Source organism: Rhipicephalus microplus, chromosome X, assembly GCF_043290135.1.
Source record: "Rhipicephalus microplus isolate Deutch F79 chromosome X, USDA_Rmic, whole genome shotgun sequence".
Lineage (NCBI taxonomy): Eukaryota > Metazoa > Arthropoda > Arachnida > Ixodida > Ixodidae > Rhipicephalus > Rhipicephalus microplus.
Genome location: NC_134710.1, coordinates 128730587 through 128874765, shown reverse-complemented (window position 1 = coordinate 128874765; position 144179 = coordinate 128730587). Strand labels below are relative to the sequence as shown.

The 144179-nt window shown below is 45.0% G+C and overlaps 1 protein-coding gene and 1 pseudogene across 1 annotated transcript; both read left to right on the top strand.

The window, feature by feature from the left end:
• The first annotated feature begins 74248 nt into the window (after positions 1-74248).
• Positions 74249-129733, top strand: OXA1L (OXA1L mitochondrial inner membrane protein). The gene is made up of 9 exons (XM_037427711.2): positions 74249-74432; positions 88449-88601; positions 90434-90650; positions 94532-94675; positions 106235-106320; positions 106425-106589; positions 116102-116206; positions 124510-124675; positions 129470-129733. The coding sequence occupies exons 1-9, from the start codon at positions 74349-74351 to the stop codon at positions 129634-129636; spliced, it is 1287 nt and encodes a 428-aa protein (XP_037283608.1). The 5' UTR covers positions 74249-74348; the 3' UTR covers positions 129637-129733.
• LOC142775748 (uncharacterized) lies at positions 91964-93301 on the top strand (annotated as a pseudogene).
• Positions 129734-144179: the final 14446 nt, after the last annotated feature.

The following is a 144179-nucleotide window of genomic DNA, read 5'->3' as shown; positions in this document are numbered from 1 at the left end:
CAACAAAGCAGCGCTAAGTGCAATCACACTGCAGGAAACTCAATATTTGTGTTATTGACAGCGGATGTGATGACCTCCGTGACTTTGCCATGATGCCACTCTGCAGCGCCCTCTCATATTCATTTGAGTTGAAAATACAGCTACCACTGACTTAATACAGTATGGACCACTTATAACAAAACCGCTTATCGTGCAGAACAGCTTGAAATGCGGTCTTTTTCTACTCCCGTTTACCCTCCCATAGAACACCATGTATATGCAAACCGGTTATGAAAGATCCGATTATAATGCGGCTGCAGGAAATCGTGACAAACGCGGTAGCGAGTGCACTTCCATAAGAAGACGTGCTGGAGAGTGAACGATGAGGTCATTACGGAGGAAGAGGGGACACGGAGTGAACGAACGTAAGGCAGAGGAAAGAAAAAGAAGATCAAAAAAAGACCGCGAGACAGTGCACGGGCTCGCCGAGCAAGAGAGGAGAACCGTTACGTAAGTGACTTATAAACCTTTGCACCGGCGTCAACACGGCTACAGCACACTACGTCGCTAGTATGGCTTCGACCGCGCGCTGCTCAACATGGCAAATGCGATCCCATCCTAGATAGATATGTGGGGTTTAACGTCCCAAAACCACTCTCATGATTATGAGAGATGCCGTAAAGACGTCGTCGTTACGGTTATATGACGCGAGCTTTCACTTTTGCTGCCAGTGGGCTGTCCTACATAAGCTTGGCGAGTTGTCACCGTTGCTGATCTGCCGGCCATGAACGCAAATTTTGTATCACGCACGCTGTTCCTGGTTCACAGCTAGTACGATCTTTTTGACGCCAAGTGTTCATGTTTCGGACAACCTTTTCGCGACAACATACGTAACGGCAAGCTAGGCCTAATAGGCGTTGGTTGCACTTCAATCAGTGGCGGTCGCGCGAATTTAAGTTGCGGTTTAGTACCGAATCAACTAAACTTTTTGTGGTGGCCGCACTTGACGGGAAGGGGTACATATCATTAATGAAAGAGAGGGCGGCGCGTGTAGCGCTCAAACAGTGGTTCACGATTCGATTGCGTTGTCTTAAATTGGGTGCGCACCCGTGAAATCAAATGGTTAGCATCTTTCAACGCGTCAAATTCTGGATGTGATTCGACATAGTTTCTGTGTAATGCACATAATCGAAACTGTCTCGTAGTCGACGAATTTACGAGATGGTGCTTTCATTCGTTAGACCCGCCACCCCCTTTACGTTCATTTCATTGGCAACACGTGTCTTGCGATGTTACATTCTTTTAAAATTCAGAAATTTAAATGTTAGCAAGCATGCATCGCAAGTTCCGGTTCTTTGACACGCAAAGCTGCATGCTCAACCAGTTTTGCGCAAGTGCGGCCCTTGAAAAAGGTTGGTTTGGTTATATTGTGGTACTGCTTATAGTGCGGATATTCGCTACTCCCGCGACTTACATGAAAAGCGGTTTATACTGTATTTTAAATTGAGAAAACCTTGCAAACTTTTACAAGTTGGATTTATACCAGACATGGCACAACATAAAGAACCTGGTGTGCTGTTACTTTTTAGAAACATAATCCAGGTGATAGACAGCAGTGAAATTGACAATTATTCGAGCATTCCTCCCCTCTGCAACTTGACAAATGCTCCAATTACACTAAAACATTAGCAAATGTCTATATGAAGAAATAAATAAGCATTAGGCTACAATTTGGAAGGGCTACTTTTGTGTGTGGCTATACTTGTTCAATTCTACAAGTGCACACTGTCGTTTCACTAAAGAAGCACAAAAGTCGTACAGGAACCTGTCAATGTGCCTGGTACGAAATAAAGAATGTGTCACATCCATTACAGATGGCGCGTAGAGCTCAACAGATTCTCTACAAAATTAGAAAAAAAAGCTACCTGCAGACAAAAAGCTGCTAAGAACGTCTGACCCTAAGTAAATATGAAAAGATTCATTTGGTTAGCTCTACACAACTTCGCTTTGTAATATATCTGGCCTCGTTCACTAGTTAAGGGGACACTAAATGCAACTATTAAGTTGACGTTTATTGTTGAAATAGCGGTCCAGAAACCTCGCAGTGTTACTTTTGTGCCAAAGAAGGGCCTATTTTTAAATAAAATCACGTGTTAGTGGTCTGCATAGGGTTAGCGCACCTCAAATTACCCGCATATAGAAGCGGACCGACCGGACCTACTCACGTCAACTGTTGCCATGGACAACGTTGCCCAGCTTTACTGCGCTAGTAGCAGAAGACCGAAAGCAGCGTGAGCCCCAGCAGCAACCACAGCCATTGATCATTTGCCTGCTATTGGCTTTGAGACCGCAGACGTTTTTTGTTTTAACTGCATCCCGCTAGATGACACCACCTGTCCCGTGTAACTACGCAAAAATGACATTTTCGAGCCGCTCGTGCATTCTACATAGTAACGTCCGGCGATTCTTTTTTCCATGAATCAAACAGAAATGAACCAGCAGCATTTTATTGCGTCTCTTGATGCACGAAAGATTCATTTAGTGCAGTTAGATCGATTACTAGTGATTAATTGTAGGCGGTCTGTCTGGTGTGAACGGAATCATTTTGAAAATATCCTACTGCAGATTGATTGATTTGATTGATTTCTGGGGTTTAACGTCCCAAAACCACCATTTGATTATGAGAGACGCCGTAGTGGAGGGCTCCGGAAATTTTGACCACCTGGGGTTCTTTAACGTGCACCCAAATCTGAGTACACGGGCCTACAACACTTCCGCCTCCATCGGAAATGCAGCCGCCGCAGCCGAGAATCAAACCCCCGACCTTCGGGTCAGCAGCCGAGTACCTTAGCCACTAGATATCCTACTGCAGAATTTGTGTTCTTGTGCGTTTACCTTAATTTCTCGGTAAGGGGGGTACTGCTGTTGATAATACTGTCGTTTTAGTTGTCATACATTGAGCTTTCACTCTGACGTAAATTGTTATTGAATTTTAGTGTCCCTTCAAGAAAAAGAAAAAAACACAGCCCAGTTTCCTGCCCCGGATCAAACCAAGGCATGTAATGTGGCAACCAGGTACATTTCTTGAGCACCACGAAAACAGCTGGGAAGGTGAGTGTAAGGAAGAATAAGGAGGTGAAATACAGATGGTCCTATCACACCAGTTTATACTTTGTAGAAATAAAATATGTCAAGCACATTTGTAACAAACTTGAAAGTGCCATAAAAATTTGTCACCACATCGGTACTTTGCTGTATAGAGTCGCTTTTCAAAACATGAAGAAATAAGCAATTGAATCATTTTTTTTACAGCGAAGCTGCACATGTCTCATTGGTCAGAAAATTTTATGGTGTAACTATAAAATGCCTGGTTTTGAAAGAGCTTTTTGATGTCATTCGAAGCCCTTGTGTCAAGAGCAGACCACATAATGGATGATAATAGTGTTGTGCATATCTTTCTTTGCAAATCAGGCAAACAGCAAGAGCTCAGTATTCGTTTCTCTAAAGTAAAGCACAAAAGGAGACTCAAAGGTATGATGGATGATAACGTGCTTGTGCACAACGAGAACATGTTCCGGTAAAGACCACGTTGCAGCTGGTTTCGAAAGGACAGTATGACAACATTCAAAGCCCTAACATGAAGTGAAACTGCATAACGGACGATAACAGCACCTGTGAAAAATGCAAAACACGTTTCTTCGCTTCGCGTGTTTCTGCATTTCCTATATAAAAGGGTGGCCTGTTTAGGAAATCATTTCGTTTATTCTAAGACTTACATGGATGGACCGCAAAAATTAACACCATAAAAATAGCGTGAATACAATGCTTGACAAAACGAACAAATTTCTCTTGCTCAATCATGCTTTAGGAAAAACACAGCGATTCTCACCTAATCGTTCTGCGCAAGTGACAAGCGTATTGAGACAATGAGGAGCGCCATGACACAGAGTAACGCCATGAAAAGAGGCAAGTATCACGCTGATCAGTTGGCCGACAAGGAGTTTACAAAGCGGTGGGCAATACACGTAAAGGCTTGCTTCTACAAAGTAAAATAGACCAAACACACCGAATAAATAGTGTTTGGAAAAGTTCTTGGCCAAAAATGTAGCAACACTGGTCGCAGAACCAATCACGATCTACCTCAGCGACCACAAAGCGATTATCAGTATCATTACTCCAAAGTAACAAAGCAGATACCCCCCTAAGCAACATGTGTGGTGGTTAGTACAGCTTGACTGGACATACACGTTTGCAAGGTGGCAAGACAGTTCGTTTTTTTTTTCACGCACATTTACTACAAAGCACTAACAACCCCTTCGGTGAGTGAAAAGTTATGCTTCATGAAGTGATGCTTGCTCCTTATGAGCGATTTGTTAAATCACCTCTGCAATACAGTATAACCTCGTCACAACAGATCTGCTTGGAACAGACATTCGGATACTACACACTAATTGGCATCGTTATGCCAACCTCCATATTTCTTTCACTCAATTGAGCTTCATTTATACGGATGCCGATACAACGATGACTAGGATATAATTTACTGAAATGTGAGGCCAGCAACATGGTCAGGTATCCTTTAGGGCCGGCTCACGCTAGAAGCAAGTCTACCCTGACGGCGCGGTGCCATGGACCGGCGGCCGACGCCGTCCGCAGGAGAGCTGTTTGAAGTGCACGGCAAGCTTCATCAGCGAGGCATTTCAGCCTCTGAGAAACATGGCTGCTCTTTCGAATGCAGTTACTGACCACATCATCTCTATCAAGCGGCCGCCGCGCGCTTTGTAGCATGTAAGCTCCAAACATATACTTCCATTCGCTTTACACTCATGTTTTTAAGCTTCGAGAACACAGTACTCAAGTCGATTCGGCACCGTTTTGGAGAGCCGTACTCAAATAGTTGATGTTGTAGGCTTACCAACCTTCCCGAATCTCGGAGGACATATATTACACCTTTGTTAGTTGTTTCTAACCCTAAATAGCTGGTGCCACTTGTCCGGGCGCTAGTTTTGGGACACATTAGGTTTTACGCTATCTTTTTGTGAATACCAAAGATCCTAAAACACTCTATTAAGTGCTGTAACAACATGTACGACATCCACATTTGTAGCGCAAAGGGGACTCGTCTGCTGGATTCCGAGCTGAACGGTTATGTCACCCGGAATCTCTGACGTCTTTCGTCGCTAATTGGCTAAGTTGCTCTCCGGCAAACTGCTAACGGCACAAAAATGGGTCTCAGATCAATTCTTCAAATGGCAAAGAACGGCAGACGTGTGCAGAGGAAACAGCCGCGCATGGCTGCCTGAAAGCATTTTGAACTATTCCAGAAGGCGATAGCTGATCAGTGCACACAGATGACAGCTGAAGAATAGCAGAATCGGCGCTTCTCGAAAACAAGTGACAAGCATCCTTCGATGTTATATGTTAATTTACCCTGCGTTTTTCATATAACTAGTTATATGACCAGAGCATTGCAGAGCATCATGAGTTGCAATTCGTCCCCCGAGTTACTCAGCAATGACATTGCATTGCTGAGTAACTCGGGGGACGAATTGCAACTCATGATTACGGAGCTAGACAAGGAGAGCAGAAAGGTGGGTCTTAAAATTAATCTGCAGAAAACGAAAGTAATGTACAACAACCTCGGCAAGGAGCAGCGCTTCGAGATAGGTAATAGCGCACTTGAAGTTGTAAAAGACTATGTCTACTTAGGGCAGGTAATAACCGCAGAGCCGAACCACGAGACTGAAGTAACTAGAAGAATAAGAATGGGGTGGAGCACATTTGGCAAGCACTCTCAAATTATGACAGGTAGTTTGCCACTATCCCTCAAGAGGAAGGTATATAACAGCTGTATCTTGCCGGTACTTAGCTACGGAGCAGAAACCTGGAGACTTACAAAGAGGGTTCAGCTTAAATTGAGGACGACGCAGCGAGCAATGGAAAGAAAAATGGTAGGTGTAACCTTAAGAGACAAGAAGAGAGCAGAGTGGATTAGGGAACAAACGGGGGTTAAGGATATCATAGCTGAAATCAAGAAGAAGAAATGGACATGGGCAGGGCATGTAGCGCGTAGACAGGATAACCGCTGGTCATTAAGGGTAACTGACTGGATTCCCAGAGAAGGGAAGCGGGTTAGGGGGAGACAGAAGGTTAGGTGGGCAGATGAGATTAAGAAGTTTGCGGGTATAAATTGGCGGCAGCAAGCACAGGACCGGGTTAACTGGCGGAACATGGGAGAGGCCTTTGTCCTGCAGTGGACGTAGTCAGGCTGATGATGATGATGATGATGACCAGAGCTCCAGAGATGGTTGGTAGTCGAAGATAACGAAAACGCTGCGGGTAGAGGACCAAAGGACCGGAAAGCACTCTCCACCACTTGTAAGGCAACGTTTTGGCTGCAAGACACTTCTTTTTACTTGCCGAGCCTCTGCCCCACAACACAGGTCAGACTGATGACGATGAGTATGTACATATAATAAGATGACGCGCATGAATAATGCTCGCAATATGAACAATCAACACTTTTAAGAAATATAGTCAATAAGGTGTGGGCAATATTAATAGAGTTTATGTCGCATATCTATACCTTTGAATTATTATTCTATAATTAGGCACTTAACAAAACAGCTTTGTTTTTACTATATAGCGAGTGTTCACGTTCGTTTGTTGTCATATTATTATAATGCTATAGAAGCCCAACTTTGTGCCATATCGTGTGCATAAATCGGGAGCTCTTCTGCACTTTTTTCAGTATAAAAATTTTGTTTTTAGTGTCTGCTCAAGTGTTGTGTTCTATGTTTTATACCACTGTTCTGCAAGTTTTCAACCTCGCTGGAAACTTTTGTCTTCAGTTAGATTGAACATGTGTATGTTCTGTAGAAGAGTAGACGTTTGCGCCAGTTGGGAGTGCATACTAGAAGAAATGAAGCGCACTGAACGAGACAACAAAAGTTGAGGCCAGGATTCCGGCTTATGAGGGGCTAGTTCCTTTAACGTCCACCACGGGCTGCATGAAATTGAACCCTTCCCCCTGCTCGCTCTTTTCTCCTCCCACCACGACGCTGACGAGTTCCCTACAGAAATGGCTTCGCTCTCCAACCTGTTCTCGCCCGCGCCTCATTGTGGGAACCAAAGAATAGCGCCCCGCTGCCAGCGCATTTTTACCCGCGCCGTTTAAACGCCGGCCAGTAAAAATAAAAAGGATGTCGCTGCTAGTTATGACCTCACGTTAGCAACTAATAGAATATTATAAATCGATAACTGCTTTAGAGACTGATACAAAATGTTCTGCATCACTTTTTTTTCTTGGCTACAGCATGATTAGTGTTATTGCCGTTGCCATGTTTACACATACATCAGCAAGACCATTGAGTAAAAAGGTGGATTATCATCAATATTTTCCTATCTAATATAGGCAATGATTATGGTGCATCCACTTATCAATCGCAAAATTAAGCTCCTAATTCTGACAATATCCGGGCGCGAGAAGAAGCACTACGTACTTGAGATGTACACGTAAATAAACAGTGTGGGTTTAAAATTACTTTTAAGATAAGCATGTTAACCCTTACATCGTACGCCAATGACCCCATTTGATAGCTGCTTTATTGGTGCACAGGCCTTCAACACATGTATCAACAACGCGGAGATCATTGCACATTCGACATTCTGTTGCATAAAGCACTTGGAATGTGCGAATAACACTATGAAATTTACTTTCACATGTTGCAATGAAATCTCAGCAGATGAAGTGTTATATAAATAATTTATCTATTACTATAATTATTGTAGCAAGGGCTCTGCAAAAGTGCAAAGCGGCACTTTTGCAGAGCCCTTGAGCAGCCCGACCATATCATCGATTTCTACAGCTTTTCTGTTCTAGAAACAGATAGGAATTTCAGAAGGAGGTCCTTGCGTGAATCCTAGCACATTTACAACACGCCAACAAACTTGAACCGCTCTCTAGGAACAATCTCCTCAGTATACATTCACAGCTTTGGAAACGTGTTGGAAACGGAAAGCCGCAGCTTTGGCAAAATAAGACACGGATATGTTTTGTGACAAACACAGGCCGATCCTGAGGAAGCTACCAAGTCGTTCCTGACACCCCAGGCCCTCTATGAACTTCCCAACTTCCTAAATATTCAACCGAGCCGAAAAAAGTTCAGTTAAAATGCTTACATTTAGGCTTATAGACTTTACACTCCACAAATTAACGACCTCCAAAAGAAAAGCAAGAATAAATAAAAAAATGTTCTGTGTAGTGAATTTGACCACTATTTCTACAATCGATTTCTCTAAATGTTCAATTACGATTATTAGCTTAAATGTCATATATATATATATATATATATATATATATATATATATATATATATATTATAATGCAAATGCAAGGTCAAAAGCGGTATCAGCGTCTGTACAAAAGCAGCAAGAGCTGGCCGGGTATACGGGCAGCGTCGCAGCAACAACCAGGCAGTCTTAGCTCGTGTCTCGCGCCAACGTGTCGATGTCGCTTTAGTAGTCGGCATTCCTCTTCACTACACTTCGTCCCCCGTCGGAAAAGGAGCCATCCTGGCGACTCACGGTGAACAGAGTACGAGCGGATCGTAATAAGGTTTCAACCGCTGTACGTGAACAGTTTCACGACCCCGAAAGCACTGGTCTGTGGATGGCGTAACGGGTTCGACGATGTAGTTAACAGGTGAAGTCTGCGAGACAATGCGGTAGGGTCCCTGGTATTTTGAAACAAGCTTCGAGGAAAGACCTGTAGGCACAGCGGGAACCCAAAGCCACACAAGAGTGTCCGGAACAAAGTTAGAGTACGGCTGGTTATCGTCACGTCGAGATTTTCGTCTCCATTGGTCGACAGTTGTAAATGACTGGGCGAGCTTACGGCATTCCTCAGCATGGCGGGCAGCTTCAGAAATAGGCGTAGACTCGGAGGAATCTGGGTGGTAGGGTAGAATGGTATCTAGTGTGGTGGAAGGGTCTCGGCCATATAACAGGAAAAATGGCGAAAAGCCCGTAGTTGACTGTGGAGCAGTATTATATGCGTACCTCACAAACGGGAGAATGAGGTACCAATCGGAGTGGTCTGAGGCAACATACTTTGATATCATGTCCCCTAGGGTACGGTTGAATCTTTCCGTCAAGCCATTCGTCTGCGAATAGTAGGCGGTGGTAGTCCGGTGAATGATATGGCATTCGGCAAGGAGTGCGTTGACGACTTCAGAGAGGAATACACATCCTCTATCGCTGAGAAGTTCACGCGGTGCGCCGTGACGGAGAATGAAGTTCCGCAGGAGAAAAGAGGATACGTCGCGTGCTGTGGCAGAAGGCAAAGCGGCTGTTTCTGCGTATCGCGTCAAATAGTCGACAACGAACACAATCCAACGATTTCCGGAAGCCGTGAATGGAAGAGGCCCGTACAGATCGATCCCAATGCGGTCAAAAGGCCTGGCTGGGCAAGGCATTGGCTGGATCGGACCAGATGTATGATGAGACAGAGCTTTCCGTTGTTGGCACTGTGGGCATGACTGAATGTACTCGCGCAAAAAGGTGTACATGCCTCGCCAATAAAACTGGGAGGAAAGCCGAGCGTATGTTTTGAAGATGCCCGCATGTGCGCCCTGAGGGTGAGCGTGGAAAGCTGAACATATTGCAGCACGAAGATGGCGTGGAATGACGAGTAACCACTTTCGGCCATCGGACTTTTAGTTCCTGCGATAAAGGAGGCCATCGCGGACCTCAAAGTGAGCCGCTTGACGGCGCAACGTTCGAGAAGATGGAGAAGTCGACGGGTCCAAAAGGAATCGCAGAACAGTGCTGATCCAGTCATCCTTACGTTGCTCAGACGCCATGTCGCAGTTTTCTGGGAACGCAACCAATTCGTCCACGGCAGATAGACATGCAGAGCTTTCGGAGGACACAGGGGAACACAATAGGGCGTCGGCATCAGGGTGACGTCGACCAGACCTGTAGACAACACGCATGTCGAACTCTTGCAACTTCAAAGCCCAGCGAGCTAAACGGCCGGAGGGGTCTTTCAATGTGGATAACCAGCAAAGCGCATGGTGATCGGTGACTACGTCAAAGGTGTGACCATATAGGTATGGTCTAAATTTACCTAGAGCCCATGTAATTGCCAGACACTCCTTCTCTGTCACAGAATAGTTCTTTTCCGCTTTGGTGAGGGTACGGCTTGCGTATGCGACTACGTACTCCTCGAATCCCGATTTGCGCTGCGTGAGCACTGCACCGAGTCCAACACTGCTGGCATCGGTGTGTACCTCAGTTGGAGCAGTCGGGTCAAAGTGACGCAAGATTGGCGGCGAGGTTAACAGGCGGCGCAACTTTTCAAAAGCATCGTCACAGGCGGGTGACCAAGCGTAACTTTTCGAGTCACTGCGCAGACGTTCAGTCAATGGGGCGCTGATCATCGCAAAATTCCGAATAAAGCGGCGGAAATAGGAGCAGAGGCCAAGAAAGCTGCGCAGATCCTTCAGAGACGCAGGTTTAGGAAACTCTGCAACTGCCCGAAGCTTGGTGGTGTCAGGAAGAATACCGTCTTTAGAGACAACATGGCCGAGGATGGTGAGCTGATTTGCGCCGAAGCGGCATTTCTTCAGATTGAGCTCAAGGCCGGCGTCAGTTAAACACTGCAGTACTTCATCTAGCCTGCGGAGATGCGTTGGAAAATCTGGTGAAAATATCACTACGTCATCCAAGTAGCACAAGCATGTTTTCCACTTCAGGCCACGCAAAAGATTATCCATCATCCACTCAAATGTTGCGGGCACGTTGCAAAGACCAAAAGGCATGACACAGAATTCGTAAAGGCCATCAGGTTTGACAAAAGCCGTCTTAGGCTGATCTTCAGGTGCCAGAGGGACTTGCCAGTAGCCACTCCGTAGGTCAATAGAATAAAAGTACTCCGCACCTTGAAGGCAGTCAAGGGCATCGTCGATTCTCGGTAAGGGATAAACAGCTTTTCGAGTTATTTTGTTAAGACGATGGTAGTCAACACAGAAGCGAATTGACCCGTCCTTCTTCTTAACGAGAACGACTGGAGATGCCCAAGGGCTATTCGAAGGCTCGATGACGCCACGCTTGAGCATGTCAGCTACTTGGTCATCGATAACCTGGCGCTCAGCTGCGGACACGCGATAGGGTCTTTGACGCAATGGCGCATTGGTACCCGTATTGATGCGGTGACACACAGTGGACGTGCGGCCAAGGGAAGTATGCTGGCAGTCAAAGAAAGAACGGAACTTCTCCAACAGTCGTAGAAGCTGAGCACGTGCGAAATGGTTAACGTGTTGGCGATGGAGCTGCTGAGTACGTCAGGCCTAGTAGTCTGCGGCGAAGAGGCACAAGTTATTCCGGCGACTTCGTGTTTGGCGGAAGGACCAGTCGACATGTCGAAAACTGCAGAATGGTCGAGACTGTAAACCCACCCGACGCACTCACCCCCAAGTAGTGTTACAGGACATGACAAGAGGTTCGAGATGAGCAGTCTGCTGACGCCGTCATGAAGTTCTAGAAGGGCATAAGATAGCGGCGAACATTTGCGGTGAACGAAAAGGGCAGATGGCCTGAAAAGGGCACTCGACTCGGAGAGCGAGTTGCAAGATACCATGGTAAGGGCGAAAGAGTGCGGCGGTATGATGACGTCTTCAGCAACAAATAGTTTGTTCCCGGTTTCAAGAGCATCATTTAATGGCGCGTCGCCAAACACTTTAAATTCTACCTCAGCGCGAGAGCAGTGGATGGCGGCCTTGTTAGCGGAGAGAAAGTCCCAACCCAAAATGAGGTCTGGGAGCAGGAATCCAAAATTAGTAATTCAACGACATAGATGAGGCCATCAATCGCGATGCGAGCAGTACAGGCAGTGGCTGGCGTGACGTGCTCTGCGCTGGCTGTACGAAGTGATATACTTGCTGCTGGCGTCATAACCTTTTCGAGCAAGCGGCAGAGTCGGGCACTGATCACTGAAACTGCGGCACCAGTGTCGACAAGAGCGAGTGCAGCGACGCCGTCCACATATACGTCGAGAACATTCGTTGGGGAAGAGAGAGGCCTTGGTGTTTTCGCAGGTGACGCAGTTCATGCCTCTGGAACTGCGGCAATCAGTTTTCCCGTTCCGGCGATGAAGGATGACGACGCATCAGGTATGGCGAGCGGCGTCGAGGTGATGGCGAGCGACGGTTAACAGGAGGGCGGTGGTCGGTGTATGATGACATCTGGTTACGAGGCTGAGATCCTGTGAACGAAGGGCGCGGTGGCACATAAGGGGTAGGTTCGAAGCTCTGGTGGTAGCTCTGGTGGTAGACAGCGACGCGTCGACGGCAGTATCGCGCTATGTGGCCAGGTAGGCCACAGGCAAAGCATATGGGTCGTTTGTCGACTGTACGCCATTGTCCACTACTCTGGGGGGACCTTGGCTGAGCGAACCGAGCAGTAGTAGGTAGCGGTGGCACGGCTGATGGCAGTGACGTAAAAGTCTGAAGAGGTGGTCGAGTGGCCACTTCAGCATAGCTTAGAGGTGCATTTACCTCGGCACAGGCAACAGGGGTCGGCAACGGTGAAGCGTCACGGGCAGATGGCAGAGCCACGCAAACTTGCTCCTGGATGGCATGGCGAAGGCTTGCTGGAAGAGGTGACTGTGGTTGGCCGACTGTCGATAGCAGCGATAGCTGACGAGCAACTTCAGCACGAACAAACTCCTTGATCTGCGATAGCAGGGCCTCATGGTCAGATGTGGTGGTTAGGCTTGAGAGTGTGTCATCCGCAGCGTTAGGGCATCGCGTGAGAAGATGCTGTCGTCGGAGCTCGTCGAAACTCTAACACAACTCGATGAGCTCAGAGACGGTGACAGGGTTCTTCGAGAGCAACCCTTGAAAGGCGTCGTCGGAAATGCCTTTCATGATGTGTCGTACCTTGTCAGTTTCCGCCATCGTCGGGACGACACGCCGGCAGAGGTCGAGGATGTCCTCGATGTAGCTAGTGAATGTCTCGCTAGTTTGTTGGGACCGGCTTCGTAAACGTTGTTCTGCGCGAAGTTTGCGCACACCAGGGCGTCCAAAAACATTTGCGATGCAGGCTTTAAAGGTCGTCCAGGTGGGTATATCCGCCTCATGGTTTCTGTACCACAGCTTGGCAACATCCGTTAAATAAAACATCACGGTACCAAGCTTTGTGGGATCGTCCCATTTGTAAGTAGCGCTGGCTCGTTCATAAGATTCCAGCCAATCCTCAACGTCTTTCTCGTCGGTGCCGCTGAAGATGTCGGGTTCTCGCAAGAGCTGGGCACCGGGACAGGTCCTGCGTGGTGAAGCCGGTGGGGGTGTGAAGACAGCGTCGTCAGGCATGACGGACGGCAGCTTTCGGCTACGCAGTTCCAGGAATGGGGAAGACCGCAGCACTCTCCACCAAAATATAATGTAAATGCAAAGTCAAAAGCGGTATCAGCGTCTGTACAAAAGCAGCAAGAGCTGGCCGGGTGTACGGGCAGCGTCGCAGCAACAACCAGGCAGTCTTAGCTCGTGTCTCGCGCCGTGTCGATGTCGCTTTAGTAGTGGGCATTCTTCTTCACTACAATATATATATATATAATATGTGTGTGTGGGTTTTGCTTTTTACTTTACTAATAAGCACCTGAAGTAGCAGATTTAAACTATGTGTAATTGAACTCCTGCTTTGATCTGTGTTAGTGCCATCGTATTTCATGGAATGTTCTTGTCTAAAAAGTTGATACTGCAAGGGGGTTTAAGAACGACGCCAGGTAATAGGCAGACAGCCGGTACCGAAACAAATGCTCGGGCAGTCCAGCGTCTACAGCTCGTGCTCCCGCTCGCGCTTCGCACTCAGCGATGGTCCCACTAGTCATTGCCTTGCGAATTCTCCACTACAATACCCCAGCGATGAAGACGAGCTATCCTGGCGACTCAAGGTGACGAGAGAACAGGAGGGTCGTAACAGGGCTTGAGGCGACTGACATGGACCGTCTCACGACCAAGGCGGCGCTTGTCCGTGGACGGCTTGAGCGGTTCAATCACATAGGTGACAGAAGAAGGGTGCTGTATGACGCGGTAAGGGCCCGTATACTTCGGTGCAAACTTGGGAGTCAGTCCAGGAGAGTGGAAAGGCAGTCGGAGCCACACGAGAGAACCGACGGGGAAGGTACTCTGAACAAGATCATGGTCGTGGCGATCTTTTTGGAGGGCTTGGTTATCGGCTTTGAAGGACCGTGCAAGCTGACGACACTCTTCGGCATGTTCGGCCATTTCAGAAACTGGGCTGAACTCGGAGGCATCAGGATTGTATGGCAGAATTGTGTCGAGTGTGTTGCATGGGTCACGACCATATAAAAGAAAAAATGGAGAAAAGCCTGTTGTTGATTGAATCGCCGTATTGTAGGCGTACGTCACGAAAGGATGAACAACGTCCCAGTTGGAGTGGTCGGAATCAATATACATAGCGAGCATGTCTCCGAGGGTTCTGTTGAAATGTTCCGTTAGGCCGTTCGTCTGAGGGTGGTAGGCTGTTGATGTGTGGTGTACCGTACGGCATGAATTTAGGAGCTGCTGCAGAACTTTGGACAAAAATACGCGTCCTCTGTCACTCAGGAGCTCCCGAGGTGCACCATGACGAAGAACAAACCGGTGCAAAATGAAGGTTGCAACGTCACGAGCGCCAGCCGAAGGTAGCGCTGCCGTTTCGGCGTACCTTGTCAGATGGTCGGCAGCCACAATCACCCATCGATTACCACCAACAGAGCACGGTAGCGGGCTGTATAGGTCAATCCCAACACGGTCAAATGGGCGTGCAGGACATGGCAAAGGCTGCAGTTGACCGGGTGAATGAGGGAATGTCTTGCGCTGCTGACACTGGGAACATGAGCGAATGTGTTTGCGTACAAACGTGTACATACCCCGCCAGTAGTAACGTTGGCGGATCTGCTCATACGTCTCAAGGGCATCGGCGTGTGCGTGTTGTGGTTCAGCATGAAAATATTTGCAGATATCAGATGGCATATGGCTGGGTATGACTAGCAGCCATTTACGACCCGCCACTTGATAGTTGCGACGGTATAACAGGCCATCCCGTATGGCGAAATGCATTGCTTGGCGGCGAAGAGCACGCGGGTAACAGGAAGTTGATGCGTCAGAAAGCATATTCAAGAGCGAGGCGATCCAAGGGTCTTTCCGCTGTTCGGATGGCATGTCTGTGACGCTGACGGCAGAGAGGGGAAGGTCCAGGGCTGATATATCCGTATCATCAGATTTCACGGGTGATCGCGAAAGCGCATCTGCGTCAGAGTGCTTTCGCCCCAATCGGTAGACGACGCGTATGTCAAATTCCTGGAGGCGCAGTGCCCAACGTCCGAGGCGGCCGGAAGGATCTTTCAGCGAAGCCAACCAACAGAGTGCGTGATGGTCAGTTACCACATCAAAAGTTTGGCCGTACCAATAGGGGCGAAACTTGTTTAATGCCCACACAATCGCGAGGCACTCTTTTTCCAAAACAGATTAGTTGGCTTCTGCCTTAATGAGGGCGCGGCTGGCATAGGCGACCACCTACTCCGTAAAACCTGGCTTGCGTTGCGCGAGTACTGCACCAAGGCCGACGTCACTTGCATCCGTGTGTACTTCGGTTGGCGCAGTAGGGTCATAATGGCGCAGTACGGGTGGTGAGGTAAGGAGTTGGCGCAGTGTTGCGAAGGATTCGTCACAGGCTGCTGTCCAATTCGAAAGATCTGCAGGGCCAGCAAGGAGTTTGGTGAGTGGAGCGATGATGGAGGCAAAGTTCCGGACAAAGCGACGAAAATAGGAGCACAGACCCACAAAGCTCCGTAGTTCTTTAACAGTAGTCGGCTTAGGAAATTTGGCAACAGCACGAAGCTTGTCAGGGTTGGGAAGAATGCCGGCTTTCGAGATGACATGACCAAGTATGGTGAGTTGTTTAGCCCCGAAGTGACACTTCTTCAGGTTAAGCTGAAGCCTGGTATTTGTAAGGCACTGTAGAATCTTACGCAGACGAGTGAGATGCGAAGTGAAATCGGGTGAAAAAATCACAACGTCATCAAGATAGCACAAGCAAATGTTCCATTTGAGACCGCGTAAAATGCTGTCCATCATTCGCTCGAATGTGGCAGGCGCATTGCAGAGTCCGAATGGCATCACGGTAAATTCATAGAGGCCATCCGGTGTGACAAACGCCGTTTTTGGACGATCAGACTCGGTCATTGGGACCTGCCAATAACCCGAGCGAAGGTCAAGCGAGGAAAAGAATTTTGCACCTTGGAGACAATCGACAGCGTCAGCTATGCGAGGAAGAGGGTAAACATCTTTCCTCGTAATGTTGTTTAGGCGCCTGTAGTCTACGCAGAACCGGATTGAACCATCCTTTTTTTTCACGAGTACAACTGGGGAAGACCAAGGACTACAAGAAGGCTTGATGACTCCACGCTGTAGCATGTCGTCTACTTGTTCTGCAATTACCCGACGCTCCGCTGATGACGCACAATAAGGGCGCTGGCGCAAAAGAGTACTCTTTCCTGTGTCAATTGTGTGCACAACGGTGTTCGTTCTTCCTAGCACCGCTTGGGGAAAGTCAAACGAACACTTGAATTCGTGCAGCAGGGTAACAAGCTGCTCTCGTTGAGCCGGGGCGAGATGGCTGTCAATAGAACGGTGAAATGCATCGGTAGACACGCTGTTCGAGGCAATGTGAGGAACCAACGCGTTCAGCTCCATATTCGGCTTGGTGTCGAAGAAATCGGCAGGCACGATAGTACCTTCATCGATAAGCTGAATGTGGCCGAGCGTCTCGTTGCGGCGCAAACTGAGGGGGCACGAGTTGGGATTGGAAATAAATATCCCGGTAGTGTCTTGACAAATCTCAAGAACGGCGAATGGCAGCGATGTGTGGTGGCGGCTACCGAAGATGTCAGATGGCGGGAATAGGACGGTAGCGTCAGAAAGTGAAGCACAGTAGGCAGGGACAAACTGGGCGCTAAAAGGAGGAAGGTCTATATCCGTCGCGACGACAAAATTAGCCACACTAGATACGGCCGCATCAACAGAAGGCGCTTCACGAAACGGTAACAGCTCCACTTCGGCCTGAGCGCAGTCCACGACGGCGTGATGACGTGATAAAAAATCCCATCCTAGGATGACATCGTGGGAACATGAAGCCAACACGTGAAATTCAATGGTGTACAACACGTCTCGAATAACCACTTTCGCTGTACATACCGCGTCGGGCTCAATTTGTTGGGAGCTCGCAGTACTAAGAGAAACCAGGGGAGAAAGCATCGTCACTCTACGAAGAGCGGCAGAGTCTGACTAATCACAGATATCGCGGCACCGGTATCGATCAGTGCGAGTGTTCGTACACCTTCGACGATTACATCGATAAGATTGGCGGGAGACAGGCGAGGACTTAAACGATTAGACGATGACGCAGCTCGTGCCTCCGGAGCTGCGGCAGTTAGTTTTCCGTCTCAATGGGGGTGGGTCGTCGACGCATAGGCGATACAGAACGACGACTTGTTGAAGGTGAAGGCGAGCGGGAAGTAGAACGTCTAGAAGCGAATGTTCGGGCGCCGGAAGCAGTTTGCGCATCGCGTTCGTGAACTTCAGGTGGTACGTGAGGCGCGTTGTATGGAGGCCGAAACAAATAGTCAGGATATCTTGGTGCGTTAACTGTGAAGCGCCGACGACATAGACGTGCAACGTGACCTGGAATTCCGCAAAAGTAACATATGGGCCGGTTATCAGCAGTGCGCCAAGGATTTCCGGCATGTTGCTGTGTAGCTGGAAACGGCGCGGTGGACGGTCGCACAGGTTGTGGCGTATACATTGGCAGACGAGATGGAGGCATTGCCGCGACGGCCGCATAAATCAGTGGCGCGGCAACAGGCGTTGGTGGAGAGGCAGGCGTAGGTAATGGCAACGCCTCGGAGACCTGCTCCTGAATAGCCTGTCTGATTGTCGGCGTTAGGCGGTTCGTTGGTGCTTCGGTGGTCGGCAGATACGAGAGACACGAAAGCTGTCGTGCGACCTCTTCGCGTACATATTCTTTTATCTGCTCCAGCAGGGAGCTGTCACCACCGATGGCCAGGGCAGCGAGAGAGTTGTCTGCAGTCATCGACCTCCGAACTGCTGCACGTTGTTTCCGAACCTCTTCCAAGCTCTGGCACAAGGTCACAAGTTCGGATACGGTACTTGGGCCTTTTGCCAGCAACATTTGATAGGCATCGTCTATGCCTTTCAAGATATGCCTGATCTTGTCATGTTCGGTCATATCAGGGTTAAAGCGCCGGCATAAATCGATTACATCTTCAATATAGCTAGTGAAGTTTTCGCCCTGCCTTTGTGCATGTCCGCGTAGGAGCTGCTCAGCACGCAGCTTGCGCACTGCGGGGCGATTGAACACAGCTGCGAGGGTGGTCTTGAAACCTGCCCAAGTGATAAATTCAGTACGGTGGTTTGTGAACCACAGGCTGGCGACGTCTTTGAGATAAAATGAGACATACTCCAATTTCGAGGGGTCGTCCCACTTGTTGGCGGCGCTCACCTTTTCAAACAGCTGCAACCAGTCCTCCACATCTTGGTCCTTGGTGCCGCTGAAGAAGGGCGGATCTCGTTGGCGCAGGGTGGTAGGCACGATGACCAGTTGAGATTGGGCCGTGCTTTGCTGGGTGGTGCCTTGCTCGGTCGTCTGATCAGGCAGTGCTGATGCAGTGGGCAGCTTCCGGCTTCGAAGTTGCAGGTTTGCGTACCCAGCACCTCCACCACTTTGCAAGGGGGTTTAATAGCGGCGCCAGGTAATAGGCAGACAGCCGGTACGGAAACGAATGCTCGGGCATTCCAGCGTCTACAGCTCGTGCTCCCGCTCGCACTTCGCACTCAGCGTTGGTCCCACTAGTCATTGCCTTGCGAATTCCCTACCACAATACTACGAAAAAATAATTGAAAGCATTTAAGCAATCCCACCTGTGTTTGTGTAAACCGGCTAACTTTGGCAATGATGGTCAATGTGAAGGCGTGGAGATACTTTTGTATCACCCGAAAAGCTGAAGCATAACAAAAAAACTGGTGGGGGTCAGAACCCCCTCATCCGCATATAGTTACCATCGTGAATGTCACCAAAGTGCACGTTGAAGGCCTTGATGCATCCAATATAGCACAATGTACTTAGTAAAACTCTTAGTGCAGACAAAATATCCTAGGTTTGAAGGTGTCATTACTCGACGTAAAAATGCAGTTTATCTAAACTATGTATCCTTCTTTTACCGACATTGTCCAAGTCCCGTCCCTCTGAGGCTATGCTTCTGAATAATGGTGCAGTGTATAATACTGTGCAAACACTTGTACTCGAGCAAATATAGGAATGAGAAAGGCAGTGATAGCGTCATTCGTATATTTTCATGAGTCATTCTGTCATCGAAATTTAATAGCTGCCACCACAAACCGAATCACAGTAACCCAACTTGTAGTACTGATTGAGTCACGTAAAATATTCCGAAAATATTGAGCCTGTAAAATATTTTGAGATAAGTGAAATATTTCTGTCATTGATAGAGTGGTGGCCTATAGCAAGAAGCATACCTCCAAATACGACGCAGTTCATTTGTAATCGAACATGCGATGCAAATCAATACTATGACATATTTTGTAATGTGTTAAAAATATTTGTATCTTTCGATACTTATTGTGTGTTCTCAAGGAATGAATAAGGAAAAGTTTTTTTTTGAATAACACAAACACCTCAATAGAGTGTGTGAAACGTATGTGCATATCCCGATTCAAATGTTCAAAATTATGCTGTGCAAATCTGCAAACTTTACCTGCAAACGAATGCAGATCTCAAGATCATAACAATACAAGGCATGTATATGCATGCACAATATAAAGATATATTCGCTGTGGAGATATTCAAAACAAAGAACGAAGAAATGAAATAATTACATTGCAAGTACTTTTGTTATTTGTCCTTATGAAGCCTCAAGAACAATTTTATTGGTGTGAGAAAGGTCCTATCACCGTTTCGGGACCATAGATTAATAAAGCTACATCTTTCAGTTATCTCAAGCATAGAACGATGGTAGTGCTATGAACACCTCATTACTATCAGAACTAACTACAGCTGCGAAAATTGTGCGGACCCCTGGCCAATGCAGGAGTGCGTGTATGCATGTGTTTATGTATGCGCACACATACAAACTACACGCACGAACATAATGAAGTATGGTTAAACACCTGCTCCCCCTCCCCCTCTAGAAAAAAAAGTTCCTTTTATTGTGCTGTCCTAGACAAATTGAAAAAAAATCAAACTATAAAGAAACACGAACAATTACATATAAGCAGACGCTAACGGCAACGACTTAAGTACCAATATAATAAAAGAAAGTGTCATCGGCAATACTTATATTTGTAGTAGCCTAGGCTACGTAACAGTTTATTACATGCTTCTAAACGATCCCACAACCACCGCATGCCTCAAGAAAAGCAAGAAAGTCATGATCGGTAATGCACGCAGTAAGAGTTAGAATCTCTTGAATTGGATTTGCGGCACTATCATAATATTAAAGAACTAGACCGAAAACAAAATAATAAGGCCTAAGATATAACATCATTGTTATTTCAGTTTTGCGGACAATATCGCGCTTTTAGTGATGCCGGTGATGATTCAGGAAAGAAAATCTGGAGGTGTAAAAGAAAGACACGTTAAAGTATGAATAAAGAGAGGACCGAAGCAAACAAAGATAATGTTAGACGTCACGGCGAAAACGCGGAATTAAGGGTACTGTGAAAAAGAAGATGTGCCTGCAGCAAGCAGCATCACCAACGCCCGTCTCTCTTGGCTCGTGCTTCGGTTCGTTGCTGTACCGATCGCTGGACGGTTCTTCACGCTGTCTCGTCGCTGTCTTTAACGGCTAATAAACCTCCTTACATTTGGTGGAAGGTGCTGTTAATCCCCAATGCTACACCCTGGAGCTGCGAAGCCGCACGCTACCGCCTGTCATGACTGACAACGCCACTACATCGAAGCCTCGCCCCAGTTCAACTGCCCTGGCCATCCCAGGCTACGGGACCCGAAGGTCTTCAGCGGTGCGGATGGGACCGACGTCGAAGACTGGCTCGAGCACTACGAACTGGTGAGCGCCAACAATAAGTGGGATAAAGCCAACAAGCTGGGCCACGTCATATTTTATCTCACTGGCGTCGCCGAATTGTGGTTTAACAACCACAAACAGAACATCCCCACATGGAGCGTCTTCAAGACGTCATGTGCTGAAGTGTTCGGTCGACCGGCTGTCCGCAAGCAGCTGGCAGAACAGCGCTTGCGCGTCCACTCTCAGCAGACTGGCGAGACCTTTACCAGCTATATTGAGGACGTCGTCGACCTTTGTCGACGTGCGAATGACACCATGCCCGAATCTGACAAGGTCAAACACATCCTGAAGGGCATCGACGACGGCGCATTTCAAATGCTCTTGGCAAGAACTCTGAGCACAGTTTTCGAAGTCGTCAGCTTGTGTCAGAGCTACAACGAGTTGAAGAAGCAACGTACTCTGACTCGGCAGCCTCAGCATGGTGGTGAGTCACTGTCCAGTTTCGACACCCTGCCTGACAACTCACCGTTCCTTCAGCAAGTTCGAGCCTTCGTCCGTGAGGAAGTCGCCCGCCAACTTTCCCTAGTGCCCTTCACTCACGAGACCACCAACCATTTACCTGCCCCACTTTGCACTGCTATTTCGGAAAAGGTTGCCCAAGCTGTTTCTCTTGCGCACCACGAGCCCCCTCTATCCAGCCGTGTTCACTGCCAGCAAGTCGCGCAGTCAGTAGGCCCTCCTGTCGCCTATCCGCCGGCCGTGCAGCCTGTGGCCGCACCCCTAACGTATGCATCGCAGCCTGTGGCTCCTCCTGTCGCCTGTTCGCAAGTGATGCAGCCTGTAGCAGCGCCGTTCACATATGCAGACGCTGTGCATAGGCTTCCGCAACCAACCTACACCTCGCGATCACAGCCCGCACACCCGGCTGCTTATACTGCACCTTGGGCGGCACCACCAGTCGGCAATCCTTGGAGGACACCCGATAACCGACCGATATGCTATGCCTGCTTCACTCCCGGACACGTTGCCCACTACTGCCGCCGTCGACTTCAGACGTTCGGCGACTATGTCCGATCGTCGCAACCCGGCAGCCAACCCTTCGCGCAATACAAGCCGGTCTCGTCACCTCGCTATGCCCCTCCCGACGACCCCGACTTCGTGACGCCGCGCGCACCCTCTCCTCGTCAGCGATCGCCCTCCCCCATGCGTCGCCGACCCAGACCTTCTGACCAGGAAAACTAAGCAAGAGGCAAGAGGCAAGAACTGCACCATTTTCGAACTGTCTAAGCCCTCGCCTCTCTCCTGCTAACGTGGTCGCAGTAACTGTTGAAGGTTATTGAACTTTCGCCCTTGTAAACACTGGCGCCGCTGTTTCAGTTATTGCCGCTAATGTCTGCCGCGTATTACGTAAAGTCACGACGCCGCTTTCGGGACTGTCACTCCACACCGCAAGTGCACAGCAAGTAACGCCTCTCGGAGCCTGCACTAAAAGAGTGTCCATCAAAGGCATTGTTTACATTGTGTAGTTTATTGTCCTCGCTGTCTGTTCGCACGATGTCATCCTCGGATGGGACTTCCTATCCCACCATAATGCCGTCATCGACTGCGCACGCGCTGAAGTTGAGTTTTCACCCTTTTGTGATGTCCCATTACTTGACGCTCTTCATCAGCCGCCGAAGTTGTTCGTGCGTGAAGATACCGATATTCCACCTGAAAACTTCGCACTTGTTCCAGTTTGATGCAAGGCCTACACTGACGCTGCAGTCTTTTTATGCCTTCTGATATCTTCACGAGTCATCGAGCTCTGCCGCTGCCTTTCGCAACGATTGACCTTGCCGCCGGAAGAAACAATATGTTCATACTCAACCCGCTTTCCACACCTGTCACTTTGCTTGGGGGGGAATGTCTCGGCCACATGCAGGATCTCGACCCTTCGTCTTTGGTTGATGTCCCGAATTACTACTGCGACCACCCAAAATCACTGTCGGCCCTCGAGGAGTCGTCCAAAGATACGTTTTCCAGCGCCATCGCAGACACCCTCACTCCCACCGAACATGCCGATCTGCTTGATCTTCTGCATGAGTTCCGCAATTGTTTCGATGTGTCGCAACCTCAACTAGGCCGCACGTCGCAAGTCAAGCATCATGTCGACACCGGCCTACACCAGCCACTGCGTCAAAGACCATACCATGTCTCCACTGAAGAGCGCCGCGTCATCAACGATCAAGTCGAAGATATGCTTCGTAGAGACGTCATTCGACCATCTCACAGTCCCTGGGCGTCTCCTGTCGTCCTGGTGCGTAAGAAAGATGGATCTATCTGATTTTCCGTGGACTATCGTCGTTTGAATAAGATAACCCGCAAGGACTTATATCCTTTGCCGCGCATTGATGACGCCGTTGACACCTTTCACGGAGCGGAATTCTTCTCGTCGCTAGATTTCTTCTCGTCGCAGTCTGGCTACTGGCAAGTTCCAATGGCTGAAGCCGATCGCCAAAAAACTGCATTTATTACACTTGACGGACTATACGAGTTCAACATCATAACCTTTGGGCTTTGTTACGCGCCCGCCACCTTTGAACGACTTATGAATAATACGCTACGTGGCCTCAAGTGGAATATGTGCCTCTGCTACCTCGACGATGTCGTGGTTTTCTCGCACGACTTTCCTACGCACCTCCTTCGCCTCAGGCATGTTTTGACTTGTCTGACCAACGCTGGCCTGCAGCTTAACCTGAAAAATGCCGCTTCACTGCACGCGAGCTTGTCATCCTAGGCCACATCATGTCGAAGCACGGCGTATTACCTGACCGAGCAAAACTGCGAGCAGTCGCAGAATTTCCCAAGCCGACGACCATGAAGGAACTTCGCAGTTTTGTAGGCCTATGCTCATATTTCCGGCGCTTTGTTCGCAATTTTGCATCCATCATGTCACCATTAACCCAGCTTCTTCGCGGTGACGTGAACATCTCCTCCTGGTCACCTGCATGTGACGTTGCCTTCACTACTCTGAGCCGTCTGCTCACCTCCCCACCTATTCTTCGCCACTTCGACCCGACGGCTCCTACCGAAGTGCACACCGACGCCAGCGGCGTCGGGCTAGGCGCTGTCCTCGCTCAACGAAAGCCCGGCTATTCAGAATACGTTGTAGCCTACGCTAGCCGCCCTCTGACGAAAGCCGAAACTAAATACAGCGTGACAGAAAAAGAGTATTTGGCTCTGGTAAGGGCGCTTGGAAAGTTCCGGCCGTACTTATACGGCCGCCCGTTCGATCTAGTAACTGATCACCACCCGCTTTGCTGGCTCTCCACGCTGAAAGACCCTTCTGGCCGCCTTGCGCGATGGGCACTCCGCATTCAGGAGTACGACATTCGCGTCGTATACCGCTGCGGACGCAAACACTCTGACGATGACGCCCTGTCCCACTCACCTTTGCCACCAGATCCGACGTGCGGAAACATGTGCCTCCAGTTCTTGTCATCATTGAATCTTGACTCGATTGCCACCGAAGCACGTCGTGACCCGTGGATCGCATCTCTTCTCGAATATCTACCCGGTACGCCCAACTTTCCGGTGTCTCTATCCCTCTGACCACAAGCTTTCCATTTGGCCATCGGCGATCAACTTCTCCATCGACGCAACTACTCTCCTGATGGCCGCCGGTGGCTACTGGTCAATCCATACACTTTAAGATCGCAGGTATGCGCCTCTCTTCACGACAATCCCCAATGTGGCCATGCCGGGGTGTTCAAAACATATGAACGCCTTCGCCATCGCTATTACTGGCGCGGCGTGTACAACTTTGCACGCAAATTTGTGCAGTGCTGTCCTGACTGCCAGCGACGCAAATCAACACCGCTACGTGCGACTGGCGAATTGCAGCCCCTTCCGTGCCCTGCTAAGCCATTTGATCACATTGGCGTTGACCTCTATGGCTCCCTTCCATTGACACCAGGTGGCAATCGGTGGATTACAGTGGCGGTCGACCATCTAACACGCTACGCCAAAACAGCCGCTTTACCGAGCGCTACCGCTCAGGAGGTCGCCACTTTCATTTTACGTCAATTTATCCTTCGACATGGCGCACCTCGAGAGCTCCTTAGTGACAGAGGCCGCGCTTTCCTCTCCGAGGTCGTCGAAGCTCTGCTTTCGGAATGCCACGTCATTCATCAGAAAACGACAGCATACCACCTGCAGACTAATGGGCTAACGGAACGGTTTAACCGCACGCTTGGTGATATGCTTTCAATGTACGTGGCATCTAATCATACCAACTGGGACCGTGTTCTCCCATACGTCACATTCGCATACAATACTGCAATACAAACAACCACGGGATTTTCACCTTTCTTTCTTCTTTATAAACGTGACCCTTCCCATACAAATTGATACTCTACTTCCCTACAGTCCTGATGCTTCCGAATGTCCAACTATCTCCGATGCTGCTCGACAAGCCGAAGAGTGCCGCCAGCTCGCCCGTGCTATCACCTCGGACGAGCAGCAACGGCAGAAAGAAAACCGTTGCACCTCTCTTCCGGATCCCAGCTATGCCCCAGGGTCTCTCGTGTGGCTTGCCATCCCATACCAAACTCCGGGACTCTCATCAAAACTTGTCCCCCGGTATGAGGGGCCTTACACCGTTTTAGAGAAAACCTCTCCGGTTAATTACCTAATTGAGCCAGTTTCCCGATCGGATGACATGCACCGGCATGCACGTGACATCATCCATGTTTCCCGCCTAAAACCGTATCATGAGCCTCTCCCTGAAACTTCTTAGGTCGCCAGGATGGCTCCTTTTTCAGCGGGGGCGATTATGAAGAAGAAGATGTGACTGCAGCAAGCAGCATCACCAACGCCCGTCTCTCTCGGCTCGTGCTTCGGTTCGTTGCTGTGCCGATCGCTGGACAGTTCTTCACGCTGTCTCGTCGCTGTCTTTAACGGCTAATAAACCTCCTCACAGTACTAACAATAAAGCCACTCCACCCCCTATGTTTCTCACATTTCCAAAAAAAAATAAGGTCAAGTTGATTCGAAATAAAATGTTAGTCATTTGCAACACATGCCCGGCAATCACATTGCTGATAAGCTTCAAGCAGAAGTTCAAAATATTTCAGTAATAACTTACGAGCCTAAAACACAAATAAACTACTGCACGTGGCCTGAAAAACATCGCGAGGCTTGAGTGGTACCACAAGATTCAATAAACTTTACATATAGAAAGGGTAGACACACCCGCACGCATTGCTCATCTCACGATATTATTGTAATGAAATAAATCATGTAGGAAAACCTCTTCCATGTGCCCGTTTCATCGGTAACAACACGAGTGAATGGAACACCCAGGCACACCATAGAAAGAGAATACACAAAAAAAATTTTCAATACAAATGTGCAGTAAAACCAAAACCGAAATATGATGAAACGTAGAGCAGCCAACATAAGGCCTTATATGAAGCGAGCGAGTCCAAAATGGAAGCATTGGGTCACTGGCTGCATGTTGTGGTTATCTCTGCTGAAAGCAGTTCCAGAATCCTGCCGCGTATCGAACTCGTACACAATTTTGACACCTCCACACTTGTCTACACACCGGCACTCCGACAAGAAAAACCTGCTCCCGCAATAATGATTATTCTTCCGTCAAGCCGACGACTGAACGAGAAAAAAAGGGGGGGGGGGTAGACTTTGCAGACAGAAAAATGCTCATTCTCCCTCGTTGGAACCTCGGCTGAGCCTCCGACAATAGTTTGCGTCCACCCCACCCCCCTTCCCCCAGCGTGTCGTTTGTGGGCATGTGGTTTGAGGAAGGCGTTCGCCGAATTTTCATTGTGCGGACGACGACGCCAGAGGACCATGCTGCCTCCACAGTCTGCCTACCTCGAGACGAACCCTAGCTCGCGTTCAACAAGATGACAAAAAACTTCTGGCTTTCAAAATGGGTATTCCCCTCCTACACCCTGGCTTGAGTAGGGCGCCGGGCAGTCACCATTGCACTATTACAAGCCCATGCATATAGTAAGATTGGATGTGAGATGAATTCCTAAGTATTGTACGAGGTTACTTGATCACAAGGGAGAATATTTAAGTAGTATACCCGAGAAAAGTTAGGCGACCTAAATATATGGTTAACTTTACATTTGTTAATATTGCCACGTTCCATTTCCCAAGTTTTTGTTATCGTCCCAAAACACCACACGATTCGCAGCGCAAACCGCGCCTGCAATTTTCGAGAAGGTTCCGGACTGTAGTAGATCATTTCGATAAGATCATGCCCACTGTGCGAACGGTACAGATTGTTCTGGAACCTACGCCACCGCCAGCGATAACGCTAGAACATTCGACGGCAAGAGTATAAATGCCAACGCGCTTCGCCGCTTGTCAGTTGTTGATCGAAGGCCGACGCTCCGTTCGCCGCTATCAGTCCGAGACTGCTATCTGTGCGAGACTGCTGCTGTAATTGGACTTTCCATTTACCGGGCACAGGTTCGCCCAAATAAACAGTTAAATCCCAACACGAAGTCTCCTGTCTTCGGCCACGTCACGACCCCGTGACATCTGGTGGAGGTGCTGCTTCGTTCATGTACCGGACGCCCCCGTCAAGCCGTGAACCCAGCCCACGTCGCAGAGAAGACACCGACGCCAACCGGGAGCAGCGAACAAGCCGCCGACAGCAAGGGCTACCACCGGAGTACGGGCTTCTACAAGACAAGGCGCGGAAGACCAAGGCCATGACCACGACAGCAGCGACAATGACAACCGCAGCGTCCCAGCCCACGATGGTCATGCATCAACCCAGGGAACCACCAATTTTCCGTGGGTCATCGTTCGAAGACCCGGAGTCCTGGCTAGAAACATACGACCGTGTGGCCGCCCTCAACCACTGGGACCATGACAAAAAGCTGCGTCGTGTGTTCTTCTATTTGGAAGACACCGCAAGGACCTGGCTCGAAAATCGAGAGTCCACGCTCCGAACGTGGGATGTTTTCTGCGGCGCATTCCTGCAAACATACGCGAGCGTCCCTCGCAAAGAGAGGGCCGCTGCTTTATTAGAGACCGGGTTCAGCTACCAAATGAAAATGTCGCCATTTTAACAGAAGAAATGACCCGACTATTCCGTCACGCTGACCCAGACATGCCTGAGGAGAAAAAAGTTCGTTTCCTCATGCGAGGGGTCAAACAGGAGCTCTTCGCGGGACTGATGAGAAACCCACCGAAAACCGTCCAAGAATTTGTAGCCGAAGCGACCACTATCGAAAAGACCCTGGACATGCGCACCAGACAGTATAATCGTCGCCTGACTGCAGACTGCGCTGCTGCTCAAGCCAGTAACTCCGGAGACCTGCGTGAAACGATCCGAGCGATCGTGCGGGAAGAGCTGCGCAAGCTGTTGCCTTCGGCACAGCCTCAAGTGGATCCAATCGCCGACATTGTGCGAGAAGACGTTCGGCAATCACTTCAAGTTCCCCACGCACCGCTGCCCGAGCCGGAAGCTATGAGCTACGCCGCTGCACTGCGCCACAACGCTCCTCCCCGTCCACGCCAAAACGCCGCCCCATCGCACTTCCGTCGACAGACGCCACCGCCGCCACCACCCCCACCGACGTCATACCGTTCACCAGCGGCCCAGCGCAGTGCAGCGAGAAAGACTGACGTCTGGCGCACCCTTGACCATCGCCCGCTCTGCTACCACTGCGGCGAGGCCGGAATCACATACCGCCGTTGCCAGTACCGACAGATGGGACTGCGTGGCTTCGCCGTCAATGCACCGCGTCCACAGCCAGGAGAACGACCACGCGACATCGCCGACTACCTGACAGGAACTCGGTGGACACCTCGAAGCCCTTCGCGTTCGCCGTCGCCCAGCCGCCGCACGTCACCGCACCACCGGCAGTACCCTGGCCCAACGCGGGGCCGGTCTCCTAGCCCGTATCCGGGAAACTAAGGGCAGCAACCGGTGGAGGTGCGGTTGCTGTGCGACGAACTACCGAAGATCCTCCGATGACGACGACGCCGCGACGGAGCTTTCCGAACACAACGCCATACAGGCAAAGCCCTGACGGCGAAAGCTCACTTACCGAAGGTGGCCTGACGACCCAACATGGATGCAGCGGAACAAGCCGACGCAGCCGTGACCAGACGCCACGCCCTAACTGTAATGCGAGACGGCGAACTAGCAACCTCGACGTTCTTATCGACGGCCACAGTGTGACCGCTCTCGTCGATACTGGAGCCGACTATTCTGTCATCAGTGGGTCGTTCGCCGCGAAGTTAAAGAAAGTTAGGACAGCTTGGAAAGGCCCTGAAATCCGCACAGCCGGAGGTCATCTCATAACGCCTGCAGGAATCTGCACAGCGAGAGTCACCATTAACGGCCGTATTTATCCTACAGACTTCGCAGTCCTACAGCGTTGCTCGAGAGATGTCATCCTTGGCATGGACTTCTTATGCCTCCATGGTGCTGTCATCAACCTAAAAACAAAGTCGATAACGTTATCCACAGAAGAAGCACTACCGCCGCGCACGCCGTCAGGACACCATGCCTTGAATATGCTGGAAGAACAAGTCACCATTCCGCTTCGCTCAAGCCTCTTTATTTCAGTCAGGCGCTCCTAAATCACCTGACTTGGAAGGCGTCGTTGAAGGCAGTCAGCATCTGTTGGTCACCCGAAATACTTGCGTCGCAAGAAGAATAGCAGAGCTGCGGGGAGGCAAAGCAACGGTTATGCTCACGAATTTCAGCAATGAGTACAAACAAGTGAAGAAAGGAACAACGGTCGCATACATCGAAGAAATTGTCGAAGCCACCAGTGCTTTCACCCTCGCCGATTCTGCGGAACCTGCTCAGAAGAACCAAGCGCCTCCCATAGCTTTCGACGTCAATCCCAGACTTTCGAACGATAAGCAAGAACAGCTCAAGGCCCTGCTCCTGCAATACGAAGATTGCTTTTCGTCGTCATCGAAAATTCGGCAGACCCCAATCACGAAACATCGCATCATAACCGAAGAAAATGCCAGACCACTCCGTCAGAGTCCGTACAGGGTTTCGACGCGAGAACGTGAGGCCATGAAGAGACAAGTTGATGAAATGCTGCGGGATGACATTATCCAGCCGTCCAAGAGTCCATGGGCATCCCCCGTGGTGTTAGTGAAGAAAAAGGATGGGACCCTACGTTTCTGCGTCGATTATCGCCGCCTGAACAAAATCACAAAAAAGGACGTGTATCCTCTCCCACGAATAGACGACGCACTTGATCGGCTCCATAACGCCAAGTACTTTTCGTCAATGGACCTCAAGAATGGCTATTGGCAAATCGAAGTCGACGAAAGAGACCGAGAGAAGACGGCGTTTATAGCACCGGACGGCCTCTTCGAGTTTAAGGTGATGCCCTTCGGCCTTTGCTCAGCGCCTGCAACTTTTCAACGCGTTATGGATACAGTACTGGCAGGATTGAAGTGGCAGACTTGCCTTGTGTACTTGGACGATGTCGTCGTGTTTTCCTCGAGTTTCGACGAGCATCTTCGGCGCCTTGAAGCTGTACTTCAAGCCATCAAGACTTCCGGACTCACACTTAAGCCAGAAAAGTGCAGATTTGCGTATGAGGAGTTCTTGTCTCTGGGGCACGTTATCAGCAAGTCTGGAGCTCGCCCCAATCCACGGAAAACAGCCGCCATCGCCCACTTCCCGCCGCCCACCGACAAGAAAGCCGTGCGCCGATTTCTGGGCCTGTGTGCCTATTATAGGCGGTTCGTGAAAAACTTCGCCCGCATCGCCGATCCTCTCACTAACCTTACCAAGGCCGACGTGGAGTTTAAGTGGGAAACGCGGCAGAAACACGCTTTCCAGGAGCTTAAACATCGCCTCCAGACGCCTCTGTTACTTGCCCGTTTCGACGAATTCGCCGAGACAGAAATACATACTGACGCAAGCAGCGTAGGTCTTGGCGCCGTTCTTGTGCAGAGGGCTGACGGACTTGAAAGGGTTATTAGTTACGCCAGCCGATCGCTATCCAAAGCAGAAGCAAATTATTCCACAACAGAAAAGGAGTGCCTCGCCATCATCTGGGCTACGTCGAAATTTCGCCCCTACCTCTACGGCAGGCCCTTCAAAGTTGTGAACGACCACCACGCATTGTGTTGTTGGCTAGCCACCTTAAAGGACCCTTCAGGTCGCCTCGCACGATGGAGCCTGAGACTACTCTCTTGAATATGACATTACTGTCATTTACAAGTCCGGCAAAAAACACTCCAACGCCGACTGTCTCTCTCGTGCGCCTGTCGACCAACCGCTACCCGACGACCCGGATGACGACTTCTTCTTAGGAACGATAACTACCGACGACTTCGCTGAACGACAGAGGGCCGACCCGGAACTTAAGGCCCTAATAGAATACCTCGAAGGCAGGACCGCCGAAATCCCGAAGGTATTCAAGCGCGCACTTGCGTCTTTCTTTCTACGAAATGGTCTTCTACAAAAGAACAACTTTTCACCGCTTCGAGCTAAGCACCTCCTTGTGGTGCCTTCAGCTCTGCGACCAGAACTCCTGCAGGCCCTGCACGACGATCCGACGGCAGGGCACCTCGGTGTTTCTCGCACGCTCGCGAGGATACAAGAAAGGTACTACTGGCCACGTCTTACCACCGACGTCACTCGTTATGTGAGAACATGCCGGGACTGTCAGCGACGCAAGACACCGCCGACAAGGCCAGCGGGACTTCTGCAGCCAATCGATCCACCTTGCCGACCTTTCCAGCAGATATGTATAGACCTACTGGGGCCGTTCCCGACGTCGGCTTTCGGAAACAAGTGGATCGTGGTAGCTACCGACTACCTCACCCGCTACGCCGAGACAAAAGCCCTGTCAAAAAGCAGTGCATCCGAGGTAGCTAAGTTCTTCGTCGAAAATATCGTCCTACGTCACGGCGCCCCGGAGGTCCTTATCACAGACAGAGGAACGGCATTCACTGCCGACTTAACTCAAGCGATCTTGGCATACAGCCAAACAAACCACCGCCGGACGACAGCGTACCACCCACAGACCAACGGCCTCACCGAGTGGCTTAACAAGACGATCGCCGACATGCTGTCAATGTACGTCGATGTCGAACACAAGATGTGGGACGCCATTCTTCCGTATGTGACCTTCGCATACAACACGGCGGTGCAGAAGACGATGCAGATATCTCCATACAAATTGGTCTACGGATGGAGCCCGGCAATGACGCTCGATGCCATGTTACCCAACGTCACCGACGAAGAAAACCTCGATGTGAGCGAGTACCTTCAACGCGCCGAAGAAGCCCGACAACTTGCGCGTCTCCGTATCAAGAATCAACAAACGACCGACAGCCACCATTACAACCTTCGACGACGCTTCATGGAATACAAGCCCGGTGAACGTGTTTGGGTGTGGACGCCGATACGCCGACGTGGACTAAGTGAAAAGCTTCTGCGACGGTACTGCAGACCGTACAGGGTGGTTCGACGTCTCGGCCCACTTGATTACGAGGTTGTCCCCGACGGCATCACGAACTCTCAACGACGCCGATCGCGACCTGAAGTCGTCCATGTCGCGCGCCTCAAGCCGTTTCATGCGCGTTAACAAACTGAACCAGTGTTTTTTTTGTATTATTGTTGTATCGTAATTTATTCATTGTACTTTCTTGCATTATTATTGTACTTTCATCTTTAGTTAAGCATCGGGACGATGCCTTTTTTCAGAGGGGGGCAATGCCACGTTCCATTTCCCAAGTTTTTGTTATCGTCCCAAAACACCACACGATTCTCAGCGCAAACCGCGCCTGCAGTTTTCGAGAAGGTTCCGGACTGTAGTAGATCATTTCGATAAGATCACGCCCACTGTGCGAACGGTACAGATTGTACTGGAACCTACGCCACCGCCAGCGATAACGCTAGAACATTCGACGGCAAGAGTATAAATGCCGACGCGCTTCGCCGCTTGTCAGTTGTTGATCGAAGGCCGACGCTCCGTTCGCCGCTATCAGTCCGAGACTGCTGCTGTAATTGGACTTTCCGTTTACCGGGCACAGGTTCGCCCAAAAAAAACAGTTAAATGCCAACACAAAGTCTCCTGTCTTCGGCCACGTCACGACCCCGTGACAATATTTAGTTCCATTAGCCACAAGCTGCACCAGTTAGACATTATATTTAAATCGGAGTGTAGGTGATTACTATAGTCGTCTAAAGTAATTTCTGTAAAAGTATCGCAATCATCAGCAAAAAGGTGGATATTAGAAGTTACTTGAGAGAGTAGGTCAATAATATATATTAGAAACAATAAAGGACCGAGGACCAACTCTTGGGGCACTCCTGAGGTACCATGGCACATTTGTGAATTGCAACCGTTAGCAGTAACGTACTGTAAGCGATTATCAAGAAAGCATCCGACATATTTTAATGGGTTAATGTCAAGATTTAAGTTCCACAACTTGTGGATGAGAAGTTTATGACGCACTTTATCCAACGCTTTAGCAAAATCTAAAACAAATGCTGTCAGCGGATGATGAACGATCAAGAATTACATCAGTGAAAGGTACGAGCTTAGTCTCACATGATTATGATTACCTAAAACCGTGTTGTGAAGGCGAAAAGAAGGTGTTATTTTCAAGAAAATTGAGGATGCTTCTGATTACGACATATTATATAGTAGTTTGAAGCACAAGCTAATAGGAGAAATGGGGCGATAGTTAGTTGTTAAGCTTTTCTAAGCTGATTTGAGAAGTAGAACTACCTCCCCTACCTTTGACTGATAAGGTAAAGTACCTATGTGAAGCGACAGGCTCGACAGAGCTGTAGCCTGTAGTAAAAAATGCACATGCAAACTACAATGCAGCTCGTTTGTTATAAAATATTATTATTATAGACTGCATTATAGTCTACTTCCACAATGTGCCTAACAAATACAAAGATTGTTAGACATTCATTGTGCATACATTTGAAATGAATGCGCCAAAAACCAAACACGACAGCCGCCACAAAATGTGTGCAACCTATATACATATCCCGATACAAATATAAAAAATCATGGCACACACAAATTTACAAATTATGCCGATAAACAGATGCCAATGCTAAGATCATAACACATATGTTCAAGCACACAAGATCATAACACATATGTTCAAGCACAGTATTCAGTAATAAATGCACATTGTATACATTCAAACAAAAGATAAAAAAATGAAGTATTCACAAGTACTTTCATTTCTTGTCCTTATCAAGCCTCAGCAACATTTTTTTATTTATAAGATAGGACCCATCACCAACCAAACATTACCACTGCAGTAACTTCTTTCAAGCATAAAACCATAAGGGTGCTCAATTTGGGTGTCTTATTGGTGTGAGAACTCACTTCAGCTGCCAAAATCACACAGACCCCTTGCGCAGGCAGTGCTGCGGTGACGGGGGTGGGGGGGGGGGTGCTTGTGTACACGTACACAAAGAGATGCACCAGCACGCATAAGGAACGGTAAAGCCTCAACTTGAAAGAAGTTTCTGGCTACGCTGCTGGCACAGCCAACAAATAAAAAGAAACCAATAAATAAATATGAACCATTTTGAACTAAATGCTTATGGCAGACAATATGATGAAAGCTTCATGAATATTACTTGTGTTTGCAAAAGCCTAGGCTATGTCACAGAAATTATTTAGAAAAACTTTCAAGAACTTAAGAGAATAATTGGACACAATGTGAAATGAGAATGTACATTTGTCAGAAAACTGGAATATTTTTTTTTCTAAAGAAGACACTCAACTATGATCGCACACATGTAGTCACTGGTCAAGTGATTATCCCAGGAGACAGCGGCATTCCTAGCCACTGGTTTGTTCACAAGTTTTGCGCTGCTGTTCTATTCTTGTGAAGCATCTGGCGCAGCTTTGATAGTGATTTGACTTTGGTAGAAGTACCATTTGCCAGTAGTTCTGTCCGCCGTTCAGCAGCATCCATGCCTTCGATGTCAGTTGGTGATGTAACCTTTCGCTACATTTCCTGGGTGCAGCGAGGCCTCTTCATGCGACTTTCTTATATGAAACATTGGTTCCAATACTGCAGATTGAGTTTTCTGTAAACATGGCTGGCTTTCTCATGCACAGCAACTTCAAGTCGTTTCGTGCAGTGCAAGTCGTCTTCGCGCTGAAATGACCTCCTGAGGAGCATCGTGCAATATTTCTGCGATCTGAGACCGGTCAGCACTTGCTCCCTCGTGTCACAGAAGTTGCATCCCTGCAAAGACGCGCCTTGGCATGACAGTGTGAGGCCCAGTCACTATGACGAGACACTGGCCTTTGCTTCTGGCGTGTGACGCTTCACGCTACGACGTCGGTGCAGTGCTTTCCCAGATTGATAATCAAGGCAGAGAAGAAGCGATAGCCCAGTGTCAGAACGGAACGAAAACGGAAAAAAAATGATATTTTTGACCGGAATGAAAACGTAATATAAACGTCTATAATTATTTCGTTCCAGAGCAAAAATGAAATATTTTTTATCGTTTTTCATTTCACGGGAAAACTTGGCGATCTGGAACAACTGAGGTCATGCAACGTGAGCAACATCCTGCATAACTGAGGGCACAGAATCAGTGCGTATCTGTGCGGCAGGCATCCCTAAGTAAAGGTATTTCCATATATTGTGGAAAACGAAAAAAAAGTGTCAGCCATAGATGTTTGCATTTATTCAAGCGGGCCTTCGTATGCCTTTCACACAGGCCACCCAGAAGTTTGCTTGATCAGAACAGTGGTCGCGCATATAAGAGAATACCCTCGATGACGGGCTGCTTCTGAGATCATGCTCGCACTATTCACGCCTGCACACACACACGAAAAAACATTGAGCCTGTTCAGAATATTTCAAATTCACTCTTCAGAGAATCAAGTGTGATAACTTCGAAAAGCACTGGTTTGCGTTATTTGGCTACGAACTCACGGTAAAGCTACTTGCGCTTATCTTAAGAACGTAATTTATTTTAGTCCAGTCCCAAGTTCTTAAAAGAAAAATCTTATGCTTTTATAGTTAATTTACTTTTAATGTTTTGCATAAAAATAAAAACCATTACGAACCGTTAGGGAACTTTTTTTTTCGCTCTGGAAAGGAAACGGAACGAAACTTTTTGGGGTGGAACAAAACTAAAACCAAACTGGAAAACCCTGCGATAGCATTCGCTTCCCGCACGTTAGCTCCTGTGGAACTAAATTATTCTCAGGTTTATCAGGAAGGATTGGCCGTTGTATATGGAGCCACGCATTTTCATCAGTACATCGTTGGCAGACATGTGACTGTTCTGACTGATCACAGGCCACTCCTGAGTATCCTAGGGCCCCAGAAGGAGATTCCACAGACATTTCCGCCTCGTATGATCCGATGGTGCATTAAGATGTCAGCATCACACTACGACGCCGTGTACTGTCTAACACCGACGCACTGAGCCGCTTACCCCTCAGCAAAACCATTGAGGATAACCTCAAGTTGGCTGCTTGCTCATGTTCGAAGCGCTACCAAGCCCCACCACTAACGGTCGACGAAGTCACAATGGCCACGCAAGATGACCCAAGATTGTTCAAGCTGTACAATGCCCTGATGGAGGACAGAGTTCAAAACTTCAAGAATGAGAACTTCAACGCAATGGAGAGCAATGGAGTTCAACTGTCATCGTGGTTGTATCAAATTGGTATCACGAGTTGTTTGTTATTCATGACCCACTTCGACAACGAGCAATGACTCTCATTCATGCCTGACACTGAGGCGTGATCACAATGAAGTGCGCCCGCAGCTACATGTGGTGGCCGGGAATCGGCAAGGGCACCGAGATAGCTGCAGAGTGCACAGCCCGCCACTTAAATGAACGCGCTCTGACGCGATCTCCAGCACGGGACTGGGGCAGACCGAGCACACCTTGGCACACATTCTTGGTAATTCCGGATGCCTACAGTAAATGGTTTGAAATTCACCAAGTGTACAAAACAAATTCGACAGATGCCATCGAGTTCCTGCGCCTGTTCGAAACTTTCGAATTACCCCGCAAGGTGGTTTCAAACAACGGAATCGCATTCGTGTCAGTCAAAATACAGAAACCCTACGAGTGACAACTGCATCGCAGTGGTAATATCTGCTGCGAACCACGCAGCCACAAAAGGACAGGCCAAACCCTACGTGGTAGAGCTAAAACGTGCTCCTGCAAGTACGAGGTCATTACAGCGGTGCATTGCATGTTTTTTTTTTTTTTCAAGCAACTTGCAATGAGCCAGACGGGCCAGGTACCGGAGAATATCATGTTTTCTTGCGAGCTGCGAACGCACATCTCAGCCATTCTGCCAGAACCGCCTTGAAAGGTCACACAACATAAGGAAGACACCTCGCGTTGCCGGTAACTTCACAAAGGACAACCAGTGGTCGCCCAGCAGTTTCATAGAATGCCCGAATGAACAGCGCCCATCGTAAAAAAAATCGACAGGAGATTTTGCCTTGTTGAAGCTAAAGCTTCTCCATCGCGTCTTCTACCAAAAAACGCATGGAGGGGCTTTAGACCGTGCATTCCCGCTTCTAGCCAGCTGCAGGAATGCGCCCTGCCCTCCACCTGACCTCCCCCTCCCATGATACTTGACGCCGCGCGCCCGGGGACTGACTGAGTGTTGGGGCAATCAGTGGGCCCGCGCACTGGTTGCCTCTCCTTTGTGCTCCTCATCTCTTTTATGGCCCATAGCGGACTCGAAAGCCAGCGCTCAGACCATTGGGACCATGCTGCGCACAAATACCTTTCTTGAAAGCAATAAACTCAGTTCCCTGTTACGTACGCTTGTTATTCCGGCTACCGTGGACATAGCACAGTGCAAATGGGGTTATTTGTTCCTAAAAAATTTAACTTCTCTGCCTTTCAGCATTATATCTGTCTCTTTTACCTTACTTCCATGAATATTTAAATTTAAAGAGGAAGTGGATTTATTTCTTTATAGATTTGTTATTTATTTTAGAGAAAAACTGCCAGTCAAGTGCCGGACTTTAGGCAGGGGTGTGTGCGCAGTGGACGCAACAATGTGTAGGAGGTACAGCAGTATAGAAAGTCGCCAATGTTAAAAAGCAAGACTCTGCAGAATCGAACCATTGAAGAATCGTGTAGAAGCGATGCTTTGAACCTCAAGCAATCAGTCTGATCAAGACGGGTATTAAAACGAAGCGCACTGTAATATATATGAAGGTGTAGTTATGAGCCATGTGAAAGAGCTCACGCACGAAGAAACTAGTTGAGATCGACACTTTCAAGAATCTCTGGTGGCAAATTGTTCCACTCTCTGCTTGTGCGGGAAAAAAAAGTACCTGTATATGTAGATGGGCTCAGTCACTCTTTCAAGATTGGAGGCACACGTTTCGTGGTGCAAGATTGGTTCGAATAATTAGTTTTTTTTTTGTATTGCCAGCTTATTATTATATATAAGATAGAACAGCTTCGTTATTTCGTGATAACGTCTCCATTCCAGGGTTTCCCGTTTAGCGCTTTCCAGAAAAATTGACGGATATGTCTTACTTTTGGGTATTGAAAATGAATTTTACAGCTTTTCGCTGTATTGATTCAATTTTATCTGTGTTAGCTTGCGTGTGCGGGTGCCAAACAGCCGATGAATATTCTAATATTGGTATTACGTACGTTTCACATGAGGTCATTTAGGTTCGCTGCATGCCTTAGCGAGTGCCCATCTTAGGTAGCCTAGTATTTTCAAAGCCTTTTTCTCAGTATAAGACATGTGTTCGTTCTATCTTAAATCAGATGTGATGACAAGACCAAGGTGCGTATACTGTGAGACAAAAGACAAGAATAGATTGCCTAGGTTGTATTGGAATTTTAATGGATCTTTTTGTGGGTTATGGTTATCGCCAAAGTTTTTCTTGCGTTGAAGGTCATCTGTCTCTTTGTGCACCAATGTTGAATCTTAGATGAAGAGTTATTTAAAAGAACCTGGTCACTGGAAGCATTAACTACTTTAAAGCACGCAGGCATCTGCAAAAAGCTTTAGCTTTGCTGGAATATCACGGGTGGAATTATTGATATAAACCGGAAAGAAAAGCGACCCGAGGACGGATCCCTGAGATATGCCGGATTTAAGCGGCGCGGACGGCGAGTTGATACCATTGTCCATATCGTGCCCGGTGAATATTACTTGCAATTTCAAAGCCTGACCAGGGATGCATTAGTTAATTAGCACTAATTAACAGATAAGTAGATAACTTTAACTACCACATTAGCTGTAAAACTCGAGAATGTGCTGTAAATTCAGGGGTCTATGTGGTACATACACTGAATGTTTGGAAACGTGCACTTTGTCTTTTTTAAAATACCCCATTGATGTGCTATACTATCGATCTTTACCCCAACGAACCCTAAATATAGTTTCACGGGGCCATGAATGTGCCTTCCATAAGAATCCTCACTTTTTAAGCGTACCCAATTTTAATTTTTACGAGGCACTGTAGAGTACACCATCTCAACGCTAGATGGAGCTACAAGGGCTTGATGGCTGTCGCACCCTGAACAAAACTGGACAGGGAACTTTTTTTTACCACGTGATTCAAACACGCTCCATACCATCATAAACTAGACATATGCCAGTACCTAAATCCCAGAAAGCAATTGGATATCTTCAAGCACGTCTCCACGGCAGCGATTCAAATGCGTTAAAACAGCTGATATTTCCGAGAATGCCCATAGGTACTGTACATTATTTTTTGATAAGCTAGGAAACTCGCACTATTGCAACTAGGAAACTGTAACTCCAGCAGAAGAAAGGTTCATACAGTTGCTACTTGAAACCGTGAAAGCAATGAGAAAATCATAAAGGGAGAGGAGTTATTAACGTTTTGCTCTCCGGTCCCATAGAGTTACACGGGGCCCCGCCTCCACCGTGCGGGAAAGCGCGCCTCCTGCTCGTGAGCTGGAATCCTGGGGACGGTTGGCACACATTCAGCCCTGTGTGCCCCTTGTTTTGTTGTCCAGTTCATTGCACTTCATTTCTGAGAGGTATTTGTGTGTTAATCTCCTCTTGGTTTGTTAATCACTTGAGCTTGTATCACCCGACGTTTGATTAAATGTTATTTCGGAAACGAGGACAATAAAACGAGGCCAAAGACATTTTGTGTTAAGTGCAATACACTCTGTTGTTTTCTGGCACATGCTGCATGGCTGCAGGGATTACAGAATGCATGATTGTAAATGTGTGCATTGAAATACGCAAAGGACGGCGCATCACGAGCAGGCGGATGCATTAAGAACAAAAATGCCACGCCCACCACATGATGCAGCATGCGCGAGTGGGCTCGTAAGAAAAAAAAAAGAGAAAGCACTCAGTGCATGCAACAAAAAACAAACAAAAAAGGGTGTGCGAGAAGTGCGGTATGAGGTGTGGCTAATATTAGTTTTGCCATGATGAAGCAGACCGTGCCCACATGCACCGCCATTGATGCAATTAGAAACTCAATTTCCCCAACCAGGGTTGTAAATTAAGAGATATTTGGTGCTGCCAGCACTGACATCATCAATTAAGGCATCTTACGAGAGATGCATGGAGTAACTGACTTCTTGTGAACCAGTGAGCCGCTCAGTTGATCTGGTTCACTTTAGTGCGCTAAGCCGTTCAGAGCCGCTCACTGAAGTGAGCCACTTTGTCCGTCTCTTCACTGTAGGCCTTGCCTAGCCTTGCCCAACGGCACTGCTGCTGATGCTCACAATAGCGATTGAGACTTTTTACTTCAGCTGCCCATTTTTGCAAGACTTCCACATTTTTTTTCTCCCAATGACCACTATACCAGACGTACGAGGGTTGACTTTTTCATCACTTTTTTTTTAACTCTACCTATATTCCGGTGTATACGGCGTGTTCTTGGCATTGGCTGAGTGTCATCCTTGCTCAGAGTGGTGTCTGTATACAGGAGATCTTTATGACAGAGTAAATTTATTTTCAAAGAAAGGTGGCAGCACCCCTTTATTGTGGAGTTCAACAATTCATAGCTAAAATCTAGTCTCTGGCATTTACTTGGATTACTATCATCATGAGATGGGTTCTACCGAAACTTTTATTGCAAATAGTACTCACCGTCAGTGAAGCGGGAATGGTCAATATAGCGTCTCACAACAAGTTCATCGGTCTCTTTATCGTCAAACTCTGATGCTAAAACGAAAAGAGTAAAGAGAAACGGCAAGATATTGACAACTTGCATCTAGTGCACACTCCAAATATTGCCATTTTGAATCTCGCATCTCTTGCGGCACATACCCACTTTAGAGTGGGTATGTGCCACCGGTGGCTACCTACTACTACTACATACATAGGAGGATGTACAGACCCACGCCCTAAGGAGCTTCGCCCATAAAACCAAAGCCGGTCAAAACGATTGTTTCATCCCTTTTAACTTCATCATTGCCCTAGTTATTTGCAAAATTCTCACGACAGTATGTCTACATTATACAAGTGCACAGTTGTTTCTTGAACAAACTTTTGACTACGTGGCTATTTCGTAATCATCATCAGCCTGACTACGCCCCCTGCAGGGCAAAGGCCTCTCTCATGATCTGCCAATCAACCCAGTCTTGCGCTTTCCGTTGCCATGTTATACCTGCAAACTTTTTGATCTCATCGGCCCACCTAAATTTCTGACTCCCCTTCGTGCATTTGCCTTTTCTGCGAATCCAGTCAGTTACCCTTGATTAATGACCAGCAGTTATCCTGCCTACGCACTACGTGTCCGTCTCATGTCCATTTCTTTTTATTTATTTCAACTATATTATACTTAATCCCGGTTTGTTCCCTGACCCATTCTGCTCTTTTCTTGTCTCTTAAGCTTACACTACATTCTCGTAGGCCTCCTTTCCATCACTCGCTGCGTAGCCCTCAATTTAAGCTGAACCCCCTTTGTAAGCCTCCAGGTTTCTGCTCTGTAGGTAAGTACTGGCAAGATGCAGCTGTTAAATACCTTCCTTTTGATGGTTGGTGACAGATTACCATTCATTACAAGCCCTTTAATATGCTTCAATGCAACCAAGATGTATAAAGCAAAGAATACCAAAAGCATTAAGAACAGTTGTGCAGTGCAATTAGGGGGAACAAACTGTCTCTTAATATTTTAATATTGAATTACCCAAACTATCAAACACTCAGAGCTTGGTTGTATCACTGGTTCCACTCTTGGAAGTATGCTGGGTTCACTCAGATCTACCAGAGAGGTTGGATAAGGTAATCTTGAAACACGTCTAACTGAACTAATGAAGTTCGAGAGTTTTTATGGAAGCACAAAAATTCCTACATTCTCGTAGGCCTTCAAAATGCCATTTTCTGTTTCAAGGGTTTTCAGGTGTTCAAGAACCAGGACGTGTATAAGCCATGACTAAACACCGGAACAAACCAAACACAAAAGGCACATGACAGGCACAGAATTGTGATGGATAACAAGCTGCATAACATCAATAAGAATGGTAACCTTGATATAAAGTGGAGTACATTGCACAACAGACTACACAAACTTCAATACGTACTGTACTATTTTTTGATCAGCTTTAATCAATTAGCATTTTTTAACAGAACAAATGATATTGCTTTCATTTCTGATAAATCCAGTTATGACAGGGGACTAGCACTGAAGTTTTCATGGTGCGTACAGTGTTGCCCTCGCAGTCAAAACACATACCTTCAGCCCCTCCTGTACATAAGAATGGCGAGTGACAGAAACAATGCAGGCACGCACTGCTCCCGTACTGCTAAAGAAAAACAAAAGGAGGTATTCAAGTGCCACAACTACTTAGGAATGAGACAAGATTAACTCTTCTATGTCTTTCCTTTCAAACCTTCAAATAAAAATGTAGGCAGCATTGGATTCAAGCAGTCAGGAGAGCCCTTCCCATCCAATTCAATTAGCTTTCCTTCTAAGGCTAATTTCCCATCTCCCTGTTTTATTCAAAAGTCACTCACCAGCATTGGGGGGCAGGCCCAAACAGAACCTGTAGCCATCAATTTGCCGGGAATAAAATGAGAAATATGTCCCAACCAGCATACTTAAAACTTTTCAACAGAATACCACTGCAAAGACCCTCCTGCAGTAGTCTCCATTATTTGCAAAGTCAAGTGAAGGAAAGCTGCATTGTCATATGAGATATGTGTGTTAAATTTCTTAGTAATCACTTTATACAACTAACATTGCTTTACATTTATCCCCTGTTGTGTCTGCTTAAAACTATGATGCTTGATCGACCTTCCCATGCATATTTTCAGCAGACTGTCAAATTCTCGGGAAACAAATAAAGCAGCTACCGCTTAACTTTTAATGCACACATGGACAAAGCATTAACAATGCAGCACGGGCCTATTAATCAAAGCTGTTCAGCCAGAACAGCTTGCAATAAATCGTATTCAACGCTGTCTACGGCACCACATACAGCGACAGTTTGTTTTGCAGGGCTTCTCTCCATTTTCAACTGCTTTGTAATGAAAGTAGCCCCCAGAAAAAGTTGTTTTTTCAAAGCCATGAAAGACAGTAGAAACCAAAGTAAATTAATAACAGTGCACCACCATGCACGTCTCAGTTCATGTTAAGAGCTATCACCTAAAAACAAACGTGATTATCATTTAGATTTTCGTGGTACACAAGAGGCTTGATTGGCCAAATAGGTCATCTCTTTATATTTATTAAAGAGATGATGACAAACACGCTACGTGAGTTAATGGGAAAATTTTGAGCTGGGTCACAGTACTATGTATGGAGCCTAAGCAAAAAAATGTAGTGTATGCTCTATTGACCTCATCAGTTAAAAGCAGTAAAGTAAATTGGAACCAGGTGTCTAATTGACGTGCACTCAATTGCTGCAGGAACAGCTGCATTTCATTTAATTCCTCGTATGCACAAGTTTTTGTAAAATCTATGATCTGTGTCAGCCAGGGGCGTGGCGTAGCCAGAAATTTTTTCGGGGGCACAGGCATCATTTTTCTCGGTGACGTCACTATCTGCAGTAGTTTAAACAAATGGTGTACATGTATATTGAGCCATAAGATTCCTCCTCTCTCCATGAGTATGCTTGTGAAGAGAGTAAGTAAAAGTACTATAAGAATGGTTGATAGATATGTGGGGTTTACCGTCCCAAAACCACCATATTATTATTGCAATATCGATTGTATGAACCCTCTCCGCTGCATTTTGCCGCCGGCGTCAGCGTCGCCGTCACTCACCGTATATGTATACGTATCTGTATATAAGAAAAGTCACGAAAGAAAAAAATCCTGAGAAAGACTCCGGCACGCGAAATCGAACGTGGAACCTCCTAGTCATGAATGTGAGGCATTAACCACTGAGCCACCGCGAAGCTCGACCTTCAACTTTGAAACGGCAAACTATTTATATCTACCATTTACCATTGGTGAAGGGCATCTCAGGGAGGGGGGGGGGGCGGGGGTTTATCGCTTTTTCAGCATTACCAGCGAGATGGCGCGATGAGTGCGCGGCAACGGCATCTGTTCCCATCTCCCACGCGTACTTTGCCCCTCAGAGTAGAGAAGGTATAGATGCTCGCTCACGTGCCTTTATCTGTCGGTGGGACCGATCGTATGACTTGGCTGGCATTGGGCTTTCGCCAGAATGTTTCTCTTATAGTTACCGGATACACAAAAATCACTGCAATCTTTGCAGAGTCTCCGTTTGCGAAAAGGGCGTGCTTTTCATACACAACAAAGTAAATGAGATGCTTATTCGCATTCATCTGTACCTGTAAGTACGTTTCATGCGTCATTTTTGCATATATAAGAAACGCGGGCACGTTTCGATCTGCTTGCCATTCTGCGCGTGACCTTCAGATTTTTTGTTATCGCTTTCATTTCTTCGCCTTTGCGGCAAGGCTGGCACTTTTTCATGGGAGACATTGTAGTAGAGGGCTGCATTGATTCATTGAGTGATATGTGGGATTTAGCGTCCCGAAAACCACCACATGATTATGAGAGACGCCGTAGTGAAGTGCTCCGGAAATTTTTACCACCTGGGGTTCTTTAACCTGCACCCAAATCTAAGCACATGGGCCTACAACATTTCCGCCTCCATCGTAAATGCAGCCGCCGCAGCCGGGATTCGATCCCACGACCTGCAGGTCAGCAGCCGAGCACCTTAGCCACAAGACCACCGTGGCGAGGCCAAACAACATCCCTCTCTCTCTCTGAACATGCTATACCCAAACGGGCCAATAGAACCATATTAAAACAAGATTTTAAGTAGAGTAGTTTTTATGGTGTCTTTCAAATGAAATTATGATTTGCTCATATCTATCATTTCGTTATAGCGTGGTTAAATTCTATAAGCTCTCAACAAAGGATCTTGCACATCCAATGTAACTGTCTCAAATTGCTACAAATGGAAGCCTACTGTGATGACGAAAACAAAGAAATCTGGGTGCAACACTTCCATGCAGAGTGCCTGGGTTGGAATCCCGCTCTAACCATTTTTCCTTTCCTCTAATTATGCATGATAGCTTGTACGCATAACTGCAGTAGTGGTGGCGGACTACGCTACTCAAATGGCCTGCTGTTGTGATCCGATTGCAGATTTCACTCTGAAGCAAGCGGGAGGAGAGGACTAGGCTTGTGCGAATAGTGAATTTTAGGTTCGAAGCGAATGGTTATTTTGGTCAAATAATTTATAATCGAGTTCAAATAGTATGTGTATCGTTATTAAAAGGAAAAATGGGCATATTAGTCATGACCCAACCACCCTGCGTAAAATTTTTGAAAATTTGAAACAAGGCCTGTGCAAATGTAATTTTTTGCATCAAAGAAAGCGGAAAAAAGTTTGAATAGTAGCAGAATTTGACTTTTGGTAGAACAGAAGTGATAGTCTGTAAAATACATTACTTTTTTTAATTTCCTAAACTTGGAGCATATAAGTCGATATAACAAGCTTTTAAACTTAAAGAATGAATCGATCAGGGGGTAATATTCTAACTTAACCTTGAAGTAGGGCTTTGCGGTAATGCGATGTTCCCCTTGAAATGTGTTTTCATGGCTTAGCCCCATTTCACTGCTCTTTAACAGGAACGTTACATGCGAATTATTGCAAGTTTGAAGCTGTTTTCACAGCCTAGCGCTGGTTCACAGCAGTAAAAACACCTTTACCAGATGTCACATGTGCATTATTATGCCTTTATTCATTGGTTTAGAATAATTGGAAGTTTTTATAAATTAAATTAGATTCGAAGTGAATTCAAATACTGGATCATTCATTCATTTTCGAAGCATTCGAATATTCGCACAAGCCTAGCCTCGAAACCGACGGGCGCATGTACACGGTGCACTTGAATTGGGTTGAACTTGAGATAGGGCAGTATTATCTCTGCCCAACAGCGCTATCAACTTAACCATTCTGGTCTCCACAACATGGCAGCACCACTGCCAAGACCAGAAAAAAAAAAAAGCTGTGCTTTTTTCTGTGGTCCCCTATTTTCGACAACCTAAGGTCTATAATTTACAGGTAATGAAGCTCTTAATGACGAAGTTACATGGGAACATTTGAAAAAGACATTGCAAACTTTAAAAATTATTTTGCAGTCCAAACAGTTTCCATACTTATCGAGATAAATGATGCGTACTGTTCATAAAAATGATGAGGACACTGACGATGTTCCTACTTTGCCGATGCCCAGGCCGTAAAAGCTCAGTTCGTTGCGCTGACAGAACGACAGTGTACGGCTTATATTAATCAAATAAAATCTACAACAGAGCCATTTGGTCAGTTCCTTTAGTGTTGTAGCAGCGCTTGATCTGAAAAAAATAACAGAACAATAATGCCAACATGCTTGGGAATGACACTTGTCTGCTTAAGCTTGCTACTCATCCCTGACAATACAAAACATGTAGGGAGTTATGAACAAGGATGACTAAAAAAATGATGCCCAACCAAGGTAGCCACGCATTTTCAATACACTAGACTCTCGAGTAAACGAATATCTCTTAAAGGGCCACTCACCAGGCCCCATACCGAATTTTAGTTAGACAGTGGAAGTAGTTAGGTGTCCGATGAGGGACATTTTGCCACAAAAATTTTTCGAATCAGTTCATCACAAGCGGAGAAAACAAGTTTTTTGAAGCGGCGCGAAACGAGAATGAGAGGAGGCGAGCTCGAAATCCTTGCCGCTCCTCTGCGTAACTTTCGCAAGCCAAATCTCTTCCCCACTCTCTCCAGCATCTGACCATGAGGTGACGTATGCATGACATGCATGGCGTGCCCAAACAAGTCGAACCCCCGAGCACGCGAGCAGCGTTGCTTTATTGACCAGCGTTATTTTGTGGTCTTCTGCTGTTTCTGCTGGATGGTTTGGAAACGCTGGATTAGACGCAGTAGAGTAGATAAGCACAATGAGTGCGCGAACGCGTAGGAGCGTTCCACGGCGGTTGTCTGCTCAATGCGCTGACCGTGGGGACATGAACGCATGCGAAACACTGGCACATTAGCCTCGCATCTCGTAGCCTTTCACGAGAAAAAAATAAAAGAAAAACACGCAAAATTTTTTGTTGCGTCTCACTTTTTATTTGAAATGTTATTAATCTCTTAAAGCAACAAATACATAAACTACGCATGTTGTGTTAAATAATTTTGCCATGTCACGTGGTATACTGTTGACAACAGAGCAGACTCGTCTACGTAGAGGACCAACATCACTGCATTGCCGTGTACGTAGGGCCAATCCTGCGCCTACGTCATGCCCTCATTCTCTACGCATGCACCGGCAGAGAGGAGGGGGAGCCGCTTTAATCTTGAAATTTGACCCATTTCCGCGGCACGTAGCGTTGCAAAGTTTGGCAGATGTGATCATGAACGCCTCGTCTACGCATTGAGCTTGTCAGCTCAAAATTTACAAACCTGGTGAGTGGCCCTTTAAAAATAACTGCTTCTTAAATGGAACAAGTGCCTCAAATGATTGGTTTTGTACTTGTACTTTGCACCCCTGTTCATCTCCCAGTAAACGAAACTCCAATTGAATGGAACATATTTTCCTGGTCCCTTCAGGTTCCCTTTAACCATTTTTTATTAATTATGTTTGTCATACTAAATGTGTAAAACAAGGAACTAAAATATATAAAGTCTGATTTTCAATGTTGCCACATTACCCCACTTCAGTAGTTAGCTAACTTCACGAAGTCACTATCAACTTCACAATACAAAGGGACGTTGAGAAAAATAGATTACATTTTTAATGCGGCTTGCACTCTGCAAGACACCTCTGATGGTGAAGAGGTTAGAGGGTTTAGCAACAAGCGACACAATTCACAACATGCTGTCGAGGCATCTGGAATAGTAAACGAATTTTGAAAAAAAGGAGGCACTCATCAGTAAGCGGAGTACTTAAACTACTGACGAGCTTTTCTGAAAAAAAAAACTGTTTTTTAGAAATAATTTATTTTTTTACACTGCAAAATTCTTCTACCCCTATTCCACACTTTTAATAATATCTGGGGATCTATAAGTCAAAACTGCGGTATGATTATGAGAAACGCGGTAGTGAAGAGCGCTGGAAATTTTGACCATCTGGTGACCTTTAACGTGCACCGACATCACACAGTACACGAGCCTGTACTATTTCTGAGCACACAAATCTGAGCACACGGGCCTACTGCATTTTTGCCTTCATCGAAAATGCACCCGCCACAGCCGGGATTCAATCCCTCGACCTGCGGGTCAGCAGCCGAGTACTTAGCCATAGAGTTTTTCACAAAAATGCCTAGAGGGAAGTGTGGCGCCACAGTCTATGCGAATTTTTCAAGGGGCCCCATTGGAGCACTCGGAATAACGGCATAAGCGTCTGCGAGGCTTGTATTGGCTGGTGTTGAGCGAGGCTTCGACTCAAAAATGAACACCACTGCCTGCGTAAGTAAACCCTCTCTAAAACAAAACGTTCATAAGCGGATCTTATTGACACGTGTTATATTCTAATACAAAAGTCTAGTTACCTTGACGGCACAACCAAACGGCGAAAGAAAGAAACAGACGACATAAAAGTGACGGAGGGAACGCTCGCTTTGTCGTCTGCCTGTCAAGTTTTGTGGCCGTTGGTTACTTCTTATGCTTCGTAAAATTGTACAATGCAGAAAGTTTCAGTGTGAAAAAAAAAACTTTTCCATGCAACGAAAAAATAAATAGCTTATTACTTGCTCCTTTAAAAAGAAATCAATCATTTTAACGTGAAGCCAAATGCCTCTTCGAGGTATACAAATAAGAGTCAAGTTCGAAGCTCACATATCACGTCGTTTCTTCACATCCAGCAGTTCACTACTGACAGATTTTGCTCTAAATAAGTTTGTGAGAAATTCTATGACTTTAGCGATGACACCTGCAGCAGGGCTTTTATATTGTTCTTTTCAGTTTTGAACATACACAACGAAGTTGATAAACCCATGGCCTATTAGTGCCTTTCACAATTGGCAAAATTATGCCACCGTTGAGAAGCTGCAACCATGATTATGACGATGATTAGTAGGGTTTCGTAGCGCAAGGGCCATAGAAGCTGAAAATGCACCAAAACCTCCATATAATGAACCCTGATAATATATATGTTTATATATATAATCACCTTTGTAGTTTTATAAATCTAGGTACTTGACTAACTTCTATATTTGAGGCATTTTCTAAATTGGTTGAAATACTACACTTTCACATTTGTAAACATCCCCGATTTTCGTTGAGACAGCTATTACATTTGTACAACAGGAATAGGGGTATTTGAAACTTTTATTGTAACTAGTCATTGGTAGACCATTTTCTAAAATATATTTTATCTGGAAACTTCGGGGAATGTAACTTTACTTGGCATTCATTTTCTTTAAAATGTCAAATTTAACTCAAGTTTTATGCTCGGTGAGCCTTGACACCTCAAAAGCAAAAAAGCCAATAGTAGTGCGGTGTACCGCCATTCCAACTCCTTCTTTTGTTTCCCTTACATCTTCCCGATGTGCTCTGTTCATAATAAAGCACAAGTCAGGGATAAATTATAGAGTAAAGTGGTGTGCACATGGCGTGCACAGTTTAGTGAACAACACGCTCACTGCGTGTAAAAATTGCAGCTGAACGAGCGTGTAATTAATCTTTTTTTTATTACTCTTGATTCTTGCATGCTCAATTGCCCATGTGAACAGTTTGTTTTCATTCCCTCCTCATGCATGTCTATTTTTCGCACGTTTTTACGCACGTACCAACATTCCCAAGCTCTATCACAACAGCTACTCCCTGCTGATGTCGCAAAACAATCTGTTGTTGCCCCAGGCACTGCCACCCTCTTAAACGTGGATAAGCTTCTTCCCACACCAAATTATCAAAGCTAAGCGGACTTCAAGTGCCCTGTGTGGAAACACAGCACGAAAAACTCGTAACAGAAGCCCCTCACTTTCAACATACTCCCAAGTGCAGAAACTCCACCCATGGTGGAGTTTGACTGTACCCTTTAGATCGGATGGCGGCTAACGCCCCCTAGCCGTAATATTTAGTAAACAAAAACAATTTATTTTTTTTTCCTGTGGTGTTCAGAACACCTGCTCTGTGTTAAAAAAGAAAGTAACACCTAATTTGTCTACTGAAGTTAAGAATAAAATGAATTCCCAGCCAAGCCAGGTTTCCAAAAAAGAAAAATTCAAATTAAATCCCGTTGCAGATCCCTCTCATTTCTATAATTTTGTGCTGCCGAACCGGTTTTTGTCATGGTATAGTCGCCTCTAAATAGCGAAGTTAAGGACTGGCACTTTGCAGTGAAGGATTTATTTTTACTCGTGCCTTGATTATAGACATTAATCAGATAATCTCCTAGTTATTTCTACGTGCTTTGAGTCTATGTTGCCCTCCCTGCCCCTAAACCCCAATGCTTTGAAAAACTCTGAGCCATCATCCTGAACTTTAGGGTAAAGCCCTTTACAGAACATTATTAAGTGTTTGGCAGTTCCCTCCTCCTCTCCACTAGCATTGCACACAGTGTCTACCCCTTCGCATTCAGCTAGATAAGTCTTGGTTCGCAATGCTCTTGTCCTGGCCTCAAACAGTAGAGAACTACCCTGAGAATCATCATCGATTCTTTCCTTGGCAATTTTCTGCCTAAAAGTTCAATAGATCTCTAGTGCCGACTTCTTAAGCATGCCTAATCTCCACATGTCGGTCCTGTTTCCTTCACCTTCTTTTTAACAGATAGTTCTTTTTTGTTTGGACCCCTGCTGTTGTCTAAGAATTTACCCGTCAATTTTCTGGTTCGCATCCTCCATTTCGTATCGAAATCCTCATGTACAAATAGCTTGAAACCTTTTTAGACTAATGCACCTCCCCCATTTCTCTCAATCACTCCTCAAATTTTCTCTTGCTGCCAGCGTCCCTGCCCTCAAAATATGTCTATCCCATATCACCATGTACTCCCTGATTTGGTGTATTCCCGTGAGATCTTAAAGCCACCCTACCTATTCCACGTTGCTTAATTTTTAATCCTGTTTGAACCTCTGACCTCGTGCACAAGGCCACATTGCCGAACGTCGGACCAGAAACCAGGACCCCTTTCTGAATTCCTCTCACAACAGTCCTTATGTATCTTTCGTGTTCCCTTAGGTACTCGGCCCCATTGCTTATCCATACCCCCAGATATTTCTATTTATCCAGTATCTCTAGTGTGACCTCCTGTATTCTAGCGTGATCTTCATTATCATTAAAAATCATGACTGCTGATTTTTCGTTACTGAATCTAAACCTCATTACCGTAGATATCTATCAATCCCTGCAAATTTTCCTTATTGTCGGCCATTAGCACTATATCATCTGCGTACATCAATACTGGTAGTGCCTGTTCAATGAGCTTTCCTTGTTTGACGAAAGAAAGGTTGAAGCCAAGTCCATTTTCCTCTAATTTGGCCTCTCGTCCTTATAGGTACATCATTAATAACAAGGATGACAGAGGACACCCCTGCCTAAGCCCCCATTTTACCTCTGCGGGCTTGAATACCTGTTTTTCTCACTTTATAGCTACCTTGTTACCTTAATAGATATCCTTTAAAAGATTAGTGTCTCCATCTTCCACACCTAGTTATCCAATATTCCCCACAAGTCCTCTTGAACCATGCTATCGTATGCTCCCTTCATATCCAAAAATGCTAGCCACAGGGGCCTGTCTCTTTTCTGCCATTTTGGTGGACCATCCATTGAGCTATGTTTAGCCGACTTTGACCATTTATTGTGAATTGCAGGCCACATGTAGTGCTCTAATATTTGGCTCGCGTGTTCTCGGGCGCCTCTACTACCACTTGGCAGGGCCCTTTTTAAGAATATTTTACATGTTACCCTTCCCTTAGTTTTCTATTTTAATACAGCCCTTGCAATAAACCAAGCAGTTGGCAGTCAGTGATGGTCCTATGAATTCTTGTCAGTCTTTACTTCGTGATGTTTTCAAAAGTGGATGTCTACCATTTGGCATGTATTCACTCTCCAGTCACCAGTAACTTGCCGTTTGCGCCGTAGCATACGATGCTAGCTATGTGGAACGTTTCGTGGCGCTAAAAAACTGAGTCTAGTAGGGCTCGGGGAAACAGTGATTATTTGCCGTTTCAATCGATGTCCTTACATGGCGGCTGTTCACAATTCCAGACATGTACTGAAATGTGAACTTATCGGGCTTATTTTTGGTGTCTGAGACTCTTGCTTTCTTAGGAGCCAGAATTATGGTATCCGCGGGGCTCTTCTTCGCCTTGCGCTTTCCCCACACGGCGAATGTCATGGTTTCCTCGTATGTCCAGACAACAGCGGGAAGAAGCAATTATTGCTGTCAAGTTTGTTTCAATGCCACATATCTCTCCAGCAAAATAACGCAGCCAAGAAAGAATTCCACCCCTCACCTCACCGAAGATCAAGAGGTCGAATGTTGTTGTTGTTGTTCTCCTATTGTTAGTGGTGCATACCCACTGTGGGGGATTGGCCAAGAATCGAGTGGTTTTAAAATTTACTGTTCAGATTTGGAATGATGGAGGTATAACAGAAAGATTACCGATAGCCTAGGCAAGTGTGGTGCTTAATGTAATGCACACAAATATTTACATAAACGAATTTAGTCTTAAAATAGAGCAATAATCTGATTTTATACGTATATAATTATGTAGAAATGTTAGAATAATGAAACTGGTTAATTAGTCAACCTATTAGTTTCATCATTATAGTCCCGGACGGCTGCGCATACTGTCACATTAGATAAACCAGAAATGGAAGCTCCAAAAGACAAAATGACAGGCAGAGATAAGTCCATACCAATACCACGTAAAGGTATTTCTAATAGGGCTTTTCGTAATGTGTTAAACCACCTGCAGGTCAAATAGAAATGGTCTATTGTTTCCAGTTCATCACAGAATGCACACAGTGGCGAAGGTGCCTGAGCAGACCTGTGTTTATAGAAATTTAGATTTGGTACGTGGCAACGCAGCCTTGTGATAGCTACTTCTTGTTTTCGAGTGTGGCAAAAGTCTCTTCGCCAGAGATATAATAAATGGCGATATTCTGTAGAGTTTGTTAGTGCTGAACCTTTAAAGACTTGCATAAGCGTACGTCTGCGGAATCAAGCAGCAGTCACATAAGCGGATGATGGACAGAGCGGTAGAATTGGTTCGCTGATTGACGACTTAGCTAAGGAATCGGCTATTTCATTTAGAAACAAACCTTTGTGTCCAGGCACCCAAACTAATCGTACTTTTCTCAAATGCGCAGGTACTAGTGCACGGAACGCCTTTGTTACGTGGTTATCAGCACCAACAGAAAGTGCCGCACAGAGAGATAGGGAATCTGTTATTATGACAGCTGATGTAATTGCTGTATCTAACTAGCGTAAGGCGAGCACTACTGCCAGAAACTCAGCCACAAAAGCGGGTTTGAAGTTGGGTAGCCGAAGGGAATAAATCCAATTTAAAATCGGGCTGAAAATACCAACCCCTGACCCTGACTTTTCGTCGTATTGCAATGCGTCTGTAGCAATAATAACGTTCATTGTAATACGGCGCAGGTGATCTTGTAGTAAACCATCCAAAATATTATGGGGAAGTAATTTGGCATTATTAGGAAAAATGTCGTCGAATTAAGTTTCCACCCAGGCTGAATTATCACGACTCGGCATGATGTCGCATATACGTACGTTTAGAGGCTCCAGTAAATTTTGCACAAATATAATTTGTGGCGTGTGAAATCGCGGCCATCTAGCAGCAAAAAATGATTCCGGGGTGGAAATAAAGGCTGTGTCTGAATGTCGTAATGGTGATTCATAAATTCTTAAGGATGTCTGAACAGTCAGAAGGCAAATTCTACAAGAAAGCGGAGGGACCCTCGATTTGAGATACAACACATTGTTGGCAACTGTTATGGTAAGGCCAAGGCATAAGCGCAAAGCTTCTCTTTCCAGAAGAATTAGAGGCTGCAACTTGTAAGCTGGAACTCCAGAGAAAAGTACACAACCAAATTCCAAAATGGGACGAACATACATGCGATATATCATTAATAATGTGTCTCTTCTCATACCTATGCGGTAGTTGCTTAGCCTTTGTAATATGCCAATGGCCCGCACACCTTTTCCGGCGATATATTCGATATGAGGTCGCCAGTTAAGCGATGTGTGATAAATTACTCCAAGGTATTTAACAGATTCCACCTGTGGTATATCCTCATGACGGTAAGACAGAGATGTCCACAGGGTATTGCAGCGCGAAAACAAGGAGGGCACATTTACTCGGATTAAGTAAAAAGCTGTTGCCATCGAGCCAGCTCTCCAATATATTAAGAGCCAGCTCTCCAATATATTAAGGTAAGTCTGCAGCCGTTCATATAAGGTCTGAATGTTATCTGCCATTGCAAAAAATGCGATATCGTCTGCCTAAACATAAGTTGTTATATCCTGTTTACGTGGAATGGTGCTCATTAGTAAATTAAATAGCACCGGGGAAAGCACCGAGCCTTGCGGTACTCCCCTCGTTTGGGTATGAGTAGATGATGAAAACCCATCTTTAAAACAATAAAATTTCCTGTCTGCGAGAAAATTGTGAACCCACGCTACTATGTATGATGGAAAATCAAGGTATTCTAATCGATCTATAAAGATACAATGCTCCACGGTATCATATGCTTTAGCGATGTCTAAAGTAACTAAAGCTGCATATTTTTTATGTAGCCGAGCTAATTGAAGCCGACTTTCTAAGTCAACGCGGGCATCCCAAATTGAACAACCAGCCCTGAACCCAATTTGACAGGGACTTAGAATTGACCTCATGGTAATAGGTTCATTAATTCGTATATTGACGATTCTCTCAACCAATTTCACTAAGTTTGATGTCAGTGCGATCGGCCTTATGTTATCCAATGTGTATGCATCATTTTCATTTTTTAGCAACAATACAATTTTGCAAGTTTCCATTTTGGAGGTATCCACGCCTTCCCTAACGAATAATTCACTAGTTCTAGCAAAAGATTAGGCGATTCCTGGAGTACACATTTCAACATAGACTTCGTAATCCCATCTGGTCCGGGAGCCGTCCTCGGTAAGCATAATACTGTCTGACTCAATTCAGCTAAAGAAACTTCTGGAAATTCATGCAAGTTTACCAGAACGGACTGAATAGCCAAAAATTTAGCAGTGAAGCGGCGTTCTAAACCTTGCGCCATGTCTTCCAGAGAGGTGTTCATTTCTACCGGCGTCAAGACACATGACTGCAACGTTAAAGGTGCTGGCAGTACTTTTCTTGTCCGAAAATAAGCGAACAAAGCACGCTTATTTTTTTATTTAGAAAGATAATCAAAATGTCTACTGTCGTATTCTTCTTTCGCGCGGTTCACTGTACGCTTAAATACGCCAGCAAGGAATTGATAGTCCTTCCAGTTTGTTGGGCTCTGGTTAAGAATAAGTTTTTTCCAAGCGGCTTTTCGTCTTCTATAATCGCGCGTACACTCATCGTTCCACCTACGAAAGGAGGATCGTTTATTGGATGGAATAGAAAATTCGGAATTTTTTCTAGATCCCTCCAGCATTGAACTAATCGTAGATGCAATCTCCTTAGTACTGGCATTTCCACGCTTGGAAATGGCAGAACGGAGGCAGGCTTGAAATTTGCTATGGTTGATGTAAGTGCATTTTGGCTGATCTAAAGTTATTGTTGAACAAGTAATGTCAAAAACTACAGGAAGATGGTCACTGTTAGTTGCCGAATCCAGAACAGCCCATGACAAAACCTTGATTGCATTGGAGCGAAACGTTAAATCCAATACTGTGCTAGTTTGACCTCGGACATATGTTACATGACCTTTATTGAGACAGGAGAGGTTGTGATCAATAGTCCATTCTCACAGTCGCCTACCACAAGAATCTGTCCTTATACCCCAAGACAAATTATGTGAATTAAAGTCTCCTGTGAGTACAATTTCCTTTCTACATGCTACTAAAACGCTGTCAAGATACAATTGAAGAAGGGTGGTATCCGGGGAGACACAAGTCTAATGCTAATATTTCACAATCAAAGTCTAACATTCTGAAAGAAATTTTCGCCCTATGGCATAATTTATTTGATACAAGGATCATTAAACCACCACCTCAATATGGGCGATCTAATCGAAAAGAACGAAAACCTGCAAGATGGAAATTTTTATCTGGTGTGAGCCAAGTTTCTTGGAGAAGTATAATATCAAGATTAAAATTATTGCAAAAGTAATGTAAGTCGGTTGAGGCTGAGAATATAGAATGGCAGTTCCACTGTAGTACTCTCAGCTGACCTATGTTATTGAGCGCACCGCAAAGGCGCATGTCGCGCCCTTGTTAGCATGTTCACGCGAAATAGCTGATTCATTCCGTTTAGATTTGGACTTCAGATCGGCGAAGATAGGGGATCTGGTACGTTTATCAATTCGTATATCGAGTTTCATATCTGTAGCAGTACTTGTGCTCGGCTGAGTTGAATGTCGGTCCAAGTGCACCTGTGTTCCTGACTGCTTAGCCTTGCCTGCAGATGCAGAAAGTTCGTCCAACACTACATTGCGTAGCTGTGTGGCATCACTGGTAATGTCTAATACTGCAGGTTCTGTACTAGTCTGTACTGTTTGTCTAATCTGACTTGAAAGAATCTGCACTAAACAGTCGGAAGGGTTAGACATGAGTTTATCCATTGCCTTACTCACTGCCTTTTCCACAGCAGTTTCAATAGCCTGCGATAGATTTGAGTCTATACTGGAAGTGCAGCGCCCTGTAATACCAGAGTATCCAAAAGCCCTGTCTCTAACTATGTCAATGGCTTCCTTTCGAGAACAGCGGTGGCAGTCAATAACTTCTAGGATCTGAACCTCCCGGGAACGAGCGGAACAGTCAGAGTTGTCGGTGCAGTGACTGCCCCCACAGAGACAACACTTTTCCGCTGTTGCAGTACACTTGCTTGAAGGATGGCTCTCTCTACAGGTGCTGCAACGAACGTTAGATTTACATCCTCCCGCACTGTGGCCGAATCTCCAGCAGTTCTTGCACTGAATCGGATGAGAAGCGAGGGGTTCTACTCGGAAGATCAGTGGCCATAATTTTATTTCTGACGGGAATTTTGTGCCCACAAATGCCGCGATGACAGATTCGGTTGGTACCCTCTCTTTGTCGACTAGGCGATTACACAGGTAAATTGAAATTACACTTGCTCCAGAGAGCCTGTCTAGGGTCTCAGCTTGGAGTCGACTCCCCGTACAAGGCCTTTGGTACATGCAAGGTGAGGCGGAATAAAAGCACTCACCGGGGTAGCAGCAAAGGAGGTGCATTTGAGAAGATCCTGCACGCAGGTCTGATCCGGCGACCTACACACGATACCTCCTCGCCCAAAATGGGCGCACATCTGAGATGGTCTGGAAATGGTTTGAAGTTGTCTTAAGTTCCTTTTGAACCGCCTGAGGGTTCGTAAGTCTGATGAAGCCTCCATTTGTAGGTACCAGTGCCACGGGAATGCTGCCGATACCACTGCGGAAAAAGGAGTCTAGCGGTAATTCATTAGACGGCAGGGACGCTGACCAGGTGGATCGCGACTGGCCAGGAGAAGTAGTCGACATGAGCACTAGAGATATGGTTAGACTCAGAAACAGATAAACTATAGAATTGGACTCTAAGACAGAAAGTTAAAACCACTCAATCCTCAGCCAAGAACACCCAGCAGGTTGAGCACGGGCAAGCTTGAATCGCAGCCACGTCCAAGCGGTCGAATGGTTCGTAGAATCGAACATCTTGAGCCATCACACGACCTTAATGATGATGATAGCCTAAACAAATGGCCCAGACCCAACTCACACCCACTCTGGGGCATTGGCCAAGAAAAGAGCGCGAAATGGTGCACTTCGTCGTCTTCGAACACTTTCGCGCACATTCGCATGGTACGCGCTCGATCACCAAATGACAAGTATTAATTTCGCTAGCAGTCGCACACAAAGAACACCACAAAACGCTCACTTTCGGTCTTCTATGACACTTCGGCGAGATGCGCCGTACAATTTCACTACTTTGATACTGGATAGGAGAAGGCCACAGCGGAGGGTGAGGAGGCTTTCACCCTCCTACCCACTGAGAGGCGCTGGCCACAAAACCAGCGGTAATTTTGAAAAGGGATGAGGGAGAAATCAAACCTGTATTTTCGTCTACTTTTTTTGTTTCTTCACAATAACAATTATTATTCAGACATTCTTTTCTGTTAGTTCTCATTAAAATTTTCCCAGTGAAGAAACGAGCCAATCAGTGTCTATAACTTAAGATCACGTAAAACAATGCGCGGAAACGCATAAAGTTTCTCCCAAAAATTCGTGAGAAACTCCATGGTCCACCGTTCCCTTTCGCTGAAAACAGCCGAGGGAACGAAAATACGCTTTGGGTTGCTTAGACATAAAGTGTTATGCCTTTAATTAAACAATTGTTTTACAAAAAGACGTCTTTTTTATCAAACTCAAAAATTTTTGAATTATATACATTGTAGTACTGACTTTTTTTTATTTTAACTTTTCTGGTGTGACCGCCAGACAGTGTCGCACGCGCGAGAAAAAAAAATTAGCGGATGGCGTGGTTTTCTAAATGTCGTCCCAACGCAACGTCTGCTTTGGCGCCCTTGTTTCTGATCGTCAAAGGGAGCTTCTGCGGGCTTCCAACCCCAGATTGCGAAGCCGTCGTACCCCTGTGTCCGTCATACATAAGGGAGGATCAGAACGACATGTAGCAGGACCGTGTAGCGTTTTTTTTTTTTTTTTTTTGAACGAAGGCGCTGCACGTCAGTGCAGCCAAGGTGAGTGCGAGGACTATTGTTTCGCGGTGATCATCATACACGTGCCGTTAGTGCTTTACAGGGGGCAGTGGAGTTTTTTTTTTTTTTTTCTTGTTGGCGCGATAGCGATACTGTTCGCGAGGCCGGTTTGGGGGGTCGGAAGCGGTAAGCGCTGGCGCAGCATATTGATTGATTGATTGATATGTGGGGTTTAACGTCCCAAAACCACTGATGATTATGAGAGACGCCGCAGTGGAGGGCTCCGGAAATGGCGCAGCATATTGTTGTTGTTTGTTTATATGCTGCGAGCTTGTGTGCTCATTTGCTTTCATTCATTACCGAAAGTTTGATTTACATTTTTCAAACGATTTCGAGTGGATCACTCTGTAGTTGAGATGCTAACACGTTTTGCCGCCGAGAACAGTGTGCGAGATGGTCATATTTGCGTTATGATGATAAATTAAGAACAATCGCGAAATATATCTCGGAGCTTATTAAAAGACCCTACGTGTCCAAATTATTTCTCAGAGCCCAGAGTCGATCGAGTTAGAAGCATAGCCAGTAGGTTTGACTCCCTCCACCCCTCTCTCCGAAGTTTGTATGGCACAGCATCCCTCTGTTGAAACGTCTCTCTCTCTCTCTCTCTCTCTCTCTCTCTCAAAAAATAAATTACTATTTAGCATTGCTCTGCTACTTCCAGCATAAGTGCACTTTCGCTACAACCATCCCTGCAAATTACTGTTTCTATCTCTAGGTAGCTGCACTGTTGTTGTTAGTGCGGACCAGATTGCAATACAAATTTTTTTAACATATGCTTACATTTGCATTCCTCAGATCAGAGCCTGCACGCATGTGCAGTCTGGGTAATTTCGCCGTCCTCAGTCCACCGGGCCGTCACCTGCACTACCAAGGCACCGGTGGCTTGCAGGTGAATTTTCACAACTTGCCCGCCATACTTCTTATTGCACTCAATGTGTCAACTTATTCGTGAGGCGTGCCCCAGCTGCTGCTTAAGAGAATGTGGCCCACAATCCTGTGGCCCATTTCGTGATTAACTGCAAATGGCACTACCTTCTCACAGGAGATGCTCATGCACGCAAGTATATGAGGACGCAGGTTTGTGAGGACATTACATCTGTGGACGTAAAAAGAAAAGGTCACACAACAAGAAATGGGAGGAATAGTTGTAGACGGACAAATACTTTGCATATCAGATGCAATATACAGGTGTACTCTATTGCAGTTATGGTGAAGCACAGCAAAAAAATTTAAAAAAGTTGTGTTCGATGAATGTGCAACATCTTGAAATATTTTCCTGGTTTGTTCTTTGCTTTAAAAGCAAAGCTGAAATTGTGCCACTGGTAATTAGGCTGTATCAAAAAATAAAACTCAGTATTTAAATTTGTGTAGGTGTCATACACAAATGCACAATTTTTCACCTTCGTTACACCTGCTAATGCTTCGCATACTGTAGCAACAAGGGTTTCGGAAGGAGATTGCTTGTCATCGCGTTAAACCGCACAAATGGCTGTGTAGCGCTGAAAGGGGATGTTTGGTTTCTTGTTATGCTGAGGTGGTTAGAGGTGTGATGAGATGCGTTAGATAAGATGAGCGAAAATAAATTCCAGCTTCATTTGGATGTGTCCGAAGTGTATTGATTCTGCGGTGAACTATGCACTATTCATGGATGCCAGTGGATGTTCAACAGAAAGGAAATTGTTGTGCACTCTGAAACTTTTCACAAACGGAAGCTTCCAGTGAAGAATCGGTAGCAAGAAATTTACGGATGGTATTAGCAACACATTTCTTCGTTTTAAGCTCATAACGCAGCTGTGACATATGAGCAACCAGCAGGCTGAGGTACTGGAGTTTTCAGCCGCAACAACTGACCAGAGCGAGATAGCTGATGAGGCCAGGTGTCGTTGGAAAGCAGCTGACCACCATGTTTGACGTTTTTATGGCATGATACACGAGCTGTAGTGATGGCTCTTGCTGCAGTGATGCAGTAGGAGGCACCTGCAGAGTGATTTTTAAATAGGTGTACATATATCTAGGATCATTTGTTAACGTCCTGAGCTGTGATATTTTGGTTTGTTTTATTGAAGTCTTGCAATATTTTTGCTGTGAATTTTGTATGCGTATTGGGAGCACAGAGGAGCTGTGTCATTTTGTACAATATGTGGTGTATTTCCAATGACAAGTTGTTCCGTGCAGTGTCATTGCCTTTTTAATCTCATTATGCAAGGTGATGCACTCGGCAGTGTATGAACAGTGTGTGTGTTCAGCATAGCACTGCATGTTTAAATCATGTTTTGCATTGCAATTCTTTTAGTCTGGTCATACAATGTAATCCATTCAGCAGCTTTGTTGAATATGTGCATAGTACAGTGTATATTTATGTTTATAGTGTATATGTATAGAATATTGTAGTGTAATATAGTGTAGACATATACAATAGTGTAATCCACTGTATGTTCTTTATTAATATTTCCTTATCCTAGAAAAAAAATTATCCAGTTTCTGAATATTCTAGGTTGTACAACATTTTTGAGATATTGTAAAACCAAAAAATATTTTTCTTAATTAAGACATGTTCTACTGCTCAGAAGTGTTTAGACAACATGATTAGACATCAACGGAAACAAATAATAGAAGAAAAATATCTGCAACCAACAGCTTGCAGTTGCCCCGCCGCGGTGGTCTAGGGGCTAAGGTACTCGGCTGCTGACCCGCAGGTCGCGGGTTCGAATCCCGGATGCGGCGGCTGCATTTCCGATGGAGGCGGCAATGTTCTAGGCCCGTGTGCTCAGATTTGGGTGCACGTTAAAGAACCCCAGGTGGTCGAAATTTCCGGAGTCCTCCACTACGGCGTCTCTCGTAATCATATGGTAGTTTTGGGACGTTGAACCCCCCATATCAACAGCTTGAAGTTTGAACAAGTTTGAATGTGCAGTCTCATGTACTGCAATGACTTTCAAATTACAAAGTGTGTGTGTTGATGCAGAGGAGCAGCAGGCACTTTATAACATCTCCATGTTATAACATCTCCATGTTATTGATTATTTATTCACCGACCACTATCCTGTATTTTTCTGTCTTGATGCCTGTATTCCCATAAAAAATAAGCATAATACCAAGACAGTATTCAACTCAGCGGAATTTGTTGAGATAGTGCGTAATCCTAACTGGGACTTTGTAGCACAAGAAGAATGTGGCGAGGAAGCGTTTAATGAATTTTCGGCAAAAATAAGCGCATTCATTGCAGAATGCACAACCACAAGTACCGTCATACATTGGTTTCGCACGCCTAGAAACCCATGGATAACACCTGGTCTCTTGCATTCCATATCTAAAAAGGAAAACATGCGAAGAAAATTAAAATCTCAGCCTTCAAACAGCTCTCTAAAAACGCGCTTAAAAAGATATTCAAATCTACTTTCAATGCTGCTCAAGAGGGCCAAACGCGAGTATTATGAAAAACAAATAGATAAGAACGGTAATGATACCAGGAAAAGCTGGCAGCTAATAAAAAAATTCTTGAACAGCAGCGAGACCACATGCTTATCAAAAATAACGGTTGACGGACGTTCCCTTACCGAGCCACTCGATATCGCTAATGCTTTCAGTGATACTTTTGCATCGAATTCCCCCGATTCACTAGTTGACCTTCATTTTCCCATTCTATCTCGTTCACCTCAGTCTTTTTATTTACGTCCTACATCTGCAGACGAAGTCTTTCAAATCATGTCATCTCTTAAAACCAAAGGGCCAGGCTTAGATTCCATTCACCCGTCTAAGATAAAGCTCGTGGCACGTGAACTGTCTCCTATTTTAGCTGAAATAATTAACAAATTGTTCAAAGCAGGTGCATTTCCTGATGCTTTAAAGGTAGGAAAGATAACACCTGTTTTCAGAAAGGGCGATCATTTGTCAACTAATAATTACCGTCCGATTTGTGTACTTCCTTTCTTTAGCAAAGTAATTGAAAAGCTTTTTTACTTGCGTTTGATGTGCTATCTGCTTAAATTTAACCTACTCTCTCCCCACCAATTTGGTTTTCGACCTGACTACTCGACAGAGCTCGCCTTGCTCAGCTTTACTGACCGAATTAAACAAGCCATATACAATGGATTACTTACTGGGGCAGTTTTTATTGATCTCACGAAGGCTTTCGACACAATTAACCACCGGATCCTTTTGTGTAAACTTGAATCTTTCGGAATTGTGGGTCCCGCTTTGCAGTTCATTCGCAATTACTTAACAAATCGCTCACAGGTAGTTTATGTCAATAACATTGCGTCATCTGCTAAGCCAGTTACCATGGCCGTCCCTCAAGGTTCAATCTTAGGCCCTCTTCTATTCCTACTTTTTATTAACGACCTACCTAGTTCCCTTAATCATACTAACTGTCTTCTTTACGCCGATGACACTACTATTTTTACATCCCAGAAAACAACTGCTGAACTTGAAAGTAGCTTAAACTCCGATCTCTGTAATATTTATCAATGGTGTGTTAACAATCATCTTTATATGAATCCCTCTAAAACTACATTTGTGGTGTTTTCATCCGCACAGAACACATTTCCCTCACCAGTTTCCGTATCTCTTAACAACCATATTATTTCCGTATCGGATCATGTGAAGTTCTTAGGCGTAATACTAGACAAGCATTTGAAATATAACTATCATGTACTCTCAATATTAAAAAAAGCTTCTTTTGGCATTCATGTTCTCATTAAAGCCCGCCCTTATTTTCAGTCACGCATTATTTTATCATTATACTATGCATATATTCATAGCCATCTTTCCTATTGCATTTCATCCTGGGGTAATACATATGCCAGTCACCTGGAGCCCCTTCTACACCTTCAGAAACGGGCACTACGTCTGATCGCCTTCGCTCCATTTCAATCGCCTTCTACGCCACTCTTTATTTATTTTTCCGTGCTTCCAATTAATCTTTTGTTCACTCTAAAGTTAGCTATATTGATGTACCACCTCATTTATCATGGTCTATGTGTTTCAGGGCTATCCACACAACATCTTGTCAATACTAATAACACCAGGTTTTCAGCCTGTCACAATTTCCTTCTCCCTAAAGTGCGTAGCAATTATGGAAAACTAACTCTTAAATTTACAGGTGTATCCGTATGGAACAACATACCACTTGAAATAAAGTTATGTCCCACATTCTATTCGTTTCGCAAAATGTTTAAAGAGTACCTAATCACAAAACGTGTTTTCTAAACTCTGCCGTCGTGCCTTACTCCTAATTTTAGTATTTCTTTTACTCACTATACCACTTGCTGTTGCACAGAACTTTTCTTGCCTTGTTATTATAAAATTTTAACCATTCTTTGTTTAATTCGTACAAAGTGTTTTTCACTGCTTGCTGCATTGTTATCGCAATTTACTTATTCTCTAACGGAAGTCCCCCCGACAGTTTTCTAACTTCGGGACTTCCTCTGTACTGTAGAATTTTATTCATGTAATGTATTCATTCCTGAAATAAAATTTGATTGATTGATTGATATATATATATATATATATATATATATATATATATATATATATATATATATATATATATATATATATATATATATATATATATATATATATATATATATATATATATATATATATATATATATATATATATATATATATATATATATATATATATATATATTATAAAGTGAACACACTTTCTTGTTCCATTGCATTGCATTCAAATAATATTTATTTAGCTCTTAATGTGCATTCTTTATGATACTTGTTATAAAATTTCACTTCTCAGACCACTCACGTTGTTCACCTCATGTCCTTCGTGTCCTTCTTGTCTCTGTGTCGTCGTTTTTTCTCGTGCTATAACTATCGTCATGCCATACCAACTAGCCCAAGCTGCCACACTTCTATAGAGCAAGGTCTGGTAATGCTGCAAGCAGTCGAGCGTGCTTTTTAGGAGCCCGATTCACCTCTCCGTAACACTGCATATGGCAATGTGGGTTTCGTAGTGGCTTGCAGGGGTAACACAAGCTGGTCGTCCAAGCATTTTATCGGTATCAAGAGCGACAGCTCCAACGAATAGCCATAGTCTCAAACCTTCCATCATTGTTGGTGCTCACGTAAGCTGTCGAATGAGCTTGATTCTTTGTGTCCTGCACGAGGTTTTAACATATTGATCTAAAAAACTAGAAAGTTTTCCATACATTGTGGCACAGTCTACACTAATGACAACAATTTTTGTGGCTGAAACACAAATGCATCGAAATGAGGCAATAAATGTGCATGGAAATGTCATTTTGAATGTGGCAAATTCTGCCAGCACTTACCAAGCAAGTCCGATTCCAAAACTACAATCCTAAATTTTGTGTGAGGCCTAGTTTAGGTCCCTGCTTTTTGGCATACTATGGACTCGCCCGCTGCACCCCCGCCCCACCATCTGGAGCTGATTTGGGTGCCCGCGCACTCCGATAATTCTGGAAACGAGGCTGTCGACCTCTTATCCCTGAGTATTTTAAACCGGGAACTGGCAGCCTCCAATTCCGGATTCACAAAGGAGCGCGTGCACACTTTCAACGAGCTGACTTAAGCCTAGCCAGGCATCAGCTCTATCTTCAACCCTCTGGTGCCAGCTACAGATTCTCACCCTTTCATCCCTTTTATTCTATTACACTATATCGTCCCCTTTTCCTAACATCAGCCTGTACCCTTTACCCTGAACATCATGCTTCTGCTATTCACATCCTTTCTCACTGCCCGGCAGATCCTCCCAACGGGCCCTAAAGAACGCTTCAAGACTTGGGAGAACCGGGAGACCCTACTGCATTTAGAGGACCCGGTTGAGCAGACAATGGCTGCCAACCAGGCTACCAGCGTCCACCATAAAATGAATGCTTGAGTGCAGCGGGATTGTGTGGAGACCTAGGAGCCTGCGTGCTCTAAACTCCTCTGTTTAAATAAAGTTTATTTCTTCCTCTTACACCGTTTCACTGTTGTGTTCCACAAGACAGGAAATAGCGTCTTTTCCATACCTTGTCCACATCATTTTGATAGCTTCAAAATTTGTGGGTTGAACACATGGCAGCTGAAGAATTAAGCAATGGCTCCTGCTCTTTAGCGTTGGTGTGCCAGCGACAGGGTAAAAACAATGGTATGTCCCTCATTCTTCTGAAAAGTAGGGAAGTGCCTAGCGCTGGCCACTGGAATACCTAGCTTGCTAGCGTGTGCATTGATCGCGTACACTAGCTATTTACTTGTTTCTATGTAGCTGAGTTATGATATGTATATCTCGTTTGTTGTCAAATCAAGTACATATTCATAAATGACTCTAGATATGAAATGAGTTCCAGTAGAACAATGCTAATATTGGACAATGATGAAGACATAAATTCCCTGGACCCCCTCCCTGCCTCAAAAAAAAAGGGGGGGGGGGGTCCAGGAGTTGGGTTCTTGAATCTACGTAAATCACTTAAATATTCAGACAACAGGGAAATTAAATAGGTCAGCATTGTAGAAAAATTCTCATGTCGCACATGCATTCGAATAAAGATGTCCAGTGTGCAGCCTCATAATAAAGCTAATTTTGCTGAAATCAAGCCATATATAAGTGCAAAGAAGATTGTCCATTTTGTAAAACATTTTGAACAAGGTGTCTATGCCTTTATCGTACTTTTGTGCACAGCCATGTTCTCATTTCAAAAGCACTCGGGGCAATGTCAATCCTGTTTTTTTATATATTGTACCATGTACAGCTGCAGTACACGCCACTTGTGCTTTAACGTTTTGGTTTTAGTATTCAACACCTACAGCTAGCTGTGACATACAAGTGAATGTACCTGTATTCATTTTCCGTGGCTCTCTTTTAATTCCAAGGATTGAGGAGGATTAAGTTAAGGCAATATCCAATACATTACTTTTTTTTTGTTGTCAACGTGACGGACATCTGTCGGAACATGGGATTTGGGGACTCAGTACCCACAAGCATGTAGATTCATTCAGTCGTGAAAATATGTATTTAAAGAACAGAGAGTATGATTTAATTCAGCTCCACAAGATCAGTGAATGCAGTCTCAGCTGAGCCCACAGAAACCCAAACATTGCAGCTACCGTGTACATATAGCTGCTAATTGTATTGTCAGAATGACCACATATATCACTTCATGCCAGCTCCCCCCCCTCCAGTCATTATCATTACTGTCTTGCAGAAAAGTACAATAAAGCTCCCCACAAGTAGATAATGTAATTGCAATACTGGTGAATAAGGGTAGCCATTACATTGTCATTAAGACTGAACATCTCCCTATGACTCTCCATCACTTACACCTCACTTTAGATAATGTTGCTCTGTAGTGGCTCTGGCAAAAGTGCGAAAATCTTTGCTGCACATAATTAAGAGAGATGCATGTGAAGAGCAGATCAATATTTTGAACTTAGAGACTGTAAGATTTATACTGCAAGTCATACTGCTGTACATGTTGCACTGCAGCTGGAAATGCATCAGAAGTATACCCACAACCAGCTTGACTTTCCACTGGGAGATCGACAGTAATTCTTGATTGAGAACTGTTGACTGTGTTGCTTTTGGTGCAGGAATTGACCAGCATGTGCTTGTGTGTTTTTCATAATTGCTTACATGAGACACCATTCGTGTGCATTCACATAATGTATTCAAGGAACGAAGATTGTCTTAAGCATGTGAAGGGAGCAATATTTTCAGTTACGTATTGTAAATTCTACTTGATGAGTTATAAGATTTCTCTTAATTTCTCTAGCATATATATCAAAACATGAACTTAGCCCATCAATATATCCTTCTAAAACAAATCGTACAAGAAGTCTGATGGTAAAGAGACAGGGCACGCAAACACGTACACATGTGAAAAATCAGGACACCACGAAGCTCAGATTTCTGTGATTCTGAGAAAGCTTGCTGTCGGAAACAATTTTGACTATCTTCTTTTTGACATAAGCACTCACAGAAACAAAATTTGATGGTTTTGTCGGCAAGTTTTGACACCAATTACTTACGAGAGGTACGTATGTCATTCCTTCATATAAATAACACACATCAATATTTTTCCACGTAAAAATTTTTTCATCACCATTTCTCACTGCCATTGAAAACTCGTGCCTGTGGACCAAATAAAATTGTTTCACTCACTGCCACTGAAATGCATGAATTTCACCTCTCAATTTCACCAAGTAGTTGCAGATAACTGGTCGCAAACCGGTTATCCTGGACTTGTTGACCTCCCTATACCTTTTCTTCTCTACCATTTATTTTATTCCATTTTATTCTATTTAGCCCACAGTTTTGGTGCAAATATTGGTTTTGTGCACAAAGAAAGAAAATTTAGCAATATTAGATAAAACCTCTTTCTTTGAAAGAAATTAGAAAATTGTTTATGTATCTATAGCTGCAAGATGAACTTTGTCAACCTTAAAAGCTAGTCTTTATATTAAGAGCTCCCAGAAAAGAAACTGTGAAGCGATTGGCATAGTTTCAAATTTTGCACTAAATGCAGCTCCACTACTGTAAAACCTGAGGAAGTGCACTGCACAAACCCCCAATGATTTTTGTTAGTAGGGTTCCCATTGCTCTGTATACCTAACCGTCAATGTTTGATGTAAGCATCTATGGTTTTTCCGGCACGGGTATTTGTTAGAGAGAAAGCGATCTTGAGTGACTTATTGCATGCAAATCTTGTTTATTTCTGTTAATTAAATTAATTTAGACCTTGTTTCTTTATTTTATCCCTATTTTGGGTGTTGATAGCGTTGTTTTAGGCCAGTATTGAGCACTTAAAAATAGTAGCATGACCACGCCACATGAGATCGATGTATGACAAGCTGAGCCTCTAATTAAAGTGCTGTGCTCAAAGCACGTTGACAGTGCCGTGCAGGGAGCATATACTTGTCTGGAGCATACTTTATGAGACAGGATGATGATAAGCGTATCAGTAAGATATCCCTTTCATTAAAAAAACAGATTTGCACGACAAGCCTCAAGTTTATCCATTGTGAATGAGCACTGCAGATAATTCACATTCATATGTCATCACCATGCAACAGAGCAATAACAATACTGCATGCAGATGATGTTGGCCATGGATCACGGTCTGCTATTTTACAATAGTTTTTCTATCCACATCCAGCACTCTCCAATCAGTAATTCGCAAGGAGAATGCAGTTGTTCACATGGCTTTGGCGCTATAATCGGACAGCATTCCTACATTTTGGTTTTGTATTTATTTAGGTCATGTGAATCATCATAGTCATGAACTACAGCACCACATGGGTTGGGATACCTTTAGGCAGCTGTGCCTACCTCCAACCAGCTGTCAAGATTCTGGCACATCTGCAATTTGTTCAGAAACTCCCTTCAGATAACTGCAGGAAGTGAATTGAACTATCAATTTGTCTGGAGTTCACAGGGAACTATCTTTGTACACAAGCAGCCGAACGCCCATGCAACCAAGCTCACTATGGAAAGTGACTTAGACAAAATCGTCTAAGTTTGTAATACCTTGCCAACTACTGCAATTATGTAACCGTATCACAGTGTTGCATTGTTTAATGACTTGGTAGTGAAAAACAGCTATTTTCAAGAAAAGGGGCTTAAACTGTTCCACGTGAATGCGCAAAGCTTAAGAAATAAGCCAGCTGATATAGTGACGTACATAGCACAGCTGAATTGTTACTTTGATTTTGTAGTTTTTTCAGAGACATGGTATGCGGCTCAGCATGACGTCATTCATTTCTCGGGCTACAATCACATTTCAGTTTATTGTTTTCTAAAACAAGGTGGTGGTGTATCTATCTATGTATGCGAATGTCATGGTTGCGACATTTTGCCTGAATATACATCTGTTACTGATGATTTTGAATGTGTTGCCATAGTTTCTCAAAATATTTTGATTGTTGCTGTGTACCGCCCACTGCGAGGTGCGTTAACAGGATTGCTTCATTACATAGACGAAGTACTTGAATTTTCTAACATGAAGAAATTTCATTCGATTATTGTTAGTGATTTTAATGTTGACTTACTTTCAAATAATAATGAAAGTATCCAACTTACTAAAGCTCTGTTAGCAAGTGCTTGTGAAAACCTCATTGACCTTCCTAAGTGAATAACTGCAAATTCAAAAACATAGATTGATTTATGTTTTACTTCTTTCACAATGAACAAAACTTGTTCTGGAGTGCTAAGCTCTGGTATAAGCAATCATTTGCGGATAGTTGTTGCGATACCACTCTGTATGCACAATAATAGAAACAAAAACTTGAAGCGTGTCATAAATAGCAGAATTATACAGCTGTTTCAAACATTGCTTTCCAATACGAATTGGTCTGATGTTTATGCGGAAGGATATTACTCAGCAGCATATAATCTATTTGTATCAAAAGTGAAAAAAGCATACAGCATTGCATTTCCTCTAATCCCTGTCATCAAAAATAAAAGAGCTAGAAAGGAATGGGTAAGCCATTAACTATATAAGCGCATTAAACACAGAGACAAACTATTCAATCACTTCCTAAATACCAGTGACCCTCAAATATTTAAAGAATTGAAACAAGTTTGAAACAAACCGAGCAGTGATCTAAAAAAAAACAAAGTCTGAATACTATAGGCGTAAATTTGAAACTTTCATGCTACTTCAACACTACAAACTCGAGCGACGGCTGTATTCTCCACCCCATCCAAGACTAACCAAGGAAGAGAGCGTGATTTTGAGATGCCTACAAAGCCACTACTCAGAGACACATGGCTACATGTGCCCGCTCTGCAACGTACCAGATACCCTGGCACACTTGCTCCTAAAATGCCAGTGCCATGCAAACCACGACGCGCAACTGGAGCGGGACCAAGCCCCAAGAATATACGATGACCACCTAGTGGAAATGTGGTAGGCCAAGCTTGTCCTCAAGGACCTGGAAGACCAGCGACAGCTCGTCGCCAGGGCCAAGAGAGCAGTCGAAGCCAGAGGGTTTCTGGACTATGGAACCCTGCCACTTTAGGGTGACACCGGGCCTCGCTCGGAACACTGTTTTCTAAATAAACATTTATGAGTGATGGTCGTAGAATGTGGAGCATATACCACGAGCTAATAGGCTCTTCTTTAAAAAATGTGTCATCAGAAATATTTGTAAATGGTGTCAAATTTTGTGATGAAGATGCTGCTAATTTATTCAATAATCATTTTATGAACGCTAGTGCTCCAACCTCAACTTCTGGATTTTCTGTAAATTTAAATGTAGCTTACATAGAAATCGTGTGAGACTATGTTTCTTACTCTTACATCTGCAAGCGAGATTCTCTCTACTTTTAACTCCCGAAAAAACAAGTAAGCCGCTGGAGAAGATGGAATCAAAGCTCAACCTATTAAAGCAGTTGCTCACATAATATGTGATTCATTAGAACATATCTGCAACTGTATACTTGCTACTGGAGTTTTTCCCGAAAAAAATGAAGATAGTTCGTGTTGCAGTGATTTTTAAGGGTGGTAAGCACAATGACCTAAACAACTATAGACCGATGTCCGTACTGTCATTGTCCTTGAAAGTAGCTGAACGCATTATATATAAGCGTTCTAATAGTTTTCTGCAGAATAAACATATTATTTCGGATAAACGATATGGCTTTCAGAAGAATAAGTCAAGCGAAATGGCATTATTAAGAATCAAGGATACAATAATAAGTAACATTGAAGAAAAAAAACTTACAATCCATATATTCTTAGAATTTCGTAAGGCCTTCGATTCTATAAAACATGAAATATTACTTGACAAGCTCCAAGTGTATGGCATTCGTGGGACAATATCATAACTTATAAATAGTTACCTAAAATCTCGACTCCAGTGCATTTCCTTGCAAGATCACAGCTCAGAAAAAAGTGAAATAAATATGGGGTACCACAGGGTTCAATGTTGGGGTCATTACTGTTTATCGTATGTATCAATGATTTAGCAAACATTTCACTAACAGATGAAATGGTAATGTACGCAGATGACAAAAATGTATTCTTCTCCGGTACTCACCTTCAGAAACTGGAAATTACAGCAAATTTTTGGTTCAACAAACCAATGGCTAAAATAAATCAGTTTGACCTAAATGCGAAGAAAACAAAATTTATTGTTTTTTGTTCTAAAATTAAAGAACTAAGCCATGTTGTGAATCTTTTTTACAAGGGATTGCAACTAGAACATGTTACAAGCCATTCTTTTTTAAGTGTTACATTTCAGAAATACCTAAGCTGGACTGTGCACATAAATAAAGTTCGAACTAAGGTTGCACGATCAGTCGGCTTAATACAAGGAATTTGATGCTATGTGCCTCTTAAGCTCTTCAGACAACTCTACTTTTCTCTTGTACATTCTTATCTTAGCTATGGCTTATTAGTATGGGGTACGGAAACAATACCGACATTGAAAAACTGGCAGTACTGCAACGTCGGGCTGTTTGTTTGCTAAACTTTTCAAATGAATACATAGGGTCTTCCAAATTAATGGCGCATTACAGTATTCTTAACATTAGAATCTCTTACAGAGCAAAGATCTGCATTTTACTGCTTAAATAAGTCTCTACAAACTTTGAGGCTTTTCAAACCGGTACCTCAGTCGAGACACAGGATACAGTTTGCGCCGCACATCAATGGTAACTAAGAATCCCAGGACAAACTATGGCATGCAAACCATCAAGTATAAAACGATGTGTTTATGCAATATGTATCGTATTGTTGCTGAAGTAGCCAGAAATTATAAAACGATTCAAGAATTTAAACATTTAATATTGGTCATGTTTCTTGAGTCAGATGCCTACGTGTTGTATGATTTTTAATGTAACTTTCACTACACAAAAAATAATGATATTCGGCGATTGCATCGTAAAACAAAAAATATAAAGCTATTGGGGATCACATGTTTACTTTATTCTCTGTGCTTATCTATCAATAATGCTTGAGAACAATATGAGCACAAATATTTGAGCACATTGACATGCTTCTCAAAAGGCCCAATTCGCAACTAGCTGCACAGAGTTTGAGGCGGCCTAAGCGCAGTTGCATGGAACACAACTGTAAATAAGTCCAGTAGTCATTGTTGCTTCCAGTCACAAGCCACTAGGGTGAGTTCACACTCATCATTAATGCACGCGCTTAACTAAAAAAAAACATAAAGGGCGTATTACGTAATAATTTCACGAGTAGCCACAAACGCTAAAACAAAGAGCGTAGCGTACTCCGACTGACCCGAGGACGAACCTCGTTATAGGGCAACATATACATATTTTTCCCCTTTCTTTCTATGTCAGTTCCGAACGCACTGGTTTCTCCTAGAAAACCGCACTCAAAGCAAAGCAGCGCCCATCTGATTTTCACTTTGCGACACAAAAGCACGCGGCCTCCTGTTATACTGTTGTAATTCTGCTGAAACTCAGCCACTTAAATTGTTGTCAAACGTGGGCATATCTTACACATTCTTTTGAAAACCAACAATAAACCCCTGTATGGTAATAGTTTTATTTTCATATAACAAGACCAGTTAGAATATTTTTCTACCATTTGCACAACATTCATAAAAAGAACATTTTTTTTTAATGTGCATGCTTGTGTTTTTATGAACTCAAAAACATCTGGATATTTTACATTACCACGAAGGAATTCACTCCTCAACTTGGTTCAAACAGCCCGCCTAAAAAAAACAACGGCGTAACCGAGTATGAATAACATTTAAGCTAAAGCATGCTTTTAAATAATATTTTATGCAGTATAGGTAAAAACGTTGTTTTATTACATTTTTGCGGAAGTAAAGTAAGCAAGGAGAGTTCAAAAATGTGTTCAACTGCGGCTCTAACTCGTAACCCACTTCCGCACAGAACACCTCCGCATCAAACCAACGCAAGCACCGGGTAGTTGCGTAAGGAGTGCAGTGTTAACTTTATTCTTAAGACAAAACCAATTCAAATCGCAATGAATATGAACTACCCGTTAAAGTACGGTATTTTGATTGCCTGGACGAACAGGCCAAATGTCTGGAAATCGCTTCATTGTCAAGTGAGTGTAGATTGTAGCTTGTGGCGGTGATCGTCTGCACATTGCAATCGGTGCGCAGAAATGTCTGCATGTGTGCTGAGGGCTTGTTTCACCGCTCTATGTTGGCATGTGTACTTTATGTCTGGTGTTGATGTTTATAGTGAGAGATGTGGGTGTGTTGGTTATTTGTCTGCTCTTAAATTGTTTACCGCTTCTGTTCTACTACGATGTATTGACGCGCAGTTGCAGTGCACGTGCGAACTTTTTCCGAACACCGTTAGAAGTAATGATGAAACGCTATTTCAGTTTCTTTCTCATTTGTAGGATGTTACTTGAAAAAGTAAAAGTTGCGTACCTTAGAGTACGCTGCGATAATGGAGACACCCTCGCTTTGCTTCGCAAAAGCATCTCAAGACACCATATGAACCTCCGTTTTATATATTCTGCTGAAGGGTTGGAGGGTCATCTTTTCTGTTTCTTTCTTACACTCATTTCATAAACAAGACGAGCTTGACTGCGCGCTCGTGACGCAAGCGCCGATGGCTCCCCCAGCTGAGAAATTCAGGGATAAGCGGTCGTGTCCTGCTCCATCGAAGTCAGGGTCCTTCCATCTGATGTCATTGCCGCCACAGTAGAAGTGACCAAAAGTCTGCTCGCCCGTTTTGCGTTGTCGCATGTGCGAGCTGCTAGTTTTAACGATAGAAAAATCAGGCTTTGTCTTATCGCAAGCCAAGTGCACAGTATCGCCTGCCCTTGAAAATCGATTTTATAGACATTGGCAAAGAATCGACAAGCACAGACTATCAGCAGAGTTCTATAGTACATTTTAAAATAATTTTAGCTGGACCTTTGTGCAATCTTATGCATACTGTGCAAAAGGTTCATAAGCTTTGGGTGTGCGGAGGCCCTGACTTCGGGCACCTTTCAAAAAGAGGCATTTGTCATGACAGGTTGATGAAAAGCATTCATTTGCGATGACAGACCACACAGCAGTAGCACGGCTGCTGGATGAAAGCACACGGTGTGGCCTGCCGTGTGGAGCGAATACAGCATTGTGTGTTCAGTGCTGCAGGATGAATGGATTGCTGTGGCTGTACACTTTAGATCGTGCGGCGGCTAACGACACCTAGCCGTAATACTTAGTGAATTACCAACTAGATTTATCTTTTTTTTCCTTTAAATAGTGAAGTATAGGACTGGTACTTTGCAGTGAATGGTTTAATTTTCACTCGTGCCTTGACTTTAGCCACCAATCAGATAACCTCCTTCTAGTTAATTCTAACCGCTTAAAGTCTATTTTGCCCTCCCTGTCTTTAAACCCCAGTGCTTTGAAAAACTCTGCGCCATCATCCTGAACTATAGGGTGAAGCCCTTTACAGAACATTATCAAGTGTTCGGCAGTTTCTTCCTCTCCACACGCACTAAATACCGTGTCTACCCCTTCGTATTTGGCCCGATATGTCTTGGTTCACAATACTTCTGTCCTGGCCTCAAACAGTAGAGAAATACCCTGAGTATTATCATAGATACTTTTCTTGGCAATTTCCTGCTTAAAATTTTGATAGATCTCTAGTGCGGACTTCTTAATCATGTCAATTCTCCAAATGTCAGTCTCCGTTTCCTTCACCTTCTTCTTAACTAAAAGTTCTTTTTGGTTTGGCCCTCTGCTGTTTTCTAAGTATTTACCCGTCAATTTTCTGGTTCGCTTCTTCCATTTTGTATCAACATTCTTCATGTATATGTAGCTCAAAACCTTCCTAGCCCACGCTCCTCCCCCATTTTTCTCAATTGCTTCTCAAAGTTTATCTTGCTGCTAGCTTCCCTGCCCTCAAATGATGTCCATCCCATATCACCTTGTACTACCTGATTTTGTGTATTCCCGTGAGCTCCGGGTGGCTGCTGCGGTGCCACCGGTGGGGCAGACCAAAAGCGAGAGTGCCAGAATTATTTCAGTGGATAGTGGCTTGACAGCGCAGCTGCTCTGTACTTGTTAGTTTTTTAAAGGTTTACAAAAACTTGCTATGATGTTTATCATATAGGTAAATGTCCCTACCGATTGTACGTCGGTGAGACTTGAAGTATAGCAAGTGTTTGAACTTAAGTATAGCAAGTGTTTGTCTAAAGTGGTTGCTAGGATGAATCGCGTCTTTTTGCGTCTTGTTTTTTCTCTTACAATTATTGCTATTGTGATGTTCATTCTTGAATATATGTTCGCTTTTGCTAGTTATTTTTGCAACGGTAGAGTCACACATTGACAAATGTGGTTGTATTTCCGAAATGCCGAAATGACTGTTTCACACACACTAGGGAAAAAAAAAAGCATTGTCAGCATCACAAAAGTCATAATTGCTTTATTTCAAACATGCTCTATTCAATTGAGTGCTCGAATTGAATAGTCCATATTGAGAATGCCGAATACCTTTTGAATAATTTTCGAATATTGAGCACTATCGGGAAAGCCCCCAAGGAAGTAAACGTTTAAACAGTTAAGGGTCATCAGTTTCTGTTTTTGTGTTGTAATAACTGAAGGAAAGGACTATGACTGCCCTCAGCATCAGAAGCGTAGTTTTCACACATGTGTACACAAATACCAACAGAGCCAGTTGTATTAGTGTAAATTGATCTTGATGGTACAGTATTTAGTACTGATGGTTAGGCATCTCTTGTGCAAAGGTACAGGCTGTTACAAGTGGTTTTTCTGTTTCATCCATATTTAGCTATATGTGTACTGCTCCGTTCGAAATACGCCCGCCGCGGTGTTCTAGTGGCTAAGGTACTCGGCTGCTGACCCGCAGGTCGCGGGATCGAATCGCGGCTGCGGCAGCTGCATTTCCGATGGAGGTGGAAATGTTGTTGTAGGCCTGTGTGCTCAGATTTGGGTGCACGTTAAAGAACCCCAGGTGGTCAAAATTTTCGGAGCCCTCCACTACGACGTCTCTAATAATCATATGGTGGTTTTGGTACGTTAAACCCCATATATCATCATCGTCTGTTCGAAATAGTTCAAGTTTTAAGCATCAGTTTTATTTAGAAGCTAGAAGTAGCATTTTAAATACGGTAGTCACTGTTGTATTTTAACCTATTGTTACGAAATACCTCACATTTTTTTGTCGCTGAATTTTGCGAGTTTACATCAGTTTTCATAATTATGGTATTTTTTTTATTAAAAGTAATCGATAAGATTTGTGAGAAATATGAGCGAGCGAAAAACAAGAAGCGAACTGATATATATATTTTTTTTAAACAAAAAAATTGTAATGTGGCTTTGTTGAAGATGCAAACATTTGTTTCAATATAATAATATCTGGGGTTTTACATCCCGAAACCACGAGATGATTATGAGAGATGCCTTATTGGAGAGTTCGGCAAATTTTGACCATGTGGTGTTTTTTGCATGCATGGACATCGCACAGTGTTCAGGCCTTTACCATTTCGCTGCCACCAAAAGCGACCTCCGCGACTGGGATCGAATCCGCGACCTTCGGGTCAGCAGCCGTGCACTGTGAAACATTAACCGAGTGTGGCTGACAAGTTTGTTTGAAATGAAATTTTGTGAAGTTATTAGGCTTTATTGAAAATGGTTGCCTTACTATTCAAAAAGTGTTTGATAAGTACTCAAGTTGTATTTGTAAATGATTCGGTTATAAAATTCACAACTAGTACATCTCATAAAGTGATCGAGTTCCAACTAGCCAAAACTATGATATTCTGTACTGAAATAACTGCATGTATTCTAAAGCGGATCTTTTCTTTCTTTTTTGAATACTATGCAAGAAAGAAAAAATGGCTTGTCAAAGTACACATCTAGTTACTTTATTATTCAGAAGAAGGAGCCCTTACCCTCTCACTACAGACACAAACAAGATGTCCTGCCAAGTAAACCATTGGAGCTAGTTCTATGTCAACTCGCGTCTCAGGCTAGCTATAAAATAATTCCAGTTTACTGGCCAGCTCCCTCGCAGCAAGCAGAAGACCAGATGGAATGGGAGCATGTGCATTAGCCTGTGAACAAACCAGAGCATTGCCATTTTTTGCAGCTCGCAGTATTTCAACTAAATGTAAGGTTTGTCAAACACAGCGGCACAAAAAGAGTTGCATGGTATTTTACCTTACCCTTAAAATATCACACATGTGCAAACTGTCTTGAGTGGCATTCAGAACTAAGGATCAAGGCTGTATGAAGATACTTGGAAATTCTATCACGATACGATACAAGATACTCAGGCAAGAAGTAGATATGTGCGGTTTAGCATCCCGAAACCTCCGTATGATTATGAGAGACGCCGTAGTGGAGGGCTCCGGAAATTTCGACCACCCCGGGTTCGGAAATTTCGACCCAAATCTGAGCACATGGGCCTACAACATTTCCGCCTCCATCGGAAATGCAGCCGGGATTCGATCCGGCGACCTGCAGGTCAGCAGCCAAATACCTTAGCCACTAGACCACCGCGGCAGGGCCTCAGGCAAGAAGTATTGGAGAGACAAGTGTACAGAGCGTTCACTTGTATCTTCAATAGAAACAAGTGTACTAATGCAACAATTGTATCTGATGCAATACTTGCCGATTGTATCCTAGGATACTTCAATACATCCCAAACTATTTGTTATATACCCGTATAATGTAGCAGCGAACACCTACGCATAAAAAGTTCTTCGTGGAAATTGCTTAAAGGGGACCAATTTCATTTAATTTAAATGAAATATCTGCCAGTATCCAAAAGTTGTGCACTTTTTGCTCAAAGTATTGTATCTTAATTCCATATCAAGTTATTTGAGTTTATTTTAGCTGTTTAAGAAGACAGATCTATATACACTTTAGCTGGCAGCAATTCTTGCTTGTGATTTTTGTGACTGATGAAAGTCGCTGCTCATTTTGATGACAAGATAGTGTGTTGCCGTCTAACCCCAAGAGCTTCAACAAGAAGCCTTTGCACAGTGGCACAAATATGAGTGCACAGTTTTACCTTGTCCATAAACCACCGTTTATGTAATATAGAATCATCAGTGTAAAGCAACAATACCAGCAACATTTTTTGTTACCCATTATGCATATGCACAACACATAAAATTTCACTTAGTTTTCATATTCTTTTTATCTGCTGGTGCAATGCGCCGGTTGTCTGTATACTCACTGTGCTATTATTTTTATTCAGTGAAAAAACTTTTGTGCCCCAGAAACGCTGCACACCTGTTTTATTATGATGTGAAGAAAGTGGCATTCTGGTAAAACGAATCTCTTAATTCGGCTGGCTTGTGCCCAGATATCTCAGTAACTCAAAGCACAAGCAAAGCACTCTGTATACTGATAGGGGCAATAAAAGTAATTGGTCATCGGTAATCTTAATGGCAGAGCTCGTGTCGCTTCATACATCAGTCCAACTTTACTGCTGCTGCTCGGGTAAGCTGCCGAATGAATTACTCACATACTGCTGTAAATGAATAGTATGCGTTGCGGCTTGATTATTTCTGTTGAGCTCGTAAAACTCTAACCATTATCATCTCTTGAGTTATTTTTAATAATAATTCTTGGAATTTTACATTTGAAAACCATGATGTGATTATCAGGGATGCCGCATGTGGAACGCACCGGAAATATAGGCCATCTGGGGCTCTTTAACATGCACTGACATCACACAGTACATGAGTGTCTACTATTTCACCTCCAACAAAATGCAGCCACTACAGTCGGGATTTGGGTGTAATCTTAACAGAACAGCTTTACAAGTTCATGAACCTTTCGAAACATTGTAGTACGGCTTGCACCACAGTTTTTCTGGCCTAAAATTTAATTGCACAAAAAAAAAAAAGAAAAGCATGTGGCCACTGAGTTGCACAAATCATTGCAGGACACTGCTGCTACTCACGATGTTGCTGTCAATAGCTCAGACTATCCTGCAATTAGTAATAGTGAGCAAATAAGAAGGCGAACAAGAGGAATACAGATCTTGCTAAAATGGGAAAGCCGTCCGGTGTCAAACATTCAAAGTAATAAGTGTGAAACAATGTATATGCAGCACCCCAATAGCTAGGAGAATTGAGCGTGATGTCTTTTCAAGTGTTCTGTTAAGGTAAGACAATGAAAAGTTTCAGTGCGTATGGAAAATGGCTTGAAATGGCTCTTTGGTATGGTCATAAGAAAAACGAACCATTTGGCTTAACAATGCTTCTCAAGCTCCCTTACTAGAATCTTTACGATGGATCCCAATTATTTCGGTTACTAGAATGTAAACTCGATTTCGCCATTTCACTAAGCATAAAGCAGAATATTGGGTACTGTATTCTCAATGCATGCCCACATAATCACATGTTTGTTTCCCAAATTGCCTTGGCACAAGAGTAAACTCAATTGAAGTACAAATGTGTAAATACTAGCTGAAATAATGCAAACAGTCAAAAGTAAGGGTGAATCGGAGAGCTTATTTTGGCTACACGTTAGAAATGATATTGTTACGCCTACGAGGGGTTTATTCGAAGCAGACGTAACGGTCGACTCGACGGTATACCGCAGTGAACGCGAAGCAGCGAGCTCTTGCCTCCAACCGAACGTCCTCTTCTTCTGCTACCACCATGTTCCCCGCTACACAGGTGCACATACCTAAATTACACATGTGGTAACACTTCTCTCCGCGCAGACGAAGCCCACTGGGCGAGTCAAACAGTCTCTCGAGGAATAAAGCGCTTCAAACGTGCAACATGGACAAGTTCAGTTTTTGCAGACCGTCGACCGTTTGAATGGAGACGCGCTATGCGGTAAACTAAATCACTGATACGGTCTACAACAAGATAAGGTCCCGCATAGTGCGCTAGCAGTTTCTCGCTCAAACCGCATTTTCTAGTTGGTGTCCACAGCAACACTAGGTCGCCGCGATTGCACGTCACGTGTTGGCGTCGGCGGTCAAAATGTGCCTTCGAGCGATCTTGCGAAGCAAGAGTGCGCAAATAAGCAAGGCGTCTAGCTTCGTCTGCCCGACAGATGATCTCGGATATGCAGGGATCATGGTGGTCCAAACACGGGAAGATGGTATTCAGTGTATGACGAGGTGGTCGAGCATATAGAAGAAAGAAAGGACTGTAGCCGGTAGTTTCATGCTGAGCGGTGTTGAATGCATATGTGATAAAGGGTAGAATACTGTCCCAGTCCTTGTGATCGGATGCAACATACATAGACAGCATGTTCGAGAGAGTTCTGTTCATTCGTTCAGTTAGACCGTTCGTTTGGGGATGGTATGGCGTAGAGTGCCGAAACCTTGAAGCACAGACACGAAGCATCTCTTCCATCACGTCTGCTGTGAATTGTCGGCCACGGTCACTGATTACGATTTTGGGAGGTCCATGTCGAAGAATTACAAAACGTAGCATGAAGGAAGACACATCGGCTGCAGTTGCCGATGGTATGCCAGCTGTCTCGCAGCACCGTGTTAAATGGTCGGTGCAAATGACTATCCAGCGATTTCCATCAGAAGACCGGGGAAAGGGTCCAAGGAGGTCAATCCCGACTTGCTCCAATGGAGCTCTAGGGGGCGGCACCGGATGTAATCGCCCTAAAGGAGCACTTGTTGGGCGCTTATGACGTTGACACTCGTTACAGCTAGACACGTATTGTTCCATTGTCTGGCGCATTTTGGGCCAGTAGAATTTTTCTTGAAGACGGCACAGAGTTTTCGCTGTGCCTAGATGACCGGATGTTGGGTCATCATGCATAGCCTGCAAAACATAAACGCGAAGACTCTTCGGAACAACCAGAAGATATTGTGAGCCGGTGTTGGTGTAGCTCTTTTTGTAAACTAGCCCATCTCGGATGCAGAAGCGCGTAGGCGATGATTTTGGTTTGGTAGCAAGAAGCTGTTGTATGGTGCTGTCCCTTTGTTGCTCATCCTTAAAGGTCTTGTTATCGGGAAACGGGTGGTCGAGTGGTGCAATGTAGGTATCGAAGGTGTCCGCGTCACATTCCATCGTTGGAAGCGGTAGTCGCGAAAGACAATCTGCGTCAGCGTGACGTCGGCCGCTTTTATAGAAGACTGTGAAGTCATATTCTTGTAGACGAAGTGCCCAGCGTGCCAGCCGACCAGATGGGTCACGCAGGTTGACCAACCAGCAAAGAGAATGATGGTCTGTCACGACGGTAAAGGGGCGTCCGTACAGGTAGGACCGGAAGCGCTGCACTGCGAAGACTACTGCAAGGCATTCTTGCTCTGTGACAGTGTAGTTACGCTCGGACTTGCTGAGCAAGCGACTTGCATACGCTACGACGTGTTCTTGATTATCCAAGCGTTGAACCAGGACAGCACCTACACCAATACCGCTGGCATCTGTGTGAATCTCAGTGGGAGCAAGAGGATTGAAGTGTCGAAGAATCGAAGAATCGTGCGGGGTACGACACGTCGACGTACCACGAAGCCACAGCTGTTCGGAGTTCGCCGGAGCCGTCGTCTTGCCGGTCTGCCGCCGACAACAGTCGTCATGGCCCAGAGCGAAGGTCAGGAATCAACCGCCTCGACTTCGCGCCAATCTACACTGACTACACCTAGGCATCACTACATGGAACCCCACCCGTTCGCGGGAATGGCAGGAGAAGATGTGGACGCGTGGCTAACGCACTACAAAAGGGTGAGCCGGTACAATCACTGGAACTCTATTGATCAGCTGGAAAACGTCGCGCTGTTTCTCACGGACACTGCACTGATGTGGTATGAAAACCACGAAGAGTCCTTGACAACATGGGCTCTTTTTGCTCAAGAACTCAAGAAGTGTTTTGGTGACTCCGACTCAAAAAAGAAAAGCGCGGAGCGGACTCTTGCTTGAAGAGCCCAGACTCCTGGAGAAACCTGCACTGCTTATATAGAGGACGTCCTTAAGCTTTGCAAGATTATAAACCCGCAGATGTCCGAAGAAGACAGGGTCGGACACCTATTGAAAGGCATAGCGAAAGACGTTTACAATTTTCTGATAGGCAGGGTGACCTCACCTCTGCCTCCGACGTCCAACGTCAATGCCGCACGTTTGAAAAATTAAGACTCGTCGCATCGCCCCGAAATTTGGTAGGCTGGCAAATGTGACAACGGTTGCCAGCGTCGACGTGAGCCCGCCCACCGACCTTGCGGCTACTATTCGGACAATTGTGCGTGAAGAGCTGCAGCGACAAGGTGGTAGGGTCGACGAAACCATTCCTCATCCACCTAACAATCCACCCTACTACACGGCGGCACCATCAGCTCCTTTGCCACCATCGGTATGTGTGGCAGACATCAGCGAAATTGGAAATCTGAGGCCACGTCGTGACTCATTTGCGGCCGACCAGCGATATGGCCAACGCCTTCGGCACGGCCCCGCCACACAGAGGTGGGCAGCCCCCGCTCAGCAAGCTCATCACCGACCCTTCACAGCTGAGCGGTCTCAGCATTGGTTCAGCGAGCGTCCTCTACCAGTCTGCTACAACTGTGGCTTCGAAGGACACATTGCCAGGTATTGCAACTACCGGCAGCCGCCAAGGTACGACCGATCACCGAGATTTAACCGTTCTGGCGTTACTCGAGCACCGACATTCCCAGGAAGCGCGTCTTACGAGATCCCAGGACCGCTACGAAACCAATCTCCGGCCTCTGACCGCAGTGTGACACCACCACCTGCCCCTCGCGCCAACCGATCACCGTCTCCTCGGCGCCGCCACTCCTCGCCTCCTACGGAAAACTAGCCGGCGCGGCCGTTGGAGGTGAGGTCGCCGGACAGTCTTCGATTTCAACAGATATACCTCCGTTAGCTTCCATGCTTAGAAATAAGGTTCGAGTGCTTATCGATGGTGTACCGACGATGGCGTTGGTGGACACAGGTGCAAGCGTGTCAGTGATGAGTTTAGTTTTCACACGCCTTCTTGGACGAAAGGTTATGTTTCGTTGGGACCGTCCTGATACATTTCGTGGAGTGAGCGGAGAGGTGTTACAACCTGTTGGTGTCTGCACTGTGACTGTTAGTTTGGCATGCCAGAACTTTGTCGCGGAGTTTGCTGTTCTCCCTCATACTACGCACGACGTCATTCTGGGACTCGATTTCTTGAAGCTATGTGGTGCTACTGTTGATTGCCGCACAGGACAAATTACAGTAGATTCTGATATCCCAGTTTCGTTTATGGAAAACTCGCCCTCTCAAGAAAGTGCTCTTTGCGTGTCTGTGGACACAACTGTGCCGCCGTTGTCTGCAAAATGTGTCCGTGTTGCCTGTTCACCTGCAAGCGAGAAAACATTTGACGCAACTGTGGAGCCCGTGCATCTCAGTTGTATAAAGAAGACAGTTTTAATACCCTACTGTACATTATCGGTTGCGCAAGGGCATACTGGTTTATGGGCGATTAACTGCTCTAGTGAACCTACAGTGCTGCCGAAGGGTCTGAAACTTGCAGAGATTCGTGAACACCAAGTATTCTCGCTTGCCACCCTCGCAGAAAGCAATGATTCCCCGGATAAGACCCGTTGCGATAATCTGCACGCCAGGGACACTACCATTATGGCTATGATTGATAAGTCACTCAGCACCAAGGAACGTGCTGAGAACTGGCGAGTATTCTGCGCAAACATGCCGATATTTTCGATTTCGCACAGCATGATTCACCGTCATTCCCTGCTTCTCGTATAAAGCACCGAATCGACACGACATCTCACAGACCTCTCCGACAGAAACCATATCGTGTATCACCTTCAGAACGCGCAGTGATCAATGAACAGGTTTGCGAGATGCTCAAGCAAAATGTAATTCAAGAATCATGTAGTCCGTGGGCCGCTCCAGTAATTCTAGTGAAGAAGAAAGATGGGACATGGCGATTTTGTGTTGACTACCGCCGTCTCAACGCCATCACTAAAAAAGACGTATACCCAGCACCTCCACCACTCTGTTACGCCTACGAGGGGTTTATTCGAAGCAGACGTAACGGTCGACTCGACGGTATACCGCAGTGAACGCGAAGAAGCGAGCTCTTGCCACCAACCGAACGTCCTCTTCTTCTGCTACCACCATGTTCCCCGCTACACAGGTGCACATACCTAAATTACACATGTGGTAACAATATATTGCAATGAACAGAACGGGGCGGGGGGGGGGGGGGTACAGTTTAGAGCTTTTGGTGATGTATGGGATGCACAAGAAGGGCAACTTAGGAACGGTTGCTCTATTAGATATAGCATCAGTACCGGTTGTGCTCTAGAATCTCATTTGCGGATAAGTTAGTCGCATGTGATTGAAACTTACATGCACAAGATCCATCAAATCGCTGCTGTGTGAAATCCATGCGATTCAAAGAAACCCCGTGCTCTATAGTCGCAAGCACGACTCATGAAGAGTGGCATCAGAACTTGTACGATTATAATTGCATGCATTGTGGTACACTGTGCTGGTAAGTGGCTAAAGGTGTCATGGCACTGACAATTAAAAAGGGAAAAAAATTGGGAAGACAAAATGTACGTGGGCAAGCGTGTGAATATGTACGTTAACGTTTTTGTTTCTTTTGAGGCTGCGCGAGCGCTTTCACGTCTTTCTGCTCCACCAAAAGCAATGAGAACACCTTATCACCTGCTGTCCATGGTGTACTCTGGCAGAAGTAAAAAATTGTCACTGCCTTCTTTTCATTCAGGACGTTAGAGGCACTCGAACCAGCTTGAGAAGCGGTATTCAGTCAGCGATTATGGTTTTCCACAGTAGTGGTACGATAGCAGTATCTAGTATTTTGCAACAAGCAATACATTATTGAATGCATAAGAAACATGGATAATCGTTTTGCAAGATTTATGGCGATCCAGATGCTAAATACCTAAAGAGAGTCTAAAATAGTAGTAAGATGCATGTATATCTTCGATACTGCCCAGCTCTACTAATGATACATCGGGAGAAAATGATGACAGACTCTACTTGCCCTCTTCTTTTGAACACTCGCTCCCTCCTGCCAGCATGTCGCGAGGAGTGTTCCCCCACTACTAGTGCTCTTGCTTATTGTACGCAATGTGGCAGGCCGCACCATGTGTGTTCATCGAGTGGCCATGGCAGTAGTGGGCTTTGCAGCAACACAAATAGCGAGATCATGATCATTTTTTAAAGGCTAAGCTCCTCAGCGTCAAGCCATGTCTGCTGCCGGTCCTTGATGAGAATGATGCTGATAAACAACAAACGCATTCGAGACCACACATTCTCTTTCTGCCGTCACAGCACAGTGCATGCAAGGTGTGCACTATGCATCATGATGACGATGAAGAACAAGTGCATTCCAGACCACACATTCCCTGTCTACCATCATGGTTCAGTGCATGCAAGGTGTGCACCATACCTCATGATGACGATTAAGAACAAGTTCATTTTAGATGACACATTCTCTTTCTGCCATCATGGCTCAGTGCATGCAAGGTGCACACTATACGTCATGATAACGATGTCGATGATGATGAAGAACAAGTGCATTCCAGACCACACATTTTCTTTCTGCCATCATGGCTCAGTGCATGCAAGGTGTGTACCATACCTCATGATGACGGTGTCGATGATGACGATTAAGAACAAGTTCATTTCAGACGACACATTCTCTTTCTGCCATCATGGCTCAGTGCATGCAAGGTGCGCACCATACGTCATGATGACGATGTCGATGATGATGATGAAGAACAAGTGCATTCCAGACCACGCAGTTTCTTTCTGCCATCATGGCTCAGTGTATGCAAGGTGCGCACCATACGTCATGATGACGATGTCGGTGATGATGATGAAGAACAAGTGCATTCCAGACCACGCATTTTCTTTCTGCTATCATGGCTCAGTGTATGCAAGGTGCGCACCATACGTCATGATGACGATGTCGGTGATGACGATGATGGTCACAGACGACTCGCTTGTGCAGTATGACATCTCGATATGCTCTATAATGCATTTCGTATGACTGAAGGCAACCAATAACCACGAGGGGAATGTGCACAGACCTTTTCTGTGCACTGCTTTGTCACTCATTTACATTCGTGAGTGGTCACTATCACAAGTGATTTTCTGGTAGCACTGAGCGATCCCATTGCTTCGCCCACTCATCATCATTTACATCGTGGATGTGCTGTGATTTTTTCTGTGGGCCATATCCACTATTTGTGGGTTAGCTGTGTTTTGTAAGAGTAACAGCTGTTGTAGCAGATACAATTAGCATTTGTATGTGATCCTTCGTTAGGCTCTTGTTTGGAATTGTTGCCATTTGTCTTTGCAACGATTTGCACTTGTAGTTTGTAGCTGGTGCCCAATGATTACAATTATGACAAAAAGGATTTATTCCTGTAGTTAGCTTGTCACAACTTAAAATCATGGGGAAGCAATCTACAATTTTTGAAACCACCCAAGCCACTTTTCTACCACTGAAAGCGGAGGGGCCGTATAAGGTTGTGTGCTCAGTTTTTATTCTGGGTGGTTGTCTTGCTATTCATATTGTGCTACAACTGCAGTGACAGCCAAAAGTAAAGGAGCCAGTAAACATGTAATTGCTAGCCTAATGAATATCTAGCCAAAACATGCAAGCACATTAAATCACTTATAAGTTCAGGACAGTGTTCTTAGTGACTTGTGTGGATAACATGCGAGTTGATGCAGCGACCTTGAATATGCAATTCGCTAACCAGCACTTCATAAAAAGGTGCATCTGTAAAGATTCCCTGGAAAGTAGCTGACATATCAAACATTGAAACATGTTAGACAGTAACAGAGCATGCAGCCAGCTCAAAGGGAGCTATGAATAGCACATTATCATGATTTACCAACGACAGTGCGCTCAACTAGATCAACTAGCTCTTGTGTTACCCGACTGAGGTTGCTGGATCTATCATAAACATTCTTAACCACACATTGGCTTGCACAAGGCCTGCTTCTCTATTGTCGGCATTCGTAGGGACGGTGAGAGTCGAGCTTTTAGTTATCAGTGAAAACTTTTGTGGACAGATTTATGTGAGGCTGTATACAAAAAACTTTAAGCCGGTTAAACTGTGATGGTTTCTCTGTTTATAAAAATGTTGAATCTATTTCATTTTTTTCTAGCATGCTAGACTACTTTCAATTAGAAGCTGCCAGAGGATGCCATTGTTCAAGTCAAACAGCATAAAATATACATCTTTCAACTGCCAAGCATCTCGAAGACGATGGGTGTCATCAGAAGCTGGCAAAGCACAAACTGTTGCAGGATCATTAGGGGTGTGTATACTTTTTATTCAAGTAGTATATTAAGAAAATTTTGTGTAGTGTGTGTGGGAGTGAAGCACAAGAAAAATATATTTTCTAGAGTTACGTTATGTTTGCAAATGCTCATTGTGTGTAATGTTGATATTGGTGAAGTAGGGAGGTTGCTCATTTGAAACTTGCGGGCTTCAACTTTGGTGTGAACTTTGGCAGCATGTGTGTGAACTTTGGCAGCAAAAAGCACTGTATCGTCATTTCTGTCAGCACGCCATATTTCACATTTAACATCAGTTATTTGTGCCAACTTGTGCACAGTCGAGAAATCCCTGCTGCAACAATTGAATTGCCATAAAAGCAGTTTATTATACCTTGTAGAATATCTAGTCCATGAAAACGAAGGCCTCAAGGGGGAGAAATATGGCTCTTCAGGTGTTACTACAGAATTTGTGTGCTTTTTTGTTATATCCTGCTAGTTTTATTTTAATAGCATTTTGCAAGAGGCTTGCATTTGAGTTGTGTACATTGTTCACTGAAACTCTTGGCATTATTACTTGCTTGCTCTATTCTAATTGATAGTTATTAACATGCAGTAATGTTGCTGAAGACAAGACATGCTTGTCTTCAGCAACTCGTAGGGTACAATTCCTGCAAGTTTCATTGAGTTATACCAACCAAGAATTCCAACCCTGCAATGTAGTGGCGGACCAGCTGGCTGGGTCTGCGCACGACCACGCACCCGCCAATATATTCCTGGCCGTTGCTGCAGTTGACATGAAATCCTTTCTACGGCGGGAGCTCAGGGCGTTCTGGCAACCCCTATGGTATAGGCAAACAGATAATAAATTGCAGGTTATCAAACTGAGACTTTAAAATTGGCAAACAGTATCCAGATCCCGCTACACACAAGTCACACTTATAAGGTTACAAATAGGACACACTCACTCAACACATTCACACCTTTTGTCTGGTGGCGATCCGCCATTGTGTGAGAGTTGTGGTGAACAACTTACGGTTCTCTACATGCTTGTGCAGTGCAATGAGCTAGATGCCCCGAGAAACGAGCACTTTTTGCTTCCCTACCAACAGCAGCTGCCGCTACATCCGGCCATGCTCATCGGTAGGGATCAGCTTTTTAAAGTCTAATCAATGTTGGCATTTTTAAATGATATACATAGCTTTCAACCGATATACCGAGCTGATCCGTAGCACGACCTCACTATTGAGGTCCCGGCTGCGGTGGCTACATCTTCAGCATAGTTTTATTGTCACGACAATTCGCTTTTTAAGTTTCACTGTACATATTTCACGCCACTGTCAAGCTTTTAATACTTCTATGTTTTTACCCGCATAAGCGCGAGGAATTTTAAAGCCCTTATACAGCCACATACCTTATCATTGTTCACATCTCCTGTCTACTGAAATGGTGCTGTTTGGCCATCAATTGGCCCTTGTGCCATTAAGCCCTACACATCATCATTGTTGTAAAATTTGATTAAAAAAAAAGCAGTGGTTAGCACCTAATTTTGTTTTGAAGTTAGAAGACAAGAAGTTCGGCCTTTGTACAGGGTTCAGCCAAAACCTTTCAAGTCAAATGGGCAGTATTTACTGTAATGAAGTGAATATTACTTGTGGTGAAGCGAGTAACACAAATGTTGTGTGCCATCCTATCATAGTGTCTGCTCAAGCAGGGCATTGACTGCTGTGACTATTGAGTGTCCCACTATAGTCAGCTGAGGTGCCAGCTGTGAATCCGTATCTGCAGTGGGAATGTGTCTGTAGAATTGCATTTTATGAATTGTTTGTCTAGATAAGCTGGTGATATCTTACTTGGCTGCCATTACCTGCAGTTGGAACAGACAAGTGCAGAGACAGTCATCCCTGCTGTCCCACCATCACCAACAGTAGTGCCTGTCGAAAGCTTTGTAGAATCCTTGGGAGATGACACAGTAATTACACTACAATCTGTTGGGTTGGGAGGGTGGTCACCATCAGGCATGGTACAACAGCTGCTTGACCTACTGCACACAAGTACTGGATTGCCTTGGTGGGCCACCATAGCCATCAGTAAGTACATCCTGTTTATTGTTTCTCGGTGGCACTGAATGAGCTTGCTTGAAATCATGAAGCATTAGTACTTACAGTGGCTAATGTGTGTATATATTGCATATGGATGGCACACTTTCTTTGGATTGTGAACCCACCCGAACTGTCTCGCAGAATATATTTTTAGCCTCAGGCTTGCTCACTTAGACTTGCCTCAACTCTTTACTCTCAGCCAGTTATACTTGCACTCAGGTGGGCCCACTCATGGTCAGACACAAGTCTGGCTCATTTGGACTTGCAAAACTCACTCAGCCGTATTTAGATACATGGGTTCACAGAGCCATGCTTAAGGAAGTTTGCTTGGAATTGTGGACATGTGCTCGCATAAATATGTGCTTATATTCACTCTAACAAATGGTTAAATGAGCTCACTTATGGTATACATTGCACAACAACCTGATGGCTATGGCATCAAAGTTCTCATCACTTGCATCCTGCTTAAGTGTTCTTTAACACTGCATTGTCAGTTGCAATGAATGCATAGCAGATGTTTATTCACTAACTGGTCATTCACATTTTAACATATTGCACAACTTTCTGATTTGCAGGATAGTGTTGTAAACACTTGCCTTTACTTGCTGTATGTAATCAGTTTGAAAGATTGTTGTTGCTTCAAGTCGTATTTGCAACTTCAATTTTTCAAACACACGCTTAGGAAATGCTCAGGGTGTCTAGCAACCGTGAAAACCGGGAATTGTCAGGGAAATGATACACGCCGGGGAAAATCAGGGAATCGTCAGGGAATGTTGCCAAAAAGAGAACACAGTCAGGGAAAATGATTCGCGGCTTGTTCCCCGGCGCGGAGCGCGCACTCAGCTCACCGTAATTGGCGCAAACAGCCAATGGGGACAGATCCAATCCAAGCCAGTGGGGCAGTAGTGCCAAGGTTGACAAGTTTGGCCTTTTTTTCTCCGTGGCCTGGCAACCTTGAGCAGTGCGCGCTGGGCATGCTGGGTATACACTTTTGTTGTTTTGGACCACCTCTTCTGTCCGCCATGTTTTGAACGACGGAACCTTCCCGTGGCCGTGTGTTTTCATTGTTTTTTTTCTGAAGAGAAGCCTTCTCACTGACGATGTCGGCGGCGAAAAAGTGCTCCTTTAATTCGGACTGGACGAACCCGAACGTTTCGGAATATGCAAGCTGGATTAAGCCCATGCAGAATGATCCTCACAGTGCTCATTGCACACTGTGCTGCAAAACGTTTTCTTTAAGCAACATGGGAGGAACTGCAGTTTCCAGTCACGCGTCCAGCAAGAAGCATCTTGCTGGTGTGAAGTGTCGGTCGAGCGCCTCACAAACTGGTATGTTGTCCTTTTTTACGCCAGCGAAGAACGCTTCGGCCAAATGTAGCGAAGACCGGACAGTCCACCCGAGGAGCCTGCCCCCACGACAAGTGCGAAGACATCGATGAGCGGCTTTCTTCTGAAGAGCGCTGTGACAAAGGCCGAAATAATGTGGTGCTTAAACGCGGTAGCGACTCACGGATCTTTTCGGTCAACAGCGGCGTCGGCCTCGCTCTTCCCTCTCATGTTTCCGGGATGTGAAGTCGCTGAAAAACTTCATCTAGAGAAGGACAAGGTAGGGTATACGATTTGCCACGGTATTGCACCTTACTTTCGTAAGAATCTTCTATCAAGCCTTGCCGGTGTGCTGTTCTTAGTTGTTTCATTTGACGAGTTGCTGAACAAAGTGACCTAGAAGCAACAGATGGATGTGCTCGTCCGATATTGGGATGACACTACTGATGGCACTGTGAAAACGCAGTACCTAACTTCATGCTTCTTGGGGCACACGTGTGCGGAGGACCTGGCATCTGCATTCAGGAAGGCCACAGAAGAGCTCAAGCAAGCCAAGATACTACAAGTTTCAATGGATGTGCCGAATGTGAACATGAAGTTCCTGAGGTCACTGAAAGAGGAACTCAAGGAGTTGGATGAGAGTCACAATATCCTAGATATTGGAAGTTGTGGGCTGCACGTAATGAATGGAGCATACAAGGCAGGTCATGCTGCAACTGGCTGGGATGTGATAGGCTTTCTTCGCAGCAGCTACAACTTGTTCAAATGTGTGCCTGCACGTCGTGCTGACTACGTCACCTTTACAGGAAGTGCACTATTCCCCCTCAAATTCTGTGCTGTCAGGTGGCTCGAAAATGGGAAGGTAATTACCAGGGCGTTAGAACTTCTTCCTAACCTGGTGAAGTTTGTGGAGGGCTCTGTGAAGGCAAAGAAGCAGCCTACATGCTCTAGCTACAGTGCTGTTGCGAACGCAGTGAGGGATCAGCTGTTGCCAGTAAAACTGGCCTTCATGCTGTCAATTTGTGAGGAACTGGAGCCATTTTTGGCAGAATTTCAGACTGACAATCCAATGGTGCCCTTTCTTTCAACTGCACTGCACAATATACTGCGGTCACTACTTGCAAGGATTGTCAAGAAGGAAGTGCTTCAGACACACCCGCGAAGTTGCTCAAGATTGACTTAGAGAAGCTTGAGAACTGTATACCCGTACCTACCTTCGACATTGGGTTGTCTGCGAAGAATGAGCTCCTCAAGGTGCCCAAAATGCCACAGCTTACTTTGCACCAATTCAAGAAAGACTGTGTTTCCTATGTTAAAGCGTGCTGTCAGAAGGTGGTGGAGAGGTCACCGTTGAAGTACAAGCTAACAAGGGGTGCCAGCTGTTTGGACCCCACATTTGCATTGTCTCCGGAGGCTGGCCCAAAACGATTGACTCTGGCACTTGAAGTGCTGTCAGAGCAGCAGTGGATGACTGGTCTGCAAGCAGAGCGGGCCCATCGTTCTTACATAGAGGTCTGTTCATCGAGCCTTAACCAAGAAAAATTGAAAAATTTTGACAGGAAAGAGCAGAGGCTGGACGTTCTGTGGCCAGATCTCTGCTCACATGATCACAAAGAGCTGCTGTCTTTTATCAAGATCATCCTCTGTTTGTCTCACGGCAACGCTGCCGTAGAAAGAGGCTTCTCGGTCAACAAAGAATGCTTCGTCGAAAACTTGAAAGAAGACTCACTGATAGCACAACGACTGGTGCATGATGCCGTGTTGGCGGCAGGCGGCGTGGAAAAAGTTCTAATTACTGACAAGATGCTGCAGATGGTTCGGAATTCCTACAGCGTCTTCAGAGAGGAACTGCAGAATAAGAAGGCAGAAAGACGAGTGGAGTCAGGTGTTCAGAAGAACAAGAAAAGAGTGGCTGCTCTTGTCAAAGAACTGGAAGAAAAGAAGCGAAGGCTGCTTAGTGACTCGCTGACGGAAGCTAGTCTCCTGCAAGAAAAAATAGATGCTCTTAAGAAGTAACGGATGAGTGCTTCAAGAACTCTTGTGCAGTGGCTGACACAAACAGCAGAAGCCGATGTGTGTTTGCATAGACTTTGTGCAATAATACTCTAGTCAGCGACTACAATTTGCGGTGAATTATGTTTGCGCTCTAAATAAAACAATGTTTTGTCGTCTGCACTAATGATCTTACATGTAATGCCGCCTATGCAGAGGTCAGGGAATTTCACTTGAAATTGTCAGGGAAAACCTGGAAAAGTCAGGGAATCTTAAAATAATAATTTGCTAGACACCCTGATGCTAGAACCGGCTCATACTTTTAGCAAAACAGGTGAGGTGAGAGTTTGAAGTGCGCTGCTTTCCAGAATAAATTGTATTAGACCAGTTTGTATAAACTGTTCAGTATTGTAAAACTCTCTTACTTAACAATTTTGTCCTGTTCAAGTGACTGTTGGGCTAGTTTGACTTGCTTATGTCAAAGTGTCTTCATTCAATCCTCATTCAACCTTTTTTTTTTTTTACTTCATTTTTGTCTTCTAATTATACAGGTACAGTGTTTGTCAAAACACTCCTTCTTCCTTTGATCATCAAAGGCCAGAAAAACTCCATTCATATGAATAACAACCTTCCCCAGATGCAGCATTTGCAAGCCAAAATGACGGAGGCTAGAAACACAGGCAATCAACTTGAAGGTATATGCACTATGCAAACTATACTATTGGCAAACAGTACTTTTCTCCTAATATTTTTGTTTCACTAAGGAATGTTTACAGTTCTACAGAAATAATGGGCCAAATATCAAACAGTCTGTTAAAACACTGCTTCCTTCTTTTTTTTTTACATTTGATATACAGTTAAACCTTTTTAAGGGGCACTAATACAACAGAAATTTGGGTATATGAGACACCAGTGTGCCTACATTGAAAACCTGGTTTATAAAGAGACACTACAGCTCCTTGAGGCATGATTTATGATGGATTGTTTAAAGATGAGCTAAATTCATGCAACATAATCTGAAGGCACTTAGTATTACATGTCGAGCAATAAAAGCAGACAATGGGCTGTTTTGCAGAGCTTTCAGTATATTGTTAAATAGCATATAATGAATATCTAACCAGTCTGCCATCAGTCAATTGCAATTGCTTCATTAAAAGAATAAAATATTAGGCTCAAAATTTAAGCTTTGCCTTTAAGAGTTGAACACGATAGTGATAGCCTGTCCCTAGTGTGTGCTTCAAGCACTTAATGCATGAAATCATGAAATATTTGTTTAGCCACTCCAAGTCTGTATGATATCGTGCAACACCGATGTTTGCTTAGTTGCTATGCACTGGCTATGTGGCCTGAAACAGGGTGCGTGCAGGTCCTTTAATACCTTGAAAACCCTTGAATTCGAAAAATGCTTTTTCAAGGCCCTTGAAAGTCCTGAAATTTTTTCCCATCCTTGAAAATCCTTGAATTTCCTGAGCACTCCCAATCGACGTTACGGCCTTTTTTATGTGGTAGATTGGCATACCTACCAGGCCTCCCGGATTTGGACCAGTTCTTACGTTTGTATGGTTGTCGAGAAAATCTCCCGGAAATTCAAATTTCTGCGCGTGATCTGGCCGCATTGACAGAAACGCAGTCCAATCCAATTCAGGCTTTTTGCAAACCCATTGCATTTTATTATGAATGAATGTAGGAGGCGTTCATCTAAATGTACTGTAGAATCTCAATGATGCAAAACTAGCAGATATAGAAATTCGTGAAATTCCCCAGCCAAGTTTCACTATGTTCATTGGGCCAAAATTCAGATGTTTCGAGCTCTTTTTCTCATCACGGCGGGTAATATAAACTTTAGTGCCTAAACCGTGAATCGAAGGCCGAGAGCAGCGTGCTTGAAGCTTTGGAAGGACACATGCGGCCAGCACACGCACTGTCAGAACTGCAGTTATCATTTGCCACAACCGCTGTGTCGCTCTCGACACAATCATGTGTGGTGATGACATTACAGAACTCCGAAAGTACAGGTGCCTTCAACGCTTGGCCAGTTAAAGCGACGTTGCATTTCACAAACGGTGCGGACAAAATCGCTGCAGATGCAATCATAGATGGCAAAAAATGACATGGTTTTGAAGGTAGGTGTGCAGGCAGCGCACGTGGACTGAAAATAAAGCTACCGGTTTCAGCAACCGCTGTGTGTGAAACCGTAGTTGCGGACGCAGCAGCGGTAGAGGTAATAAAGATGTAAAAAAATGCTAAAATCGTTTTGGCATTCCTTTTCGAAGAGTAAGTAACATTGTTTCTGTCAATCTGGCTACTTTGGCTATACTTAGACTCTTAATCATCTTCGGTGCTGGCTCCTTTCCTTTTGGGCGAGCGGTGAAGCTAGTGAAGCTAAACTGAGCTCAAGTGCAGACTGGACATGTTTGTTTCAATTGCAGTATGCATGTGCTATATAAGTACAATAAAAATTAGTCAATTTTTAAAAATTTAAAGTAAAAAGTTTTCGATGTTACTGGGCCTAAGGAAATAGGCCGAATCATCTTCGGTGCTGGCTCCTTTCCTTTTGGGCGAGCGGTGAAGCTAGTGAAGCTAAACTGAGCTCAAGTGCAGACTGGACATGTTTGTTTCAATTGCAGTATGCATGTGCTACATAAGTACAATAAAAATTAGTCAATTTTTAAAAATTTAAGGCAAAAAGTTTTCAACGTTACTGGGCCTAAGGAAATAGGCCCAGTAACGTGTGGGCCTTTTGTAGTGGGTGACCGGCTTTAAACCATGAAGTCATTATGATGATCACATGGCCGTTGGCAATGTACACTTATACCACGCATCCTTACTGCAATATTTCTTGTTGTAGTGTGAATCATGTGTACAGGTTGTGTTTGTTTGTAATTTATGAAAGTTAATTTCACTGTATTTCAAAGCAGAAGTTATTTTCACTGTATTCACTAGCTGATACGTGGCTGTGTGGTAGAACACTCACCTGCCACGCAAACGACTTGACTTCAATCCCCACTCGGACCCAGAATTTTTTATTATTTGTTCTATTTGAATGTTTCTTGATTCTTCGTTATTGCACAAATGATGATCTTTTTCTCACAACCATTAATGTCGATACCGACGCCGGAATTTCTACGGAACGAGCTGTAATGTCGCATTAAAATGCATGGCCAGTTAATTTTTTGTTCTCATTTTGAGCAAAGAAAAATTACACTCCTGATTTTGGTCCTGGAACACAGCACGTCGAATGATTGTAGAACATAGTACTGTCACCAGCAAAGTGATCTGCCGTGACATGCCGCACAATGAAGTTCAATATCCACTAGTTGTCCACTCATGAAACCTGTACAAATGTGTGCACCGTGTTTCAAGCCATTTGAAGAAACGCGCGGCATGTGACAATGCACCTCCATAGTTGATGTGTACAATTGTTCACACCATCACTGAAAGAGATAAGAAACTAGACATGCTCCTTGGCACATGTGTATTGTGAAAAGGTTCATCCGTATTCTCACATATTCATCATTATTGAAATAATGTAAGAGTACAACAGATTGCAAGTGTTTTTCCTGTTCCTTACTGAGCCCACAAAATGTGAAATCCATGCCTGAATTTTTGTCATGAGTAAGGAGCACGAGGCACGTGCCGAAGCCCGAAGGTCTCTGAGTAGCAATGGCATGCGGAGCTGCGGAAAAGTACCTGATGGTGTGCAGTGCTCTTTCCTTTTCGTCTTGCGCATCTACCAATAACAGCTTGAGCAACCTTTCTTGCGTCTTGGTAACTGCTTCCACTTTTGAATACCTTTGAAGGTCTCTGCTTTCCCCTTTACTTTTTCGTGTTTAACCACGTGCCTCTGAGGCACCCTTATCGTCGTACTCCTCTCTGGTGTTTTCTCTTGTAATTTCAACGTGCTTTTTTCTTCAATATACAGGCTCATCAATGAAGCGCTATGCCCTGCCTCTTTAATGTCTAGAGGCATTGCAGTCTCTTTCTCCGTACCCCCTTCAACAACAGTGGCATACAGTTGCCTAACCGTTGCCTTGCTATCACTATCTGCAATGTCTGAGCTTTTTCTCTTTCCTTCACCACTTAGAAGCTTCATTTAATTTGCACAACACGCATTCACATTGTCCTTTGGCTCCACCTAATCCGAACACTGTAAGTTGAGCACAGGAATTTCTCTCTGTAAAACTTCTGTGGGCCTTATCTTATCTGTCCTAATGCTTCCTTTGGCTTGTGCCAATCGTATATTGTGCTCAAGTTCTTGTTTTTGTCGAACGTAAGCTCGCGAACATGCGACATACATCGCATGTTCGTGAGAGTCCTGTTAGTTCGTTCCGTCAGGCCGTTTGTTTGGGGATGATATGGCGTAGAGTGCCGAAAGCTTGAAGTGCATAGACGAAGCATCTCTTCTACGACGTCTGCAGTGAATTGTCGCCCACGATCACTGATAACAACTTTAGGAGGTCCATGTCGTAGAACCACAAAACGCAGCATGAATAAACACACGTCAGCTGCAGTTGCCGATGGTATAGCAGCCGCCCCGCCGCGATGGTCTAGTGGCTAAGGTACTCGGCTGCTGACCCGCAGGGCGCGGGTTCGAATCCCGGCTGCGGCAGCTGCATTTCCGATGGAGGCGGAAATGTTGTAGGCCCGTGTGCTCAGATTTGAGTGCACGTTAAAGAACCCCAGGTGGTCTAAATTTCCGGAGCCCTCCACTACGGCGTCTCTCATAATCATATGGTGGTTTTGGGACGTTAAACCCCACATATCAATCAATCAATGGTATAGCAGCTGTCTATACATACGACTATCCAGCGATTGCCATTAGAAGACCTCGAAAAGGGACCTAGAAGGTCAATCCCAACTTGCTCGAATGTAGTTCTAGGGGGTAGAATAGGATGAAGTCGCCCTGGAGGAGCACTGGTAGGGCGCTTGCGGCGTTGGTACTCGTTGCAACTAGAGACATACTGTTCCGTCGTCTGGCGCATTTTCGGCCAGTAAAATCTTTCTTGAAGCCGGCAAAGAGTTTTCGCTGTGCCTAGATGGCCGGACGTTGGGTCATCATGCATAGCCTGCAAGACGGAAACGCGAAGGCTCTTTGGAACCACGAGAAGATATCGTAAGCCGGTCGTAGCATAGTTATTTTTGTACACAAGTCCGTCGTGCATGCAGAAGCGAGTCGCCGATGGTTTTGACTCGGTAGGAAGGAGCTCCTGTATGGTGTGGTCCCTTTGCTGCTCAATCTTAAAGGCATTGGTATCAGGAAATGGCAGGTCCAATGGCGCGATGTAGGTGTCGAAGTTGCCCGCGCCGCAGTCCGTCGATGGAAGCGGTAGTTGCGAAAGACTATCTGCATCAGCGTGACGACATCCGCTTTTATAGAAAACTGTAAAGTCGTATTCCTGCAGACCGAGTGCCCAGCGCGCTAGTCGACCAGATGGGTCACGCAGATTGACCAGCCAGCAGAGCGAATGATGATCTGTCATGATGGTAAAGGGGCGTCCGTATAGGTAGGACCGGAAGCGCTGCACTGCGAAGACTACGGCGAGGCATTCTTGCTCTGTGACGGTATAGTTACGCTCGGACTTACTTAGAGAGTGACTTGCATACGCAACGACATGTTCTCTGGTATCCAAGCGTTGAACCAACACAGCGCCTACACCCACACCGCTAGCGTCTGTGTGAAGTTCTGTGGGAGCCAGAGGATCGAAGTGTCAAAGAATCGAATGGGATGTTAAAAGGAACTGCAACTCAGAAAAAGCAGACGTACATCCCGGAGTCCAGTCAAATGGCATGCCTTTCTGAAGCAGGCACGTGAGTGAGTGCGCGATATTGGCAAATCCAGGGATGAATCGACGGAAGTACGAGCAGAGGCCCAAAAAGCTGCGTAGTTCTTTCGCTGAGTGAGGTTGCTTGAACGCCTCCACTGCAGCCGTTTTTGCGGGATCCGGCCGTATGCCTTCTTTGTTCACCAAGTGTCCAAGGACGAGTGTTTGGCGCTCTCCGAAACGACATTTCTTTGAGTTGAGCACCAAGCGTGCTTTGCTTAGGCAGTTCAGCACGAGGTCGAGGCATGTGTTGTGTTCACAGAAAGTGCGCCCAAAAATCACAACGTCGTCTAGATAACACATGCATACTTCCCACTTTAAACCACGCAGAATGTTGTCCATGAAGCGCTCGAAAGTTGCAGATGCATTGCATAGTCCGAATGGCATCACATTAAATTCAAAAAGTCCATCTGGTATAACAAATGCCGTTTTCTCTTTATCTTCCTCGTGCATTGGAATCTGCCAATACCCTGACCTCAAATCATCAGACGAAAAGTAGGAGGCTGATGAAAGACAGTCTATAGCATCGTCAATACGTGGTAGTGGGTACACGTCCTTCTTTGTGATGGTGTTGAGACGGCGGTAGTCAACGCAAAGTCGCCGTGTTCCATCTTTCTTCTTGACCAATATTACGGGAGCGGCCCACGGACTGCACGATTCCTGAATCACATTCTTCTTTAGCATCTCGCCAACCTGTTCATTTATCACTGCGCGTTCCGAAGGCGATACCCGGTATGGCTTTTGTCGAAGAGGTCTATGGTATGCCGTATCTATGCAGTGCTTTACACAAGAAGCAGGGAATGACAGTGGAGCCTGTAGCTGTGCGAAATCGAAAAGACCAGCATGTTTGCGCAAAATACTCGCCAGGTCATTACGCTCATTGGTGCTAAGAGACTTGTCAATCATTGCCATTATGGAGGTGTCCCTGGCGTGCAAATGATTGGAATCGGGCTTATCCGGAGAATCACTGCTCTCTGCAAGGATGGCAAGGGAGAACACCTGATGTTGACGGATCCTAGCAAGTTATAGACCCTCTGGCAGTACCGAAGGTTCATTGGAGTTGTTGATCACCCACAAACCAGTATGCCCTTGCACAACCGACAACGTACAATAGGGTATTAGAACATTTTTCTTTATGCAGCTGAGGTCAATGGGCTCTACGGTGGCATCAAATGTCCTCTCAGTTGCAGGGGAACTGACGGCAGGAACACACTTGGGAGATAAGGGTGGTACAGTTGTGTCCATGGACACGCAAAGGGTGCTTTCCATACAGGGCGGGCTTTCCATAAACGCTACCGGAACATTTGAATCTACTGTAATCTCTCCTGTGCGGCAATCAACAGTGGCACCACAAAGATTCAGGAAATCAAGTCCTAGAATTACATCATGCGTTGAATGAAAGAGAACAGCAAAATCAGCGATAAAATTCTGGCCACCCAAACTAACCGTCACTGAGCAAACACCAACAGGTTGTAAGACATCTCCGCTCACTCCACGAAATGTATCAGCACGGTCCCAACGGAACATGACCTTTCGTCCAAGAAGGCGTTTGAATGCTAGACTCATCACTGATATGGTTGCACCTGTGTCCACTAAGGCCATTGTTGAGGCACCGTCGATTAGCACACAAACCTTATTTCGAAACATGCAAATTAAAGGAGGCATTTCTGTGGAAATCAAAGACTGTCCAGCGACCTCACTTCCAACGGTCGCGCCAAATAGTTTTCCGGAGGCGGCGAAGGGTAGCGGCGCCTAGGAGACGGCGACCGATTGGAGCGAGGGGCTGGCGGGGTTGTCAGACTGCGGTCAGAGGCCAGAGAACGGTGTCGCAGCGACCTTGGTATCTCGTGGGACTCGCTTCCAGGGGACGTTGGTGTTCGTGCAAAGCCAGACAGGTGGGATCTCGGTGAGCGGTCGCACCTTGGCGGCTGCCGGTAGTTGCAGTACCTGGCAATGTGGCCTTCGACGCCACAGTTGTAGCAGACGGGCAGGGGTCGTTCGCCGAACCACTGCTGAGAGCGCTCCGCTGTGTAAGGTCGCCTACCCGAACGGAGTGGAGCAGCTTGCTGAACGGGAACTGCCCGCCTTTGTGGAGCGGGGCCGGTACGAAGGCATCAGTCATACCGCTGGTCAGGCGCAAATGAGTCTCGGCGTGGCCAGGAATTTCCAGCTTCACTAAAGTCCGTCGCACATACCGATGGTGGCAGAGAAGCGAATGGCGCCGGGTAGTAGGATGAACAGGTAGGCGGATGATGGATGGTGTCGTCGGCCAGTGTGTCTTGTCGCTGGAGCTCTTCGCGCACTATTGCCCTGATAGTAGCGGCAAGGTCGGCAGGCGGGCTTGCGTCTCAACGCTGGCGACCGTTGTGACATTTGCCAGCCTACCAAATTTCGGGGCAATACGATGGGTCTTCAGCTTCTCGAAAGTACGGCATTGACGTTGGACGGCGGATACGGAAGTAAGGTCTTCCCTGCCTATCAAAAAATTGTAGACGTCCTCTGCTATACCCTTCAGAAGGTGTCCGACCATGTCCTCTTCAGACATACACGGGTCTAAGATCTTGCAGAGCATCAGAATCTCCTCTATGTAGGTGGTACACGTTTCTCCAGGAGTCTGGGCTCTTTGAGCCAACGTGCGTTCCACGCTTTTCTTTTTCTTGAGTCACCGAAGCATTTCTTGAGTTCTTCGGCGAAACGATCCCACGTTGTTAAGGAATCTTCGTGGTTTTCGTACCACATCAAGGCGGTTTTCGTGAGAAACAGCGCGACATTTCCCAGTTGGTCGGTGGGATTCCAGCCGTTGTACAGGCTCACCCTTTTGTAGTGTGTCAGCCACGCATCCATATCTTCCCCTGCTCTTCCCGCGAACGGGCGGGGTTCTATATAGCAATACCGAGGTGCAGCCGGCACTGACCTTTGCGTCGTTGAGGAGCCGTGACCTTCACTCTCGGTCATGATGGTTGTTGTCGGTGGCAGACCAGCAAGACGACGGCTCCGGCGAAGTTCAAACAGCTGTGGCTCCGTGGTTCGTCGATGTGCTGTACCCCGCACCTCCACCACTCTGTTACGTTTAATAATGTAATTATTACGCTGAGGCGTACTGGTAGACTTCAAGGGGTCATGCACCGGAGGCCTACCTCGCGGAGGCCATGCACCGGAGGCCTACCAAGGGGTCATGCACCGGAGGCCTATCCGCCTGTTTCCCGCTACCCACCGGCTCATACCCAAATCACATATGCAGTAATAATATGTAAGAAATATTATGAAATTTGCTTTGTGTAAGGCAATGCTGTTAAAAAATCAAACTCGTCATCCCACGGCATGAGTACACCATGTTATGCATTAAATCACATAGATGTGTGCCTTCCAACTGTTTTCACAAATACCCTTTGGTAGGTTCCAGTTTTGCAGCATAAATTCACGTAAAAGTATTTCAAAGTATGTACAGTCATCAAATCAACTACAAAAGTTTACGAACCACGCAAGCACGAGGCCAAAAGCCTCTTTGTAACATTTCTGCTACATAAGCAGTGATCGACAGCAGTGCTGTGCCCAAGATACATCCATTGCTTAATCGATGGCCTAGATATTTGACCGTTGGAACGAATATTTTCCACCTTTCACTTAACGCGAGTTGCTCTTTGGCAGCCGTGGCTATGTGCTTCTGTCTCGAGAGCAGTTTATCAGCGTAACTGTCAAGTTGCAGTCTTTCTCGCTAAGTGGTATCTACCCATAAAGCATGACATAATAGCTTTGATTATATTATAAAAGTACAATAGTGACGTGCATACCACAGGTAAGCACATTGTATCAAAACAACTAACAGTGTACAGCGCGGCAGAATAAAATTGATATGGCTTATATACCAAGAAAATGTGTTTCTGGTCCAGCAGTGCAATCGATGGTAGATGGCAGCCTGCTAGGTAGTGCAGATAGGCAGTTTGGCGTGCCCTGTGTGGTCTGTAAACTTTGTGGTCGACTGTATTTATATGCAACAAACACTGTAAACCATTAAATTCATTGGTGCTTTTGCTAATAACTACGGATGGAATAGGCCAGTGGTGCTTGAAATGATTACCTATGTTCATGTCTAAAAGAGTTTATAGTTCTATTAATTTATTTTAAGGCAAAAGCCTTTAACATCTTATGCCCACGTCCATCCTTTCATCTGTCCATGCCCTGTCACAGTGTCGGGTTGCGGCCAGAGCGCCAACAGATGATGATAGCATTGCACTATACAGTGCCCGTGCTTTGCTAGCGTAGCAAAGCTATGCCCTGCATGCCGACTCATGCAAGAAGGAAGACGCGCACACTTTGTTTCATTCTGACTGACCCCATCTCAATAAGCACAGCCTTTTGCTGAACACACTTTGGAATTTACAAATTCTCCTTTAATTTTTAAAAGCTTCCACTTAATAAAGAATCCGAACGGAAGCTGACAGATGTAAACACGTAGCGGGACAAGCAGAATGAACATAGAAAGTGCCTCAGACAAGCTGATCATCGTGACAGCAGGACCTGTCATTGCCTAAGGCGCATTGTCATCCAAGGAGTGTTATTTTTAAGGGTGCTAGTAATGTGCAGTGGTGGCTTGTCTCTCTGCCGGTTATCATCGTCTTAAAAGAAAAAAAAATATATCTATAAAGCATAACAGTGTATCTCTTGACCCATTTAGAGTAAAGTTGCAGTGATGCTAAGGAATCTCATCTCTGAGATAAGGTGAGCTTTAAATGTAGTGGAGGGAAGAAAAAAAAAAGAAGAAAAAAGAAAAGACTGAGAGATAAAAAGGAGGGAGGTGTAGTGGTACAATAAAGCTGGAGCCACCCCAGACACCTTGGTTTGTGTCTATGGCAGCTCTCGCTTTGTTGTACTGCTCCTACCTTTTTTCTTTTAACGCGATAGTGTTAAAGAGCTCATTTAGCAGAAATACCCCTGTTGGCGTCGTTGGTTGTGTGTGAAATATCATCATCTTATGTGTGATTGAAAAATCGTGAATGAGGCAAATAAAATAAATAAATGGTAAAAAATCCTGAAACAGAGTGAGGATCGAACCAGGGTTGTTTGAGTCTAAGTGGGGATCTAACCCTGGTTGTTTGTGTGGCAAACGGATGCTTTACCACACGGCCACGCCTCTGCTTGTGAAAACAGCGAAAAGAACTTTCTCTGCTTGGAAATGCAGTGAAAGTAGCTTTCATGCTTCACAAACACACGTGTCCTGTATACATGCTTCATAATGCAACATGAAATATTGCTGTAATAATGCGTGGTACAAGCGTCCATTGCCAATGGGCATCAGAATATGTGATTATCATAACGGCTCCGTGATTGAAAGCCAGTACCCCACTACAAAAGCCACACAGGCTACTGCGCCTATTTCCTTAAGGCCACGTAGTGGGTAGATAGCAAATTCAAAAAGGTTTCATGCACTAAGTGTTTAAAGTACGCACTAGGAACAAGATGTTAGTATCACGTTCAACTCCTAAAGGTGAAGCTTTGGGATCCCCTAATTTTTTTCTCTTTCCTTGCTTTTTTTTTTCCTCTCCCCTCGCCTTTTCACCTCCACCGTAAATATTTCCTCATGACAGACATAAAACGTGCATACAGATAAGGGAAAATTGGAAATAGGATATAGTGAAAATTTAGTGCAAAGCATAGATTACATATTGAATGGAGTCATGTTAAGAGATGAAAATGTTATTTCATAAAAAAAGATAATTTTTATTCCTTTGTGCAGAAATTGTGGCTTAGATATGTTGCTTTACTTTTATGAATATTTGCCAGTGAAGAGCAGTTTAGCTCTTTCAAGGCTCTTAGTGAGTATAGTCATGATAAAATCTTTCAAACAAAATGACCAATAACTATGTCGTCATCAACAAAAATTGGTCGTGCATGAAACCAATGAACACTATACTCGCCACACTTGTGTTTCTTGACGCTAAATGGTCCCACTTGTTCATGTTAAGATATTCGTGTCCTGGCTTTCATTTTATTGCAGTTTTTCATTCTATTGCTGTGCAGTTAAGCCACCTTGATTGATGTTTTTCTACGTAATTAGTCAAATGAAGGAATGCCGCTGCATTGAAAGAATAGTATCGTTTTCTTCAGAAAGAAAAAGCTCTACAAACGAAGTCAAAAACTTTTTCAGTGATTTTGGCAACTTTTTTTTTCTTTTGGTTATGAAGGGGTTAAATCATCAGGGTGTACTAAATAACTTTCTGGGGCATTTCTAATGAACTAGCTTCACTTTTTGCTTAGTAGGAGGGGCATGCATTGTCAGTTCATAACTTCGTGGCTCCAGAACATCATTGCCATAGCTGTTATGTGTAACACTTTGTCTGGCTCACTTGGCCATCCATTGTGATTTTTTTGCTACTGTGTCTTAATCTTGATTCAGGGTCTTTAATTAGCTTTTTTTTTTTTCTCTCCTTTTAGCTGCCCGTCTTGCTAATGAATTGATGATTTTCATGAAAGAGAAAAATGTAAACCCCTTGAAGAGTATGGTCATACCATTAGCTCAGGTATGTGCCGCTTTATTAGCTGGAATTTTGAGGGGTTTTGCAAATGATAGCTTTTGTGAATCGGATATCGCATTATTCGCATTTCTTTTCAACTTCTGTCACAGGCTCCAGTGTTCATCAGTTTCTTCTTTGCCTTACGGGGAATGGCTAACTTGCCCATGGAAAGCTTCAAGACTGGTGGAATTTTGTGGTTTACTGACCTCACTGTGCCAGATCCTTTCTACATCCTACCATTGATCACCAGTGTGTCGCTGTTCTGCACTCTTGAGGTGAGCTGCTTGTTTCACCAAGTCGTTGACATGCATGGGAGGAAACATGGTTTTAATGCACTGGTGCCTGTGTGGCCAGCACTCATTAGTAGAATTTATATTTATATATTGTAATACCACTTAAAAATTTTAATCCGTGCTTTTTGTTACAGTGGCTTCAGATGTATTCATCATTATTAGTGTACTTGAAATAGTACTTAAGATCATACTGAGCCAAGGAAAACAGTGTCCTAATCGTCATAACACTGCCATTGCTTTTTTTCTGCAGAACCGTTAGTTAAAACTGCTATGAATGGCTCAGGTTGCTCAAATGATCTAGTGTGCATTAACTCAAGGGGAGATACTACTGGAAAAAACTTTTTTTTTGCATCTGTAGCCTGGGGCACAGCAAATTTTGCTGCTTACATAGTTTTTTAGGCTTACTTCCAAATATTCAGTTAGTTTTATAGTAAGTTACATAGTTTTCATTCTGTGTCTTGTTAATGTGTAAAATATAGCTCTTTTTTGGACATACTTTTTCTGCCACTAAATTTCTATATCATTTAGGCTTTCATGGCTCATGTTCTCCCACAAAAAGAAGGGGGGGGGGGGGGGAGAGGAAAGAAATGTTGCATGATCAGCTCAAATGTGCGCCTGCAGAAAAGAAAGATGTGCTTCACTGCAGTACAGTGGTGACACACACGCAGCATGTCGCCTCCTTGCAGCGTCAGTGCGTCATGATGCGACCATTGGCCTATTCTTTCCAATAAAATAAAAAATTTAACACTGGTTAATGTGATGGAATTCATTTTCTCATAGGCTGTGGAAAGTCGCCTTTGTGTTACCTTAGTATAAATGAATATTCAGGGTGTCTACCAACCTGGAAAACCCGGAAAAGTCAGAAAATTATGACCCTTCTGGAGAAGTCAGGGAATTTCAAAAAATCTGGCCTGGTCATGGAAACTGACTGTAGCCTGTGCGACCATCACAAAAATAAGCATTGCCATATCTACAACTACAGGGAACAGCTAAAAGTTGTGTTAAAAAAAAGCAGTGTGCATTTGTTGCTTCTTAGTGAAGACGCGAAAGGATACACCAACAAAAAAAAATAAAAAGTTTACTGAGATTATGGCACCCGCTATGGGAGCCTTGTTCACAAAAAATAGCCATAAGAAAGGCACAGCATCCCACTACAGTTCTTTTACTCTGGGACCCTCGTCTGTATATTTGTTGATCTTATTTCATTTTAGAAAACAATAAACTGAAAATGAAAAAATGAAATAAAGCACGCCTAAGTATGTGACGTAAGCACCGGAAGTACATTGTTGGAAGCGTCCTATCACTCCTGTTCAGCATATGTGCAGTTGTCTGCATGTGCTGGTATTTCCTTTGGCCAGAACATGCACACTTGACCAGTCAGTTTGGTGGCCTGTAAAATCCAGGGCATATTAGGTCACATAGTTTCCTGACGTCATTCGGGTTTTGTAGATGGTCGATTTTGGGTTATAATGTATGAGAAGGGGGGAGGGGTTGACTCTTTCCTTGAAATCAGTGGTCTCACCGATGTACTGGTTGTCACAATTGTGGCAGCATAAAGTAAAAAAGACAGTGCAAATTTTCGCCTGGCGACTTGTCCTTCACGTTGTCTAAAGCGTTCCCTAGCTTCCATATTCATACATACACTATGTTGAGGTCTGTTGCTTCAACATATCATGCAGCATATCTCACTTTCCAACCACAGCATAATTCACATCATTAAATTTGTGCATGTTTGTCTTGACCATGATTTGGTTCAACTTGAAGGCCTTTTGGTTTGGCTAGGACTGTCATTAGCAGAGGCTTGCTGGTCTTTGTCATGCTTTTTATTAATATTATTACCGTAATTACTAGACTCTAACGTGCACCTTTTTTCCGGTTAAGCGAGTTCATAAATTCCATGCGCGTTAGAATTGAGTACGAACAAAAAAAATTACGGTCAATCTATTGCCATCGGCAAATCCAAAATGGCCGCCCCCTACGTGCGTCGGCATGGCGCGTCGGCCATTTCTGCCTATGTGTTTCCCATCTGCGGCACTTCGTACGTGTGCTGAGGAGTTTGTCATCTAGTAGTGCATTAGCATCGACGGCGTGGTAGGGCCGACTCCAAAAACTCGAGTGCACCACGATGCCGCTTTTAAAAGAAAAGTCATCGCGTGTGCAGAAACGGACGGAAATCGGGCCGCATCGCGGTCGTTAGGAGTTCTTGAAACGTGCGTGCGGGACCGGAGGAAACAAAAGCAGAAGATTGTCGACAGCAAAGCTTCACGCAAAGGCTTCAGTGGACCACAGCAGGGTCGGTTTCCGCAAATTAAAGAGCTGCTCGGCGAGTATGTGCTTGAGCAGCGAGCGGCACAGCGGCCCGTGACGACAGAACTGCTTCAAGTGCAAGCTGTGCAATTAGTCTTAGATAAAGGTCTAATGCGGAGCCAGTTTAAAGCGAGCAGGTGCTGGCTAACTAACTTTATGAAGAGGAAAGGCTTTTCCCTCCGAAGGGGAACATGCATATGCGAAAAGTTTTGCGGAGGAGTATGATGAAAAGCTTCACAGTTTTCAGAGGTTCGTCCTAAACTTGCGGCGCAACAACGGCTACCTGCTTGGGCAAATCGGGAATGCCGATCAGACGCCTCTTTACTTTGACATGCCTGGCACCACAACCGTCGAGAAGAAGGGGGCGAAGCAAGTTCGCGTGCTGACATTGGTCCATGGTTAACTATAGTGATGGCAATGCTCTGTTACACGTCAGATGGGCACAAGCTTCGCCCGTACCTCATGTTTAAATGGAAGACGCTCCAGAAAGGAGTCGTTTTGTTGAGTGGCGTGATCGTGCGGGCCAGCGAGAAAAATGGGTGCACGTTGCAATCGATGTCTTACGGTTTTTTTTTTTTCTTTTCGCGGTGGAAATCGGGTGCGCGTTACAATCGAGGGCGCAGTAGAACCAAGTAAATACGGTACTACTACTACTACTACTACTACTACTACTACTACTACTACTACTACTACTACTACTACTACTGCTACTGCTACTACTACTACTACTACTACTATCATCATTATAATTGGCGATGCGACGGCCAACGTTCTCGACACACTTATCGCTGGTAGCTTGTGTTTCAGGGGTAGAGTTTGGGTAACTTCATCTAAATTTTTATTTCAGTTTTTTGAGATGGTATTAATTAATCTGTGATTGCCTTTTAGCCTTATATCTAGCCTGTATGAATATTCGAATGCTTCAAATATTCAAACAAATAGAGTATTTGAATTAACTTCGATTAGAATTTAAGTTATCAAATATTTCGAAGTATCTGAGAGGAACGATTAGGTCAATATTATTTCCCATGTAATTGCTTGTAAGGGCGGTTTCATTGCAGTGTAGTGGTGCAAAGCCATTTCTTCAGGGGAAATTTGCTCTGCCACGAAGCCCCACTTCAAATTAAAAGGAGCCCTGCAACACTTTTTCAGCATGATCAGCAAACGCTACCAATCGGTAGTTGAGGCTACCAAGAACACGTGAACTAAATATTATAGCACAGCACGTGACCTAGGATTCACAATAAATTCTCAGTCGGGTAAAAATTGCTCTCTTCTCTCGGCAAATGATGCCACAATGTCACTAATCGCTCGTCACAGCCATTGTACCAGCCATTGGCTGATTTGAGAAGGGGTTGCTCGATTGTCACTGGAGCTCCGCGGATGGCCACACCGCCCCAGTAATGAGGCACAATTACACTGAAAAGCCGTGTATTCAAAGAAAAAAAAGAGAAAGAATGCTGAAGGTCACGACGCGCACGTCATGTATTTTCTTTCCCTATGCCATCTCTCCCGGCTCTGCTTCAAGCGCTTTTGCGGTACAAGAAGAGAGAATGCAATTGCATGTGGAAAATCGCAAAACTCCACTCATACTGAACAGATTCTAAAAATTTTGGCGGCGGTTAATTCTTGAGGAAATCGGCTTCTTTAGTGAATCCATTCCATGGCTACTTGAAAAGCTGTTGAAAAACCTTTTAAATGAACTTATGATCCTCAAATTCATTGATAATTTTTTTAAGCTTAAGCGCTTGTTTCGCTGGCTTGTACACTCTCCTGTAATGAATAATGTTACGTATTTTACAGGTTATCACTTGCATTCTGCTGAAAGTGAAATCCTGCTACTTATCAAAGTTGTTTCGACTTCCTTTAAACAGGAAACAAAAAAGAAAGCACTTGTATAGAGGCCTTATTTCAATTAAAAAATATGTATATTGTGCAGGTTAAACAGCTCATGATAAATATGCCCATTTTTCTTTGTACGCCATACATTCTATTCGAATTACATTCGAAATTATTCGACCAAAATCGCTATTGGCTTCGAATTTACTTCAAGCTTAAAATTCAATATTGGCACAATCCATAGAAGAGTACACAAACGAAGTTAACCCGCCGGCATCTGTGATAAATCTATGGAATGGGGGGAGCTGTTGCACCCTGACAGATTTCTTCTTGCCAGCCCATGTCGAAACGTCATCACTTTGAATGGTAGCCCTAGCTTTCATTGGAGGCATCTGAGGACTTTGTCGAATTCTAAGTGTCAGAGCCCAAAGGAACAAAACATTACCATGGATGTGCTCGTTGCGAAAAAAAAAAAAGAATGAAAGAAAGAAAACAATGCAGTAAGGTTCCGTTCCTGCGACAATGTTAATCATTGTTCAATGCAGCCCCGCCGCGGTGGTCTAGTGGCTAAGGTACTCGGCTACTGACCCGCAGGTCGCGGGTTCAAATCCCGGCTGCGGCGGCTGCATTTTCGATAGAGGCGGAAATGTAGGCCCGTGTGCTCAGTTTTGGGTGCACGTTAAAGAACCCCAGGTGGTCGAAATTTCCGAAGCCCTCCACTACGGCGTCTCTGATAATCATATGGTGGTTTTGGGACGTTAAACCCCACATATCACTCAATCAATTGTTCAATGCAAGGTGCATGGAATATGCGAGTAGTAGTGTTTTTTTTTTTGAAAAGTAGTATATGCAAAAGGTGTGCAATTTAAGTAGGGGTGCAAATCAATAGTAAATACAGTAATCCTTGTCGCATTAGATCTAATCCAATCCACATCTCAAGTGGCATGGGTCATAACCATTATAGTGAACTAGAATATATTCCAGTGCCATAACAGACTGGGCTCCGGCGTCCTCCTTTTACACAGATGCAACGAGATGGTGCCACTTCTACATTTTCTAGCAGCCATGGCTGCATTGTAGGACTGTCGTGGGCTCCTTTAAACTTTTAGCTGCAGTTCATTTTAACTCATGTGTTTGCTTTCTGGTTCTTTCAAACATTAAACAGCCAACTTACTCTCTCACTGAAAGGTTTCAGTTTGGCCAGATATACATATTTTTTCATATTCACTGCTCAGAAAATTCCGTGTACTTTTGGTATATTTGTTTACTTATTTTATAGGAGCACCTGACTTTTTTCTATCACTTGAGGGTCTGTTTCCAGTGCACAGAGCTTTCCAAGTAGCAGATGTAAAGGTCATGCATGGAATTTGCTTCAGATCATCATGGAAAACCTGGAAAAGTTGACACCCTGATAGTACCTATCTTTGCAGAGAATGCCAAATTTTAGTTCATTGCATGGGTAAAAATATTCAAAAAGTAAATGACCCTATTAAATTTATAAATGATGGCCCTATTCAAAGTTTTTTTTTCTTCAATTTCTTCTTTTAGTATTGCCTGAGCACAGCAGTACACATATGTGCCCCTACTTATGCCACGTTGCAAAGGCAGTGATATATACATGTACCATTTTTTTTTCGAAATCTGTTCTGCAGACTTTCTCAAACATGGTGGCAAACATTTTCTCAAGTGAATATAAATGTTGTTCTGCTGATTTTAAATGAAAATTTTTATTTTGAATGTAGAGCCTCACAATGTATTGAAGACCAACCAGATGGTCGAAATTTTCGGAACCCTACACTACAGCATCCCTCTCTATCATATCGTGGTTTTGGGACTTAAAACCCCAGATATTACTATTACACGATACGAATGTATGACATAATTCTAGCTACTATAGTCTCTTTTCTGCATACAGCCAGCAGGGAACTGATTATTTAGTGTGCATTAAGTGCCCAAATATCTATACACGAAAGGGTGTGCACAGAAAGAAGGAAGAGGCAAAAATGTTGGATACTTGTAGTGAGTTATTCAAAATGTGTATAGGGGTGCTGGTCTGAACATTGTCAAATACCGCCCTCGTGTTGAATTTATTGTTGCGTTTCCAACCAAAGAAACTAACAATGATTTGGGCCAATGAAAGCTGGCACGCCCCATATACCCTCTCCCTTTATGATACCTCTGGGCTGTAGATTTATGTTATGAATTGTTTACAATGATGCTTTCCAGGGGAAACAGTTGTCTGCTCCAGTCAATTTAGAAAAATGTCAAACAAATTAGCAGTAAAACAACTACTTTGCATTAATTACTTTTCTTAACAAACTATTATATTATCATATTTTTCATCCCATAGGGCAAGTACATTTATTAAAATTGTTCACATATAATTCAAAAAAACATCACCCCAGATCGGGTTTATAATAGTAAGTACACTCTATGTCACTCGCAACTCGCGTAAAATGTTTTAACTGACGGCAGTAATGTAGTTTAATGTCGAGAGTCTTGTCTGGTTGGGAATATTTGTGGTAAATGAGACAGAATAGACATTGACTAAGAATAAAAAGAGTAAACTTAATGTTTCATCTGCATTGCAACAAAGGCTCTCCTGATAGAGTTATGGTTTTAAGCCCTTTGTTAGTGCTTATTGCATTTGATGATCATTGCTGCTTGCCATCAGTCATGCTTCTGGGTTTCATCCTGTACAGTGTTTCAGCTGAGAAAAACAATTCAGCTCACACGTTCAGAAAATATTTAAAGATTGCTATACACACTGAAGAGTTGCAAGAGTGGGAAAGCCAAATGTACTAGACGAGGCAGAGTGGAATTTTTTGCTATATGGTTGTCCCATTTTTTGTGCTGTAAAACACTGCAACACCAAGTCAATTGACAAAGAAGTATGTTGTTGAATGTTTGGCAATCATCTCAGCCCTACTAATTGCCTAGGTGAGCTGCCCCTGTGCTTAGCTAGGGCTTAACGCTTTCCTCATTGCTGTAAAATTAAACGATTTTCTGTAGGGTACACTAGATATTTTTTGTGAAGGAGCTAAAGTACATACTATTTTATATAATTTATTAAAGTAGAATATAAATGAACTTCTCCTAAATACAAGTTTTATTAATGAATGAGATCCATGTTTGCAAAGACATGCCTTTATCTTCTAAAAAAGTATTACAGAAATTGTGAGAGATGCAAAATGTACTGCCTATTTATCCCTGAAAAATTCAAACATCTTCGTTAATCAGAAAGGACCTTCCCAGCAAAAATCTTACTATAAGCACTACAATTGTGTCTTGTGGCAGAGCTGTCCCTTGATGTAAAGCATAGTGTTATGTCGCATGTCTTACTATAAGCACTACAATTGTGTCTTGTGGCAGAGCTGTTCCTTGATGTAAAGCATAGTGTTATGTCCCATGTCTTGTTGTAAACTCCTGTTTCTGCTTGGTTTTCTTGTCACACTGCCATTTCTTAAAGTTTCTTTTTTTTTTTTTTTTTCGTTTCCATCCTGGTATGGTGCTGAAACTCAAAATGAGACTGCCCGAAGCAGAAAGCAAAGCTGACTGATGCTTCGAGCTGGTTTGTATTGTCATGGCTCTGAGAGTTGATTGCTGCTGCTCGTTAATTTGTCAGCAACAAACGTGCCAGAATTCTCTATGTCTACAATCTTTAGAAGTGTGTGCGTGCCACGTGTGGCGGCAGCCATTTTCACTTTCCACTTAGACAATTGCGGAATTTCCGAGTCCTTCCAAAAATCAGTGTTATGTCGAAAAAAAAACTATATACCAAAGAAAACTACAGTGCTCCTTCACTATGGATAGCTCAGTGTGTCCATAAAAGGAGCAGAATGTTTCAAAAGCGCCTGCCACGGTGGTTTAGGGGTTATGGTACTTTAGTGTTGACCTGCAGGTCACGGGATTGAATCTTGGCCGTGCTGGCTGCATTTTCGACGGAGGCGAAAATGCTCGAGGCTGGTATACTTAGATTTAGGTGCACTTTAAGAAACCCCAGGTGGTTAAAATATTTGGAGCCCTCCACTAAGGCATCTCTGATAAGCTTATAGTGGTTATTTAGGACATTAAACCTCAACAATTATTATTAAATACAGAGTACTTTGAGTGTTTCTCTGTAAGTATCTGTCTGTCTGTCTAATATTTCTATATATCCATCGATTCATCCATCCATACCTCCGTCAGCCCGCCCGCCTACACCTTGAAGCTCTTGTGATCGCCACCTAAACTTGAGGTAGACCAAAATTAGTATGGGAGGTTATGAAGGTGTCACAATTATGTCTGGCTGGTCATGGCAATGCATGAATACTGTGAAAATCCTGTCGTGTACATCGTCTCACCTTTTGCTCCAGACACATGTGGCACACACCTGTATACCATGGGCCACGGTATGTTGGTATATACCATAGATTATTGGCAGTTTATATTTAGCCAAAAATGGCAAAAGCAGACACTAGTAATTTATATGTGAGAGCTGTAAGAAATGCTGGCATCAGCAGCATTGACCCAGTGAATGCAAAGAACAAATATCAAGCTTCCAGCAGTAATTGAACCCCAGCATTCTGCATGGCAGTAAAGTATCCTACCACAGAGCCAAGCCAGTTCTCAGAACTGCTTTGGAAAATGACCTATGCAGATGTAATGTTGGTGAAGCGTCATTTGGTGTTGCAATGGGGCCTATCTAACATGGTAAAAATTACATATGTACTCCTATGATGCCAGTATCACGTCTGGTTAATATCAATTGTAGCTGAGCGCCATCCTTTGGTTCATCTACGTAGCACTATTCAAGGCCACCATCCTCACAAGTGCTTACTGCTTCAGGTGTTAGTAATACCCCATGTTGCTGTTGTCATCGTGATGCTAGTGTAAATAACTGGTTATATAAAACATATGCTACTGCTCAACATATGTCTCAGTGTACAACATTTTTACATGTCTGTAGTGTAGTCTTGTTATGTTTCGGTCATTAAACTTATGCCACAGTCACGTTTCCTCCACATGCTTCATATAACATCAATTCCCGTGGCACGTGGGGTCTTCCGAATTTTCTGTTTTCTTAGTGGCTATTTAAACCATCTATGCCCTATGGGCACAGTATGGAAAGAGTTAAAGACTGGCAACATAAACAGTTTGTAGATTGAAGTAAATGTAGTTCAATCTTGAGCTGTTTGGTGCCATTAGAAAGTTTTGCATGAAAGTTTTGATGTCTTGCACAAGAGATTTTACTGCTCTCAGTCAAAACATAAAGCAGGCGGTCACTGATCATTTCTAATGTTTCACAGTGACTCCCACAATTCTATGTCAAGTGCCATTACAGAGTCTTATGTGCAATTGTCTTTTAGCTTGGTGCAGAAAGTGGTGTTCGAGCTGACAATTTGCAGTGGACAAGATACGTTTTCCGGTGCCTGCCAGTGGTCATTTTTCCTATCACCATGAACTTCCCAGCGGTATGCCAATGACTTTGAAAGCTTCTTAATACCGTATTCATCTGTTTACAACAACTAAACATAATAAAACACAATGTATTGGTTGCATTAATTAGTGCCTTAAATCTATGAGAGATTTTTTTTCTGGGAAATTCTCATCGAGATTTCATTGCACATATAGTAGTTGATTAGAATTCTTAAGGATTACATATATTTCGTGTGCTCAGATTTTGGTGCACGTTAAAGAACCCCAGGTAGTCAAAATTTCCGGAGCCCTTCACTGCGGCATCTCTCATAATCATATTGTGACGACGCGAGATTGACGAGCACACAAAGCGCCTCAAACAAAGACGATTTATCGATCGCAGGAAACAGACTGCAACGACTTCTTCGTCTTTTGCCCTCGGCCAAGGACACTCGCGCTGCTTCGTTGTCCTCACCACTGGCACATACGCGCGGCATTATTCCCCCTTTTAAAAAAAACATCGTCCCGATGTTTAACGTTTGAAAAGCAAGTCGAAACCAAAACTGCACAGTTAGTCACTGAAAGTAAGGCTTCATCCGAAGCACGTGAACGATTTCTGGTGAATGTCTGCGCCGCTTTGAACACTGCACGCCGTCCGGAACAACCTCGTAGTTGACGTCACTGATGCGTCTCAAAACCTTGTAGGGTCCGAAGTATCTTCGCAACAGCTTTTCGGAGAGCCCACGCTGACGAATAGGTGTCCAAACTCATGCTTTGTCGTCCACGTTGTATATGACGGGTCTGTGCCGGAGGTTGTAATGTTTGGCATCGTCGTCTTGCTGTTTGGTGATTTGCAACCTGGCAAGTTGTCTGGCTTCTTCTGCTAGCAGGGTAAACTCTTCGACGTCCGTCTCATTGCCATCATTTTCATGAGGGAGCATTGCGTCTGACATTGTTGTAACCTCGCGTCCGTAAAGGAGACTAAAGGGTGTCTTCCGAGTGGTCTCCTGACGAGCCGTGTTGTACGCAAACGTGAGGTAGGGCAAAATGATGTCCCAGTTCTTGTGCTCTACATCTACGTACATGCTGATCATGTCAGCCAGGGTCTTGTTGAGGCGTTCGGTGAGCTCGTTGGTCTGGGGATGATACGCTGTTGTCTTCCTGTGAGCTGTACCACTTAGTCGGAAAATGGTGTCCAAAAGCTCGGCCATGAACGCAGTACCTCTGTCGGTGATGACTATTGTGGGAGCACCGTGTCTTAAGACGATGGCTTCGATGAAAAATTGAGCTGCTTCAGCTGTCGTTGCCCGTGACGGAGCGCCTGTCTCCACGTATCGGGTCAGGTAATCCGTGTCGGCGATTATCCACCTGTTTCCAGTGGCAGACTTTGGGAAGGGGCCCAGAAAATCCATGCCAATTTGTGGAAACTGTCGCCAGCACTCAGACAGGCTGCAGCAGGCCAGCTGGTTTGATGGATGGTGGCTTGCGGCGCTGGCAATCTAGGCATGCCTGCACGTAAGTTTTGACAACTTCGGCAAGTCTTGGCCAGTAATAGTTCGGCCTTATCCTCGCCAATGTTCTTGCGTAGCCCAAGTGACCAGCGGTAGGTTCGTCGTGACAGGCTTGCAGTACCTCACGGCGAAGCAAAGAAGGAACGACGAGCAAGTAGCTGCTGTCGGTGGGTGAAAAGTTTCTCTTATAAAGAACGTCATTTCGCAAGCAGTACGGCGGGAGTCCTCTCGCAAATAACTTTGGAACGCTATTCGTTCACCCTTGTAGGTAATCTATAAGTGATAGCAGCTCAGCATCGCCACGCTGCTGTTGAGAAAAGGCGGCAGTGTCCACAATTCCGGGAAAGGCCGTGTCGTCGTTGTCCGGGGATGCCGTCTCAACAGGAGACCGAGAAAGACAGTCGGCATCGGTGTGTCGTTTTCTCGACTTGTAGGCAACAGTGAAGCCAAATTCTTGAAGCCAAAGACTCCATCGTGCAAGGCGGCCAGACGGATCTTTCAAGTTGACTAACCAACAGAGAGAGTGGTGATCACTGATAACGGTGAATGGGCGGCCGTACAAATAAGGACGAAACTTCAGGACTGCCCATACCATTGCGAGACATTCTTTTTTCCGTCGTAGTGTAATTAGCTTCAGCTCGGGACAGCGTCCTGCTGGCGTAGGCGATCACGTTTTCGTTGTTGTCCTTCGACTGTACGAGCACTGCTCCAAGACCCACATTACTAGCGTCTGTATGAAGTATTGTTGGCGCGTCATCATCAAAGTGGGCCAGCACGGGGGGTGTTTGCATGCGCCGACGAAGCTCGTGAAATTCCTGCTGTTGGTCTTCGCCCCATCTGAAGGGTGTATCTTCCCGAGTAAGCTGTGTCAATGGCCATGCGATGCACGAAAAATTAGCAATAAACCGCCGGTAATAGGCACAGATTCCTAAAAAACGTCGCACTGATTTTTTGTCTGATGGCGTCGGGAAGCTTGCCACGGCAGCAATTTTATCTGGGTCGGGTCGGATCCCTTGGCTGCTCACGACGTGACCGAGGAATTGAAGTTCGTGGAAGTCGAAATGGCACTTTTCTGGTTTTAGAGTAAGACCGGCCAAGCATATTGCTTCAAAAACTGCTTCGAGCCTTCGTAAGTGTTCTTCGAAAGTCGCCGAAAAGACAATCACGTCGTCGAGGTACACCAAGCAGGTTTGCCACTTAAGTCTCGACAGAACCGTGTCCATGAGACGCTGGAATGTTGCTGGCGCCGAACACAAACCGAAAGGAAGAACCTGAAATTCATAAAGTCCATTGGGCGTAACAAAAGCGGTCTTCTCACGATCTCTCTAATCCACTTCAATTTGCCAGTAACCGCTTTTTAAGTCCACAGACGAAAAGTAGCGTGCGTTTCGTAGTCTATTCAATAAATCATCAATACGCGGCAGAGGGTAGACGTCCTTCTTTGTGATCTGAATAAGCTTACGGTAGTCGACGCAGAAACGCAAGCTACCGTCCTTCTTTTTGACGAGTACTACAGGTGATGCCCAAGGACTGTTAGACGGCCGAATAACACCATCTTCTAGCATCGTTTTCACCTGTTTTTGAATTGCCTCACGCTCCTTTGGGGCGACTCGATAAGGATTTTGCCGGACGGGTCTGGCGTCGGAATCCTTGATGATGCGGTGTTTCGTCAGTGCTGTTTGACTAACTCTTGTTGTGGATGAGAAGCAGCCGTGGAACTTGTTGATCAGCGTGAGAAGGCAATCTCGCTCAATGAGAGATAACATTGGACCAACGTCGACAGGTATCGGTGTAGTGACAGTAGACGCTGCTGCTTCCTCCACTAAATGACAATCTTCTGTTTGCGAGAGTTCGTCAAAATAGGCAATAGCCGTGCCTTTAACTATGTGTCGGCGTTCTCTGCTGAAATTTGTCAATAGTAGTTCAGCGCATCCGTCAATAACAGTGATGACAGCCCTGGCAACAGAAATGCCGCTAGTGAATGCGAGCTCCTTGATGTGTTCAGCAATGCCAGTACCGTTTTGTAACTTGTCACAGTGCATGGATACGAGGGAACAACTTCGTGGCGGCAGTATGACGTCGTCATCGGCAATACGGAAGCGAGGTGGCTGGTGTTCCTCATCTGTAGCAGTCTCCGAGCTTACAGTGAATGTTACCCTTGTGTCACAGATGTCAATCGCAGCCCCGTATTCGCGCAAGTAATCCATTCCCAATATGAGCTGTTTACAGCACTCGTGAAGAATGACGAGGGTGGCGACAAAGGTGGAACCAGCGATGAAGAGTCGGGCCGTGCACTTTGCAACTGGTGTCATCATTTGACCTCCTGCATTTCTTATATTGGGTCCCTGCCATGGCATCTTGACCTTGCTTAGTCTGTCGGCTAGTCGCAGGCTTATTATAGAAAAGTGGGAGCCGGTGGCCACAAGAGCCGTCACTTGGGGGCCGTCAATGTGAACGACGAGGTCAGCGCTGATAACGTCGGTTACGTTGGCAGTTGTTCCATTCGTTGCATTAGTCGTTGCTGTCGTTGTCTTCGGCATCGGTGGCTTCGAGCTGTTATATGTCTGCAATGGGGGCTGTTCGGAAGTTCGATTAATGGCAACCCCACCCCCCGAGGTCGCTGCGTCTAGTTTTCCCGTCGTGGGCTAGGGGACCTGCCCCTGGTGACGTCGGCAAAACTGCGACGATTAGGTGAAGTGCCCTGTGCAGGAGATGGAGAACGTGACCCGGGCCTCATTGGATTCTGCGGCGGTGTGTGCATAGGAGTGTCATTGTTCGTGCGTTGATCGTCGTACGTAGCGTAATCATGGTAGCGAGGAAATATCGAGTACTCAGCGTCGCGATAACGGCAAACTTTGTAAACGTGCCCGGCTTTGCCACAATGAAAGCATACCAGTCGACGGTCAGCGGTACGCCACAAATCAGTTTTCCGACGCTGGTAGGTAAATGGGGACTCACTATTGAACCACATTGTGGGCTTCACAATTTGGCTAAATGGCATTCGTCTTGTTGGCGAGATTGGTGCGGTTGGGAAAGTCGTCGGCGGTGACAGCGGCTGTGTTTGCAGGGTTGGTGGTGGTCCAGTCATTGGAGTCTGCTGTGCTGAAGGGGCGACGACGGGGCGTCGGACTGCATCAGCATAAGTAAAATGTCGTCGCACACCATTATAGCCGGATGAAGAGAGAGCCTGGCAGACCTCATCCCGGACAACATCAGCGACAAAAGACAATGCCGGCGTCGGTTCAGTTGCTGGAATTAAACCAAGCTGCCGAAGCTCCTCCCTCAAAATCTCCCGGATGACTTCCCGCAGAGGCCTGTCGTTGTCGCAGAGGCTCGTCGCAGTCGTAACAGGGCTACTCGCTCGAACGTTGACCGGGTTCTGCTGGCGGTATTGTTGCTGTAGGGCCCATTCAATAGCTGTGGCTTTTTTCGTGAACTCAGCTACTGTTGTTGGCGGATTTCTCACAAGCCCAGCAAACAGTTGCTTCTTTACGCCTCGCATTAGATACCGCAGCTTCCTGTCTTCCGGCATCTCACGATCCGCCCTGCCGAAAAGACGGGTCATGTCCTCGGCGAACATAGCGACGCTCTCATTTGGTTTTTGAATTCGAGCTTCCAAGAGACGTTGCGCATTCTCTTTTCTGTCAAGACTACTGAAGGTGTCGATCAGCTGGTTGCGGAAGTCGTCCCACTTAGCCATGCTTCATTCCCTGTTGTACCACGTCTGGGTGTTGTCTTTCAGGTAGGAGTACACATTCACGAGCTTGTCTTCTGGGGTGGCCCACTGGTTGTACTTTGCGCAGCGTTCGAACTGGTCCAGCCAGTCTTGTGCATCTTCATAGGTCTCACCATGAAAGCAGTCAGGAATCATAGGATTCTAAAGTGTCATGTGCGATGTAGCTGCAGTGGCCATGGTGGTTGAAGGAGGCAAGCGATTGCTGGCAGTTTCTGGCAAGGGATTGAGCTCGGGAGCTAGGCCTCGCAGACGGCGGCTGGAACGGTGAACTGGTGTGTCGACGAGTGGTAGTGATTCCGGGCTCGAATGTCGAGTCCGCGAAGGGGTGCCAAGCATGAAGACGTACCCAGCATCTCCACCAGTGTGAAGACGCGAGATTGACGAGCACACAAAGTGCCTGAAACAAATACGTTTTATCGATCGCAGGAAACAGACTGCAAGGACTTCTTCGTCTTTTGCCCTCGGCCAAGGACACTCGCGCTGCTTCGTTGTCCTCACCACTGGCACATACGCGCGGCAATATGGTGGTTTTGGGGCGTTAAACCCCACATATCAATCAATCAATAAATCAGGATTACATGTATTAAGAAAACACAGGCAGATGACATCTTAGGTGACAGTTGAGTGATATGTTTTCATGTGTGCAGTTTTATATTTTGTTTACCATTGAATAAATGGATAAACAAGCGTAAAAAATAATTTTTATATCACTTGATTTAAAAGGGACCTTGAAGCACCCAGGGAAATTTGCAGACAACTGTCAGTTTCTCTTGAAAGTGTGCAGTTCGTGTTAGAATTCGCAGAACATATCTTCGAGCACTCGAGCCTGTTTAGTGAATTGAGCCAATAAAATATGTGTCCCACAGGGCCCGTAGTTGTGAGCCTACTATTGGTCAAGTCATGTTTTGTCAGGGTTTTACCTATAGTGGGCAGTAGTAAAAATGTTGCCCACCAAGGGCGTAGGCATAAACATCTATTGGGGGGGGGGGGGGGGGGAAGGGCATTCACTTGACCTAAAGATAGGAAGCACCCCCTCTAAATTTTTTTGCTCTGTATACCATGGCGTAAAGCAGTTTGGGGGGAAGCATGGGTGCTGTGTGCTTCCCCCTGGCTACATCACTGCCGCCCAACATTCGGTTTCACTGCCCGCCACTCTGGTTTGCCACCCACTGCTTTTAATAGACTGCCCACTGCTCCCTCCCACCACCTGGTCATGTAAAAAGTACCGTATTTATGTGCGTAATTTGCGCACCCCTAATATTTTGCCAGCTTTTTGGGAAAAAATATTTACTCGCATATTTCGCGCTCCCTGCCCGCCCGAGCCTGCTTGCCGGCGTGCACCCCTTTGGACATTTCGGTGCTTCGGCCAGGTGCGCGCCTGGCCGAGCAGACGAGTGCAGTCAAACAGGCTGCGAGTCTGAAGTTCCTTCCTCCGAGGACTTCCCAGGAACTAGGGTCCCTATAATACCGCACGTGAACACAAATCTGTTGGCGGCTCGCTGGAACTCAAGCGTTTGCCTCCCCCTATCTCCCTATCTCTACCACCGCGATAATGGCAGGAGTGCACGCTCGCGTCACAGCACAGACAACTTTCTGCATCGGAGGCGTGCGAGGACCTGTCGCACCAACTGATTCACTCGTTCTCTGCGTCCGCACCGCTACGCACGCTTGGTCGATTTCAGAAGTTTAGGTTTCGCCATTCGGCCAACGCATTTTGATGGTTTTCTTGCGATGTGCTACACTAAAATTAATTACGATGAAATTGAAGCTTCCTGTTGCAAATTTTGCCGGAAAAAAAAACGGGAAGCATGCCGCCGCAAAGCAATTCAAAGGGACGTACATCGATCAATGTGATGGCCGGTGCAGAAAGCAGAAGTGTGCGCGCTTGCTTATGCAAGTTTCCTGCCATTGAAAAAGGCCTTTTTAAATATGTGCAAATGCTTTGTTATTTCGGTATCGCCGTGTCGTGGGACCTAGTTTCTCCCAACATTTTCTAAAGAGCATCAAGAAAATGAAGCGGTTTGAATGCGCTCAATGGAACCAAGGATGCGTCCCTCTGGGAGGGCAGTGGCAGCGGCCGCGACGATGATTCCCAATCGGACTTCGCGATCAGTGATTGCTGCTAGACCGCTTGTAACCGGACCTGACTGATTAAGGCACGCGTTAATTCTTTAAAAATTAATAAATGCGCTTAGTTTGTGCTGCAATTTTTTTAATACATACGCTGCGCACGTTAGGACGGTGACTCAATGTTTTGTGTGCGGTCGCGAAATTCCTGTGTAATTTGTGCACCCCCTTCTCAAGGACCCAAAATTGTGAAAAAGAGTGTGCAAATTATGTGAGTAAATATAATAGTCTGAACAAGAGGCATTTTCGTTTGAAAGATAGACAACTTCAATGTCAGCGCTAGAACATAAGCACCCTTACTTCTGTTTTCTATGTGCATCATAGATGCCAGGAGTGCACCACCATAATTGAAATATGGATGTGTGTTGAGAACTCGGAACTCTTGAAATTATTAAACTATAAACTCAATATCCTGCACATCCTTCTCCTCACCTATGCTTTCAAGATGTCTGCTCCAAAAGAATTTCTTGGCAGAATCCTGGTGTAATAATTTGGTATCTTGTTATAAGGACCAGCTTTAAAGCATTCACTGGTGAGTTACAGCTAAATAGGTTCGCATTTCGTAAATTTCTCTGAAACTTTTGTTGTGTAGTGGGGCAGGAGAATTTGGAAAATAATTTTGCTTTGTGGCTCATTTTTTGGTGACATATATTTTGTAAAGACGTCTCAGTATTCCTAAGTACACAAGTAAGTCTGTAGCAAACACTGGCTGCAATTATGTAATAGTAATGTGTGTATTATATGAACTAAACGTCTGTTAACTTTGGTTTAGTTCATTCAAAGGTTAATGAGTTCTAGCCGTGGAACCTTTTGGTTACACTAACGCAACTTACCGGCCTCAAATACTCTTAATTATCTGTACAACACTGTTTTGATGGAGTAATTGAGCATTGTTTGGTTATTTAATTGATTCTGTCTCTGTCTTTCTATAGGAAGATAGGGAGTGTCTTGGTATCTGCAATGCAGTTTTTACTAATGAATGCAGGCTCTCTTGTGCTACTGGGTCACAAGCAACATGTTTACCCTGTGTCAAGTGGGTGTGCTTCGCATTGAAGCAGTACGGAAACGCTTAGACATACCAGCACTGATCAAGCACCCGAAGAGTGAATTAAAGCTTTCGAATAAAGGATTTGTGGAAGGTGTCAGGGAATGTAAGTCTCTTTCAGTCTCTTTTCTGTAAATGTGGATATTTTGGTATTGCTATATTGTATTTGCTCATGTCATATTATATAAGTGAAAGTGTGTGTAAAGTGGTTCTCAAATGAGGTTTCATAGAACCCAAGGGGATCTGGGAACACCCGTTTAAATAAAAAACCACATGCTTCACACTGTGCTGTGTTGTTACCCCTTCCCCCTTTTTGTTTTTATTTCTTCATGGGATCCTTCACCTCCAGTTCACAAGGGTCCCCTTGAAATTCATGGTTGACAAACACTGGTTTAAAGGTTTTCTCAAAAAGCTCATAAACCACGTTTAATATATATATTTTTAATTTCAAGTACTAAACACACAGATAGAGTTCAGAATGGCATCATGATCGACAGTGCCAAATGCAGCAGTGAATGCACCACAAACTACAAAAAATGATAAATAACACTCGTGCTTCTCCAATTTTTTTTAACATTTCAAGTAGTAAATACATGCATAGAGTTCACTATGATGTCATGATCAGCAGTGCCAAAACACGGCAGTGGACGCACCACCACAAACTACAAAAAGAAAAGTCACAGCTTTGCCGCAAAGGCGAAGCAATGAACGCGATAGCAACAAGTTGGAAAGTCATCCCCAGAATGACAAGCAAATCGAAACGTGCCCCGCGTTTCTTACGCACAAATAACACACGAAATGCACTCACTGGTATAGATGAACGCGAATAAGCGTCTCAATTGTTACCTCGCGGTGTTTGAAAAGCGCGCTGTACGGAGACTGTACAACAATCGCAATGACCTTTGTGCACCCGGTTACTACAACAGAATCGTTCCGGTGAAAGCCAAAGGAAAGCCAAGACCTACGATCCTCTCCACCGCGAGATAAAGGCACGCGACTGAGCGTCCACCCCCTACTCTCTACGGCGCAAAGTACGCGTGGGAGATGAGAGCACGGCCGCGGCGTCGGGACAGTGTGGCGACGCGCACTCATTGCGCTATCTTGCTGATAATGCTGAAAACACCATAGTTCTCCCCCCCCCCCCCCCCCCCCCCCCCCCTCTGAGATGACCATCACCAGCGGTAAGTGGTAGATATAGCTTGCCGTTTGAACGTTGAGGGACATGCTTTTCCGTGGCTCAGGGTTTAATGCCTCGCACTCACATTTCAAAGGTCCCAAGTTCGATTCCGCGCGCTGGAGTCTTTTTCCAGATTTTTTTTTCCTTGCGTTTTTGTATATATAGATACGTATACATATACAGTGAGTGACTGCGACACCCACATCAACGGCGAAATACAGCTGAGAGTGTACATACAATTGCTATCGCAATGGAAGATAAATAACTCTCGAGCTTCTTTTTTGGCCTAGCAGTATCCTCACAGTTGGTTGTGACAGCACTAAGAGAATCTGGTTATGTTAGCAACAGCAACAATCCGTTTGTCTGCCTGAAGTACAGTGTAAGAATAAGTCAAGTTCTGACACTCACCGCTCCGCGTAAGACGAGGGCGAGGGTAGATTAAAGTTCACCTATGACCTTGAGCTACAAGTAGTTTCCGTCGGGCAAGTTGAGATGGAGCTACTGTATGGGACCCCAGGTATTCGCGCAGTGTTCATTCTGAAATTCGCTTGCAAAAGAACGTCTTCCTGAAGGCTTTGTGTGCATGAGATTTTGTAATTTAGAAACGCGTTGCTCTGTGCCTGTGAGCCCTGCCAGTGCATTTGTTTTGCTGATTCGCACTTTGTGATTCAGTGCACGTATACCTTGACACTGCATATGACTCCGAGTATGCGTCAGTGGCCTTGTCGCTGGCTATGCCTTGAAATGGGAAGTGGTGTTTTGTCCTGAATTACAAGTCAAAGTATCGGACTTGTACAGAGCGTGTATCACTTTTCAAGGCTCTGGGTGAGCCGGAGCGCTTGGATAAGTGGAGACCGGCAATTCCGAGAGCTGACAGAGTCTTGCAGCCTACTGGCCATGTGTGTGTGAAGCATTTCCCAGAAGAAGGGATCTCTGCCACATGTCATGTATCATACAAGGGAAACATCCTGTTGCACCTACTCTCACTTGGGATGCTGTGCCTGCCATTTTACCGGGGCTGCCCAAAATGCAGTAAAAACCCAGGAAAGCTCTGCTAAAACAGCTGGCTCTACTGCCGACTTCTCAGAAGTGACGAAGGCCAAAAGGTTTAACTGCACCTGAAGTGTCTGACACAACAGCTGGAAGTACGTGAACATTATTGCCTGTGGAGACAGCGACTCCACAGCATGGTGATGATAAATCGACAGGAACACTATGCAAAAGGCAGTGCTTCGACTTCGGCAGGGATGGGCCTCCTCCACAGGGAGAGGAGGATGCCTCTCAACACGACACTGATAATGTGTGCCTATGCGCTACAGACTCAGGTCCTTATCACGTCGTAAAAGTAATTTCTTGTTTTAAATTCAGATGCCACTTTTTTCAGCTGTCTCTTAAACTATGCCTATTTGAACCAAAAAACAATAAATGTTGTAAAATAGCCAGTGAACAGAAATTATTGTAGATACTATTTCTGTGATGCAGCCGTGTTTTTGTTTTGTTTTTACGTTCACTATATTCGCGTGATTATAATTAGTTTGCCATGCTTGATGTTCTTAAGCCAGATTTTCTTGTTTTTGGGTGTCGCTAGCGTTTCATCACTGTCCTGGCGCACTTCCGAGCAGGGTACTTATGAAACGACACCGTTTATTAAGGTGAAGGCCTTAGATAGTCTTAGATGCCTCATCAAACGCAAAATATGATAGTCGGCCTACCGCGTAGGCGGTGTAAGGGACGAGTTGCACAAAATATATTGCTTTAGGTAGTACGCTCACTTTCACTGTCTGATAAGCATTTTATAAAGTTGAAGTTCATGTGGCTTAGTTATTTCAAATAGCGCGAAGTATGGCTGATGGCACTGGCCCGACAGTCCCCACATGGGTGGGTACGGGTTAACCCAGGGTTGAACTCCGAGACCAAATGAAGTTCTTCCCACTATTCTATGCTGCTTACACTGCCAGAGGGAAAAATGGAGTTGTCTGCGTGACGCTAACAGCAAGTCTGGCAAGGGTAGTGTGTCGATTGAAGTTCTTAATAGAACGCATGTAAGTTTCGTAATACATTAGTTCAAAGCTTCCTGACTATGTTTTTCGTTCATTTTGCTAAGCAACCAGAATGCGACAGCCCTTGCGCACACGCACACATATCCATACACGCACTCACATACATACTCAAACACATGCACGCAGACCTTTTGCTCTCGGGCAGCTATCCTTATTGCAAACACATCAAATTCTTTTTCACGAACAATGCTGCTTTTTTTGTTTTGTTTTGAACCAAAAATGCCGACACCAGAATTTCACTGATACGAGCTGTTATAGTGCTGTCGCATCAAAATGCGACTGCTCTTCAGGCCATCGTTTGCTGCTGTCGGAGCATTCATATGACAAAAACACTGTTAGCAAATAAGCTGCACATAAAATTAAGAAATCAATTGCATTACAGCAGGGTCACAGTGTAGTAATTTACAGACATCGATGTACATTCGTATGTCGAGCGTAATAAACAAGTGAGGCTCTGCAGCAATAACCTTCTACATGCTGATCGGAGTCGCTCCCTAGTGAGAACCTTGACCCAACCTCCGTTGGCACCATCTCTCGCATCAAACGGAAACAGCCCAGATGAAGAACATACTAATTTAAACATGGCGATGGGTGCAGTGTCATCACCCAACTTATTCTTACACTGTGGCCAGAAGGTATGCGCATTCCCTGCTTTTCCTTTTTATGTGGCAAGGAGGAACACTTGGCAAGGTGGAGAGGTACGCTGACAAATGTAGTGTAGTGAAGGCAATAGCGCAGCGAGCAAAGGCTGCATTTCGATCATTGAACACGTATAACCCTGCCATCATGGACTACTCCAAAAATATTCTTGTGGCCACGTGTGCATTGCAGGCTTGTACACAACTGTAACACCACAGCTAAATTATGACCTCTGGGTGGTTTAGAGGCCTTTTGAAAGCTTGATTAATAACGTTTTTGTTTATATTAAACAGCTGCGTGTTCTCTACAAAGCTCAACATTTCGAATTGAAACCCTTTGTTCTCAGTACATCTAGTGAATGATTTGTATGTAACCAGATGTTAACAATCTAGCTATGATTGCACATTTCTGAACAACATTTAATGCTGCCGGGATCGTATTTACATTCATTGTATTTACATTGATTGTATTTACCAGATTGTATTTACATTGCTACGAGGGCATCACTTTTTTCTGCAGCCAGCTGCATAGTAGAATTTCTAGAAAGACTGGGCCCTTTGATATGGCTCGTGTGGTGCCTGTGCAATGCTGAGCTTCAATATTTAATACTTGTGTCACATGGGCAGTTTTGAAAGGCTCCATGCCATGGAGCTTTTGAAGGGTCGATGGAGTTGTGGCACTGCTACATGGCAGCTTTGAGCAGCCATTGATTGAGCGGCCGCCCGTCGTCCCTTTAGCGCTGTGTACAATCAGAAATGACCTTGGGGGTACACCAGCTCGCAGTCACTGGGGACCGAATCTACTGCCTTGAATGTGCCATATCAGGACTTCAGTAAACTAAGCAGCACTATAGCCTCGGGAATTGAGTCCTTCCATACACTAATGTTGCATTACTTGTCAGATGCCTGTCTGTGTTTTGTTACGATGTTAGAATGAATTATGTTAGTAAATACAGACTGACTTACCCAGACTTGATCACAACTTATTCAAAGATTTACATTACTGCTTTCTTTTTCACTTTCAGCCTTCACAAACAGCCGCATTGCCCGTGAGATTGAAGAAAGGGCTAAGGCAGACGAGATGCGATTCAAGAAAGCTGGGATAGGTCCAGTGGTTAAGACTTATACATATGATCCTACCAAGCAGGCTTTTGCCAAAGGAGCTGGTTCGAACCAGAAAATCAACGGTTAAGATTTTTTGGAACAGCACGATGCCAAAGTGCCTGTTTTAGTCTCAACGAATAGGTCAGCAGTAGCTGCTTGTAAATAAACTAAATGTATAAACCTTATTACAGATTCTGTGATTTATTTTATTGCTATGTGTATTGCATACTACTTTGCTGTCGTGATTGTACCACCATCCTAGCTAGCATTTTCTCTTCCATAAGTGCTCTTTCTGGTTTTCCTGTGGGTAGTAAGCCACCTAGTTACATTGTTTGTCATGAATTTATCGTGTTGGCATTGATGTTGTGTCTCGCTGATCATCAGCCCTGCTATGTCCGAAAGGTCTTGTGAACTTAGTGACCTATTTTAGAATTCAAGGTTATACCTGATTTGATACAATGTTTGTGCACCTTAAATTTTGTTTTGGTAATTACAAAATTAATAAAGCGCCGAGACAAATGTGAGAAGTGCCACTTGTGTGGTTGTGACGGCACGTACCCACAGCAGCTGTGGTGTAGAGCAAGCATTGTACTGGGCACCCATAAAAACTTCTGTCAATCGTAGGGTATACAACTTCGGCACACCTGTCATTTTGAGAGAGTCATGTTAGCTTCATTCACTTCTTTTTTTCTTTGTGCATGCTACTGCTACAGATATTCGAAATTAGGAGTTTGTTCTTTTTACCAAAAGCTATGTTTGCTCCTTCAGTCACAAATTTAGCTACCATTTTTATTGCATGCTTTAACTTAAATGACGCAGCTGTAAAAATGCTACAGCTAGTTGCTTATAGCTTCGTCAAGCAATATCGCTGATGTACTATTGGCTGCTCAATGCTATTCTGCCTCGCCGGCGCCACCGCTCAGCTAGTTATTATTATTATTATTATTATTATTATTATTATTATTATTATTATTATTATTATTATTATTATATGCGAATGCATAATGATGTTTTATATTATTCATCATCACCAGCCTGACTACGCCCACTGCAGAGCAAAGGCCTCTCCCATGTACCGTCATTCAACCCGGTCTTGTGCTTTCTGCTGCCGCGTTATGCCTGCAAACTTTTTAATCTCATCAGCCCGCCTAACTATCAGTCTCCCCCTTGCGCATTTGCCTTCTCTGGAAACCAATCAGATTCCCTTGATGACCAGTAGTATACATGCTACGTGCCCGGCCCATCTCCATTTTTCAACTATGATATTCTTAACCCCGGTTTGTTCCCTGACCCAGTCTGCTCTCTTCCTGTCTCCTACGGTTACACCTATGCCATTTTCCTTTCCATTGCTCCCTGCTTCGTCCTCAATTGAAGCTGAACCCTCTTTGTAAGCTTCCAGGTTTCTGTACCGGCAAGTTGCAGCTGTTATATACCTTCCTCTTGAGAAATAATGGAAGATTACCATTCATGATTTGAGAATGCTTGCTGAATGTGATCCACCCCATTCTTATTCTTCTAGTTATTTCATTGTCATGGTTCGGCTCCGTGGTTAATATATGTCATAAGTAGACATATTCCTTTACAACTTACAGCGTCTCTCCACCAGTCGCAAAGTGCTGTTTTCTGCCGAGATCGTTGCACATTACTTCAGTTTTGTGCATAGTAATTTTCACACCTACTGTTCTGCTTTCCGTGTCCAGTAATCATGAGCTGTAATTCGTCGCCCGAGTTACTCATCTAGGCAATGTGATCGGCGAATCGCAGGTTACTAAGGTACTCTCCATTAACTGTTAACCCTATGTCACAAACGACTGCAATTTTCGTCTCCCCCGCGCACCCCATCGTCCAAGGAAGTGCGCTTTTGTGTTGGGAAGACGACATCTGGCGACGCAGCGGTCTTCCCTACACCTGTACCGAAAGGAGAGACGTGTTCGAGGAAAAAGAAATAACCTCGAGAGGGGACGTCCCGAAAGAGTTTTTACTGCTTTGACATCGGCATTCGGCAGTTGACGTGCAATCAGCAACAAGCGTAGTCTTCGGTGTCGCGAGGCTCGCGCAGCGTATTGAGACGGCTGCAATACCAGGCACCGTCATCGTCTACAAAGATGGCGAGATCTTCAGCGGCACCCGTCGACTCCCCTACGTGTACCAAGAGCTGGCCTGGTCTGTATGGAACTTTTAATTATGACTTTCCTTAACTGTTATGTTATTATAACCAGCTTTTCAATGAGTGTAGTTGTGTGCGCTGTTACGCTCGTAGACGTTCAGAAGCGCGTGCATGATCGTTGTTCCGTAATTATTTCCTTGTATTTCTCTTTTATTTCTATCATGTTGTTAGTTTATTAACATGCCGCGTATTTGTGTTTTGTCTGTAACTGCTGTAGTGTTCGTATAGTTTTGTTTGTATATGTTATTTTTCACCGCGCAGTAGTGTTTTTCCTCTGTTATTATCTGCAATCTCTTACCATTGCCCTTGTTTTAATTAAATGCTTGTTTGTGTTTAAGAAAATGTTCGTGTCTGCTCTATGAGTGCGTCGGTCAGGCCCACTCATCACCACACGTGCAACACCACACGAGTGGTGTTATACGTGCGGTGATGTGTGGGCCTGCAAATAAATTTGAGATGTGCCACTTCGAGGCCTTTCAGGCGTTGCAGGCCTGAAAAGTGGAAGCCTGCGAGTCTGCCGCACGTCGATGTTGGATGGGCGGGTTCTCACCAGAAGTGTGTGACACCCTAACTCTTCTAAAGATAGGGCCCTGAAAACCTCCTGTAACCATGCGGTGAATAACATGGGAGAGATCGTGTCTCCTTCTCTTACACACATCTTTATTGGGACTGTGTCGCTTTCTTTATGGTTAACAATGGTGGCTGTGTATCCATTGTGTATTTCTGTAGATTTATTCCAGTATGTTTATGTAATGTTCGTCGATGCTTTGATTCTGTAGTGCCTGCATGTCTCGACTGAATCAAGCGTCTTCGCGTAATCTATGAAAGCTATGTATAGGGGTTGGTTGTATTCCGCGCATTTCTCTATTACCTGATTGATATTATATATATGGTCTATTGTGGAGTAGCATGTACGAAATCCTGCGTGGTCCTTTGGTTGATTGTTCTGCCGTGGTGGTCTAGTGGCTAAGGTACTCGGCTGCTGACCAGCAGGTTGCGGGATCGAATCCCGGCTGCATTTTCGATGGAGGCGAAAATGCTGCAGGCCCGTGTGCTCATATTTCGGTGCACGTTGAAGAACCCCAGGTGGTCGAAATTTCCGGAGCCCTCCGCTACGGCGTCTCTCATAATCATGTGGTAGTTGCGGGACATTAAACTGCACATTTCAATCAATCAAAGGCCGCATTTTTTTCTAAATTCCAAAGCTCCTATGGGTTCTTCATATGGACTCGCATTCTCCATTTTCACATAACTACCTAACTCCACGCATTAGAAAGTCCATTAGTCTACCTGTGCTAATTATATGCTAAATGATGGCTTTAGCCCTCTTAATTAAAGGGCCACTCACCAGGCCCCATAGCGAATTTTATTTAGATCCGATGAGGAACATTTTGCCACAAAAATTTTTTAATCGGTTCATCACGAGCAGAGAAAACAGGTTTTTTGAAGCGGCGCGAAACGAGGATGAGAGGAGGCGAGCTTGAAACCCTTGCCGCTCCTCCGCATAGCCTTCGCAAGCCAAACCTCTTCCCCACCCTCTCCAGCATTCAACCATGAGGTGACGTGCGCTAGACGTGCCCGAACAAGTCCAACCCCCTAGCACGCGAGCAGCGTTGCTTTGTTGACCAGCGTTATTTTGTGGTCTTCTGCCTTTTTCTGCGGGATAGATGAGCATAATGAGTGCAGTAGATGAGCACAATGAGTGCGCGAACGCGTAGGAGCGTTCCACGGCGGTCGTCTGCTAAATGCGTTGACTGCGGGGACACGAACGCATGCGAAACGCTGGCACATTAGCCTCGCATCTCGTAGCATTTCATGGAAACAAATAAAAAAGGTGCACAATTTTTTATCGCGTCTCATTATTTCAAGTTTTATTAATCAATACATAAACTACACATGTTGTGTTAAATAATTTTTGTCATGTCATCTGGTATACTTTTGACAACGTCAGAGCAGAGTCGTCTTATAACTATATATATATATATATATATATATATATATATATATATATATATATATATATATATATATATATATATTCATTCGACGTCATGATTACGTGATTACTTTGTGTTAGGATGTTGTGGTGCCGGCACCACAACTTCCTAAAACAGTGATCATACTAACAATGTTTTTTTTTTCGTAGCCACCTCGTGTTGTTTACTGACAGTCAACGAACCTTAGCGACATGCTAACGTCATCTAAAATTGGTGGCCGTAGAGATAGTGGCTGCGATCCTTGCTGCAAACCACGGTGCAAAGTGTGTGTGCACATGAAAACCAGACAGAACACCACAAGCACGTCTTCCGACTTTACTGTAACGATTTGTGACAAGTTTGGCAGCAACAATGCTGTGTACATGTTGCAATACAGTGCCTGTTCAAAACAATATATTGCTCGAACCGTAACTTGACTCGACGCTATAACAATCACAAATGACACGTGAATATTTCCCAGCATCTACCACTATCACGACGTGTTTGCATGCCAGGCTGTCACAGGTCCTGTTAATAGGGGGGCGATCGCCGGGCTGATTCCAAGGGCCAAAGTATCAGCCCCCCGAACTGCACCACGAAAGCGCGGACAATTTAGAAGTGGTCCTATTTCGCGCGCTAGCAGCGGACGCCGGCTGTGGCTCAAAGAACGAGTCAGAGCCGAGAGTTGATAAACAAAACAAAATTATATTCTCAAATATGGCATATCCAACGATACACAAATATGCACACCCGACCATAGTCGAATACAATATGTCGCCAATCAAACAACGTACTACTCAGTACAATTAGCTACACTCGAAACAACGGACACAAACAACAATACGTGCCACAATGCAATCACATGCATCGAACAACCTCTTAAGGACTAAAGAGTTCGAAAACTTATTCAGTTCAAAGTTCTTGGAAAAAAGTCAGAATGATACTCTTCGCAGAATCACTCACTCTAAGTCTAGGGCTGTTGTCAATCCGCTGCCCCCGAAGTTTCTCTTCCAAGAAACCTCGCGTCTTCCATTGGCCGTTCTCCAAGCACCAAACTTCTTCGCCAGTAACACGTTGGCTTCCCACGCGTTGCGATTGCAGGGCGCGTCTTCGCTCTCTGGCGGTAGTCTCAGACTATTTTTCCGCTAGTAGCACCTGCCTTCACCCTTTAGGCGGGAACCCTCTTCATCACCTGCTTTGTCACTGACGACAAAAGCCTTCGCCGACATGGCGGAATGACCCTACGCATACTGGCGCAAACTTTCTTCTGATCACCACTCTCCGCTGCTCCCTTAAATACCTTTCGTGCTAGATTCCCGAACATTCTAATCGTTTCGTCGGCGCGATGCACAGCCAAGGTTGGGGAAAGCGCGAGACGTTTCGAGGACCGTCCCCGACTCTTGACGCAACTCTACATCACCACGCCCCTCTCCTTCCAGATCTTTCCAGGGCTTGGTCAGCGGCCGATGTGAGGAGGTTGGTCGACGAAACTACGCTTTCGAGGAGGAGAGATGGCACGCCCGGGGAGTCTTTGGATGCTTGTTTCCTTCTTTAGCGTTGACCTTGAGGCGTTTCTCTGGCGATTGGTCGCGAGAATTCGGCGGCGCGCTCTTTTTGAGCGCTCGTTTGTGACACAGGCCACTGTAACCAAAATAAAGCAACTATTTTTATTCGGGTTTTCGCTCAAATCACGATCGCGAACTTCAGAAATCATACCTAATATTCAAGTTTAGTACTGGAGCGAATGGTATCAATGATGATGCAGGCAATTTGACGTGTCTTCCACGTAAGTTATCTTGCTTAACATTAACAACAAGTGTATGCTATAGCCTGTTTCTTTATCACTACCGAGTATGGTGACAAATAACAAACGTTATGGTGATGTTTTAAAGAACAACGTAAAATTGAGTGTCTCTGTCCGTGTCACCGAAATATAACAGATGTAAGGATATTGAAATAAAATGAATAGGGTTTGCTCCAATCAATATCTTTCGTAAAAAAATCCTACCGTCTAGCGCCACTTCAATCATGGGTACGGATGTAGACAGCGCGGATTTATTTCCTTGTATTGGTTAAGAATGGTTTTGACGTTCTTGACTAACACTGCATGTTGTCTTCTTTTCTCTTGCTCTGCTTGGGTTCTCCGTGCATTTTCCTTGTTTTTGACTGCTCGACGAATTGATCCTGTTGACTAAGAAATTTATTCAAATAACCGAGCAGGGGCAGTGTGGTGCCGCCCCTGCTATGCCCCTTCCCATTTTCCTGATCTTCGCTGCTCCCCCTGTTACGCCTAGGAGTCCACACCGAACGTCAATGCCTCTGCAAAGGCAATCTGTGTCAAGGCCAGCGTTAGAGCCCTCCTGACGCGATCAACTCAACGCCGTCATCAAGCGGCGGCGCTGGTCTGTCACGCAACGCACAATTAGCTCCCTCAGCCCGTTGAAGCAATCGGCGCCTTCCAGTCTGGCGAGTCTTACGCAATGCGTGGCAACATCCCTCGTCCTTGGGTGCAACCACGCGCAGCGGCGGGTCCCCATTGGAGGGTTCTGACATCACGGCCAGCGGCGCTGCTTCTGCATGGTTGGACGTTGGTGATGGAAAAGATCCACCCCGTGCCTATAAAAAAAGGCAAGCGGCGCGTCGCCAGCAGTTGACTTATGAGGCAGAGAGAAGTCGACGGATGCTTGCGAAAGAAGACATCTCGGCTCTTCGAGTCCCTAAGCTGTCGGCCCCGTTGCCAAATATGTAACGCCTCTATTTCTATGCTGTACATAAACCTTGCCTTAACTCACCGTCGTCTAGTTCGCTCACTCGTCTATCAGCTCTGCGCAGAAGCAGTCGCGAGCTGAGTAACAGACGCTACCAAACGGCTGGTGAACTTGGCGGCGGAGTTCGGAGCAGTGGCGCCTTCGGGACCGAGTTGGCGTCTCGCCTTCCTAACACCCCCCCCCCCCCCCCCATCGCCCTTTCCATGTTGTCGTTCCATCTCTATCCCTCGCCCTCCTCTTTCCATAAGTTTACATATGAAAATGGTTCCATGATTTTACACAGTCTTTTCCCTTGTGTGTCGTCTTAGTGTTTTTTATTTATGTGCTCTATTTATTACGGAAATTTTAAGGAGAGAGAATTGGGTTTTGAACGTTATTAAGAGCTCGTTTCTCAGAAATCCCGGTGTCTGTGTCCCTGGAGCAGAGTGGGTACCAAAGCAGGGCTTTTGGGGTCAGAGTGGGGATCGCACCCGGGCCGCTTGCGTGGCAAGCGGATGTTCTACCACACGGCCACGCCTCTGCTTGTGAAAGCAGTGAAAAGAACTTCCCCTGCTTGGAAATGCAGTGAAAGTAGCTTTCATGCTTCACAAACACACGCGTCCTGTACACATGCTTCACGATGCAACATGAAATATTGCAGTAATAATGCGTGGTCAAGCGTCCATTACCAACGGGAGTCAGAATATGTCATTATCATAATGCCTCCGTGGTTGAAAGCCGGCACCCCACTACAAAAGGCGCACAAAGGCCACGTAGTGGGCGCAGAGTGATTTCGAAAAGGCTTCATGCACTAAGTGTTTGAAGCGTGCACTACGAACAGGGTGTCGCTATCACGTTCAACTCCTGAAGGCTAAGCTTTAGGGTCCCTTAATTTTTGGGAACTTGGTCGGTTGTCCTATTGATCTGAGTTCCTTGTTTATTTGTATCACCATGCTGGCTAGGGATCCTGTCACCGTCTCTCCGGTTGGGAGTCATCTGTTCGCCTTTGCATCTTACTATCATAAGCTGTTGGCTTGCTTCTTCTGTTAATCATTTTTCCATCTTCCCCTCTCTCCCTTCCCTCTCTCCCCTACCCCTCCATTTTTTTCTGTATGTCTGGTTTATTCAATTGTGAATTGACTGGAGACCAAGAAGCTAAGTGATGTTTGATACTGGTTTGAAAAACACGGTTTTATTTTGTTTTCTTTAAGTAGTGTACTTCATTCTTCTGCAACATGTTCCTGGTTTTTATTTCCCTCTCTCCTCGTTTTGCCTGCGGTATACGTCGTGGTTTTACCACGTGGTGCTCATCTGGAATGGGATATTTTCAATGTGAAATGTTTTAGTCATATTGAGGTTCTGTTTCGTCCGTCGCCCAAACATGCCAGCCGAGGGCGACCGTGCACCGCCACCTCATGGTGGTGGGTGGAAATTCTGCGCCTAATTATGAAATCAGGAAAAGCCGTACGGCGTGGTTTCCGGTTTCTCAGGGCTGTCTGCTTGGTAGCCGTCTGCTGTGCCTTGATGTACATGTTTCTAGACGTGCCGTGTTCTCCTGTTCATCTGATTGATGCTGAACATCCGTTTTTAATTTGCATGAGTCTAGGATCTAGTAGGTGGGCTTAATGTCCTTGATCAGCCATCAACTCTGCTTATCAATGAAGTTTATAGATGACGCCACCCCCCCCCCCCCCCTCTTCCTCCCGACGACGAAAATGACCAATGGATGAAAGTTGTATCTATGCTTCCTCTGAGTAACTCATCTGTAAAACTTTTTCGTTAATGATTCGGGCTGTTTCTTTTACGATTTCCACACTCTCCTTGTCCCGAACAGTCTCCGGTTCGAACTGTACTTTTCCTTCAGTGTTTCGATTTCTTTTGTTAGAGTTTCACAAAAGTCTTCGAAGTGATTCAATGATTCTGCTTCACCGCACATGCATCGTTCATGCATTGTTATGGAAAATCCTTTAAAATATAAAGGAAATCAACCGTGACTTCTCACAGCCTGCACGGACCAATAGTCTTGTAGGAAATCTTTGGAAGTGAGTCTTACATTTTTTATCAATTGGTAGGTGTAGGAGTTCTTTTCCTCCGTGTTCCAATATTGATTCCATTGATCTAAGCATTGTTTTCCTAGTTCCTTTCTGGGGAATGATTTGGACACAGGATATGTGTGTACGATACCCTTTTTGATGGTCAGTTTAGCTAATTCATCGGCGAGCTCGTTGCCTGCTGTTTCCTTGTGTGCCTTTGTATATACCAGTCTTTAAAAGTTTCCCGTTGATTTAGTTGAAGTGTATAAATTGGTTGGTGTTATTTGGGTTTTTGAGCGCGTCCAATGAGGATAGACCGTTGGTTACTACTTGATATGTACTATTACGATCCATTTTACGTACTTCCTTCATTGCTTCTGAAATAGCGACTGTTTCGGCTTCAAAATTATTAGAGTAGCCTGGCAACTTCACCTGTTTGTATTTGATTGCCTTACCAGACCTGTGTAGTGACAGTGAAAATTTTCTTCTAAGTGTGCGCTGCTCTGCATTCCTACTTTGTGTTTTCGTTATTCTTTGATTTAGTGAAATTTCAGTGGTTCCCCTATTCGCGCTACTATTCTTATTTTTATGAATACTATTTTTATTATTACTTTTCAGATGTTATCTAGAACGCGTAATTTTCACGAACCAACTGTCAGTACTGTCTTTGTAAGAAAATGCTTTTGCCATTCGTTTTGTTGTAGCGATATACACATGTATCCCGTTAAGCCACATCATTTGCCAATGACTGACACATGGTGATATCACACAGTGCTGTATTTTTGATCAGTGAAAAACGTTTTTGTTCTGATACAGAATCGCCCCATTATACTGGAACTCGTCTTTGTGGGCCCCTGATCGGTGGCATACGTAAGTGCGCGATTTTTGATGCTAGACGAAGGCCGGTCCCACGGCCGAAACGTCGGATTGACGGTGCAAGTGAGTAAAAATGAGATTACGACGAGCGCATGTGTATCGGCACTCTTTTCGTCTTCTCGATCGAGCACGTGTTTTGGGCTTATATGAATTTATGCGATCCAACAACTGACTCATCGAGGTGTAACTAGATGGCGCTGCGCCCTAAACGCTTGCTCAGAGCGGGAAACTTCGAAATGTTTGGAAGCGTGTGCGAAGGCCAGACGGCGTTGGAAGATGACCTGCGATGAACCTTGCTTTAATAAATATTGTTCCTATCTGCCATCCACCTCTCTTTCTCTCATGGCTGAACTTTAGGTAGAGGCTAATGGTTTAAGCCCACCTCGACACCAGAATGATGTACAGCCGTCAGCAGCTTTAGCTCGAACGCTCTGACGCGTAGCATCGCCGTGACCTTTAACATTGTTCAGCCTTAATTCTAATTTCTGTCCCTCCGTCCGTAGCCGCTTTCATTCTCAGTGGCACGAGAAGCGCGAATTCGGCAATAGGCTTTTAAACGAGGCGTTTATTATATGTGCCCGCTTGCCGACTTTGGCAAGGCAGCCCTCGCTGTCAGTCCGAAAGGGCATTCCGCTGTTGAAACCATTTGCGCCTATACTTCGCATGTTTGAGGGGGGGGGGGGGGATAATCAAACTTAGTTTGAAGGCACGGGGCCTCGATTGAGCTCGACTTTTGTTCATTTCCCTCAGCGGCGCTCTCGGCTTCTCGTGCATTCATTCATGGCCTATCGATAGTGGCGTAACATCTTCGTATACTGTCGCTTTTTCAAAATATGTTATTTTCAAAACAAACGTTTTATGTGAAAGGGGGTTTATTGGGGTGTGTTGCAACGGCGGTTATACAATGAAAACACGATCGGGACAGAGCAACGGTCAAGCAGATGCCGGCGACGATCAGCACGAGGCGACGGAGAGCAGCCCAGAACCCAAGCGGTGGCGATGTTGCTTGCCAACGATGCGTTTCCTTATTCACATATGGAATAATGCTAAATAGTTGGTGGTCACTGCATTTGGTAATTCACGTGGTTAATCTATGTTTGTATTTCTTGCGTATATTCTAGTTTTATACACGAGGAACGTTGGCTTCCATATCTGCACTGTTTATTTTCACGTATCAGATAAGAGATAGAGAATCAACTTGTATTTTGAGCAAGCGCACTATGCGCTCAATGGTTTGGCTTCTTTCTGAACGTTTGGATATGTTTCATTTAGTCACGTGTAGCAGGTTCTAGCTTTGTCTTTTAACCCTGGGACCTTAGGCATACTCTGGTGTTGCAATCATAATTCACCTAACTTAATGGCTGACTTTTTTTTTTTTTGCGGCAGTCACCCAGATGGGCTTTGATAATTAATCGTCTTACCTATTGCGGCTAAAACATCTCTATATCAATGTATGAAAATCAATCGTTACATGGCGATTGCATAATGAAATCGCTATTATGGTCATCGTGTTTAGAGAATTTACATTTTCGAGCAGCGGTCTCGGCACCGGCAAATAGAAGCCTCGTTCATCAGATAGCGTAAGAAACCAACCCCGTTTTACAGCGAAAGCTGTTATAAGATCAAAATACGGGACACGCGTGGTGCCGTATAGGTGTCCGCCGCCGGTGTCCATAACCAGTATTAAACAAACAAACAAAAACTCGGTAAATAAAAAAACACCAATGACACCATGGCGTGCCTGCCCAGTATTCTACCACTGAGCTACGCCAGTGCTTGTAACTCAGTGTATGAAAAAAACTCTTAAGCATTTCCCCGAGGGTGAACATGGTTAAGTGCGAATGCACGGGGTGATGCTATGAGGGGTATTTATTAATTCGCACTATTATATTTATTAATCACACTATGGTGCCTTTATGGTGTAATGGTTCCTGGGAATCGCAATTTGATCACACGGGGGAGTTTACGTTAACTCACTGGCGCATGCCAACGGATTTTAACTTTACTCCCCCTAGCACTGCACCCGTCACCTCCAACGACGGGTGCAGTGCCGGCATTCGGTTGTACTGCATTCGTTGTTGATGGTAGCGTTGCCTCCGGGACATCCATCGCACGACCCGCTCTCGACGGGAGACTGAAAGAGAAGGCGGGAGCGCGAGAGAGAGGGGTGCGCGCGCAGCTGCAGCGAGCGAGGAGAGCGGAGGAGCGAGCGAAGGGGAATATCAGCGTCGCGTCCGTGGCTTATTCGGTAGAGCATCGTGCTGCGGCCCGCCAAGCCCTCTTTCTTTCAAAGATAGAGAGAAGACTGCGGACGCCGCCGACGGCGGTGGATGGTTTGGGGTCGCTTATAAAGTGTATTCACACTTAAAAAAAATCGCAGCATATCCACGGAGTGAATGATGATGAATGGGGAGAAGCGTCCGTCAGCCCGTCCGTGCTTTCCGTCCGTCGGTACGTTCTCGCTTCCGTCTGTCCGCGCGACCATCCGTGCGTCCATCCATGCGTACGTCCGTCTGTCCATTCGTCCATCTGTCTTTCCATCTTCTAGTCTGTCCGTCCGTCCGTCCATCCATCTAGTGAACACTCCAAGTACCACCATCTCGCATCCCATGTAGCACATACCCGCTCCACGCGTCCGTCCATCCGTCTGTCCGTCTGCTAGTTTGTCTGTCCACCCGTCCATGCGTCCGTCCGTGCATCCATCTAGTGAACACTCTTAAGTACCGCCATCTCGCATCCCGGTGGCTACGTACGACGACGACGGAGGATGGACAGACCCACGTCTTGAGGAATTTGGCCCCTTAAAAAAAAACGCCAGGCCTGCGCGGAAGGCGCAGTCCACTAGTCACAGCAAAAGCTAGAAGAGTGGCCTTTCAGAGCCTTTTCTAGATACTCATTGGGTAACTGCTGCAAGCACACTTGCTTGATACCCACTACTGCATTAATAAAACTTTTTGTGTAGTAGTCTGGCATTCGCTATGCTATTTTTCGTCATTCTTCTGGGAAGCATGGTATCCGCTAAACACTTGCAAGGAATTTTGTGGCAATTGTTGATGCAGTGGCTGACGACGATGAGGAAGTATGCCTGAAGTGGGTATGCGCCAAAGTTAACAGTAGAACAAGAACAAGCTTTTGTAATGGGTTGGAGTATTGGACGACCCACTCGTTACACTATTCGCATTGTGCGACGACTGGTTGTTCTTTCGCTGTCTCGCTTTATAAGTCGGACGCGATTGCTTTCCCGACATCAAACCTGTCTAAGGCAAGTTTGCCAACAAGGCGCATGCACAGGCGTGGTTCGGTGGTAGAATATTGGGCTGGCACACAGCAGACCCGAGTTCAAACCCCACTGTGTCACTGGAACTACAGATTTTTTTTTCTAATTTCATGCGACGTGGTTACGGACACCAGCGGCGGCGGTGGCGGACCACTACGGCAGTGTGTGACCCGAGTTATGATCTCATAACAGCTTTCACTGTAAAACGTTAATGACACAATGGGATTATAACCCGGGTCTGCTGCATGCCAGCCCAGTATTCTACCAATGAGCTACGCCAGCGCTTGGAAGTCGTTTCTAAACTGGCCTTGGCAGGCTTGGTGTTGGGAAAGGAATCGCGTTAATATGGGCAATAAAGCGTTTTAGAACACCGAATGTACAGCCAGGCGTAACACAATGCAAATTGCGCAACGACTGGGTCACCCAATGCTCCAACTCATTAGAAAACTTCTTCTTGATCACCTGTTAAATGTGGCGCTCACCCACTCCCGTCATATTTCTTCATCGTCATCAGCCACTGCATAAAAAAATGTGCAAAATTTCCAACAAGTGTGTAGCGGATACCACGCTTCTCCAAAGAATGACGAAGGATAGCATAGTGAATGCTGGCCTATTACACAAAATTTATGATTATTTACGGCGCAGTGGGTACCTAGCAGTGGGCCTGCAGCATCTCAAAGAGTGTTTATAAAAGGCTTTGAAAGGCCACTCTTCTATCTTTCGCTGTGTGCTGTGCGTTCCGCGCAGGCCTGGCGTTTTTTTTTTTCCTTCTTTCTTGCTTGCATGGATCTGGTTCGAATATCTTTAGCACATCTGTTATACTTAACGATTGATATGGGGGGTTTAACGTCCCAAAACCACCATATGATTATGAGAGACGCCGTATAGTGGAGGGCGCCAGAAATTTCGACCACCTGGGGCTCTTTAACGTGCACGCAAATAAATCTGAGCACACGGGCCTACAGCATTTTCACCTCCATCGAAAATGCAGCCGCCGCAGCCGAGTTCGATCCCGCGACCTGCGGGTCAACAGCCGCGTATACCCTATAGCCACTAGACCACCGCGGCGAAGCAAAAGGATAATTATAACTTATACATGATTGATTAGTGGGGTTTAACGTCCCAAAACCACGATATGATTATGAGAGACGCCGTAGTGGAGGGCTCCGGAAATTTTGACCACCTGGGGTTCTTTAACGTGCACCCAAATCTGAGCACACGGGCCTCGACATTTCCGCCTCCATCGGAAATGCAGCCGCCGCAGCCGGGATTTGAACCCACGACCTGCGGGTCAGCAGCCGAGTACCTTAGCCACTAGACCACCGCGGCGGGGCAATTATAACTTATACACGATTGTTTAATGTCAGAATATCTTGTGAAAACATGAATACTTAAATGAATTACGATGTGTTCACTATCTTCAGTAGGAAGAGATATAATTTTTACTGACAACGTACACAATGCTTCCGACTCGCGTTGCGCAAATTCTCGGGCCGCCCTGATCCGCATGCACAAGCACCAAGTGCTTCGCACTGGTTTCGTGTGTGTAAATTTG

What these genes read in the sequence shown, in the direction of transcription:
- OXA1L (XM_037427711.2), top strand. Translation starts at nt 74,349, where the DNA reads ATGAATATGAACTACCCGTTAAAGTACGGTATTTTGATTGCCTGGACG. An exon ending in CACAGGCAATCAACTTGAAG is followed by an intron (nt 94,676 to 106,234) that starts GTATATGCACTA and finishes CTCTCCTTTTAG; the next exon opens with CTGCCCGTCTTGCTAATGAA. An exon ending in TGTGGAAGGTGTCAGGGAAT is followed by an intron (nt 124,676 to 129,469) that starts GTAAGTCTCTTT and finishes TTTCACTTTCAG; the next exon opens with CCTTCACAAACAGCCGCATT.